The following is a 140,215-nucleotide window of genomic DNA, read 5'->3' as shown; positions in this document are numbered from 1 at the left end:
AACCCGTAATGTGTATGTCGGTTGATGTAACCTCCGGCCTTCAAGGCACACACGCCTGGGTCTGGCCTGATCCTGGCGGCTGACACCGAGGTGTAAAGTCAGGGGACGTGATGGGAAGGAGGGCGCCTCACAGTGGGGTTACCATGGACTGAACAAAGAGACACTGTGAGCTCCTGGGTTTCAGAGTTTGCTGTCAAACCAGCAATTACAAGCAGTTTTTTTTAAGGCCGTGTTGACTACATGCGTGGGCATCATGAGGTCTATTGATTTTGTGCCTTTGATCGGTGCCGCTGTGACGTTGCAGGAGTCGAAATCTGGAATTCTTTCAAGAGTTTCCGTCATTCATAATCCCAAAGCGTCTGGTGAATTAACTTCATATAAGGGGATAGGAGCATGCAGAGGAATGAGAGTGTAGGCAAGGCAGAGAGTGTGGAGGCGACAGAAAATGATTGAGAGAGGGAAAACAGATGGGGAGATTGGATTTTAGAGGAGGGCAGGCGGAGGCAGCGTGCTAAGGGAATCTTTTTTGTGTGTGTGTGTATGTCTGGAGAGAATGGGAGCCTCTTATACACCTCCCAGCGTGAACCTGGCCCGGGCTGCAGCCTCGTCTCGTCTACACAGCGGGATGCTTTCCTGAGCGGGCTGCCCATGGGAGGGGCACCTGCAGGAGCCTCTAACACTGGTCAAGAGGGAGAGCCTGACGGGCGGGGGTGAGGGGGCGAGGGGGTGCAGGCATGGAAAGATGCGTGCTGGTTCCAGGAAACGGACATGTGCTGGGACTTATGAGATCCCCAGGTAGAACACACAGGGATGTTCCCCGAAAGAAAAATATGTGGCCTTGTGTTTTTTCCCCGTGGACACTGCCTGTAATCGCAGGATGAAATCAGAAGCTTCTGTCGCACACGAGGACAAAAGTTATGATTGGAGCAAGTCGGCCGGCGCTGGCAACTACTAACACAAACAACACAAGGTTTATAGATCGGCCGGTCTGCCAACTGAGACAATATTTTCCATCCATTTGGTTGGGTTGACCAAACACCGTGTATTTGTAGTTTATCAAACGCGCAGTCATCCCAGCAGACCTGAGGGAAGACTTAATCATCTGATATATTGAGTTTGAGAAGACACCCAGAACCTGTCCACTGGGAAGACGCAGAAGATCGAACAACACACTCTCTGTGCTTTAATATCCACGCCACCGCTGCACAATGTCTTTTTTGGACAAGTTTCATCTTTACACAAGCTGCACCCTCCATCTTTTCTGTCACTGTGGTATGAACCCAGGGGTCCAGAACTCACCAGATCTCATATGAGGCCGGGTGATTTGAGCTGTAAATGGAACTCGCTCTTTGTCTGCAAGAAATTCCTTTCAAACGGACAAATGTGCTGAGAGGGCCTCGCTGTCTGTGAAATGTGGATGGCTATTGCATTAAGTTCACAACAGAGGGCGCCCCCTGTGGTGTGTGACCACACAGGGCTCCGGGTAATAACTGCACTGGGAACGTTATGCTCAGATGTATCCAGGCCAGGTAAATGGAAACACATGGCAGGCAGCACTGACTGTAGAAGGGCCCTATACAGCCTCAGAATTAATGGAATCACAGAAGAGAAAATGTCCCGAGCTCCTTTAACAAATACTTTCGGTACGTGTTTCTTTAACCCTGTCTGTATATCACCAGTGCAGTAAAGCCCTGTTGGGTGCCACAGCTTCTCCTGTTGCCCTCAGCTGTTCTTCTCCTCTGTGAATGTTCCTGCACGTGTTCACTTTATGCACAAATAAATAAACCCAAACTTTGCTTTCCTCAAGTATTTCAAGGCTCATTTTACGTTACATTTAACATGAAATCACTTTGATAAGTGAATACCTGGGGATAATGTACTCACACAAGTTACTGAACGTCAAGTCTCAACAGAGTAAAGCACAGTTAATGGAGCGTAATGGGATTCTGTGTCATAGTGACTAAGAGAACATCAGCGCGCACATATTCCACTTGGGGCCAACTCTAAACAACCAGTGATGAAATAAAAAACTTAGTGGATCAGTGCTGCCTCTTTTATGCAAACATTTCTCCTAGCTCTGGTAAATTGTCTTTTCTTTGAGGACAGTATTTTTCTTTTCAGCTTGTAAATGTAGCTTTTTTTTCTGCAATGAGAATGAATGCATAATTTGACTCTCATAATTTGATTTTGATTAGTTTTGCATTAATGACATAAGCTACATTTGATCATTTGTAAAAACATTAGAGCCTGGTCGAAGATTTCAGTTGATACGAGCCTCTCACAGTTATATCGTATCAGAGTGTGTTGAAATATGTCAACATGAAATTTTAAGAATAAATTATGCAGAAAAGACATTTATCATAAGCAGATGTATTTATTTTCTTAATTCAAGTTCTTTATATATGTTTGTATTTATTCTCTCTTTTTCTTTAGTTATTCACTGTTTGTTTTATGCGTAAACTGTAAAATATCAAGCCTCTGTTACATTTCTCTGCCAAAATAGTTGGAGAATTATGTCTGAGCAATCTTTCCCAATTTTTATATACATATTATATAATCTGCTGATAAACCGATATCGGAAGTTTTCTACACCTTAATATTGGTGAGCAGTTTATCGCAAACTCTCCATCAGTCGGGCTCTAAAACAAATCCCTTTTTTTCAGAGTGCATCACATGGAAAATCACAATCAGGACCTTAAACCCAGACGCCTCAAGTATACCCCCCCCACCGATTTTGTCCAGTCTCCCCATCCCTCTATGTCAAACACCAGTATTTGCTCATCTGCGTCAAAGAGCAGCAGGGTTTGTGATACAGTACAGTGAAGCCTTTGAGTCAGACAGGCAGACACAGACTGTTGCTACAGGGATACACACAGAAACAGACACACAAGAGCTGGGAAGATCCACTTGAGCTGCTAACACACACATACTCTCTTACACACACACACACACACACACACACACACACACACACACACACACACACAAACACACAAACTCTCACGTATACACACAGAAGTATGAATGCAATTTACAAGACGTTTCCATTTAGATATCTTGTTCTTTTGCGCAAGGCCAAACTATAGTTAAAGATCCATCAACACAGTGTATTACAGAAAACATAGTTTTTATTCAAGGCTGTATATTATGCATTATTATAAACATCAGTTACAGTCAATACAAGGGGAGGCCATGTAAAACACCATTCATAATAACCAAATTGGCAAACCCAACATGCAGGTTGTGATAATATAAACTTATATTGTTTTATATGAGTCAGGGGAAGCAAATCAAGAATGTTGACCTGCTCCAACATGTGTCAACAAACGGTGTCTGAGAAAAATGTCTCAACGAGGTCCGGACCAGTTACAACCAGTCGTTCTCTGATTGTTCTCTGGAAATGAGCTGAAGTGCGTCATGGTTTTACTGGAAATGCTTGTGCATGTGCAACATATGACATAATCTGTCCTTAGTATCTTTTAGCACCGATTTGCTTAAAGGACAAAATATATTTTTACAAAATAAAAAACCCTCTCTACTCTTAGATCTTTCAGTTTAGGGTTAAATTATTGTAGGCTCCACTTCTGTTAAAAGTGAGATTTCCATAGTCATAAAATATAATCTCAATAAGACATTTAAAACCAAATGATCAACATGTAAATTCACAGCAAGTTGAGACATTATTTGATATGAACACCGATGATTTTGATAAAATAGGTGACACACTGAGATTGTCGTCTTTTTCTGGTAAACCCATCTAACCTCCAAATAGGAAATATTGTCCACTCATAAAGCTTTTATGCACTGGCAAACAAAACAAAGATAGTTAACATTTAATCTCTTAATAAAATATTTATTTCTGTTCTCAAAGCATTTTACAAAGTGCTATCATTTGCTTGTTATCATTGTTTCCTTGGCTGATTCTAAATCAATCGTCTTTGCACTAATAAATTCATAAAGCCTTTGTGTACATCACCTTTTCATACATTTGCATACTGTTAGATACACGTACACACTCACATTATTATCTGTGCCGTCGACAGACTGACATCACACTACTGCAGTGGACTGCTCTTGCGGCAGAGCTGATTTGATGATGTCAGCGTCTGCCTGTTGCGTTTTCGCTTTCCTGTCAATAGTGTGTAGAAGAACGGATTCACACAAGAGTTTCCATAGGTCAGACCCGTCAGGATGCGATTCACTGTCACCTGCGTCCCCACCGGGACTGTCCGCAGCATGTCGGGCTGGTACAGCGGCAGCAGCTGCCAGATCCAGAAAGGGAGAAAACAGGCCCAGAAGGCCAGAACGATACCCAGGATGAGGAGCAGGACTTTGGGTTTGGGAGCACGGGGGGGACAAGAGGTGCTGCTCCCATTGGCCCAGGCCGGCTTGGTCTGAGACACCCAGTACAGCCGGCCCAGGGTGGCATAGAGGGCTCCGATGGCCAGCCCAGGACCGAGGATGCTTGTGCAGAACAGCACACTCAGATAGGCTTTGGAGCTCTGCTCGTCCCAGGCCGGCACACACAGCTGGCCCTCCTGGTTCTCCCCATCCTCCAGGTGCAGGGTGATAATCATGGGCAGGCTCAGAGCCACAGCCAGTCCCCAGGCCAGGCCCACACGCAGCAGGCCGGAGGAGTTGGAGGAGGAGGTGTGCAAGGGGTGAGCCACAGCCCGGTAGCGGTCCAGACTCATGGCGGTAAGAGTAAAGATGGAGGCGTGCATGGTGAGGAGGTCCAGGCTCAGGAGGAGGCGGCAGCCCGGCTCACCGAAGGCCCAGCCAGACGCCAGGCTGTCGTACACGATGAAGGGGGCGGTGAAAAGGTAGAGCAGGTCGGCAAGTGCGAGGCTCAGCACCTGGAGGTGAAGAGAGGAGGAGGAGGAAGAAGAAGACGAGATGGGGGAGGTGGAGGGGGAGGAGGCATTGGCGAGACAGAATGGTAAAGGTACTCTCATCAGGCAGCAGCATGGCCCTGCTGCGCGTCTCCTCTTGCTCCTCTTGCGCCTCAGAAGGAGGCCTAACGTGTACAGGTTTCCTGTGATGCCCAGCAAGGAGAGGAGGGAGAGGAGGGAGCAGAAGAGAGCGGTGGATGCCAGGCTGGGTGATGGAGAGAGGGAGGGAGACGGGGAAGGAGTTATCGAGACATTGGGGGTGATGGGGAAGGTGTATGGGGAGGGTGGAGGCAAAGAACCTGAGAAGTCCATAATGTGAAGCTTTAAAGTTATAAGGAACGTAGCGATGGAGTTTAAAGCTCAATCTGTTTCAGATTCAGTTTCAGCAGAGAGAGAAAGGAGAGGAAAGAAAGAAAGAGAAAGGAAAAAGGTGGAGAGGACAACAAAGGGACAATTTGTTAGTTTTATCACTATTTTCCACTTTGTCGTATTTTCTGGCGATTTTATTTATTTGACACAAGGATGAAGGAAACTGATGCTTTGAGATGACTGACCTGTGATTTATGTGCAGTATATTTGGTGACACCAGATAAAGTAAATACAGTCGTATAAACACGTAGAAATGAACAATGTCAGCGAAACCAGGGATGGTTTATGTTTGAGCAGAAAACTGTCCCGGCTGCCACAGCCTTCACACTTTTATAGTTTAACAAGGAGCCGAGCGAGGCTGTTCGGGTTCTAGTAAAATAATTGGATTTTCAGAGTAGGAGGGCTCGGTTGTGAAGGTTGTAAATCTGGACTCAAACCTCCCAAAGGCTGGTTCCTCCTTAGGTCAGCCACTGGGCAACAATTAGTCTAAGTGGGACACCAAGATGTCGTAAAAGTAAAACGGCCCAAAAGTCGGTTTGTCAAGTTTTACTTAATCTTTCTTTGGTTTGTTGTTTGGATGCGGATCTGTGACTCTCTCCTGGCTCTGTCATGCAGTTCAGTCACAAGAATAAACTGAAATTGATCCATTTAAACTTTGCTGCTCCAGAAGAAGAGACAACATGTTCTACCTTATCTTTCCTGACATTGTTCTGTGACAGGAGTCTTATAGTTTTCGTCCATGACGGATGGGTTTCTGCAGTAATGTTATCTGCAGGAACATCAAAGTGGACGCGGGGAGTCTGACAGGAACGGCCTGTATGACACATGGTGGCCCCGGCGGCTCCGGGGTTAAGAGCTCCTGTTGAACTGTGGAGGCGCAGCTGATCACCCGCGGTGCTGCGCGCCTCCGTACGTTACCGGCTCCCCTCTAAATAACAGACTTATATTCATGACAGGACCCTTTGAAGCTGGGAGTCGGTGCAGAGGAGGATTTTCCTTTATTTAGATTTATTCAGCTGAATTCTTATAATAATAAACGGTGGGATTGTCTTTGATGCAAATGGGTAAACGTGTTTAACTATGCACTTTTAAAATGGATAAATATTTTTAACAAAGGGCGACAATCCCAAAAAGTTAAATAACTCCTCAGTAAAATGAGTCATATTTGATAACACACATTTAAAGACCTCACTGTGAAATTAAATTGAAGGTCACTTTCAATATTAAGCCAATATATGGATCCACACACTTTATATGCCTTGAGAATATTGGTTTATAGTCTACATCACATTATAACTTGTATTGAGGTATGTCAAAATATTATAAGCCACTATTGCAAAACGTTACAATAATTTGAGGCCTATGTTTACGCTTATGAAAAATAACTATCTGCATAGGCCTAGAATCCACACAGTATTTATATAGAACTATAACCATTATTCCCCCATATATATTTTTTATTTCTTTAACTTACCCTAGAACAGCTTCATCCCAGATGCTGCTGTTGAGATAATGTTCCATGCATTTGTTCGGAGGAAAAGTTCCATTTCCATTTTCAAACGCTCATGCTTTGTTGTGAAACCCCTCTGACCTCTTCAGGCACAAAGTGTGTAGGATCGGTGGTCTTCAGCAGGAGGAGGTGATGAAGTCTGAAGGTGATAATCTTCCTCAGAACTTTCGCTGATCTGATCTCCGCTGTGTGTCCCGTCCCGTCCTCAGTGCAGCTCTGCCTCCTCGGCTCAGGGCTGGATGTGTCTGAGTCGACGGGAGAGGGGTGAGTGTGAGAGGGGGGGGGGAGTGGGTGGGATGGGATGCTGAGGGAGGGGGTCTCATCCCGCACCGGACTGATTAATAATTTTAAGTTGTGTTGGCCTGATCTGGGGTCCAGGGCCCCCCCACAGAGTGAGTTATTGTTTATTTTTGTCCATTTGTTGAAAGCACCACAGCACCAGAATATATAACAATATCCTTCAAAATTATAGATTCCACTCTCCGGCAATTAATAATGGTAAGAAATATATTGGAACTGTCTATTTTGGCCTTTGTGGTGAAATGAGTTTGAGAACTTCTGAGAATCGACGTGGATGACAAACAGGTTCCTTTCTACAAACATCCTCTTTAGCTTAATTGCTGTTTTCTCATTTCAGTTGCTTTTGAATTATGACAAAAAAAATGGCCACAGCTGTGCTGAATAGTGGAATACGAATTTAAAACAGGTTAAGTTAATATTTGTGTCGGTTTTTATATGTATTTATATTTTATAGCTACATTTAGGGGGATTTACAATAAGTTTTTATCATGTTGTTTGACGACTCTCGAATGGTTTCAATACCTTTTTAACCAAACATAAATCTCGCACGGCCGAGACTTTCCACGAAAGTCAAGAACCGACCATAAATGGTATCACAACGTCATATTCTGGCAAATAATCAGATGCTGTATAAGTCCGATATGTTCACTGCAGTAAGGTTTAAAAGTGACCAATTTATTGTGATGGAATTATGAAACCAGGGTGTTTAAAAATATAAAGAGAGGGAACAAGGTATATTCAGTAATAACCCTTGAGATGCACTGCAAAAGGCTGTAATGATGATTTATATTAAAACAAGAGGCTGTAGTGAAGAAGCAAAACTGTAAAATGCAAAACTAAAAGAAAAGGCTTTATGGTTTCCTTGTTTTTACAACTGACTTATACAATTTATTTCTATTTGTAATCCTGTTACAAAGCAGTTGGCAAAACGAAACCGAATTTATTGTACAGAAAGAATGTGAGCATTACACAAGTCTCAGGGACAACAGCACATCAGTGAGTGTGAGAGGTGAAGACCTGGGCGGCTCCATCAGTGGCACAATGATAAGTGAGATGAGGTTTCATAGAAATGTGTTTTTCTTTAATCTACAATCACTTAAATTGTTAAAACGTAGGGAGAAAGCCGGGGTCACTATATACTCGATTAGTGAGTCAAGAGTCTTCAGTCAGGAACCATGTCCTGTGGTATTTCACTTAGCTCTCTGTGAGTATGGATGTAATTCTCTACTGGATACCTGAAATATGTAAGCACACACGTGAAACTACTCGTTGATTCTTGCAGTGTAATTGAATTTGGACGTCAAGAGTTCGGACTCCATGAGCAGAGCAGAGAGACAAACCTCCCAGCTGATTTTCTGTCATATCATGACGCACTGACATAACTAATGGAGTTCAACCCTGACCCAACGTCAATACCACGTCAGCTCATGTTCAAACACAGTGTCCCACCCCCCCAACCCCCCCCCATTCATACAATGACTGTGTTTAAATTATAGAGGAAATTAATTATCCAGTGCACTCGCCTGAATCAACATTTTTCCATGTCAGAGAAAAGTTGAGCTGGTAGTTCTAATAAGTGGCCGGACTTTAAAGCTCCCACAACATCACTGAACAAACGGTTCTTTCAGGAGTTATCAGAAGCAACTTACAGTTGCCTGTTATCCACTGAGTTGTTTTTGGCCCGGACGTCCCAGAGCCCACAGCTGCGGTTTGCCAGCTTCAAGAGGCTGAACAACTTGGAAATAATTTAGTTGTGACCTGCCAGTAAAATGTGAAGGCTGGACGCCTCACTCTGGTGGTGGGGAGTCCGTGTTGGCTGCTTCATACATGTGCTGGCGTATGTAAGATAGACAGAGACAGGCAGTAAAGACGAAAGAGGGGCTGGGGGGGAATGGGGGGACATACCTATCCCCACGGGGTGTGAGGAATTTGAACAAATACCTGGCACAGGCATGCCAAAATAGGAGCGGGGGGAGACGACCACGGAAGCATGAGAAACCCGGGCTCATAGGAGGAGATGGACAGGTAGAACCAGGCGAATGGAAACAGAGAAGATGGATTTAATGAGATGATATCATGTGCTCGCTAGGTATCACATTCTTATAGAAGTGGGGGGGGGGAAAGGAGCAAGATGATTATCAACTGTAAAACCAGACATTTGGAAACGAATAATGCTCAACCTCAACACGCAACCGTGGAAAAAAAGGGAGAAAGAAAAACAAGCTGGGCGAAAGACAACTGCAAGGTCTGAGCTCTGTTCTTGTTTATTCGTCTTTGTCCGAACGCATCAATCTCCGTCTCTGTGCAGACACATTATATAATTGTTTAATTACATTTACCTGAGCTGTGTGGGCTGTGTTCCAGTGCTTTGACCTCCATGTGGTTCTCCTCATTAATTAGTCTGCGTCAATTTCAAAGTATATGCTAATGTGGAAGGTAACATTGAAAGATCACTTATGAGCTCCTTTGCTTTTCTGTGCTGTCATTATGACGAGCAGATCGAATAACAACTGGGTCAGTGATCGTGGCCGTAAATTTCACAACTACAGGATTTTATATGAAAAGTTGCCCATTCCTAATTTCTTAAGACTTAGGTGATTTATTTAAATTACTTGTTTGGTGTTTGGTGTAAATATAGAAGGGAACTCAGAGAGAGCGATACCTCCACCAAGACTTACACCTTCTTTCCCCATGTTAAAGAAAGCAACATCCTCCTGTCTTCTTATTTGATGGGTTCTTCCTCAGGTCTCATCCCACACCTCCACAAAATTTCATGGAAATCAGTTCAGTAGTTTTTGCATAATCCTGCTAACAAACAAATAAACAAACAGAGGAATATGTTAAATCCACTTGATCAGAATCAGAAGGTATTTATTGCCAAGTAGGTTTACACCTACCTGGAATTTGCTCTTATTTTTTTTTTTTTCAGAATGTAATTATGATCCGCCCCTTAATGTAAACACTCATCTATTCCAGCCCTCTAAATACTAAATGTCTGAAACTGAGAGGTTGCAATTCGCATCTGACCCATATCACATCCTTCACCCAGGTTTTGTGGTACTCCACTGAGTCTTTATGTCCTGCTGACAAACAGACAAACAAACTCTTGACGGAGGTACAAAATATTCAGTTTGCTTTCACAAAAAACTAAGAACAGAACATTATCAGCTGGAACAAGGAATTTTGTAATTTTTGCTTGAAAAATGTCTTGAATGATTAATAATTACATTTGTGCCTGATCATTTTTCTGTTGCTCTGCTAATCGACTATTCAATTAATCGAATAACCATTTCAGATCCACTGTCTATACATTCATTAACTGTCAGATTGTTTTATTTATTGGAGAGAAAAGAGAAAGAAGTTGGTCTCTTGCTCCATCACAGTGGAAAACAGCAGCAAAGCACGACTATATCAGTGATTGGATAATAGCTCCCCAATAAACGTATGTCATCATCATAACGTCCACTTCACATCCCACCACATGTTTTGTGTTATATTCTGGGGTTTCTGCTCCTCAACTGTGACGACATCATGGGGCCGAACGGTCCCTGAGATGTCTTTGTGCTACTGGGAGTTCACCAGAGGTTGAGCGTGTAAAAACAAAATGGAGCTTGAGCTCAACGCTGGCGCTCCCTTGAAAAAACAGCCATTATTATTCTGTGTATCTTCATCTGTTGATGCAGCGCGGCCAACAGAAGGGGCTGTAACGTGTCTAATCAGTGGGTAGTCACAGCATGACAAACAGCCGCCCCATAAACACTAACAGCTCCCTAACCTTTTCCTGGCCGTCCTTGCTGTCTTTGTTCATTACATTAATTAGCTTATCCAATCCCGAGCGAGCTGACTGACAAACTGCCCGAGCGCAGCCCGTCCTCTGGATCATAGTCTTGATTAAATGGGCGGACGTTTTTCGTGTGTGTGTGACGAATGGTTAGTGGAGCCGGCTGATTCACAACTTGTGATGAGTTATTGATTCCCTCCCCCACCCCCACCCCCCAGTTCTGCTGCCTGTCTGTGTTTACAGATGTGCATCAAACTTCTGCTATGCCCTCAATAGCCTATAAGAGTTTATACAGCGCTGTGAGTACTACCTGGCTATTAGTCTGGGTACACACCAGGATTTCATTATGCATTTATTTATGTGTTTATAAACTCATAATTTACATGCCACATCTGCTTTTTGAAGAAAACGTTAGAAAGACCTCTAAAAAGCTTAAGTCATCAAATTTTTGACAAAAATTCTACTTTGTTCGATTCCTTGTTGATATTAAATTAAAGAAACTGGCAAAAACTCACTTGTGGAAATGTGAAAAATTGTCATTCTTTGCAGTTTATTGAAATTCTGCAGTTCAAACATTTGGTCAGTAAATGAATCGATACCTGCAGCCTGAGAAAATGCCAACGTAAGTCTGATGTCCATGCACCCATGGCCTGCTGCAGCTGCAGATCTGTTTCCCTGTGCCTGATATCAAGTTTGTAGTGAGTGCACGCTCTCGATGCCTTGTCTGTGTGTCGAGGAACTTTCTTCTGCGTTGGCCCCCAAATTGCAGACTCCACACATTGAACCAATATGCGTTTACCCGTGAATTCACAGAGCATTAGATTTGGCCCCTCTGTGACCATGACACAATCTGGAAACCGTTATAAGACACTGCGCCCGCAGATTGACGCCCCGTCTGCAGAAATCAGATCAGCCTCTCACAGGCCCACATGCCAAGTTATCCCAGCCGCAGCATCTACACCAGGCCAGCAGGGAGGTGAACTCTTCACCAGCAAGATGTCTAGTGTTGCCCTTTCAATTACTTTACTTTAAAAGCTAAAACTAAGTGATGAGTCAGAGTGTAAAGGGACTAAAATCACACGTTTGCTTTATACAAATCTCTCTCATTGATGCTAATGAGAACTTAAACTTCATCTTTGATAAAACCAAACGTGTGAGCAGATATTCTGTTTCTCTTGTCATCTGTGTTCAGCATCTCTCAAGTCATAAAACACCTGAAGGTGTGAAGCTTGTTTCCTTTAGTGTCGGCACAGCTGCTCACTTTAAACCCTGGTTTGTCATTAGGTGACCAGGTGTATAGCCTCTGGTCACTGGCAGCTAACCACTACTTCACTTCACTTTCAAGTCCTAATTTGAAGCACAGATTTTTTACTACAGGGTCACTATGGGCTGCAAAAATTGTTCCAACCTGCCCACTGCTGGCTAAGAATCAGTATTGCATCCCTACATATACACAATTACACTGTGCTCCAATGAGGGTCTTTGACTTGAACCTGGAGAAACCATGACCCCCCCCCCTCCTTCTCACGCTACCTCCCTGCTGCAGATGTTCCTTCTAATTTATTGTAACTGAAGTAAATTTTCCTAAGTGACTGCTTGACATGAAATGATTCATCATAAATATCACTGCATGAAAAATATGAACAGTGGAAATGTTGGCTCGAGCTGCTATAGAAATGAACGCTGCTGCTGGTTTTCTGCATCATTACCGGTTGAACAAGTAAAAAGGAAACTTCTGTCCCAGATGCACAGAAATCTCCTGGTTTGTTCAAGTCCAAAACGGCTGCAGCAGTTTACCACAAGCAAGTCGGCCTTTATTTACATGAGGCCCAGCTGTAAACACAGGTTATTATATTTGTAAAGCACTTCAGAGTAGAAGTGATTGTAAAAACTAACTCAGGAAGTGAGATGGATAGAAAGAGATGGTAACATTAGCGAGAATCTATAGCTTTAAAGCGATATAATGTGTTTCTAGCTATTCCGAATTCCTGCATGTTGCGTTATGTGACTGGTTTTGAGAGTTAAGTCAAATGGCTGCACACTGTGTGTTTGTAAGAACATGCAGGTCCCTGTTAAAGCGTGTTGGTTTATCCTTTAAGAGAAGAAGAGCCGAACTCAGTCTGCTCAATTAAGTATTTATTTAGAAAGCAATGAACAGGTTACAGCAAAGCAATGGGCTTCCAGTACATTAGTTGTATCAGAGCGCGCTGAACATCCAGCGCCTGTCTATTTTATTGCAGTAGATCTTCGTTCCTCCTCCTCGGAAGTGCGCAGGCGTAATCCATCCTCCTGGCTTTTGGAATACGGAAGTGAACAGGAAGACACTCCCAATGACGCTATAGTTGCTCGGCAACCTGTTTACTTCATGAAAGGCCTTTACTCAGCAGATGCCATGACGGGCAAAAGAATATTATCAATTGGAGAAAAGATTATTATGTTTTCTGCTTCATCAAAACAATCCTGACTGTAAACATTTGGATCCTCGAAACCAAAGCAACATACAACATTAAGTCAACAATGTCACTCTGTCTGACCTCCAGGACTTTATCAGACAGCTCCTGGAACTCTATATGATGTAGAATGAATCCAAGGGAATTCTTTAATATCAAAAGTTAAGTATGAGAACAAGTAAAAGATTCATTCTTAATTTGTAGATTAAACCCTAGGAAGGAAAAGGTTATAATTAAATCATTTGTACCAATGCCTAATATCTAGCTAAAACTGTCTCTAGCTTTATTGTTAAGAGTTCAGTCAGACCAGACTATAGTTAAAAGTTTGAAATCCCAACATCCCCCGCTGTGGTTAAACCAGTGGATGTTGCAGTTTGTGGTTGGTGCATTAAACCCTAACGCACAGTGGACAAAAAACAACCCAGGAGAGCAGAAACAGTTTGTCTCACATCTTTAACAGAAGTGACCATAGAGAGATCGATTGTGTATCTTTTCTCCTCTTCACTTGATCTTCTTTAATAATATTCTCCTGGTTCTTGTTAAACCTCCATTTCTTCCGGATTATTCACAGAGACAGACATGATCCCTTCTGATCATCTCTCTCTCTCTCTCTCTCTCTCTCTCTCTCTCTCTCTCTCTCTCTCTCTCTCTCTCTCTGCCGCCCCGCCCCTACCTCACAGTTTTCCACTGGTCAATTACTATTAGTGTTTTTACACAAACACTTATGCACAGGTCGCCCAGCTGTACGTGTCATCTCTATGGCATTGATCAGGTTTATTGTCTTGTCAAAATATTTTGTGCACGATCAGACTGAGATCACAGTGTACATGTTGTCGTAGTGATTCACTCAATATATGGTTCTGAGTGTTTACATGCTTGTGTTGTTGGATGCAGCTGATTGTTGTGGCTGCTGCATTGTGTCCCGTCTTCACTGTTTGTCCTCTGTCCTCAATCTCATCCTTATTCCCATAGAATGAGCTCATGACATCATAGGTCATTTCTTGGGCGCCTTGACTGAGATTAAATCAGATTAAGTATGAGTAAACACACACTGACGCTTTCTCTCTTCTTCTCTCCCGCTCTCTCTCTCTCTCACACACACACACACACACACACACACACACACACACCACACACACACACACACACACACACACACACACACACACACACACACACACACACACACACACACACACACACACACACACACACACACACAAACACGGTTAATGGTCATTTTGTCTGTGTCCCACATTTACTTTCAAATTTAAATTGGCTTTACTGGCTTTACTATGATAAAGGATAGTGCACACAAACACGCACAAAATTCACTGGATAATTTGAATATAATACAATATAATCTAATTTTTCTGAATGATTTTACAACAAACATATATGACTTTAATTTCAATTGTATAGGTTAACAGGTGAAGATATCTCTTATTAACCCAGAATATGTATACAGACACATTTATGCAACGATTATTATTCAACTAGGTACCGCAATTATTATATATTTTAGTAGCTTTCCCTCTTTTTAAAAGTCAATCTCTGGGAGAAGTTGTTCATTAATGAGAAGGCAGGTTCTTATACGAGATCTGATTAGAAGTGTTATTGATATTGCATATGTTTTGTGTCTGTGACTTTCCATTTCTCTGCACTATACTTTTGGATTCGATAGTGATTTGATGTCGTCGAAAACCTGGGGCCCTTAAATTCAACTAATTCGTGTGACACTTTTGACCAAAGTATTTATAAAAGAATAAAGTGCGAAGTTTTTTATAAATAGATTAATCGAGTAATCACGTCGCTATTTGTCCTATAAACTGTGATTAAACTCGGATGAAGCTCTGTGAGAAATGACAAGGTCACTGGCGGTCCGGAGAGGCGCGTGCACGTCTCCCAGCAGAGGGCACATGTCACAGGCGACGTGAACGCGCTCATCCAGCGCCTCGGGCTCGCGCACAGTTGACAGCAGCGCCAGCATGGGACAGATCGCGCACGGTTTCTAATCAGTCTCTCAAAGTGAATTAATGAATCGTTCAATTCTGTTTTTAAGAAGGAAGTGAGAGTTAACGAGAGGAGCACGTCGACAGAGGGTGAGTGGAGGATGAATGATGGTTAAACAAATAACCTGGTTCAGATTGTTTAGATGGAGATGATGGAGATTGAATTTAACCTTAAGCTTTTTAGTTTGGCATGAAAAACAGGTCATACTTTTTTTTTAACCCCTGCAGCCAAAGATGTCGCAGTTTTACACATCTGGATTTTAGCCTTGGGGATAACAACACTTTTTCTAAACTTTGGTTTTTACATATTCTTTGTCAAGAGTGTGTGTATTTCATGGAACAGCCTGTGAGAGTGAGGATGTTTCAGAATCAAGTGAAATCAAAGTTGTTTTATTTCTCCATAGTAAGATCCATTGTGGACAATTTGAATTTGATTTTCTGCTTAGCTCTGTGCAGGACTGTGGGATGAAATAATGATTAAAAAAACACTGAGCAGTGAAGCGATGCCAGAGTGAGACCTGAACAGATATGATGGTGTGAGAGAGCTCAGGGAGTCCTGATGATTCAGACTTTAATCCTTTTTTGTTTTGGGGAGTTGTGAACTGATAGAAAACACAGCTGTATTTTGAAATGGGTTTTAAAATGACGTAATGCCTGTGGAAAGCTGACAGAAACCACTGTGAAGCACATGTCAATGCACATGTGTGACTTTGAAAGTATGATTTCACAGCGTTTCTCTGATAAATATTCATTAATGCAGCTTTGTCAGCACTGGTGGATCGAGCATGTTTAAATACAGTTGTAAGGCATATGGCTCAGGGTTTTCCAAGAAGAGGTAAAGAGGTTAGATTATAAGATGACAGCGGTTTATTCCCCAGCTGATTTTCTTCTAGCAGGTGCTCATCGCTCCATTTTGTAAAGAATGGATTTGTAGGCTGAGTCTACATATTTTAGGGAAACCATATTTCAAAAGAGCTAATTATGATGAAATATACTCCAGCAGTTCAGTTTTCATCCATAATGTTTGGTTACATGGCAATGTAAAACGAATACCACTCCAGATCCAACATAGTTTACTTTTAGTCCCAATTGTAAGTCAACCTCTAAAAATCCTAATTTCCCCTAAAACAACTCAATATTTTTGAAAGACACTTCCTGCTTGGTAAAGGCTCATGTCAATCATTTGTAGTCTTTGGATTTTAGAACATATGAAGTAACTGCACAGTTGAAATAACTTTTTTTCATATTGAAGCAACTTTATCGTAAGTTATTCTATTGTTAGATAGTATGCAACGTGTTTGTTTCCATTATACTGCTCTGATTTCAACATCGACACAAGTGTACAGTATAATATCAAACTTTTCTAAAGCATCATATTTTCACAAACCAACATTGATATGCACTTGTACAGTATTTGAGTCCTACACTTCACTTTACTTTACATCAACAGCATTGTCATAACCAGACATTCCAGACGAGGGGAACTCTGGCATGTTTTGAGTGCACGTATCAGATGCATATATCTGCAAATAGCATGTTGTGCATGGGAAGGTAGGGTGAAAGCATGTGATCTAATGAAGGCATGCTTTGGCACAGTGGTGTATCTAGATTTCTGGAATTGGTGAGCTTGCAGTGGCAGGGCATATACCATAAATGTAAATCCCCATCCCCCACACTGTAAGTTAACATTGTAGTTCAACCCAATACAACAGTGATAAACAGTGATGTTAGCGAGGTGTTAATTTAACTTCATTTTCATTTTAAGGCTACATTTTGTGACTGAATTAGCTTGTAAAAGTTAAAGTTGTGTCTTTATACGCCTTAATTTTATTTCCTAAGATGGGGGCCTTAATTTGCTCAGGAAGTCTTCTTGTGTATACTTGTCTTTTTAAATAGGTATAGAAAAATGTGTAAATCTATTATTGTTGATGGCAACTTCATCAGTCTTGATTGTGTGTCTTTTTAGTGTTCAGATTTTTCTTGATTAGAAAAGTGTTGTGTGGCGTTTTAACCGGCATATTGCAACCTGCACCTTGTGATCTCCCTTGATTAACATTTGGTTGTTATCACTCACTGACCTTGATCACCACGCTCAGCTGAGGGAGGGACGGCCACAGAAAAGCTTCAATTAGACGGAATAAGGACCAGTGCCAAGATGACTCCACACTTGTGCTTATTATCAGATGTTCTAGTGCGTGCAAGTCCATATAATGTCCTCAAGAGTGACGTGTGTGTGTGTGTGTGTCTGGTGTTCATTAGTGAGTTTCAAATGTGTGCTCAGTTCAGAGCTCACGATATTTAACTAATTAACCAGCTCCGACCTTACACAGTTTTTACTTTGCCTAATAATAATGGTCTTTGTCTCTAACGCATTTTAAAAGTATCCACATTTTTGAGATGTCACTAGTGGTCTTGGTCAAAAAAACTAATATAAGTGTGATGGATGACTTATTTTAATGCTGAGCGTGTGAAAAAGCCTTTTCTGTGTCCAGATGTAGGCGTGTGACGTCTGATTCATCCTCTGATGTGATGTCACTTGAGTCAGTATTAGTCAAAGCTTATGGCTAAACACTTGGGATGAATTAAAAATCAGTGTGCAGGGTTAAAAATAAGTGATGTTATGTGCTACACAGCCTGAGGTTGGTAGTGTGAGGCTACATCAGCCGCTACAAGCGAGCAGAAAAGAAAATATGTCTCAATCTGCTGCATCAATTTTGATTTTGATTTCTTTCGTATTCAGAAAATTTAAGTACTTAAAACATTTCGAAAGCATAGAAAATGGATATAAGTACAATGAGAACACTTAAGTTATTAAGTTATAGATCGTTAATTTGACAATGGTGTAGGAAGAGCAACACTAAATCAGAAGGGAAGTCTTCTGTGGAAGGTTCTTCCATAAGCTGAAACCAGTGGCTAGAGGATATGGTAAATACTAAATCTATTCAGTTTATAGTAATACAACATGCTACAGAGTTATTATAGTCAAACATATTCATGCATTCATCAAGCAGCACTTTCTGGAAAAGTCAGCCCTTTTGGATTAAACCCTTCGTATATATTTTTTAATGCTTTATTATAATAATAATAATAATAATAATAATAACAGTTGTATAGCACTTATCTAAACAAGGTTACAAAAGTGCTTCACAAAATTCGAGGCAACACTTTAAGACATATTTGGTTTTAATGTCAGCTAATATTCCGCTGGATTTCACCCTTTATGACGCAGCATCTATTACTGTCTGGTTCTCCGCTGCTGCAACTATCAGCTGCACTTATCGCAAAACATATGAGTGATGTCACCAGATCAACACTTCACCAGAGCTCTATTGATCAGATAGACTAAAGCAAAAGGTCACTGCAGTGTGGGGATGTGTCTGCACACTGGTTCTATATTTTCATTGTTATTGCTAATACAGTTGTTGTAGGAGCCGTTTTGTGCTGATTAAACATGAAGTGAATTGACTAACTGCACCTTAACTAAAAGAGGCTGAGGGAAATAGGCCTGAGACAGACAGACATATGTCACAGAGAGAGAGTGAGAGAAAGACCTGATCTGTGCCCTTGTTTCTAACCTCCACTGATCAATAGCGATTATCGATGGCCTCATATTTGCATTGTGGCTACGGAATGTAGTGGTTCACTGAGGTTTTGTACATTGTGTACACGGTAATAAATAAGCTCCATCATCAAACAGTCATCGACCTACATGAAACACTTTATAGAGTAAAAATAGATTGTGAATATAACTTTTCTCATCATCAGATTATGATGATGGGCAAATCCCAAAGTGTAGGGAAGGAAAGTGACGTCAGAATAAAGAACATAGTTTATTCAGAACCTTTTTCAATGACAGTGAAATCACATTTTACTGCAAACATAATCTTGGCTAAAAAACATATTAATATGAGCAGATAATCTGGATAGACTGAGAACAGGCAGTGACCCACAGAGAGAAAGTCTACATGGAAAGAGACTTAGGAGGAAAGAAAGATCTGTGGTGAAAGGGTATGAGTCTGGATGTGCAGGAGATTTGTGAACACAATAGTCAAAGCAGATATTTTGTTGGTTCAAGTTTTTGGGTTAATGTTGTACAGATAATAATTCTTAACTGAGAGTTGTTTAATTGAGTGATTTAATTGACCCCACCATTACCAGGCTGAACATCAGTATAAGAGCAAATACTTACTCAGCAGGAGATTTTAGTTTATGCTAATGATGTATTTAATTTATTTAAAAACTCCTAAGTCATATTATTCCATATCGTTTTTATAATAACATTTTAAAGGACGATAACAGTGAAGTTATGGCTCTTAATACACATACGTTATCTTCCTAAGCTATCACTGGTGCCCTAAAGTCTTTAAGTAATTACCTATATAACTGTCCCTTATTTTAAATATTTGTATAGAACAAATGTGTTACTTTTCTTCAGGCAGTTAGATAATAGACATGACAATAGATTGAACGATTCATTAACCAAAAATATATAAAATAATACAAATGTGTCTTCAGCCTATAGGATTAAAAACAGATGGAAGGAGCACATATTTAATGGCAACTGGCAAAAGTACTTTTCAGTTATTTTTCTTTTCAATTGATGAAGCAATTAATCAACTAATCACTGCATCATAGTCTATTATTGACCCTTGTTCTTCATTTTGTAGTTACAGTTAATACATATCCTGGAGTTGGAAAGTATAATAAATCACATTAAATAAACAATATCTTGTTCAGTTCACTATCATTTGCTGTTACAAATTTAAACTATTCGACTTCCAGGACTGCAAATGAAAAACCCACAGTAAAATCATATTTCTGGTGGACAATCAGTTTGACTGAAGGGCCCACATCACGCAGCCCTCATCATATATAGAAGGACTGTCCTGGAAGTGTGAAGCAACAACTTCACACCAACAATTTTCCCACACACCCCTTCGTCAATCTTCTTGGTGGAGTCATTTGAGATATTTTCCACCTCACGTTGACTCTCACATTGCACACACGCACGCACTCATGCAAGCACGCACGCACGCACGCACACACACACACGCAAGCACACACACACACACAATCTTCCCTCATCACCTTCTCTAGCTGTTGTCGCAGACTTGTCCAGCGACACTTCAGCCCAATCACTGAGATAGCAGACCTGAGAGCTCCTTCATCTGGTAGTGTTGGCAGGTAGTGCAGTAGAGGCACCAAGGTCAGGACTGCCTCCTCACACATTAACTGAACACTCAGTAACACAAGCCTGCATGGCAGAATTTGTCTTTAAAATTTGTATATGCCGCACAACAGCTTCTTGGGCAATACATGGCCTGTCCCATTCTTCTGAACACATCACCTCTGCAGTGTCTTGGAGAAATTCCTTATTTTTGCCACAAATGTTGGTAGGTTAAAATCACTGTGACTTCACAAAACATTCTTTGGCTATTTTATTTAATATCTTCAAATTCTTCTGTTGTGTGAGTCAGGACAGACATGGACAAAAACTACAACTTGACTGTTTGGCAAATCTGTTGCTGTAGTTCCCGTTAAACCTTAAACTGTGTGGTTCTGTAAGAGTTCAATTATGATCCATTTAGTCTGTTTGTTAATAAACTTTCTTTAGCTGGGTGATTCAATCTTAATGGGTGTATTTTGTTACCTTCACCAAGGAGGTTAAGGTTTTGTCTGCGTTTGTTCGTTATCAGGATTATGCAAAAAACACTCTAATGATTTCCATGAAACTTTGTGTAGGTGCTGGAACAGGATGCCAGGAAGAAATCATAAAATTTTTTTGTGTGTCTGGATCCAGGACTTTTTCCCTCTTTAACATTATGTGATAGGGAGTTTTCACATTGCTGTTGCTTTCTCAGAGAATAATGTATGGATATTGATGGAAAAAGTCACCATGTGTTGGGCTGTTTGTAGATAGCTGAAGCTGCTGTGGTTATTGGCCAGGTGTTCACTACATTTTATTTGTTCTGTAGCTCAAATTCTGATCAAGGTGTTAATTACAACACTATACTGTATTTATAGTCTACACAATCATAAGGCAGCATCTTTTAGATTAGTGACTTGCACTACTTATTTCCCCGTACCCTGTGTATACCAAGATGTATCCCACCTGTGTGTGTTTATAGATATTTTTGCCACCTTCTATAACAGTAGCCGCTCTTATGTAAATCCCTCGCGGATTAGCAAAACCATCGGTGAGATTACCGGAGTCACAAGCGCAGCTGTAATCCACAGCATATCACCATCTCCCAAGCAAGACTACTACCTCTTCACCCCCCAACTCAGAGTCCTCGCTTATTCAAGTCGTTCTTCTGAGCGACAATCCTGGTCTCAATGTTTGACTCTAATCCACTATTTATCCAAGACTACTCACCCTGTACTATTTTGTATCCTGACCCAAAATCAGTACTAAAAACTCATTGAGTTTAGGGTTTAATGAATTGGATAATGATGGACATGAATATTATCAGAAGTCCGATTGTTTTTATGCTGTTTTTTATTTAATTCTACGTGTGCTTCTTTTTGCAGGTTTCATGATTGCATTTTAAAACTGTCTTTGGGAAAATCTCCACCAATATTTGAGCAATATCCAGTAAGGACAAGAACCAAAGAGATACATCATTGGTAGGTTTCTGATCTGCATCTATTTAGATGTACATCATACACAGCATCCTTTAGATTTAAACTGAAGTATAAAGTTTGGTGCATTTGTGTAAAGAGAGAGAGAGGTAATTTTTCAGACATCATTAGTTAACAACTCGTGTAACTGCTGAAGCATGTGTTTCAGTTTTGTAACATCTGCTTTAACTTTCATTTGAATTCTTTGTTTTTGATTCTCATGTCCTTTTCTTTTCAAGACTGGCTGTGCATTAGACAAGAAGGCCCTGAAGCAAAGGAATACAAATCTCTACAAAGGGAGTGGGAGAATCAGCAAACTCCTCAGTTGCCCTCTCCTGTGATTCCTCCCCTTGCTTAGGCTTTTACCGAACATGTGTCAGGAAAGAAGATCAACACACAAGTGAAGATGAACCCATACGTCACCTCTGACTTTAGGAGGGATCTCTTTCCCCATTTCCATTTGTTGTAGACTTTATTTTACCCTGCTGTTACTGCTCGATGGACTTCCGCCATATTGGTACAGTTATAGCAGTCGGTCATGGGTGAACGTTTTTCAGTTCCGTACTTGCCACAGCTCAGGGTTAAAGTTAAAGGCTTGATTCTGTCCACTTAAGAGACTGGATGTGGATTCTTTGACATGATCCACTTGTAGACTTCTCTGGAAATGGTTGGAAAAGGTAAATCTTTTTTTTTCCAGATGTATTTGCACATTTCAACTTTATCAGACTCATTTGTATATTTTAAGGATTTCTGCATTCTGTTTGCAATTCATTTATAGTACCCTCTTAAATGTATTAGCACATTGCATCTGCATATCATCTCTATTCTTTGCAGAAACCCTCTCTGGTGGTCAGGTAGCCATTTGTCATCAACAGGGATGCTGAGAAGGCGACAACAAACCCAGTTATGGTCTCTGCCACTTTAGTTCACAACTCCTCTCCTTCCTTGGTTTACACCTGATCTATCAACCATGGCACCAGACCTCATGAACAATGTAGAAACCTTCTCAGGTGAACTGTGTACTTACCTTTTCCTTCCATACAAATCTACCACTCCGCTGTAAAAACATGAGTTATGTCAGAGTTAGAGCAAAGTAATCTCTCTGTCTTTTTTTTCTGGTCTTCTTCGTATGTTTTGTCAGGTGTAGACGAATTCTCAGCCGCTATGCTGAGCTCTAATGAGGTATGTCTGTCATGAGAGACTAACGGTTGCAGATGATTGTAGTTCATGTCAATATTATCAATGCAACTCTCAGTACCAAGTCTTCATCAAATTGATAATGGCCCTCCAACATATAAGCAGACCCTGTGAAAGAAAATGTGAAACTGTAAAAGCAGTGACATGACTGCACAGGAGATGTCAAACAAAACGTGTTAGTTGGGCCTTTCATGCTGGGAAAAGGTTGCATTTCTTTGACCTGTGAATTGGAACGTCTAGTCGGATAAAGCACACATTGTGTTCATCCCCAGTGTTGTCATTTCCTTATGCAAAACATATTGGTACAAAATTATACTTGATGGAGAATGTCTTTAAGAACTTCATTTTCTGAAACTGCTGTATTCTTTGTTTCCTCATGACCATACCAAGGGGTTGTGAAACTAGGAAGAACTTTGATCGTAAGAATTTGCATGTTTTTATTTATTTTGTTTTGTCTTTTATGCATGAACAATTTTATCATATCATCCTGTTAGAAGTTCATTTGGTATGTTTCGTATGTCCAATTTGCATCTTGTCCCAATATTGTGAAAGGTCCCCTACAATGACCTGTAAATCCTTGAAATGTCTCCATCCCCATTCTCTTACTCCATCATATTCTCAGTCGATAGCTTTAATGAATTCATGCCTGCCCGAGGTTTCCTTTTTAATGAACTGAACTGAACCACTGCATGCTCTTGATGTCTGTTGAGGTCAACCCGGCCCTACTACTCCCCGTCAAACCAATTCTTGTTCGAGAAATAGATTTCTTTGGCTACTGCATCTTTTATTTCAGCTGTGATTCTAACTGATTTGTTAAATGATGCACCTCTGGAAATACATCAAGTCAGCCCACTTTTTGCTGGGGTATCTATCACTAAAAGGATAGACTGCACTGAGAGACAGTTTGTGGAAAGGACACCCAAACAAGTGACTGATCAATGCCCTAGGAAGGAACTGTCCTCTGGGTTATCATTTGCCATAATGGACCTGCAATTATCTCTTCATTAAGGATTGAAAGACTGACTGCTTTGTCAGTTCCGACACTTGACTTCATTGAATATCAAGCTGCTTAACTGCCACAACTCCAGTAAGATCAAGGCTCATCGAGAAATAGAGAGTAAGTGGGAAGTTCTCGATTTATAGAGAGTAGACTTAATAGTACATGATGGGAGCGGCACGAGTAAAACGTCGCTTCAGTGCTGTGGTGGATGGGCCAGTGGAGGAGGAGGAGGTCATGAGGCTCGCACAGAGTGCTGCAGATACAGCTAGGGCAGGGGGGAGCCCCACAGGGTCAGGGACCCCATCCAGCCCCTCCCCGACCCATGCACTGAACGGAAAAGCTCTACCTCTTCAGAGCAACACCAACAATGCACGGAGGCCGAGTGCCATTGGAGAGTCAGTTGGGGGAGAGGCCGGAGGAGAAGGTGGGGTGACAGCCGCAGGAAAGTGCCCAGGTCTAAGCAGTGGAAGAGGCGGTGGTGGAGGAGGAAGAGGGGTAGGCCGTTCCTGCTCAGACAAGGATTCACTCTCTTCCCCCTCCACTATCAACCGCCGGCGTGCCAGGCGCTCAAGCCGCCGGCCCCGACAGCGCTTTGTGGGCAAGGACGGACGCTGCAACGTCACCTTCGTCAACATGAGCGAGAGGGGCCAGCGGTACCTCAGTGACCTCTTCACCACGTGTGTGGACATCCGCTGGCGCTGGATGCTTGTTATCTTCACCCTCTCCTTCCTTCTCTCCTGGCTACTCTTTGGATTTGCTTTCTGGCTCATTGCCGCCATGCATGGGGACTTCTCCATTCGGCTTACCCCCAGCTCAGGTTCCTCTCTGGGATCAGGAGAGGCCGGTCCTGGAGGAGAGTCTGATAGAGAGTCAGTTGTTGAGGAAACTTGCTTTCTCCAGGTGAACAGCTTCATGGCAGCCTTTTTATTATCCTTGGAGACGCAGACATCCATCGGTTACGGATTCAGAAGCGTGACCGAAGAATGTCCCCTGGCGGTGGTGGCGGTCGTTTTGCAGTGCATTGTGGGCTGCATTATTGACGCCTTCATCATCGGGGCAGTCATGGCAAAGATTGCCAAGCCCAAGAAGCGCAACGGAACACTGTTGTTCTCTGAAACAGCTGTGGTGGCACTAAGGGATGGGAAACTCTGCATGATGTGGAGGGTTGGAAACCTACGCAAGAGCCACCTGGTAGAGGCCCACGTCAGAGCACAACTACTGAAGGTAAGGGGAGGGAGCATGACCATGATGAAAAAAAAGACAGATGTCAAAGTATGGTGATAATAAAAGAGACAAGACTTTTCTTTGTCTGGAAAACGTCATGATGTGGTTAGCTTAAAACAACCAAGGAAAAGTAGAAGTTGCTACTGTGGGAGAGTGGTAGAGCAAAAAAGGTTGCAGTAGAGAGAGAGAGTGCTGAGACCATCTGGCCTGTATACTGTGGACCACAGTTAATGAGAGCTTGTTTTATTTCCCCTCAGGGGTCAGGAAGATTTACCATGGATTAACTTGCCTACGATTCTTTAACTGGGAACTATTGTTCTTTGTCATCTCATTTTCTCTTCTGTACTGTATCTATGTGGGTCAGGTGATTGTACTGTATGTTTACTTGGTTACCCTACTGTTTATTTATTTTTTTGGGAAAGATTTTGTTGTCATCATTTCTGCGTGTGTGTATGCTGCCATAGTTGTCTGCAGGGTTCAAAATCTGTAACACTGAGGCTACAGCACAATTGGATATCTCTTCATTGAATGACCATATCAAAGTTCAGACAGGGCAGATGGGATTAAGGATCAAAGAAATACAATTCTAAATGCTGGAAATAGATATTTCGACATAGTAAGGGTTGGGTGAGTGATAAGCCTATGCATTGTTGGTGTGACGAAATTCCACTGAATATTATAACCCAAGACTAATCTTTTAGGTCAGAGTAGGAACTTTAATTTCGAACATTATTTTTCCAGATGATGGAGGAAATTATGTTATGTGTATTTTAAATATTCATATACAAGATAGCTTTCAAGGTTCCTATACCATTGTATTGTACTTCATAGCCAGAAATACAGCTCAAATCATTTCTGTCGTCCATTACATTTGATCATGTCCTGCCTTTATATTTTGTTTGTCTCATATTGGGAATCGTTTCTAGTATCCATTTCATATTTTACCACATGGGAAAATCAATTTTTCAACATATAATGTGGAAAGTTTTATACATCCTCATAGTGACTTTGTTCTACTTTCTATACCCAACCTGTTCTCAGCCAAGGGTTACGCCAGAGGGAGAGTTTCTGCCACTGGACAATGTAGACATCAACGTGGGTTTTGACACAGGCATTGACCGCATCTTCTTGGTCTCGCCTGTCACGGTTGTCCATGAGATCAATGACGAGTCTCCCTTCTTCGAGATGGACCAAAAAACACTGGAGAGTGACTGTGATTTGGAGGTAGTGGTCATACTTGAGGGTATGGTGGAGGCAACAGCCATGACCACACAGTGCCGATCCTCCTATCTGGCTTCCGAAATCCACTGGGGACACCGCTTTGAACCAGTGCTCTTTGAGAGGAAAGACTGCTACCAGGTCAGAAAAGAATACGGATCCTTCCCTTAAATATGCTAGCATTTATCTAGCTATCTTTTAGCATTTTCATTGTGATCATGTGAGCATGGTAATGTTAGCATTAAGCTCAAAGTATCAGTTTTGGTAGCTGTCATGTGACATGTCGTCCATTCTTATACACATTCTCTGATCCAAGCTGCCTCACAGAGCCACTAGTTCAGATCTAGACTTCCAATCTTGTTAGACCACAAATTAAACATGTACTTAACATTTTTGTGTTCTTTTTTTTCAGGTGGATTATTCTTTCTTCCATCGGACATATGAAATCCCTAACACACCTTCATGTAGCGCTAAAGAGCTGGCAGAGGAAAAATACAGCCAAAGCTCACGCTCCTCATTCTGCTATGAAAATGAAGTGGCTCTGCAACTTGCCTCCCCTGAGGAGCCTGACCGAGACCCTGAGTGTCCCCCTCCACCCACCCGAAGGCCATCCCTGGCAGAACATCTCCACTACAACTGAACTTGATATACAGCTTAGATGGCCTCAAGGGAAAAGACAAAGGGAGTTGACCCAGGAGTTAAGAGTACATTAAGGCAGAAAGAGAGAGGCTTAGACAGGAAGGAATGAGCAAACCAAGAGAGAAAGGTGATCCAGTGATTAGACTGGAAAGAAAGTCTAGAATAGGAGCAGATTAAAAGATCCATTAGAAGTTTGCCAGATTTAGATGAGTATTATCATACAGATTAGATGTTTCAAAGAAACAGAAAGGAAATGGACGGATAGAGAGAGCGAGTGTCAGGTTTGGGGTCAGTCCGTCGGGGAGGTGAGTTACTACACTGACCTAGTTGTCTGATTGGCCCTGGCAATCTTTCATAATCATCAAAACCTGTCTGCTAAGTCTCACATCTGGCCCTTCCTACCACAGCACACTGATCTGGCTCTAATGCCGGACTGTCAAGGTACGCAACAGCACCACATGGTGGCTGTAACCCGCAGAAGCACCTCAAATGTTTTGGTGATCCTGGAGAAAATTCAGACCTATTTCAGATGGCTTCTGCGTGCAACACATGGTAGTGTACTAACTACTCAGGAATGTATTCCACGATGATGCTGACTTATCACTTTAGTGTTTTATCTCCTTAAGGTAAGTATGAATGGTGCACATTTTAGGATACTTGACCTCGGTGGGTGTTGAGAATTCAGGTGGTGGCTAATCTACTTGTAGAGCCAAAGCGAGCAACAGACACATGGAGAAACAGCTGAAAACTAGCAGCGGCTTTGAGCAGTTTCTTTCCCATGTAATGTGCTGTACGTTGTTTGTTTTTTGGCTGCCAGGTTCATTGATTGTAACATTTGCATCATTTAATCTTTATTTATTCTGCCATCTTTACTGGTTTGGCCGTGTTGGCCATGATGTTGGCTGTGTCCAGACCAGTAAATCACTTTCTTTCATGCACTACTAACTACAGTATATATTCATGTTCTCTGTTGCTCAAATCAACCACACTGTGTTGTTGCGCTCTGTTACTTTTGGTACTTGTAATTCTTGACTGCTCTCTGACGTTGTAATCTTTTAAGTTTCTTGGCACTTGGAGGACCTTTTGATGTTTCGGGCTGAATCCAAGGCAAAAGAAATTGACTGTCATTGACTAAGAACACACTGGAGGCCTGCATGCACCTCCAGCGTCACTAGAACAAGTTAAACCGAGTGCATGAGGTGTTATGGCGAAGGGTACGAAGGATGGCTGTAATTCTACATCTCAGAGTTAAACAGCTGTCCACCATCTATACAAACCAATGAGGACTGAAATGTAAACTATAGAAGACATTCAGAGTAAAGTGTTCTGTATTTCTATGCCCATAAAATCCTGTGACAACTTCTTAATTCTAATGGGTTAATGTTGGTTTCTCTCTCACAAAATGGGAGAACAGTGTTGTGGGTGGTGCCTTTATAACAAACCACAGATTTTGCATCTGGCCCTTCACCTGCAGTAATTAAGCTTCAACCACATTGGAGGCGTGAGGTTATTTTTATTGTTTTCATTATAATGTGTTTTTATGCAAGAGTGTTTTTTCACCTTAATATTTGCAGTATATTGTTCTCTGATGACAAAACGTCTCTGCAAATAATTACTCTGAATCTGCTAAGCGACTGAGTAGTATATTACCATGCACTGATAACGGATAGATGCTTTTATCTATATAAGCTATAGGAGGTAGACTGTTATAGTTGCCCTTTGTACGTATATAGCAAAGCACCTGGGATCTTCTTCCTGTAATAAGCTACAGTACATTAAGCTACCTGAGTATTTGACGTGTTGGTAAAAGAGGGAAGGAATGCGCAGAGATATTAGGTATTCACCAACATCTGAAGCACAACATGGGAATCCGTTCTTTGTACTTTGCCATTAAGTAATCTACGGGGACTAATATAACTGATACACATACAGGAGCACAGGTCGGCCTCAACGCACCAGTCGCAGTGTTCGGTTGGAGTTACTGAAGATGTATTATCTGTTACAATTAACGTCACTGCTGTTCAGTGTTTGAGTCGTTGCTTCCACTTCTCCTTCATGGTCACTATGTTCTATTATTAGGCTGCATGTTGGGTCAAGACGTTCACCCTGTCTCCAGTGAAATGTAACTCGAGCTTAAGGCACTGTCATTATCAACTTTTTAAATGCCTCCAAAAGAAATGAATAGTTGGGTTTATTTTTGTAATTTCACTGCTCATATTAATAAACATAAAGTTGTGAGTATTTATAATATACATGCAAAAAATATATGTCTATTCTACAGATATTTTACATATGAGATGAAAACAATAAAAGCTGTAGCCACCTTTCCTTGGCTATTTTTTTTATGGGACACCTCTCCACAAGCACAGAGCACTTCCAAGTGAAAACTAAAGTGTTGAAGAGCAAATAAAATGGTGACTGGATTGCAAATTTGGGTTGATTCTTTATTTGTTTTCTTTGTAATTCTCCTCAATGCAAAACAAACGGGTAAATCGTGTTGCTGGTGCAAGTTTCTGTAAAATTAAGTTAACACGTTTATATCTAGTGAAGGAACTTTCTACTGCAGAGATAATGTAGCTCAGCATGTTAGTGGTTAATGGTCATTTAAACTGTCCTGAGCAAAAGGCCTTAACACGTAATTCCTCTATGCAACTCCTGTTTTTATTGTCAGTCGCCTCGACTTTTCACATGTATAAAAGTGTAATATGTACCCTTAGATGTCTGTAATATGATTATGGCCAAAGTTAAAGGATTGACTGTAAATGTTTAGTTTTATGCGACAAAAAATGATAATTTTATAAGTTAAGATCCACTCCCTGACTATTTGTTGGGCATAAAGGAGTCAGGTCTCTATTACAGCTGCTACATGTATATGTAACATCTATTTTATGTGTCATGTATATGTGAATTATGTTATATGGCGTGTATTAGCATTTCATCATTGTAGCTGTGGCTCCTGGGACCTCCAGTGAGCCCTGGTACCAGGGGAGCTCGGCTTCAGTGGGATTTTGTGGGTGATCTGAATCACGCGCCTGGAGTCAGATCGGTTCACAGGAGCCTTCGGGTGAGTTCGGCCGGAGACCCGAGTCCGTCCGATCTCAGATCAGTGTCTGCGGACCCTCTCCGCCTCAGCGTGGTAAACAAAGAGCGCGCAAACTTCCTCACTCTAGCGCTAGACTGCCGCACAGCCACCTGCTGCAGCCTTCCTATTGGCTGATGGACGCGTCAGCGGCACTTGGCCCCGCCTCTCCTTCTCTACCATTGGCTTACTGCTGAGACCGTTGCGGTCCCGTTGATGCTATTGGCCGCCGCAGCCGTCTCGTGCCCATTTGTGGGCGGAAGCCTCTCGTCGCATTCACGGGGCGGGTCTACTGCGCAGTTGTCCATTTTGATTGGACGCTTTTCTCTCCAGGGCGGGACTAGGAGCCGTGTCTGCTCTCTGATTGGCCCGCTGGCAGGAAGCCCGGCTCCGGGGCTGAAGCCGCCGCGGTGCCCTCACTGCTCTCAGCCTGTTTTATCCTCGGTGTGTGCGGCTTCGCTGTGAGAGCGCTGCGATGATTAGAGCCGCATCTGCGGGATCACACACACACCTACCCGGCAGGAATACACCCGAGCAGCAGCCGCGTCCCGGTTCTCCCCGCACCGCAGCCTCACCCACCACTCCCAGCGGAACCTGAAGGTGAGACATTCTATTACCTTCACCCCCTATAATCCAAGTGGAGAAGAGTCGGTGTGATATCCTGGACGTGTCGTGTTTCAGTGGCGAACCTCGCTGGCTTCGGTCTGTATGCGCCGGGAAATGAGACCTCGGTTCGGACTGGAGGCTTCTCCCAGGCTCGGTGTGTGTGAACCGCCTTCGAGCAGCGGCTCACATCGGCCTGACCCGAGGTCCGAGCGAGGAGAAGGTCCAGTGGCCATAGTGGAATAGACATCGACGGTTATAATCATACTGTATAACGCTATAATGTGAGCTTCGTGTAATATTGCACTCTCATTATGATCATCATCATAGCATGTAGCTGGTGTTCCTGGTGGACACGTCTGGGTCTTGTGGCTGCCACACGGTTCACAGTCAGTCCCAGGCTGGAGCCCCCATGTGATTGTTCGTGTGTTGTGTTCAAGGTGTGGTTGGGTCTCGTCAGTTTTTTTGGCTGGAGCTTCTAGGATCGAAATGCAGGTGTCACGCCACAGCTGCACTGGTGTGCTGCCGCTGGGATGATCACAGCCAGTGGCTTCGTAATGTTACCTCTCCTCAGTGGGATGAAGCCCCAGTATCATCATCATCATCCTCATCATCCTCATCACCATCATACCGGTGCAATGGCACCTCACATCCGAGCTGAGGTGGAGCAAAAAAAAGGCGTTTCCATCTCCCCCCTACCCATTTCACACACGCACAATCACACGAAGACACCTCACACATTCATTAATTAATATTTAATTACACCCACTCATTCGTTTTCACACACACCCACACACACTCAGACGCACACAGGCCTGCAGCTCAGGACCCCCTGCAGTGGATGACCTCAGTTCAAACTCAGGATGTATTGTCTGAGGGCGCCTGCTCAGAGCTCAGGGTGTTGCTATGGAGGAGAGCGGTCAGATTTTTGGCAACTCCAGCTGCTGCAGGAGGAGTGAGTTTGCTGCTGGTCAGTCCAGGCTGTACTGCGACAACCTGTGCGTTCTCAGTGTGTGTGTGTTGTGCTTCAGGGGAATCATTGGCACTCAGCAGCCTAAATCACTGCATCTTTACATGGTTGATGATCCTATACATCCCCCAGATCATTGATACAGATGATATATAATCAGTACTGAGATAGAAGGAGACAAAGGAATTTAGATCTGATATGCTAGTAGGACACAGAGCTGGTCATGATACATGACGATGATAGGAAGAGGCTGGTAATAATCTATAGTTTTCTGACTGTCATCAAATTCCATTTGATAAGAAAAGCATTGATCATACAAGTATTGTCTATATGGTAGCCCCTGCCTGATAAAGCTTGATTCTCTTTGACAAAGATCTTCACTGTTTTACAAACATCTGTGAGCCACTCCGGTGCTCTGGTTGTGTCTTCATTACCATGAGCATAGTCCATTATTCTCATGTCCTATATCCACTTTACTGGTGAGGTAAATACTCACTAGAGCAGCAAATGAGTCTGCAGCAACAATATTCTCAAACAAATTGACTACCTCCTACCCCTCCCACTTACTCATGTTTGAGAAGCATTTTTATTGTAAAAGCTATAGCTTTTTGAGGAAACTATTGGTCAAAACTAATATTATTTATGTCTTCAAGAAAGGTGTGGCTCAACACCACAGAACAGTTAGGGAATAGTGGGATTTCTGTTTCAGTCTATCCATTGTATTTGTGAGAAAATGATATTAAAAATGTAAAATACTTTTAGGGATCACATATTTTCCATACTGAGTGACTGGGTGGTGGCGGCTTCTTTTGTCAACACGTTGGCTCCACACCCACAGTCATGTTGCAGTAACAGGTATGGTAACGGCAGGGCTTGGGACCAGGCCCTGTCATGAGCAGACAAAGAGGAAAAAAACGTAGACTGAGGTGCATAGCAGGAATCAGGACTGATGACATACCTGCTGAGGCATGGAGACGCCTAACGCCTAACAAGCTCGCTCCATACAAGGAAGCACAAAAGCCGTCTGATCAAATTTGTCATCGGCTGTAACTTAAGCTTCTTTTATCCTGTGCAAATGAATAAATTAACATTCCTAAAATGTGTGGATGCTATTTGTACCTAGGGTTCCAGTTATGAATGTTTAAAAGGATATGTTCAGTAAAAATGAAATGAATGAATGAAATTTAGGGGTTTAGATCTCATTGATTCAGTACAACCTTTCAAGAGCAAGTGTGTTAAACGCAGGAATCCATCCCATTTAACCCTGCATAGCATTCAGTGTGGCATTATCTACCATCCTGACCCCATGTACGTATCAGACGTTAGCGATCGGCACTGTTAAGACTCAGTATGGTTCATGTTAGACAGGGCAGCAGGTACTCCTTATGGGTGGAAAGTTTTCTAGAGTTCTCCTTCCCCCTTACTAAGTGAACTTTCTCACAGATTCGCTGCTGTGCACAATTTCTTACTTGTCAGAGCAGATCTCCAAACACCCTGTTATAGTATTACAGTCACCCTTCCTGGAGATTGCTTCATGTTTCAGAGTAGTGACCACTTCTATCTACAGCCACCTCCTCTCTCACATGATATCTGCCCCTGAGGCCAATCAGCATTTTTGCTCTGCTGGTTCCCAGCAGAGGGTCCTACTAGAGTTTTGTCTCTGCTGAGGTCTGTAGTAAAGAATGCTTCATTTTCTTTCAGTTAACCAAAGATTCAAGTCCAGTCTCATCCTTTCTCGTCACTGCTGTCCCACCCTTCTCCTCCTCCCTGGCCATCCCTCCCCCTCTCACTGTCATGTCAGTTTACTCAGTCGATTGATGTATCTCCCTGTTCCTCCAGCCCTCCATCTCTCCACCCCTGTCTCTGCCTCTCTTGCATCCCTGTCTTCTCCTTGATTTGATGTGTCTTTCAATTAGGCCATCCCTGGCCCGATCTCAGCTGGGCATGGCCTGCATGCTACTTGCGTGCTAGTACTACTGCTCTTCCTATGTATGAGTGGGTGCCCTCGATGAGTGTGTGTAAGGAGTTAACGCAGAGACACATCAGTGTCACTGTCTGACAGTTCTTTACATCATGACGCTCCAGTTTTCAGCCCTCAACAAGAGAGGAGAAGCGGCTCAACACGGACTAACTTTGTCGCTCTTTTTTTGTCTCACTTCTTTTCTCATCTAGTGCCAGTAGTACCATGTCCAAATCAACGGGGGGTGGCGTCAACGATGTCACCCGCTTTCTTACATCGGGGACGGCGCCGGGGTCTCCTACCTCCAACCCCTCATTCACTTCTTCCAGCCAGGCCGACTGGGCGGCCAAGAGGCTGGTGTGGGTGCCATCAGAGAAGCATGGGTTTGAAGTAAGCTGTCCACTCAGACGAAAAAATGCATGATAATTTGGATTAACAAGCACCAACATCTAGTTGATGTTGAAATTCAGGGTTAAATTAGCTTGTTTTCACATTTCTTTTTCTCACTATCTGAATATTAACCCTCAGGTAAATTATTAGCCCTGAGTATGTGCCTTCCTCTGCAGGTGTGTCAAACAGGTGGGGCAAACCTGCACAGAGAGTGTGTGTGTGTTTATCTGTTAATGCTATAATGTTTAGATTTTCTGTTTATCCCCATTGACGATGTCCAACACTGTTTTTGTAATGCTTTCCATCTCCATGTTCAATTCTTTAATATCATCTGCTCTCCAACACATTTAGTCTAATGACTATCACAAGGGTATTGTCATAATATTTAGTTTCCCTTTGTCTCAGGATTTGCATTATGCACTTTTCAAGTTGTCATTGGTCCACACTGTAGGATGTGACATATGAATTTGATGTCGTATCTCCCAGCCTCCCTCTCTCTGCTGGACTGGTTTCATAGCGAGCTCTATGAATAGAACAATACTCTCCTTCAGCCTCCTAATGTTAAAGAGGCCGTTGCAGCAACACTGACTTCATTTTACACTCATGATCTGAGAATGACACTGGTGAATTAAAACATACACACACACACGCACACACACACACACAGACCAAAAGCACACATTCATACACAATATTCACACAAAGACACACAGGCCCTCATCCAGTTTCATATTCTGAGTGTGTAGTGTCCAATCTGTGACTAATTTACACCCACAACCACACAGGCACACAAATACAGTATTTTGTGTGTTGTGCATGTCAAGTAGCAGAGACAATAAAGCGTGGCAAAGCAGAGTCCTGTGACCTGGTCAGACCCCTAATTTACTACTTCCTGTCCAACAAGCACAAGACCAACAGCATGACAAACAAGGTCTTTTCTGCTATTTTCTGTCACCATCCATCTCTGTCTGTTGTGGAAGACACTCATGCTTTAAAGCTCACTAGCAGAGATTCTGCAAAACATATAATCACCAACATAGTTTCAATGTTTGTGTCGTTAGAAACACAGGCAAGCTGGTTAACTGTAGAGTTAAAGCATTAGACCAGAGTTTTATTAATGTGTTATAGCCAAACATCTACAAATCTACACTTCAGCTCCAATTCTACTATTCTTTTTGGTGCAAAATGAAAAGTTCAGACTATTGAAATTTGCTTGTGACTTGTAATGCAACACAGTTTAGTGTGTATTCTTTTTAGTCCGAGTTAGTTTTGTAATGAGCAGGGACGGCGCTTAACGCTCTGTTGTTGTTCAAACAAAAATCTCAGATTTAAGACTCCTTGCAGGATTTAAAGCTACCAAACAACATATTTACATTTAACATGAATTATTTCAAGAGATTGATTTTTATACATTGATAAGTGTGATCCAATTTCAATTCTTACCAATAAATGGAGACACAATGTTCATTTCTCAGGCAAGTTTATTTTCTGAAATTCTGCCTTTATCTCCAATACTTTCTTTGCTAAATTTCTATTTCCGTTCCTCATCACAGTCGGCCAGTATTCGGGAGGAGCGCGGCGACGAGGTGGAGGTGGAGCTCACAGACAGCCAGCGGAAGTTGACTCTGTCCAGAGAGGAGGTGCAGCGGATGAACCCTCCTCGCTTCAGTAAAGTGGAGGACATGGCCGACCTCACCTGCCTGAACGAAGCCTCAGTGCTGCACAACATCAGAGACAGATACTACTCTGGTTTGATTTATGTGAGTGCACGAGACGGTGAACACATGAAAAGATGAGTGTATTCACAGCTGAGCCTAAGATATATCTCACACTAGTACATCTATACACTCTACATGCATGAAAACGGTGAAGCAGTCTGTGCCCACATACAGTGTGCGATGTTGTCTGCATGCATGTGTTAGCGGTCAGCTCCTCTGGCATTCCCTGTGTAACTGATACAGGGCGGTAAGACTGGTGCGGAGTCAGTTTCCAACTTGCTCTTGAGTGTGTGGTGGCGTCTCTGGTTTCTGTTGCACAAAAGGGCGACAAGGAGACAGAAGAAGAGATATAAGTTGGGTTAAATAAATAAATATATAGCTAATAAGGCTATTGTAGAAAAATTGAAATTATATAATGAAATAAATGCATTTACCTTTTAAATATGATGACGGCTGTTGCAGAGAGGAAAGGTTAAGAGATGGGCAGGTAGGCACAGAGATGGAATGTTGGAATAGCTCAGAGAGGCGTGTTACAGTATGAGATAAGATAAAGTGGCTTTATAATCGTGACTCTCACTATTATAGTTTAACAAATTACGAGACTAATAATGTCTGGGTGTGGCTGGCTTTGCATGAGTAACGTTTTTTCTCTATGCACGAACCAAACATGAGTGAAAATTGCACTTGTGACACTTCTAGTTTTTGTGCATGAAATGTGTATTTTATGAATGGGTGACTTTTTATTGTGATTGTTGGCATTTGTTTTGATGTTAAGTATGTTACATATGTGTGTAGTCAGTGTGTCGTTTTAAGGTTTGACTGTGTTTAACTACTCTTTTGCTTAACAGAATTAATCCTACTGACAATCTCCACATGATCCTTAACTTAGCCGTGAATATTTGCATAAGGTGTTCTGTTTACCTGTGCCACAATAACTGAAGAAGGGTGGCAACCTGCATAATGTATTGAATCCAGAATAAAAGAGACCCATGTTTAGGGCTTGAGATCACTATGTTCTCTAATCTCTGTCCTGTGTGTTTCATCAGACTTATTCAGGCTTGTTCTGCGTGGTGGTGAACCCTTACAAGAACCTGCCCGTCTACACAGAATCCATCGTGGAGATGTACCGTGGTAAAAAACGCCACGAGATGCCCCCGCACATCTATGCCATATCAGAGGCCGCCTATCGCAGCATGCTACAAGGTACTCACCACTATCTGTGACCTCTGACCCCTTGTAAACTTTGACACCATAGTGAACTCAAGCATACATCTGCTATCAGCTCAGCTGGTCATGGAATGTTGTGCTGAATCCCATTTGTGATCTTTGATCGCTCAGCCACGCCATGACTTTTAAGGTGTGGTAGGTTCCTCACCCACGGCTTTAGTCAGAAACTTAAAAAATAATAGGTATGACAATATATTTCGCAACAGAGACTTCCAGGTGTGGCACTCCTTTCACCTATGTCATTGAATATTTGTTGTGGTAATGAGAGTGACCACAAAATATACTAGTAACAACAATGCAGGACAGAAATTTTTTAGGCCCTACCTGTCCTATGACTTAACTCAATGAGACAGAAAATTCCCAGCAACCATTTAAATGAAGTCAAGGGTTTGTTGAGCAATGCCTCTGCCTCAGGGTGTCTCCCTGAGATGACACAACAGGACAGTTGAGCCTGTGCGTCTGTTAATTTGTCATCCAACCCCCCCCCCGCACGGTTTGGAGGTGTGTTACCACAGTGATGAACCTGTAGGACCAGTATGAATTCTTCCAGACTGAACACATGGGAATCTTAAAAGCAGACAATGTCCAACCACTGACTACCCAGCATCGTGTGTTCTGGCAGCCTGGAGAGACCAGTTCAGCTGGTGACTTGCTTCTCTCTGCAGGGCCATGTAGGAAAAGGAGTGAGACAGTCACAAATAAGGGCTAGTGTGAATTCATATAATAATGTATTAGACATCAAAATGTGAGGTGTGAGGCCTGACAGAGGTTTCCAGCACACTTCATGCCTGGTTGATGGGGGTGGAGACTTAGTGTAACATGAGCTAACCAATGGCATAGATAACCTCTCTCCCAGCACCTTTCAGTGGGTGAATCATATGTCAGCATGTACAAACTACTATCTGTCTGTCTGTCTGTCTGTCTGTCTGTCTGTCTGTCTGTCTGTCTGTCTGTCTGTCTGTCTGTCTGTCTGTCTGTCTGTCTGTCTGTCTGTCTGTCTGTCTGTCTGTCTGTCTGTCTGTCTGTCTGTCTGTCTGTCTGTCTGTCTGTCTGTCTGTCTGTCTGTCTGTCTGTCTGTCTGTCTGTCTGTCTGTCTGTCTGTCTGTCTGTCTGTCTGTCTGTCTGTCTGTCTGTCTGTCTGTCTGTCTGTCTGTCTGTCTGTCTGTCTGTCTGTCTGTCTGTCTGTCTGTCTGTCTGTCTGTCTGTCTGTCTGTCTGTCTGTCTGTCTGTCTGTCTGTCTGTCTGTCTGTCTGTCTGTCTGTCTGTCTGTCTGTCTGTCTGTCTGTCTGTCTGTCTGTCTGTCTGTCTGTCTGTCTGTCTGTCTGTCTGTCTGTCTGTCTGTCTGTCTGTCTGTCTGTCTGTCTGTCTGTCTGTCTGTCTGTCTGTCTGTCTGTCTGTCTGTCTGTCTGTCTGTCTGTCTCTCTCTCTGTCTCTCTCTCTGTCTGTCTGTCTGTCTGTCTGTCTGTCTGTCTGTCTGTCTGTCTGTCTGTCTGTCTGTCTGTCTGTCTGTCTGTCTGTCTGTCTGTCTGTCTGTCTGTCTGTCTGTCTGTCTGTCTGTCTGTCTCTCTCTCTGTCTCTCTCTCTGTCTGTCTGTCTGTCATACATAGTTCAATCTCCCTGTATTGTGGGAAGTGACACAATTTCATTTCACTCATATAGTCTGACTTCAATATGTTTTTTCTTTCTTTCACAGACAGGGAAGATCAGTCGATCCTCTGCACGTGAGTAACTCTAACCCTGCACTATAACACCAGTGTGTGTCTGTGGGTTTGTTCTTTGTAATTTGCCATGAGGGAAAATCTCTGTAGGGGTCACACTGTGTGTCTAGCTCTGTGTATTGTGTTTGTATGTGCATTCATGTGTTTTATGTTATGTTCATGCATGCATGCATGTATGTATGTAACTGTTATATATTTAGGTTTCAAGCAGATATGGACCAAAACATATTGTACATAAATTAATATTACACAGATCGGATCTATCTGTTCAGTGGTGTAAATTGGAAGAGACAAAGAGGGATGACTAATGGCCATTTTGACCAAGGACATTTTTATAACAATACATAACGTGTGTTTGTACGTGTGTGTGTGACTGTCCACCACAAAAGCAGGATATTTTCAAATAACTTCTGGGCGTTTTTCATGAGTGCTTTAAGATATGATGCAAATCAGCCTCCTAACACTCCACTGTGCTGACTCCTCTTCTACTCTTATACACATCTATGTAGCTGCTGAAACAACTGTAGTCTTTTAGTGTTTTTGGCCCTAGTAGCTTTAATGCATTAATTGGAATTATATATATAATTTGTTGCACATATTCATAGTTCATGTGGGATATGCACATTGTGGTACATTTGTTGTTTCACAGTAAAGTGTAAATGTAATTTAAGTAATTGTAAACATGCAGAGCGAGGCACCGATCTTCACTATGAGCCAACATGAGTCACATAAAATTCAATCTGAACTGAGCTTTAAGGCCTGTAAAATGAACAAAGGCTCCTCCTCTCTGCCTGAACCCATCATTTGTCTGTCTACCTGTTTGCTTGAGGTCCTGCCAATCCATCTCAGTGACATTGTGCTTTCCTGCCAGACTCTTCCTGGCATTGTCAAGAACACCCCTGTGGGTTCATCGTGCATCAGTGTCTCAGTGTATTTGGGACAAGTGGTCTTTTACTGCTGCTATTTTTGCTCCATTCTCGTTCATTCTTCTCCAAGAGCAACAATTCTGACACAGCCCTTATCCTCAGCCCTGGTTTCTATTTACATCTGTGGCTTTGAATGCACTGCATGGGCTCTGAGTTTATTGGTGTGATGTGAGTGTGTTTGTGTGGACACTTGTTCCTGTGTGTTCCCTCTCTTAGAAATGCTTCTGTACACCATTTATAATTTGGGTCATGTGTGTTTAGGAAGGACCACGTTGTTAAGAGAATGGTATTCATTGTGTACGCATGTGCTCCTCATGTTCCAGAGGCGAATCTGGAGCTGGGAAAACAGAGAACACGAAGAAAGTCATCCAGTATTTGGCTCACGTTGCCTCCTCCCATAAGGGTGGCGCTAGGAACAAGGAAGCCATGCAGGTACGTCATAGTAGAGACTGACACCTCACCGCAGCTGGAAAAATGAAGCATTAAGAAAAGAAGGGCCTTTGAGGGACATTCATAATTATAGGAGGGACATAACAGGAAGGATGGAGAAGGTGAAGAAAGGGGGGGCAGAGAAAAGAAAGGAAAAAGGAATATATAAGTCTGAAATATGAGTCTTTAGGAAGTTAAGCAGATGGCAAGCAGAGGAGATGGACAATCTAGTTAACACATTAGACAACATTAAATTAGTAAATCACTAGTTCATGTAGCAATGGAATCAATTTGAAAGAACAGTTAAAACGTTTTAGAATTATGATTATTTGCTTTCTGCCACGGGATCCGTCTCCTGTATTTGTCTCTGTTCTCCGTCTCTCTACTTACAGCACAGACAACCAAGGGGTATCAATCTTCTAATATGTGTCTCAGAAGAAAGAAAAGAAGATGCATGTTTCTTAACAACTGTTCCTTTAACCTAATCTGACCTACTTTAAAGTAGCTGCTCTCGGCAATCCACTGTTTCTTCCCTTACCGAATCAACCTTTACTGAACCAGCATCTCTTCTTTTTTTTCTTTTTATTTACTTACTCCTAATGACAGATTTTATAATGAGTAAGTTTATTGTGTTTTCCTGCTGGGAGTTCTGTCGTATCTCACCTTGGTGCGGGTTTTCTCAGTCAGATCTATTTTCTTTCCTCAGCTATATTCCTAACCAACCTTCCTTCCTTCCAGCACTGGTTTCCCCTCATTCTCTTCTTTCTGCATTGTCCTTTTCTCCTTCCTGCATATTCAGATGGATGGCTCTAGGTCTTTAACAAGAGGCTGTACTTTGGTGAACAGGGTGAGTTTCCTCTGTCCTTCCCTTCGAGTTTCTCTGCTCCTTTTTTTCTCCTGTAAGGACGGCCATATTGACTCTGACTAACCCAGCAGAGTAACCTCAAACCTACTGTCCCAACTGATGTTGCTCCACATACCAGTCGAGCCTCGTACTGTGCAGAGTATCTGGTTTTGTTTTTTGTATTCCTTTGTTTGTTGTTGTTATGGTTGTCTTATTTGTGTTTTTTTGTTTGTTTATCCCATTCATATGTTTAACCATCCATCCACTCTCCTCCCCCCTGAAACTTCATTTTCCCCCCACAATTCATCAGAGTTTACAATATGTGAGTATGAACGTATTTAGACAACTTGTGGTTTTTATCTATTTGGGATCAAGTATTGTAGAAATTAAACATTCTGCTAGAACAGATATGATTCCTCTTGTTCTGTCAAGAGAATCATATCTCAAGGTCATATTGCTTTTAATTGAGAAAAGCTTGGGTTTGGGGTCTCTAGTTTTGGCTTGTTTTATTCTCCTGGTTTCACCCCATGGACCTAGGTTTAGTTTTCCATTCCCAGTGACTTCCTCAGGTATTTGTCCAGCACGGACACATTTCTGCTGTAAAGGTGGCTCTGTGTGAATGCAGCTGAATGATAGCAGACTCGGGTTTGGGAGCAGGTGTGGCTGTGTTCCTGCAGCTTTCCTCATACATGTGTGTTGCAAGTTCAAAGGTGGACACACTTAACTGTGTGCTATTCTCAATGTGTGCCATGTACACATTGTCTGCTGTTTGTTTCATCTCTGTAAAAACTGCCAACCTCCTGCTCTGTGTGTGCGTTTGTATGTCTGCTTCTAGCGTTGGCTGGCGAACATTTCTTGCCAGTTTTTACAGTATAACTTGCTCCTGTAGCAACAGTAACTCCCTTGGTACCCATCAGTGGCTGCAGCTGTTGCTGCTGCTTTATAGCCGGCCGCTGCACTGGCAATGTGTCATCAGCAGTAATGCATCACATCTAGCTGGGATCAGTCGACATGTAGCTTGTGTATGACGTTAGCACCTAAACCTGCAGCTTCCTCCATCACTCTGCAACAGTGGTTCTCAACTGACTCATATTGGTTGGCTTCTGGACATCACCTTTTAATAACGAGTTAAAAATTGTATCACTTTAACGTGATTGATGCCCTTATTATTGATCTCTAAACTTAATGAGGGCCCATTAGTCTTACTGACGTTGAGAATCATTTGTTCTTGGGTCTGGCAGTTGAGTGTGTTGCAGATGCTATTTTGGGCCCTAAAATGCACCAGTTTGTGTAACTGCTTATCAACAATGAGTCATACATTTTATTTGACATAACATATCAATGGTTGGTCTAAAGACAGCAGGCTTAAATGGTGCATTTTAGTGGATAGTCCCTATGGAAGTGGTTTGTTGTGGTATCTGTGTCTATGTGTAGTGTGTCTGACGTCTCTCGTGTGTCTCAGGGCGAGCTGGAGAGACAACTGCTGCAGGCCAACCCCATACTGGAGGCCTTCGGCAATGCAAAGACTGTCAAGAATGACAACTCTTCTAGATTTGTAAGACCTGTTCAGATTTATTCATTTGTCCTTTGCTCCTGAAATGTCTAATATCAGCGTTATATTTTTTTTTATATTTATGATCAAATTAAACTGAAAATTAAATCACTTCTCTTTCTTTTTCAGGGTAAATTCATCCGCATTAACTTTGATGTGGCAGGCTACATCGTTGGTGCCAACATTGAAACCTGTATCCTTTTACATGTCTTTTTACAGATCAGTACGTCTCTAGAGCAGCATAGGCAAGGAGACTAATTTCTGAAATATGTAAATTAATTGTTTAGTTGAAGGTTTATATCCTTATCTCAAAAGTTAAAATTGTTAGAAATTGTTTAACTTTTTTTCTAATAGACTCGGTGCTATGCTACTCTTGTTCGTATATTTGGCCATGACTTATAAATCTAGACCTCCTTGAAAAGTCTCGGGCCACTCGTCAGGCCAAAGACGAACGGACATTCCACATCTTTTACCAGATGTTGTGTGGAGCTTCAGAACAAACAAGAGGTGAGAAAAAAGACCAAGTGTGCTGTGTTGCCTTGCAAACAGTGGTCAAGTAATTGACCACTGTCCAAGACAATATCATTGGAATTTTTACTTAAATCTCTGTTTTACCTTGTGTCCTTTCTTCCTTAGCGGACCTGCTCTTGGGAACTGCTGACGAATACCGTTATCTCAGTGGAGGTTCCATCCCAGTTGCAGGGCAGAGCGATTCAGACAACTTCACTCAGACCATGGACTCTATGGCGATTATGGGCTTCACCCCAGAAGAATCAATATGTAAGAGAGCAGAGGACAGAAGAGGGGAAGAAGAGGGAGAATAATTAGCTTCTTGCATATTTCAGCCTGGCTATCATTCACATTCTCTCTCTGTCTGACCCCTTTACAGCCATGCTGAAGGTGATCTCCTCTGTGCTCCAGTTTGGGAATATTAGCTTCATGAAGGAGAAGCACCATGACCAGGCCTCTATGCCTGATAACACAGCTGCTCAGAAACTGTGCCACCTGCTGGGCATCAATGTGCTAGAGTTCACTCGTGCCATACTCACGCCTAGGATCAAAGTTGGCCGAGAGTATGTGCAGAAGGCCCAGACGAAAGAACAGGTACGATTTTATAAGTATAGATTTTTGTACTCATGCAGATAAACAGATGTGTGTTTCTATGGAGTGTTTCTCACAGGAGTCCCAACTATGAAAGATGTATTTGTGCAAGAGAGAGATAATAATTTCTTTCTAGGTATTTCATGGGAAACTCTGGTGTTTCTTCTTTTAGGCTGACTTTGCTATAGAGGCCTTGTCGAAAGCCTCGTATGAGCGTCTGTTCAGATGGCTGGTGCACAGGATCAACAGAGCTCTGGACCGCAGGCAGAGACAGGGAGCCTCCTTCATAGGGATCCTGGATATTGCTGGATTTGAGATCTTCCAGGTATGTTTACGAATAGTGGAAATCCTCCATGGAATCCCCTCACAAGTACGAGACATGTGAGTGTGTCCTCATGACTTTATGAATTATTGAACCTTTGTTTGCTTTCCTTGAACCCTGCAGCTGAACTCCTTTGAGCAGTTGTGCATTAACTTCACCAACGAGAAGCTGCAGCAGCTCTTCAACCACACCATGTTCATCCTGGAGCAGGAGGAGTACCAGCGGGAGGGCATTGAGTGGAACTTCATTGACTTTGGCCTGGACTTACAGCCCTGCATTGACCTCATTGAGAGACCGGTACATGAAAACAAAAACTCTGGATTGTCACATTGATTGGCAAATCAACTTTTCATTCAAAATAAATGTTGTTGTTTTTCACCCCGTCTTTGTCAGGCCCACCCACCCGGTGTTCTGGCCCTGCTGGATGAAGAGTGTTGGTTCCCTCGGGCGACAGACCGCTCATTTGTGGAGAAGCTGTCTGCCGAGCAAGGCACCCACCCAAAGTTCTTCAAACCAAAGCAGCCACGTGTGGAAGCTGACTTCTCCATCATTCACTATGCTGGAAAGGTATCCCTCCTTTTTCTTTTTAAAGCTAATTTCATGTACGTCATCTTTACCATTCAAGTAAACCTCCCAGCAAAATGGCACAACTCACCTTTTGTCCCCCCCATCTGGTCTCCCCACCCTCAGGTGAACTATAAGGCAGATGATTGGTTAGTGAAGAACATGGATCCTCTGAACGACAACGTGGCATCCCTACTTCACCAGTCTTCCGATACTTTTATCTCAGAACTCTGGAAGGAGGGTGAGACTGTTTAACAATTTCACTTCTATGCACAGTAAACCTTTTAACCATGGACATCATATGAATATTATGCAAACGTGTAATGGATATGCAAAAAGGATATGTACTTCAAAGCATTTGAAAATGTTCTAACTTGACTGTCTTTTTCCTCTTTTTCTGTTATGCAACTATAATTTCTTTCTGCTCTCTTTTAATTTCGGTTCATCTCTTTGTTCTTCTTCTTGTTCTCTCCTGTGTTTTTGTTTCCTCTTTTCCTTTTTCCTCCTGTTCCTTTGTCTTCCTTCTCCACTAATCTGGTTCTCACTCTTATATGTCTCCCTGTCCTCTCCTTCTTCCTGCATCAGATATCCAAACTCTTCCTCGTGTGTACTTCTTTGATTCCTATGCCACACTACAGGCTAATGGCTCCGACAGTAGGTTTTCCTCCTCCTCCTCTGAGTGTCGCGCACACTCCTCACCCCCACCTCAGTTGTCTGCCCAGTTTTTGATTGTAGTGTGACTTTTTGTGGCTTTTAGTTTCCTTTGTGTTGTGGTGTCATATGCTGTGATATAGTTTAGATTCTTTAAGCCTATTGCCACTGTGCTGTCAGCTCAGTTGGTCTCTTTTTGGTCTTTTACCATATTTTGGCTTCTAGTGACAGTGCTGTGCATGTGTGCTGTAGCTTTTTACATGAATATAGAATACATTCACATTGGTTCTGTAGAATTGTGAGTGTGAAGGTAGCAGCATGCCCTTGATTAGTCATACAAAGAAATTCAGCATCACATTACGCAGACATGAAGATTCGCCAACCATGTGCAAGCAGAAATGTGATCCTGAATCAGCTCTAGAGATGCAGCAACATATTGACATACTAACCTTTTAAATATGTTAAAATAATAACTTCAGTAATGGTAGAGGATGATCATTAAGTTATTTGACAATTTTTTTACTGGTAGGAGAATGTCACTCAATGCAACTGTCAAATCAGGAAAAGAAATTAAAAAAAACATCTCAGACAAACCTGTAGTCATGCCTGTCTAGACATGTACTAAGTCAACAGGTTAAGCTGTAACTGCCGCACCTGTTATGAACTCTTGTTGCACAGAGAAACAGTTTTTGTATCTCAGTGGCTGAGTGACAGGTTAGAAAATGTCTTTATTGGTTTTGGATTCACAAAACCAAACCACTGCATCTCTAATGAGCTTCACATCCATTGTTACTCATCTGAGATCATACGGTATCTTCTGAGCAAATGTGAATGTTATGCCATCATCAAGCCATGGCGTTTCCTCTGACACCACCATGCCAAATCAAGTCTGGCAACCACTCACGTTCACTCCACCATATTGATATTGCTACTGAAATTGAAACTCGGCTCCCCATGTTTTCGTCCAGTGGACCGGATCATAGGTCTGGACCAGGTGTCGACAGGAGAGAGCAGCGGGCCGGTCTCATTCGGAGCTGCGGGACTGAAGACGAAGAAGGGAATGTTTAGGACTGTCGGTCAGCTTTACAAGGAGTCTCTCACCAAGTTGATGGCCACACTGAGGAACACCAACCCCAACTTCCTCCGCTGCATCATCCCCAACCACGAGAAAAAGGTGAGACCATGCGACTGGACGAGGAAGAGAAGTCAAAGGAGCCTGATGTAAACTGGAGGAAATGTCTGACCCCTTCCTTTCCCTCTTTTCTTCTCCCACAGTCTGGTAAGCTGTCTCCCCATTTGGTTTTGGACCAGCTGAGGTGTAATGGAGTTCTGGAGGGGATCCGAATCTGCAGACAAGGCTTCCCTAACCGCATCCCATTCCAGGAGTTCAGACAGAGGTGTGTGTGTGTGTGCAAAATTTCACACACATGATTATTAGGATAGGGACAACTTTACTGGGACATAATGATGTGCAAAAACCTTTGCTGGAACTGTTAAACACCATATTTTTTTGGTTTCTCTAAATTAACTTATACATTAATATAACAATATGCATATACCAGAATAAGAACAACAAAAGTTTCCACACTAAATGCAATTTATGCAGTTGGGTGAAAAATAATCTACATTTCATAGATTACTTGTCTCTCCCTCACTCTCACACACTATATGTTTCAAGCACTATCTCTGACACCTGTAAATTACCCATTTTACACATCCTCAATCTCGCACTCATAGAATCCACCCTTCTTTTCCAGATATGAGATCCTGACTCCTAATGCTATCCCTCGCACCTTCATGGATGGTAAACAGGCATCAGAACTCATGGTAAGGAATCACTTTTTCAGGAGCTATAAACATACAGTGTCTTGTTAGATTGACCAACCACTGTGCCCCGTGTCCGTGTTCAGATCAGGGCTCTGGAGCTCGATCACAACCTGTTTAGGGTGGGTCAGAGTAAAGTCTTCTTCAGAGCTGGAGTCCTGGGTCATCTGGAAGAGGAAAGAGACCTAAAGATCACTGACACCATCATACGCTTCCAGAGCGCTTCCAGAGGCTACCTCGCACGCAAGTAGGAGAATTACTTACTTTAAAGAGTTTTTTTACAGTACAAATTTTAATTTAAAAATATTTATTTTACACAAATCAACCTCAATTAATTTCAGTCCTCATTCTGGGGACATTACCCTATACTAAATAAGACTAAAGGGACAAGAGATTCTGAACCACTCACAGTGGTGTGGTTTGTCTTTAGAGGGCACTGGCTTGCTTCTGTTCAGTCTGTAGTTTTGGGTTTCGCTCTTCAAGGAGCATTAAAATTTAATCTTCAGGAATGCTAGCAGCACTGACAAGTCTTGGCTCAGAGGACCATGAAGTTTGTGCAGGTTTTAAAAACATTTCCCCAGAGATTGCCATGAACGATAAAGCTGCGTTTGTCATGCTCATACAGGACATTATCTACTTTCTGTATCCAGAGGAATGATCCGTCACCTCCACATATATTTACATTGATTTATTGTGTTCTTGTTTCTCCTCAGAGCCTTTTCTAAGAAGCAGCAGCAGCTAAGCGCTATGAGAGTGATGCAGAGGAACTGTGCTGCCTACCTCAAACTCAGGAACTGGCAGTGGTGGCGGCTGTTCACTAAGGTACTGTCAACATGACTATCATGGCATAGACATGAAATGAAGTATGCAGATATCTCTAAGTGGCACTGCTGAAAGACTTTCAATATTTTTGGAATGTGGATGTTTCTCACATTGCATTAAAATGCTTTTTCTGGACCTACCAGGTGAAGCCCCTGCTGCAGGTTACCCGGCAGGATGAGGAGATCCAGGTAAGGGAAACTGAGCTCCAGAAGGCAAAGGACAACCTCACCCGAGTGGAGCTGGACTACACTGAGCTGGACAAGAAACACCTTCAGGTAAACAAATTTCCATTTCATTCAGCCGACTGTCCATCCCTGTTCTGCCTGCATTGATGAGATTTTAATCACTCTTCCCTCCTCTTTCCTCACTCTGACACCCGCTAGCTGGTGGAGGAGAAGTCAGTGCTAGCTGATCAGCTGCAGGCAGAAGCAGAGCTGTTTGCAGAGGCAGAGGAGATGAGAGCCAGGCTTGCCAGTCGGAAACAGGAGCTGGAGGAGGTACTCGGTGAGCTTGAGAGTCGACTGGAGGAGGAGGAGGAGAGGGGCTCGCAGCTGACCAATGAGAAGAAGAAGATGCAGCAGAATATACAGGTTAAGATAGATATATGGTTTATTCTGCCAAACTAGTTTATTTTTAAAAACAGAAGAAAAGCTGTGAAGTGTAATTAAGACGATAAACAGTCTGTCCCTGAGCTGACGTGATTCTTACATCATTCCCATCTGTCTTCTCAGGACCTGGAGGAGCAGTTAGAGGAGGAGGAAAGTGCCCGACAGCGCCTCCTGCTGGAGAAAGTTACCTTGGAGACTAAAGTGAAAAGTCTGGAGACTGACCTGCTGGGTACTGTGGAGCAGAGAGACCGACTGAGCAAGGTGAACGTCAAATCACATTTGTGTTATACATATTTCTTGGTGTGTTTTTTATAACCCTATACCATATCACTGTTATTTTTCTCTGAGCAGGAGAAGAAACAGTTTGAGGAGCGTCTAAGTGAGGTCACTGACCAGGTCACTGAGGAAGAGGAGAAAACCAAGAGTCTGAACAAACTCAAGAACAAACAGGAGGCTGTGATCGCCGACTTAGAGGGTAACTGTCCTGATACTTTTGTCCAGGCAAACTACAGGTGTAAAGTTGCTGCAGCATCTATGTAGAGATCAGTCTGTATGATGTTGTACAGTATGTTAATGTAATGGGATTTGAATAGAGATTTATGTTCGATTTATATTTTATAGGTTTGAGATGATTTTCATCTGAAGATTTTTATTAAGCAGAATGCAAAGTTCTGGATTATTGTGTGTCAAAAATACCTTAACATTTAGCCAAACAAATGTGACTATGATCCTCATCATATTGGTGCAGCCCTAGCTAGTGGGATATTATATTCAAGACCTTATTTTATTATATAATTTGAAACCAATCAGTCTTAAATCCAAAGTAGATAACTCGTAGTTAAAATGTTGTGATCACTGTTTGCAGAGCGCCTTAAGCGCGAGGAGCAGGGTCGCTTGGAGCAGGAGAAATGGAAGAGGAGGATGGAGAATGAAACCGTGGAAACCCAGGAGCAGCTGTCGGACCTGGGCATGCTGTCCGCTGAGCTGAAGGGTAGTCTGTCGCAGAAGGAGAAGGAAATCACCACCTTACAGGGCCGGTGAGACAAAAGAGGATATATAATAAACAAAATAACACAAAAAGGAGAGTTTGAGATTTTCAATAGTCCAAACCATTAATCTCTCCCTGATTTTGTTAGGTTGGAGGAAGAGGGTGCTCGTCGTTCTGAAGCGCAGAGGGCACTGAGGGAAGCCACGTCCCAGGTGTCAGAGCTAAAGGAGGAAGTGGAGAATGAGCGAGGGATGAGGGAAAGGGCAGAGAAGCAGAGGCGAGACCTGGGGGAGGAGTTGGAGGCTTTGAGAACTGAGCTGGAGGACACTTTGGACACCACAGCTGCCCAGCAAGAGCTCAGGTAAACGATAAACTGTTACATCAATTAGTAAATAAGGAAAAATTATAAAATATGATAATTGAAAACTTTAAACCCTGTTTGTCCTCTGTCCTCTTTCATCTGTGCAGGTCTCGTCGAGAGGCAGAGTTAAATGACCTCCAGCGATGTATTGAAGACGAGACTCGTCGCCACGAGGGCCAGCTCTCAGAGCTCAGGGTCAAGCATAGCGCTGCCATAGACAACCTCCAGGAGCAGCTGGATAACAGCAAGAGGGTACGAGAACAACACAACTATACTGAAAAACACATGCATGTGAAAACGTGCACCCTCACTCATCGTGTGTCACCCCTGTGCTCTTTCAGTCGCGTCAGTCCCTGGAGAAGGCCAAGGTGGGGCTGGAGGAGGAGAGGCAGAATATTTCCGCCGAGCTGAAGAGTCTCCAAGCGAGCCGCACAGAGAGCGAGAGAGGTCGTAAGAGGGCGGACGGTCAGCTGCAGGAGCTCGGAGCCCGCCTGACCCAGGCTGACAGAGAGAGGGAGGAGAGGGAGGAGCGGCTGCACAAACTACAGGTGCAACAGAATTTGAAGGAGCTTGATATTAAACCATGATTTATTTGTTTGATTGTTTTTTTCTGTTCGGTGTAAGCAGATTCTTATGTTGCAGTTAGGAGATCCTCTTACATTTTATTTTCTGTTTATAAATGTACCTAACTATCCTTCTCTGTCTCTCTCAGTGTGAGATTGAGACTCTCGCCGGTGGTTTGTCTTCTTCTGACAGCAAATCCCTTCGGCTTGCGAAAGAGGTCAGCAGCCTGGAGAGTCAGCTGAATGATGCAAAGGTAAAAAACGGAAAACCACATTAGACAACATGGTTTGATGATCATGTGTGGTGTTGAGCTTTGGATTAATGCTTCAGCCACAGATACTTTCAGTAACTTTTCCTATAGTTGAGAAAATAACAATAACTTTATTTTTCTTTCCCTCTCAGGAAGTGCTGCAGGATGAATCACGTCAAAAGATGGCTCTCGCCTCCAGGGTGCGAGCACTGGAGGAGGAGAAGAACGGACTGATGGAGAGACTTGAGGAGGAGGAGAAAAGGCCAAAGAGTTGACCCGACAGATCCAGACTCAGCCCAGCAGGTAAGTCAGAGACTGACACAGACTTGAATTTAACTCCGGAACTGATGATTAATTTGATAAATATCAATATATGTTGGTGAAAAGGTGTGAAAGATCCAAAATTGCCTCAGAGATAATCACAATATAATATTAGTAATAATATAGTAGATGTTCTTCAAGTAGTTGTTGTAGTTTCAATAAACACTACAATATTTTGAAACCGTCTCTGTTCCCCTCCCGCAGCTGGCAGAGGTTCGTAAGCAGTCGGAGGAGGTGAACAATGCAGTCGAAGTCGGAGAGGAGACACGCAGAAAACTTCAGAGGGAGCTGGACGGCACTGTCCAGAGAGAGCGCCAGAAAGAAGAGGAGAAAGAGAGAGTGGAGAGGCAGAGGGAGCGTCTCAGGGAGGAGATAGAGGACATGACGCTGGCCTTGCAGAAGGAGAGGACGAACTGCACGGGCCTGGAGAAGAGGCAGAAAAAGTTTGACCAGGTTAGAGACTCATCAGCCTGCTTCTTTGCACAGGCTGCAAAATGTAAACTGAATTGTTTCCTTCTGACCTCTAACTTGACCTGATCCTCTTTCTCCACCAGTGTCTGGCTGAGGAGAAGGCGGTGAGTGCTCGGCTTGCAGAGGAGAAGGACAGAGCTGAAGCAGACAGCCGAGAGAAGGACACGAGATATCTGGCGCTGTCCCGGGCCCTGCAGGTAAATTATTCGAGAGCAGACAACCTAAGGAGGTTTATTATGTAAATGGTGTGTTGATTAATACTCTGTGATTCGGTTTGTAGGAGGCCCAGGACCAGAGGGAGGAGCTAGAGAGGTCCAACAAGCAGCTCCGTTCAGAAATGGAGCAGCTTGTCAATCAGCAGGATGATGTCGGCAAGAGCGTAAGGATCTGTTTCATGGGACTTGTTTGTTATTCCTCTGTTTCGATCCTGAGTTAGTCACGGTCTCTTCTGCTTTTGGATTAGGTTCATGAGCTTGAGCGGAGCCGGAGGACCTTAGAAACAGAAGCCACGAACCTGCGAGTTCAGACACAGGAGCTGGAGGAGGAGCTGACGGAGGCGGAGAACTCGAGGCTGAGGCTGGATGTCACCTTACAGGCGCTCAAAGCTCAGTTTGAGAGGGAGATCAGCACCAACGAGGAGAAGGGAGAGGAGAAGAGAAGGGCACTGAGCAAACAGGTAGAGAGGGGAACGAGAGAGGAATACATATGAAGCATTGCTGCTACTCCTTTCTGCCAATGGCTCAAAATGTTCTCGACCTCATTTCTATGCCAGGTGAGGGAGCTGGAGATCCAGCTGGAGGAGGAGAGGACTCAACGCTCTCAGGCTGTGTCCTCCAAGAAGCAGCTGGAAGCAGAGCTGCAGGAATCCGAGGCCCAAGTGGAGACATCCAGCCGTGGCAAAGAGGATGCTATGAAGCAGCTACGGAGGCTGCAGGTCAATTTCCCTTTACAAAAGCACCATTTTTGTTACGCTTTTCAATATACTGCCTTTTTCACATTTAATTTTATATGTCACAGGGTCAAATGAAAGAAGTTCTGCGTGAGCTGGATGAGACCAAGTTGACTCGGGAGGAGGTGATCACCCAGTTTAAAGACAGCGAGAAGAAAATCCAAACCCTTGAGGCAGATGTCCTGCAATTCTCAGAGGTGTGTTGAAGTGAAACATTTGAATTAACAGAAACTTTACATGAATGCATTTAATCTGATTATCAGTGTTTTAATTGATTCTGCTTCCATTTCACTGTATAGGAACTGGCTGTATCAGAGAGACAGAAGAGACAGGCTCAGCAGGAAAGAGACGAGGTTGCTGACGAGATGGTCAACAGCAGCTCTGGAAAGTTAGTATCTCTTTACTACTGATATATTGTGTTATTCAGTGCATTGTTGTCAGTGTTGCTATCACTAAAATTGCACATTTGTCCAGAACTGCGTTGTTTGACGAGAAGCGGAGGTTAGAGGCTCGGGTCAATCAGCTGGAGGAGGAGCTGGAGGAGGAGCAGACTAACGCTGAACTGTTGGCAGAGAGACAAAGGAAGATGACTCTGCAGGTACAGTAGATAGTACTTCACACACACACACACACACACACACACACACTTCTGCACTCACACACATTCACGCAACCACACATTGTTGCTGCTGCTCTCATCCCAGGTGGAGACTATGACGGTGCAGCTGCAGGGAGAGAGGACTTTGGCCCAGAAGGCGGAGTCTGGCCGGGAGCAGCTGGAGAGGCATAACAAGGAGCTGAAGTCCCGGCTTGGGGAGATGGAAGGAGCAGTGAGGGGCAAACACAAGCTCAGTGTCGCCGCCCTTGAGGCCAAGATCGAGGCAATGGAGGAGCAAGTGGAACAGGAGAGACAGTGAGACACATAAATTTCAACACAGACAGACAGGATAACAATCAAATGCTCTTAACTAGTAACCTGTGGAGGGTTTGCTCCAAGTCTTTCATACTTTCTTCTGCTTTGTGTTTTTTGTGCTGTCCCTTATTACTTTAAGATATATAGATATATATGAAACATTTCAATCACAATATTGCACACACAAAACACACCATGGCAATAAATTCTAAAATATTGTTATAATGCATTACATTCATTACATGTAAGGCAGCATCAGTGGTGGAGACACAAATGAGAGATATGGTGTGTACATTGATCTAAAATAAATAGTCTCATTTAAGAATCTAATTGTGTCTTAATGAACTGTTAAAACATAATTGGAGGTAAATTATTTAATCTGATGCAGCTAGACACTTACGTGGCTCTGTTTGTCTCTTAGGGAACGAGCCATTGCCAGCAAACTGGTGCGAAAGACAGAGAAGAAACTGAAGGAGGTGATGATGCAGGCAGATGAAGAGAGGAGACATGCAGACCAGTACAGAGAACAGGTAAGAAAACTGCCATTTACTTTAGCAGTCCAGGTGATTCACAGTAGCAAACACACACACAATAGTCAAACCAGTGACAGAGCATGAAGTAATCATTGAATGGGGACAACGTCAGCTGAGATCACTACTGTGATTCTGGCCCGGGACACAGAGAGGGTCTAAAAATGATTTATCTGGCTCAGTCCAACCTAATCCTAATCCTGCCCTTGCATCTGTGTATTTATCGGGAAGGTAGAACGTAACCGACTCCGAAAAATAAATCCCTCCACCACATTAGTGACACTGACTCTCCTCCCAAAACATCATCAGTGATTATCTGCCAGATTTAATCTGACTCCTGATCCCCATCAGTCCTCCTGTTCCCAGACTAATCTCTCTTTTTATGCACCCGTCCCCTTCTCTGCCTTCTTTTGTCCGCTTTTTCCTCCAATCTCACATCTCACCCTGACTCTCTGTTTTTTGCTACTTTCTCCTCCAACTCTTCCCTCCGCTCCCCCTCCTCCTCCTCCTCCTCCAGCTGGATAAGTCCATGGTCCGACTGAAGCAGCTGAAGAGGCAGCTCGAGGAGGTGGAGGAGGAGAACTCTCGCTCCAACGCCCAGAAGAGGAAGCTGCAGAGAGAAATGGAGGAGCTCACTGACAACTGTCAGACCATGATGCGAGAGATCACCTCGCTCCGCAGCCAGCTCAGGTAACCATGAGGGTTTGTGTTTATGTGTGTGAGAGTGTGTGTCTGTTTGTATTTTTTTGTCCTTGAATGTTCATTATTTATTGTCGTCTTGTTTTCTTTTTAACCCCCATTAACTTCATATGATTTGTTTTACTTTGCTCTTTTGTTGCATCCATTTGTGTCCATCTAACTCTGACTCACTGTCCATCTGTCTGCGTCACACCAACACTCAGCATCCCTGAATGGAGACCAGAAATGTAGGTCACCATGTGTGTTCTTTGTTTCTAACATGTGTCTTACGTTTTGTACATTTCATCTAGATATGTAACTTTTTTAAGAATTGTTTTTATTTTTGGGGGGAGAAATATGTTTTTTTTAGCTTGAGTGAATTATTTGGGGGAAATTGATCCCACTCGTGTCGGGACAGTAAATACGAAGCTACGGAAAAGAGAGTGAATCATCATATTTCAAAAAATGTTATAATCTTGTTAATTCTTTTCTGAAAAGTGTCAAATATACACCTTTATATATTTTAATATTCCATTTTTATACTGTATGATCTGTTTCGAGATGTGATCATTGTAGAGTCAAACAATTGCTTAGTAGATCATTTTTCAAGTGATTGTGAAAATTTGCTGCTTTTCTCCTCTTTTGAAAAATTTGAAAATTGCTGTAACTGTTGGTTAGACAAAACTGGAGGATGTAACTTTGGGTTCTGGAAACTTGTGATTGGCATTTCCCTCTATTTTCTGGAATTTGATAGAATAAACAATCGATTCATTGAAGAATAATAACTAACCCTAACCCTCTAAATCATGGATTCACAATGTTTGTTGTCTAGTTTTCAATAATTAGATAGCTGATGGAAAGTAAAATAAATCACTGCTCTCTGTGGTGTGTTTGTTTCACCTTGCACCAATCCCGCAGAAGACTTACTGTAACTCTCTCTTCATGTCCAGGCGTGTTCCGTTGAACCTGGCGATGCGTGGACGCAGAGCGTTGGTCGATGACCTCTCATACGAGAACTCTGACTCAGAAGAGCCTCCATCCTCTCCGACGCCCTCCTCTGGACTCCCGGGAACCCCAACTCCCTCCTCTGAACACAGTCTGGACCCTCCACCACCGTATAGTGTCAACAACACAGAGTGATGGACACGTAGACTCAGTCACACACATAAAACGTAAACACGTGCACAAACACACACACACACACACACACAAACATATAGTCTGAACTACTCGGGGGTGAAGAAGTGACACACACACACTACATAACAACACTAGTTTATAAAAAGAAATGGTAAGAAAGAAACAGAAAGACATATAAGATGTATAAAATGTATACGTCAGACGCTTTAACTATAAAACAACCTGATATGTTAAGTACAGAAAATGATGTAAAATTTAGAATTTACAAAGGGGCAACTGGAAATGATTTTTGTTTTATAACTAACTGTGACCTAAACAAAGCGACATAACAGAGACTTGAAATTTCTACCTTACATTGCATCTCTGTAATGCGCTTTTAAGAAACTAAACTCCATCTCCCAGGGTTCCAAAGGGGAAAGTGAATTGTTACCAGCTGATTTCACGATGCTGTACAATGCTCAGAGAGCAGAAAACATTATGGTGTTCATGTCTTTTACATTAGGAGGTATTTCAAACCTAAGCCATGTTTAACCCGTTGATAAGGATTGAATAAATATACAATCTGGTTTCACAAAGGGCTGCTGGAGGTTGAAAATACTTCTGAGAGGTGTTAAGACAATCTATATTAATGTTGCATAGAAAAGCCAATAAGAGGAAATCAAATGCGGACATGGAAAAGAGAGTTTTCACTTTCTTTATGAGCGTGTGTTTCGTGCAGATGGGATGGGATTTTTGACATTTTTTTATCTGGAAAACAGAAAGAAAAAAACAGTGAGGGACAGAAAACAGTATTTAATCAAATTTAGTTCAGTAACATATTGATCTCATTTCCATGTCACAGGTCAGTTTTAGCTCATTTGACCATAAAAAGCAGTCTATTGTACATGCAGTCACACTAAAGGTGGGATTAAATGATAAAACCTTTTTCTATAGATTAGAATGAGTATGTTAGACAATGCAGTAGTATTATTAGATTGCTTCTTTAACTAGAGTTTTAACATTGCTTCAGAAATCTGAAATTTGTATAATTTATATGAAATATGACCTTAAGTTATTGATCACTGGTTGTTTACTGTACGGCTCAGTTTTGTGTCAGAAGTTGCTTTGATAATTTCTGCTCCTGCTGGCACTGCATGTTGGGTCACGTGTGTTACATGTCAGGCAGGTTTGCGTCGTTTCATTGAGCGTTACAGGATCGGGTCTCTTTGCATGGATGACCACTGGTTGCTGGTGTAGAAATCAACAACAGCAACACAACTGCTGCTGTATTCCTTTGCTTCTAACCAAAGCAACTCAATACATCTTTCTTTTTCTTATTTTAGACTGATAAAACATCGCATTTTATTTTGACACACATCTTGTACATTGTAATTTTGATTTTTACGAATTAACTGTGTAAATTATTGATCAAACAAAGCTTTTCTGTTTAACCAAATGGTGGGCGTATGGATGAGAAAAAGGGACTTAGAGTTGTAGTAACCGTAGACTAGTGGTCAGGTAGAGTAGATGGGAGGAGTAGAGGCCGGTGAGGTGTTCAGGTCTCATCCAGTGACTCGGCTGGAGGAGTTCTTCAGTAGAATAACGTCACACTCTGCTCACAGCTCCTGTTTAGACAATTGTAGAAATAAGTGAGCACGAGACTCAAAGCATTTTCAGAAAGTAGTATTAGATAAAAAAGACAATGGAGGCACTGAGGAGTTCATGTTTATAAAGCAAACAGCAAGTAGAACAAATAGTAGATTTTTTTTACCCTAGATATCGAAAGTCAAAATGGCAAACATTCGTGTGCACTAAACACATGGAGTTTGATGATGACCCGGCTGTGAAAAACGGTTTTGAGGTTAATCCTCTGAATTTTTATATCATTTAAAAGATGAAGGTCATTTTAATTTAATTTAGTTTAGTTTGGGACTTTCGTCAGCACCTGTTGCCTGTCACAGCTTTAAGACTGAGGATGTTCATGTGGTGTCTGCTAACAGAAATGTTTTAAAGGAATAGTTCAACATTTTGGTAAATGGGCCTATTTGTTTCTTTGACTGCTAAATGTGAAGATTCATTTACACCTTTATGTGCTGCTCGATTTCTTACCCAGGCGTTGTAAGCACAGGTTAAACTGCTGCAGGTTAAAAAATAGTCGGACACCTGATTCCCCGTCCAACAGCTTCGGACGTTTTCCCCACGATGTTGACCTGTTCCTTTGATGAATTGAGACATGCTGCTTAAATTAGAAAGAATGTCCCTGGCGCTTTAACTCATAATTGGAACTAAATAAGGATTGTGTAGCTAAACTCTTACATATTATGTTCCTGGAATTTCTCGAATGTTGTTTTTCTAGATTTATGTTGATACTTTATGGCAAAGGGTTAATGATCCAGCTGGTGTTTACGGTTGATGACACACAGGACCAGTACAGTACAGTTCTCTGTTATCAGGGTTGTTCTGATTGCCCCTTTCTCTTCTTCCTTCTGTTTAATTAACAGGTTTTTTTATTGCACTGAGAAAACAAGACCACTAAGTGTGTGCACTACTCTGCAGGCCTGACGTCCCATGTGTATCATAGCTTTTGCCACCATAATGCACAGTTAGTGACGGTGGAGGAAAGATCCGACCAGTCGGGTCGAGAAAGAGTTTGACTACTGTGGACATATATTTAACACCCTACCAAAGGGTTAAATATTTTTATTTTCTGTATGTACATTTGTTTTATTTTACTAATATGCAAATGGTTTTGTTGGAAGCTGTGTTTTTTTTAAAGATTTTGTGTAAATGCTGCACTTTACACACTTACCAGTGAGGACAAACACAGTCGTGCTTTGTCAGGTTATAATTTATCCCAAGGAGGCTGACACAGCATTAAGCCAAATGAGCTGATATTTTGTCGCTCTGTACGATTCTCCTAAATGTTCTGATCTCAAAATGTCATATCATCGTCTAAGCGTCACGCCCTGATCGACCAAAATCTGAAGAGGCGTGGAGTGACCCGCTGGAACGAGAACAGATCGCTTCTGTTCACCTGTAGCAAGAGACGAGGCTGGTGCTTCTCTGAGGTGTTATTTTCCTCTCCGTGTTTGTTTATGGCTACTCTGGAACTTGAAACATTTTTGGAAACATGTTTTTTGTTTTAGCCTTTTTTTGTTTGTTAATGATGCTGTAATTATAAAACATTTGACTGGGGTTAACTTTAATATATGTTGTTGGTTTTGATCTTTGTGTGAGTGTGTGTTTTTCTTTGCACTGCTGTGTAGTCCACACACAAGCATACTACACAAAAACATCTCTCCCAAAAAAGTGGACATAACATTTTAATTGTGTCACTCTGCATGTATGAATTTTATTCCCTTTACAGATATTTATCACCTAAACAAGATCATGTCATACCTTGTACATTTACTACTGTCATCAGCCCACGCCCTGAAATCAAATATCCAAGAAAACCCTAAACATGAGCACACATCTAAGGTTTGGGGCAAAAATAAAGCAGATTAAATTCATGGTAAGTGTATTAATGTGTAACATGATCAAATGATTTAGTTAAATCTTAGGAAAACACATTTTAATCTAGTAATTTAAACAGATAGCGGCATCACTGTTTATGCGTCGAAAGAACAATTCTAAAAAGTCTCAAGAACCCCTGCCAATTAACAGTTTATCTCTAAATAGAAGAATTTTGTCGAGTGAAAATGAGAAATTTATGAGCTGAAATCCTGTTGACAGGCAAACAAACAACATTGAAACATAACTTCCTTGGTATAATGAATGTGATTATACTAAAAATCATTTCTTACACACATGACTTAATATTTATGTTTTCAATTTGTATTAGTCATTGTTAAATGGTTTAATTGCCTGAGATGGTTGAACATTTGGGTGTCTGAGCTTGGATTATTAGGAAATCAGATTTGAGTCATGTTTCAGATGAAAGTTTGACTATAACTAATATTCCCATGGTTTGATTGAAATTGATGCACCCATTTTTGCTCATTCACAGGAATGGTAATCACTCTGGAGCCTGGTTCATGACATTCTCCACACAGCTACAGAAACAGTAAACCTTAACAGTCGGGTGACTTTCTTTCCTTGAGGATATCAGGGAACAGCCAATCCTGTTCATGTGGTGGTGTGGGTACAGGATGATGCACAGGATTATGAAGTGGGGCAGAGAACGACTGAGCAACTCCCTCAAAACATTGGTTCTTGTCAAAGTTAAGATGTTTACAGGGACTCTGGTCCTCGGTTCGCTGGTGTGTCTGCAGGTCGGTAATGTTGTAGTAACAGCTGGTTGATGTGGGGAGCTGGTTTGGGGCCAAGTCTGAACCTTGAGCCGGTTTGAAATGATTGAATTGTGTCTCTGAAGCTTGATTGATGGTCAATCCCTGTTCTCCATGGCAACTGGATCCATATTCATATCCATACTCGTCTATGTCATGGTGTGGATCCTCCATGTCAGACGTGTCGTTCCACATGCTGCCGGTGAAACTACCTGTCTGGTCTGCGAATGTTGAATCATCTGCTCCGACCTCTGCACAGATACTTTGAAAATAGGCGCCTACATCCAGGCAGCCCACCAGGTCCTTGCCGCCAACACTGAACAGATCCATGATGTCTGCCCACGGACTCTCTGCGATGTCGGCGATGCTCCTCTGGGCCGGAGTGCTGGTGGAGACGTCCGTGAACATTTGGATCGAGAAGTCGCAGGAGTCCAGAGACAGAGGAGAGAGCTCTGGAGAGAAGGACGGAGACTTGTCCATGTTTTGGCCAAACTGGTCGTAACTTGAGTTCTGTAGAGATGTGTCTTCTGAGAGGTTGTCGATGGACTTCAGTTGACTGTCATAGACCTCTGACCTGTGGTAGTAATGTGTATCATTGGGGGAACTAAGAGATGTGAATTCAACCAGTTTACGATTTCCACTTCTCTTTTTCTTCCTCCCTTTGCCCTGGTTGTTTTTAACAGTGGTGCAGGTGTTGGGTTGTGATTTGCGCTGCGGTTTCCACAGATGTTGCGAGTCGGGAATCTTCATTTCAGGGACTTCAGTTTGATGTGATTCATCAGAGACATCCGTCACAGACTTTGAGACGTCATCTGCATCTGTGTGATCACTGCACTTCTCCGGGTCTTGTAAATGGCCGCTGTGGGAGGGGCTACCAGCTGCTGGCATCTCTGGCTGCAAAGACGTTTCAGATGCAAGTCGCTGGTTTGCCGCCTCCATGTCTGCAAACTTTCTGTAGAGAGAGAGAAAGACAAGATGTTGAAACGCCACAAGCTTTTAAAATGTCACGAGATAGTGGCTACCAAACTTTTTGAATCATGTCCCCTTGAAGGAATAATTTGACAAATTAGTAAATATACTTGTTTGTGTAATTCCTATAAAACCAAAGTGTGAAAAACAACACCTATTGTGTGCAGGACTATTTCTATGCTAAATACAATGACTTTCTGGGATTTCTGCTGGTTGCTTTGGAATGAAGCTAGTCTTTCCCTCCGTTTCCAGTCTTTATGCTAAGCTAGGCGAACCAGATGGCTATGGCTTCACATTCATCATACGTACACATGAGTGTTATCAGTTTGAATCCACCTTTTGTTAAAACTGAAAAATCTATGTATTTCCACAAAATAAGTTTAATCACTTAGCAAAGAGAATATCAACGTCTAATCGAAATGTAGCTGAAGAGTGATTTAAATTTCTTGGACTTTTTAATTTTAGGCCAATTTAATAACAAAGAAGCATCATAAGCTGTTGATAAACTACTCTCTGCATATTATAAATACTCTCTCCCATTCTATCTAATTATATGGCAAGCTTCTTTTGGGACTGACCCCCAGTTTGGAAGCCGCAGCCTCAGGACACTGGATCTAACTGTGACGTCCCTCCTCACCTCTGAATCATGTTGTGCAGAAAGCGGCGGTGGTTGACCTGCCGTTTGGACGGCCGGTTCTTCCGGGGTTTCTGAAGGGTCCTCATCATGTGACCTGCTGCTGAGGTTACAAAAGTGTAGAGGTCACGACCCCAAGGCCCCCCTTGCTCCACACCAGGCTCTAGAGTAACGGAAATGGATGGTCGCATGGCTGAGGAGACAGAAGGTGTGAGATTTAAAGACAACATGAAGAAATGAAGAAAGTAGGTAAAAATGGTGAGACGACACAAATTCAACTTAGCTGATATATCACTGAGGATTTTACATGGAAGGAAAATAATGACTTGTCTATTTCATAGCCTGTGACCTCCACAATATTTATCATGTATTTTAATAATCTAAGACAGTTTATTAATATGAGAAAATTAACCAAATTTAAAATGTTTTTCATTTAAAATTAGATTTTGCCATATAAACCACGTATGCTTACTTAGGTAACTGCAATTTTTAGGGAACTTCTCCTTTAATAATGAGTTTTAATTGTATGCTTCTTCACACCTCAGAGGGAAGCACCGTATGATTTTACTCTATTATATTTTTTTCACAGCTGCAGATATTAGTTAACCTTCAGAATAAGTTGATATATTCGAATGTTATACAAAGTTTATAGAATACAGTGCATTATACCAGGTCAGTGTAACTAACAGGACAGTTTAAAACTGGCTCCACTTCATGTAGCTATAACATAAAATACTGCCTTCTCATCAGTAGTAATGAATCCATAATGTACTGTATAGATACAAACATAACATTAACAGGAGCCACTGTCTGCATTGTAACGTGTTGTTACATTTTGAAGATAAAACTGAACACCTACACTTTTGACTGCAGGCTTTTAACTTGTAATAGAGTATTTTTTTACATTGTGGTATTGCTGCTTGTTTCAATGTTAATGGTCTGAGTATTTGTTCAACCACTGCCTATAATTAAAGACTGGATTGATAAATAAGAAACTTACTGTAACTGCACTTTGTTTTCTCAGCTTCATTAAAAAAAGGAAATAAGCAGAAGAACATTCTTACCTTTTCTCCACAGGCTGCTACGTTTCTTCCTGTGAGCCGACAGACTGAGGGCAGGGGAGGTTGCAGGCGGAGGAGGGAGGGAGAGGTGTGCTGGTTAAATTGTGGATGTACGTCTGTGTTTGAGTCTGTGCGCACAAATGAAGTCAAGTGACATGAGCGCTCAATGCAAATGTACAGAATCCCCTTTTTTTTGCTGAATGAATGGAATCCAAATTGACAAATACATAGTGGGAGAGGACGTGAGACGAGATGAGAGGAGCTGAAAAGGAGGAGGCAATTATCTGAGGAGTCAACTGCTCCCTGAGGTGTGGGCACACGTCACTCCATTGTGTGCCACACTAAAGGCAGCTTGTTAAATACTAGGAGACACAAACGCACCGGTTGAGGCAGTTAACAAGCAATTAATTGATCTGCTTAAACTCTGGTCCCAATTATCACATTCTCAGAGGGAAGAGCTAACGTGGTTGCTAGTGGCTTTAATTGACCTTTGCAATTCAATAGCACACCTTCCACGTGCAGAATTTAACATGTCTATGGCAGCAGGTGGGTGAACAGGCTGTCCTCATCACAAAGCTGACAGAGAACGGAGCAATAAAATTAAATCCAACACATTTTATATTCCTTTTTAAATCCGTTATTCCACATTTATATTATCACATTTTTCAATGGGTTGTTCAACTGTTGACTCATGTTTCTTTGTACATGGTTCTCTGTTGCTGGTTTACTTCTGCCATGCAGGGCTTTTAGGTCCTAAGTCAAGGATGTTCCATTTTAAACTTTAGTTTGTTTCTTGGTTTGTTTGTTAATTTGTCGATTTGCCGGCAGGATCACAAACCATTTTCCAACTCTACCAATTTCCAAATGTGGTGGAGAGATGGGGACTGGGTTTGGGGAGAACCCTTTGAATTTTGATCCGGATGTGGATTAAGATGCAGATCCAGAGATCTTGACTTTAACAATAAGGGCATAGTTAGTGGGAAGAAATGTGAGTGTTTGCAAATAGATGTGGATACAACCCTAATGCTGGCACGCCCGATCGATTGGTCCCATCCGCGAGCTTCTACGACCTTCGGAAGGGAAAACCCAATTTGTGAAGTGTTAGGGTTAGGGATGCAATAAGGGTTAGGGTTAGGGGCTAGGGTTAGGGTTATGGTTAGGGTTAGGGTTAGGGTTAGGGTTATGGATAATAGTGGGACCAATAGATCGGGAGTACCCACATTAGTGGGGGTAGAGCCTACTCGCAAGTCTCTACGATCTTCTTATCCATAACCCTATCCCTAACCCTAACCCCTAAACCTAGCCCATAACCCTAACCCTAGAGTAAACTGGACCTGTGCTACTGGAGTGACTGGGAGCGCAGCTGTGCACATGTGCAGTAGATCAGTACAGGAAACATCAAGTTGGTATTGCAGCTTATTGGAGGTCAATGAGTGGAGCCTCCCAGTATAGAATTGTGTTCAAAGACATCACAGATGTTATGCAACCTTCCATTAGGTCCTTGGAATGACATCACACCGGAATAACCCGAGTTGATATCATTCCAGCTGCACAGGAACAATGTTTATATTAGCCAGCTAGCCATTGTTAGCAAAACCAGTTCATAATAACACATTAAGCGACATTTCACGCATACTATCTCCTTAGGAACACGACCACAGACAGTAATTGGACATAACTATGTGTACGACACATTTAATTGTTAATGGTATTGTTATTGCCTGTTGTGTTGCTAAACTGTTTTAAGTTATGTATATATGTGTGTATGTTAGCATATCTAGACTAGATTATTAGCATTTCCCGGGAGCTGTTGGAGGTGGAAGGGTTCCTGATTTCCCTTATAAGACGCCTATGTCACAGCACAGCTCTTTTTGATAGCATTTCCTCTAATGTCTTAATATTTACATTAACATTATCACAATGAATATTGTATATTTATGTTTGATTCCTCAGCTTGATGCTGGATGAAAAGACAATTGAGTTCAACTACATCATCTCCAACTTAAATGCAGCAACTTGACTTTGTGCTCAATCAAGATTGTGTGCATCTTCCACCATGTTACTCAAACGAGGGAAGCACTGCTGCAGGAGTGGCTTCTATTTATAGGGACACCACGTGTTGCTCCGACCAGAGAGCTGCACAGTAAACCTTCTGCTGTGGCTTCAACTTCTACACTTCACTCGGCTGGAAGAATCTGTGGTAAGTTTGTTCTGCACAGACAGAAGGTCAAATTAATCAAGTGACGTTTATTTACATGACAACAGGTGTAACACGTCACATTGTGCCATGAAAACATTGTGTGTAATGAGCTCATTGACACAACTGCAGTCAATTATTTGTGATTTAAAGCTTATTCAGTACAATTGTAGTTTGTCTGGCTGCTTTTTCATAACCTCTTTTTTGTCAACCCGCAGAATATTACTCTCTTGGTCACTTCTTTATCACTCCTCCTGACATGTGGTCTTTTCTCAGGTTCCTCTGCATTGTGCTAATAAAGGTCTTATCACATGTGTCCTGCAACAGTGGCAGAACTTTGACCCGCGCAGAAAACCTCCCTTGGCCGTAGTTTCACCTACTAAGCTACCTCACATCGTCAAACACAACCAATCAGACAATAACTTGTGTTTCATTGGTCTTGGACATTTAAGGAGAGGGTGAGGAAAGTCATGCTGAAAGGTACGTTTGACTCTTATCTGGATAAAAGCATTAGCCAGTGATATTTTTTTCATTATCAATCAAATTGTCAATTTTCCTTAATTCCCTTAGACCTCAGTTTTATTTGTAAATTTGTTTAAAAACTTTTCACTCTCATAAAAGTGCCTTTGTGAAGAGGTGACATTCATTGGTCTTTTAATGAATTAATTCAGCCTTTATTCTTCTCTCATCAGATTTATCATCATGAACCGAACCTGGGCGCTGTTCAAAGCTCACCCCTACATCAGTAACGTCCTGGGATACACAACTCTGTTTGCCTCAGCTGACGTGATCCAGCAGAGCGTGCTGGGAGGGTCCACAGCAGAGGGTTCAACTGGCATCAACTGGTGTCAGACGGCCCGAGTGGCGACTGTCGGTTTCTGTTTCCATGCCAACTTCAACTACCACTGGCTCAGGTGGCTGGAGAGGATGCTCCCAGGGGGCGGAGTGAAGGCGGTGACAGGGAAAGTTGTGGTGGATCAGCTGGTCGCAGCTCCTCTCACCATCAGTGCCTTTTATATTGGTAAGTGTGTTACAATCACTATTAAATCTGTATTGTGTTTATTTTACAAACCAGATGAAGATCTGTTTGGGAAATGATGAAATGCTCATGTCTGTTTTGTTGCTATTTTTTCAAACTTGTAACATATTTGACTAAAACCCATCTTACACAAGCAAAGAAATTGGAATTGTAATGTTTTTTGACAGACCCAACACAGGCTCCAAATAACAGCCTCATACTTCTGACTCTTCAGGTTTAAGCTTACTTGAAAAAAAAGAGGATCCTCTTGAAGACTGGAGACATAAATTCTGGACATCTTACAAGGTACATTGATTCTTTTAAAGACTCTACTCCTACTTATGTTACTGAGCTGCTAAATCTGCTCAATCTGTAGTCTGATATCTTTCAAACAACACTTGCTAGTGGTTCAAATGTCAAGGTTTCGTTACCAGAGGGTGACCAGGCTTTAGCCATCAGGGCTTGAGGCTCTGGAACTCCTTGCCTGCAAGAGATTACACTGGCCAGCCCTTAACCTGTTTTTAAATCATGACTCTAAACCTATTTGTTTAGGAAAGTCTTTCAATGCCTAATTTTTCACTCGTTTAAGAGAAGAGATGTTGTTTGTTTTTAATATATGTCTGTTTAATATCTATCTATCTATCTATCTATCTATCTATCTATCTATCTATCTATCTATCTATCTATCTATCTATCTATCTATCTATCTATCTATCTATCTATCGACCTAGGCTGGAGTGATATATTGGTCAACAATGCAGGTCAGATATTCATGTATTATTCATCTTCATTTACTGTGTTGCTGCACACACAGATTCACAGATGTACCCGCATACAGTACTTATATAAAGCCACAGATGTAAAGTGACAGATCTTTGTTTTCCTTTCATCTCTTCCATCATTTCAGGCAGTGAACTTTTCTCTGGTTCCTCCTGTGGCGCGGACGGTGTTTCTTGGAGGCATCGCACTGACTTTCACGATCTTCCTGTGCCACCTCAGACAGAAGGACAGCCCCAAACTGGAATAAACCCAAGATCCTCCGCTGAGTGGTGATTTAGTAAAAAACAATGATAATAGATGGGACTTTTCTAAGGCCATAGTTCAGTTGAAGAGTCAGTAGGTGTCATTAGGAAGCTGCGGAGGATTCATATAAATCTCTGTGAATCAGCTGATCAGTCCACCCCTGTTGGTTTGTGATGGCTCTATTTGTTTCCACTTCCCTACACGAACACTGTATGTAAATGTACATAACATAACATCCTGATGATAAACTTATTTTGCCATTTCCTCTGAGGATGGGGAGAACAGTAGAGCTAAGGAACTTTTTTTAACCTGTCGACCTGTTTCAGTACTGGACTAAGATTGTTGTTGTCTTATATTGTTTAAATAAAGGTAAATAAGATATTGTTTACATTTTTAAATGATTATTTTTCCTAAGAACCTTTAATTGTGTAATTGTGTGAGTAATTGTATGTCTTATAGCCTACATCCTGAATTTAATATTCATATTTGGTTAATCTGTGTAAAATGTAGCAAAACAATCTGCACTAAATACTTTGTGTATAATTGAAAGCAAAAACCTCATAAATCTATGCCACAACGCACTACTAAAGTTAAGCAAAGGCTCTGTGAGGTACGGAGCAGATAACAAATTAAACAGCATGACACATAAGAATGGACAGAGGTGTTTGTTGTAATAACTTCCATTTTTTAAAGGTGGCTAATATCAATTATCATATCATAGTTTATAATGGAAGCTTAAAAATATGTATTTTATTAGGACATCATGATGGTGCACAAGCACATCTACTGGTTTTACTTGGGGGGGGGGGGGGAATCAACCAACTAACACTCTAGTACAGCAAAGCAACCAATCATACCATTATGTATAAATATTAAATTATACAAATAAATTATGAAAAATTAAATAGATCCAGCTGTTTGGACTACTGGCTCAGATTCCTTATGACGAAACGGAAAAAGAGACCTTCTATTGACAGATAGATAGATAGATAGATAGATAGATAGACAGACAGACAGACAGACAGACAGACAGACAGACAGACAGACAGACAGACAGACAGACAGACAGACAGACAGACAGACAGATAGACAGATAGACAGATAGATAGATAGATAGATAGATAGATAGATAGATAGATAGATAGATAGATAGATAGATAGATAGATAGATAGATAGATAGATAGATAGATAGATAGATAGATAGATAGATAGACAGATAGACAGATGGAGGGGTGGATAGATTATGTGTTTTCATGACTGAGCTGAACAGTATAAATGTATGAAACAAATCAAAACGAATCACCACATTACCCTTTGTCTCTCTCGCTGTTCTGCCACTGGGGGCAGTATCCCAAAATCCTCACATGTTTTATCTTACTTCAACCCACAGGAAGCGCGTGTTCACCAGCCAATCAGATTGCCGAGATTTCACAACATCTTTTATCGCGAGACCTGAGCTCTTCCTTTTCCCTTTTCGCTCTGAGTCCAAGATGGTAGGTGTCGCTAGTCTATGCTTTTAAACACGATACACTGAGGATCCACGATCATCCTCTGTGTTAAAACATCTCATCTGCTCAACAGTTACCGTCACTGATTCGTAGCAATGTTTGTGAAGCAGCCGTGTGGTTATTTTCATGAAGTTTGAACGTGTTACTGATGTTAGCTCAGCCTGCCCGGCGCCGACATTAGCCTCTGTAGCCGCTTCACTCGCTACAGGTCTGATAGAAATGAGCTGTGGAAGGGTTTTCAGAGAGCGGGATATTAATAAAAACCACCGACTGTTTTACCTTAAGAGTTGTAGTGTTTTTAGTTAATGTGAGCTTCAGTCTTGTACAGTAACAGTGGGTCTGTTGCGGCTCAGTTCGTGCTAGCTGTTAGCATTATAGTGTCAACGTGTGGAGCTTCCTGTGCTACATGCTGAACTGCCTGGTGTCGTTAGCCGTGTTAAACATGTCCACATGCACATGTGCTTATGAAATATGTCATATCATGAAGTCGCCAGGTTAAGACTGAATGTTTACAAAGTCCAGCAACGTAGCTTAGTTGTAAGATTTCCTCAAGTCGCTAATAGTGTGGATATTTGTTTGCCCTGTAAGAGCTGCCTTCTTATGAATTGTTGCTAATTGTGTTTATTTGCTTCTGCTCACTTATAAAGGGAGTCGACATCAGGCATAACAAGGACCGTAAGGTACACAGGAAGGAGCCAAAGAGCCAGGATATCTATCTGAGGCTCCTGGTTAAGGTAAATACACACACCATGCTGTAGTAATACCTGGTGTCATCTAAGCACTATCAGTCTGATTTTATGTGAGATGTCTAACCGTGCCTCTGGTTTTCTGAACAGTTGTACAGGTTCCTGGCCCGTCGCTCCAATGCTTCCTTCAACAAGGTGGTCCTGAGGAGGCTCTTCATGAGCCGGACCAACAGGCCTCCCATCTCTATCTCCCGCCTGGTCAGTCTCCCTTCTCTCGCCCTCTCAACGTCACACAGGGTTTTTCCTCCATAGAGATTTTCGAAACTCCGTCAAATTTCGTGCCGCCTCCCGACACAATTCTAGCACAGCGGAAACAGTTTATAGTGATCCCGTTTGTATTGGGACAAATTCATCACAATAAGAGGTGGATAATTGTAAAAGAATTGCTTAGCTTGTGTATGTTAGTCCCTGAACTTGAAAGACAGGTAACAGCCCCTCTGGTGCTCACAGTGGTACTATAGCAGTCAGTTCTCGCCAGCAAGGTCACTGTCATGATTAAGTGACATGCAAGATTGATATAAGAGTTTCATTCAGTCTCCGTCACCTGATTAGTTCCCTTTCAGTCTAATGGCATCCCTGGCGTTATTTGACTGGCATTAATTACCTAATGAGATCTCTGGAAGGAAGTCAAGTTCATGGAGACTTTGTGAGGGGCTCTAGATTCCGATTGGTACTTGCTGTGGCAAATTCTTTTGAGTTCTGCTATTATCTGATTTGTATTAGTACGTCCTTATTTGATTTAATTTGTGAATAGAATTCGGCTCCTTGGCCTCTCCATACAAATTAATTGGAATGTTTTTCATTTGAAGATTATGATGAATTATGTCCATCCACTAATATATTGCATATTTGTCACCAATCTGCATTGAATGATTGTCTGATTGGCGGATCATATGGTCTTTAATTGATGGTGAATACGAAGCTGAATTTGTGTCTTTGCTTCTACCTCAGATTCGTAAGATGAAGATGCCTGGCCGTGAGAACAGAACCGCTGTTGTTGTGGGAACAGTCACTGATGATGTCAGGATTCAGGATATCCCCAAGCTCAAGGTACCTCATCCTTTCAGTGTTCCCTTTTTCTCCTCCCTCTCTGATGAACAATATTGTCCATCTGACCATGTGGATTCTTCTCCAATGTGGTAATATTGTTGGAAATCTCTTTAATCGTCTTCATGTCCTGTTTGTTGTCCACAGATCTGTGCTCTGAGGGTTACAGACGGTGCCCGCCGCAGAATCCTGAAGGCAGGTGGTACAGTGATGACCTTTGACCAGCTGGCTTTGGCTTCACCCAAAGGACAGGGCACAGTGCTGCTGTCAGGTAACTGGATTCTAAAGACATTACAGTAATGTTAGGAGTCATTGTTCTGTCAGTGTCAAGGCATCAAGTACTGAAAAACAAATGCAGTTCCGTAGCATTGTCCGGTGAGCATAATGGCTAAGATTCCAATTGTTAACCCTCGTGACAGGAGAATTTTCCCTCTGCACATTTTGCAGTGTCAATAAATCGTCTTTGGATGAATATCTAAAAGCAAGAAGAGTGGTGACAAAAGAAACTGCTTTTAATTTACATTACTATTGTAATATCACATTGTAATGTTTGGTTATGGTTTTCTGTCTTGAGACTAGAGCTGCACATACATGTGGTTCTTCCTTGAGGCCAAATAAGTTATTAATTATGCGTAAGTTATTGCACAATCTGAGAAAACTATAACAGATGCACTTAATATCACTTTTCAATCCAAGTACTGCATTTTTCACTCAATTGATTTGAACTATTAAGGGCCATATTTAAACTTTCAGGTGGTCTAAAGAACAAGATTTTCTGCCCATATTTTTTGTGATGCAGTGAACAAGTTATTGAATGTCACTCTGTAACACATATTTTTTTTATAGGACCCCGCAAAGGAAGAGAGGTGTACAGGCACTTTGGAAAAGCCCCTGGAACCCCCCACAGCCACACCAAGTATGTGCACAGTTGTGTTCGCATTGTTAAACACAGAGCAACATTTTTAAGGATGACTCAACCATTTCCTATATTGCTCCAGGGCTTTGATCAGTCAGTCTGGCTGCACCATAAGCTAGAGGAAAAAGCTTTGGAAATTACTAAAACATTGTCGGTGTCTCACATAGGGCTGGGTTGTCTGATAATTTTGTATAGTGATGGACCTGTCCACAATTGTCCATGCATCTTAGAGATTGTGATATTTACAGTTGATATTTCCCTAATGTAGATAAATGCACCATTGACAAGCCAATAGAAGGATAGTTTATCTATGATCTTACGTGTGTGGCACATTCAAAAAAACAATTCGATGCAAGCTTGCAACAAAGCTGATGGGCTGGTGCCACATAAGGATATGGTTCCATGCACTTTAGAAGAATGGTATCATCTACCAATGTCATCAATTTAATTTAGTTAAATTGTGCAAATAAGTCCTGAGTCTGTATATTAACAGTTAATTTAAAAATTAGAAAGAAAGATCACAATTCAGATTGAGTCTCTTGTTACTACACTTTAAGCACACACTTCCTCCAGCTCTGACACAATCAGAGATAGTCTTGTTTGCTCTCATGCTAAATCTCTTAAATTAAGTGTGTGTAACCACAAACTCTCTTTAATGATAATGATTGGTTTGATATACCAGATAATGCTAAAGGCCACATAAATGGTAAAAAAGAATTAGAAATATCAGTTGGCAATTGTGTAATTTTAATTGACTCAACACTTTTTCTCCTAAGTATCAATTCCTTTAGGTGTCAATTGTTGCATTTACTCACCTTGATCATTAAGTGATTGATCTTGTTTTCATGTATAAGCCAGTTTCAGTGATAAGGAGGTAGATGTCTTTAAATTCAAAGGATGTCTTTTATTCTGGTAAATTGAGGGTACTTAAAGTGATTTTCACATATGGTGATAATTCGTTTTTTATACTACACTGAATGATTTAATTAAAACTACAAATTGATTGACATATACTATGCAGAGAGGTGATGTTCTGCATAATCAAGACAAAACGTTTGCAACAAGTACAGATTCTGGTTTATGTGCTAAGCTTTATCACTAGCTGTGGTAAACCTAGGCTGCCTTTAATCAGTTTGCGCTCATCTCTTTTTAATCAAATTTAACATACGCATATTACTGTTGGTGAATGTTTAATCTAGTGGCTCCTTTTGAAGAGTGCCTTTTAATCATAATGTTAGAAGTGGTTTATTTGCAGAGGTTGTAGGAAATTATAATCTGAATGCAAATCTATCAATTAACAGCCACATATTCTATATATGACAGCAAGAATAGTGTGGCGAGTAAAGCAGCAATTTGTTTTTAACTGACCCTTTAATTAAGTGATGAATTTGTGGTCATTTTGTAATGTGACATTGGTAGACACTAAAGTCCCTCTTTATACACATACTTGTTTTGTGGTGCCATCATCTTACACTTGACTGTTTTCTCTTCTCTAGGCCCTACATCCGCTCCAAGGGCAGGAAGTTCGAGAGAGCCCGTGGTCGCAGAGCCAGCCGTGCTTACAAGAACTAATGTCTTTTATTTTTTCATGCAATCTGATAAAAATAAAAAGATTTGGCTGTACACAATGAGTTTGTCTCCTGGGTTTTATTTGGCAGCTTGCACACTGATTGCATCACAGGATGACATGGATGAAGCATAATGAGCCATGACTGAAACATCTCTGCTTTGTTTGTTTTCTTTCCCCATGCGTAAGAGGAAAGAAATGTAGATGTGACTTGACAAATATTTTGATCATCATTGATATGAATCTCCTGGAAAAACATGACTCGGCCAGGAAGTGGTGGTCTGTCAATGATTGGAGAATGTCGGTGGGTGTTGCTGTGTTTTCCTTATCGCCATTGGATTTCCTCTCCGCCGCTCAAAGCTGCTGCTCCTGCGTCTCCAGGCACTTCCTGCACCGAGCCACAGTTTTTTATAGCGAGCGACTATCTCGTCGTGAGGGGACAACATGAGGTAATTGTGGGCTGATAGTTTCTTTGTTGTATCCTGATCGCCTCAAGGCTCCTGCGGTCGCACTCAGGCGTAAACACAAACCTGGAAGTTTTGTGTGTCCTCGTTTCGTCGCTGCACAGAATCTGATATCTCCCTTTAGCTAGCGTTGCCATGTAACGTCATCTGCGCTAACTTTGGATTCTCATTACACCCAGCGAGCGATGAGACGTGAAGATGTCCAGCTGGAGCTTCTCATTGAACCCACGGTGAGACCCGATGTTTTTCATACCAAATATTTCTCCTGTCACATAATCCTGCCTGAACTTGTTAACTACATGTTGACTAGCAAAACTGCTAGCCCCCGGCTAACAGCCACAGCGTTGTCAACCGGCACTTCACAGCATTATCAACATTAGCCAGCGTTTGTCATCACTCTGACTCAGCGTAGACTAGTTTTCATTTATTTCAAACTCTTTTCTTTTCATTGTTTATAACCTCAACGCTTTAGCGGCTAGCACGTTAGCTAGCCACTGCTGTTGAAGTACAGTCAGTACAGTTGTAGTTAGCTGTCAACCTGCTAGCTAACGTCGGGGTTAAAGTTCAGCCTCCAGAGCTTTTACTTTGGGTCGTCGGTGTTATTACGGGACGAGCTCTTTATCCCACTGTGTGTTGTGTCATTGTGTCATTCAGCTCAAAGTGTAAGCTGACAGAAACATTTGCTCAAAATACCACGAATCCGTCAACAACAAGCTCATTGTGTGGGAGACGAAATTAGCCTCTTGGTATTATTAATGCTGAGTCCCCGCCCTGCGTTTCAAGGACGTAAAGTGCAACAATGGGCATCTGAGCTCCTTTTTCTGGGTTTTATCAGGACAGGACATCAGCCAAGTATTGATAGTGTCTGCAACACAGTTTGTTCCCTGACTGTGTGACCGCTTTATTAATTTAGGGTCCACCAAGTCCCACTGGTGATATTCCACTAACTGTACTTTGACGTACTAAAGTCTAATGTACTGGATCCTGCTGACATAACATACCTGTTAACTCTCATCCATATAGATTAACAATTATATAATCGTGATAAAAGTCACGGTATTAGGATGCATCACAGATACAGGGAGGTGTTTTTGTTTCATAGCTCGCTTTCTTTGTTTCGTTACTTTTAATCATGAACCTAATTAATCTATTAGGAAAACATTTGTTCAGTTAAACTGTTACAAGCTAATGCACATTGTTAAACCTCACAAATCCAGTAGCACTCAGCAAGTCAGCATTTTCTGCGAAATCTCAATCTCAGACTCAGATTGTGCAAGAGACGCTGTCTGCAAATCCTGTTTGTCAAACGTCGGAATGCTTGACACGAATGCAAACCAGTTGTGGTCATTCTCTACTTTTCGTCCGAAATAATGTCGTGTCTCAGCAAGTTGTTGGAGGATGTGTGACTCTGAGTCATTGTGTGGTGCAGCAGAGGCGCACCTAAGGTCAAGGGGCATGATGGAGCCTGTGTTGCTTCACCCTGGTGTGGTATCTTATCATGGAAGTCCTGCTCTCTGCTTATTCTTTTCATTCATTTACTTGGCACTGTGGAATCAAAGTAAATGGGAGAGGCCCACATTTTTCTATTGATACCCTTCCGTGTGTTTCTTTCTTATGTCTCAATCTCTTATCTACAGTAACTGCTCAAAAAATTACAGTGTAGTTTGATGGTGTTCTTTCCCTTTTAAAATGATGTCTTTCCCTCCTTTGACCTCATACAGGAACAGAGATCTTAGGGAGGGAACGTGATGCTTGACTCATGACGTAAACCAAGCACCCACCTGGAACCGTCTCCCTGTTTGTCTTTTGTTTTTTGTTTCTGTTTTGGATTTTTCGTTGTCTAGTGTCCATTTGTCTGACCTTGTGTTCATCCTCCTCTTGTGCAGAGACGCTAAAAACAAGTGACGCAGCAGCATTTGCTTGAATGAAACTTTAATGTATCACACTACTGTCTAGAGGATTGGCCCAGTCACTCCTCCTTTCTGCCTCCTACATATATCACTGAGATTAAAGATAGCAATAGAGGTATCGAAGGTCTTGAAAAAGCCTAATTTACCATATCTCTATGGCATCAATTACATTTGGACAGCACTTACCATGCACCACACTTTACCGTTTTTAATTTGTTTAATTTAATTGTTGTAGCCTCATTGTTTAAACAAGTTGTGTTTATTTGTCTTATTCATACCTAATCAGTTTCTCAATGCAACTAAGAGTTTTCTATAATTATTTAAAGATTTATTTTTAATGTTGTGTAACTGCTCGGCCGCCCTAAATTGTTATCACAATTGGCAGCTTTAAGTTGTGTTGTAAATTTGTTTTTTTACAATCTTTGTGAATCTTGACGTGGAAAATTCATTTTGAAGTCTTGTTGTCTTTGAATGTGTTGCCTATTCACTTTTCAAACGGCAGTTCCTATCTTCACTGGATAAATACGCTGAACAGAAGAACCTTTGAACTGGAAGGAATCATTTTTTTTATCAAATGAAGACGGGTGTGAACAGGAAGTCTTTTTGTGACTGTGTCTTGAAACCAAGTACTGACTGATTTTTTTTTGGAGATTTCAGGGATAAAGGTCTCAGACAAATACCTTTTCCCTGCAAATCTAGAGGAGACATTTTCCACTCTTCACATCTCTGACCATAGAAAAAAACCTCCCTTTAATTTGTTAGATGTAATTTTCCTGATAAACATTGCCCACTTCAGCGGAGAGGATGCGATCCCCAGAGCCCTCTTCACCTTCTCCAGCAGAAGCCCTCCTCCATGGACAGTTTGCAAGCTGGGGATCAGGCAACAACAGTAACAATAACAGCTGCCCCAACAGCCCTGGTGGTCCAGGCGGACTCTCCCCCGCTGCCTCCCCTACTTCGGCCTCAAACTATGCCTTGACCCTCACCCACACCCACATACATATCCAGCGCTTGTCACCACGACCGGGGAAGGAAGCCCGTCTCCTGCTGCCCTGTTCGGAGCTAGTGGGTTGCAGCTGCCCCCGTGCCCCTGCACCCCCTCTACTGGTGCTATACTGGTACCCACCAGGGAAACGACGGAAAGGAGTGTCGCGGCGCAGGCAGGTCAGGGCCTACCTGGCAGAAAGCCGACCTGAGGCTGAGAGGTGGTCGGCTGCCGTGCAATGTCTCCTCAGAGGTGTGACCGTCACTGCTGACACAGGTGAGTTTTTCTCAATAGATTCAGGTTTTTCCAGTTTGGATGTTGTGTCGTGGCTTGGCTTAGTTCTTTGTGTTATGACTTTCACTTGTTATAGGACCAAACTGGTCATTGAAGTTGCCAATTAACTACCCATATTGTGTATTCTACCACACTGTTGGCTGGTAGTTTCTGGATATGATGCATTTGCTGATATTTCAGCCAAACTACCAGTCTCAGTTTGTCTTTTATGTCATGAACGTCATCTTGCAGAGACCACTTTTTACCAATCTGATTAGATCATCTGTTAACACTAGGTTTGCCACTTTTTAATTAATAGATTCATCTTGTGGTCTACTTTAGAAAATTGGGTAAAATGCCCACCACAATTTCGTAAAGCCAGGCTAATATCATTAAATGACTAGTTATAATCACTGTTTTATATATTTATTTATTAACATAAAAGCTCAATATATTTTTTTATTATAATTTAACAATCACAATAGCTCATTAACTTTCTTTTAAAATTTTCTGCTGAATTGCAACAATTCTAAACCCCTTGAATTTGCTTTGTTCATTAAAACTGTATACTTGTAGTTAATGGCTGTGTTAAAGCAGCAGTGGTGATCATTTAAATATGATAACATTGTAATTGAATATTTACTGTGGCTCACTTCTGACTTTCTGCTCTGACTCAAATCTTGAATTCCTGTTGTTTACTACCAGTAACCACACAATGTTACCTCTCACTGCCTTGATTTATGCCTCCTTTGTAAATGCTTGCTAAGTATAACGTAATGTCACAGTGACCAAAGACCTTTCTGTAAAGTTCACTGAGGGCTCGAGTGGTTGAGCATTTTAGAGTTGATCTCTGAAAAGAAAGCAGGACTACCATTAATACACAATAAGAGGTTGTGAATGTATTATGTATCATATTTAGACAGGATTTATTTTGTGCTTTTTACCTAACAACGTCTTTTCCTTTGGTTCATTCATCCATAATCCTTCTCATCTTTCTTTCTTCACCCTTATCTGTCCTGCACACACGGTCTGTATCATTCACTATCAAGCGTAGAGACAGAGAGGGTGGGTCCTCTGCCGCTTTCCCCCCCTTCCCACGCACTGTATCCCCCAGCCTGTAAAGTCAAACAGATAGAAAGGTCCCACTCAGTGTTTACTTCCACTTGGTTTATATGTGCATCATCTTGTTAACCAGCATCCCCCATCCTTTCCTCTCTCCTTCCTCTTGTTAAATCTTTCACTCTTAATTCCCTTTCACTCGGTGTTTCCTGAGACTTTTACCAAAAGTATCAGTCATTATCGATTTCCTTCAGTCCCTTGTTTGTCTCCAGTCTGCTCCTGCCTCATCATATTTCAATCCCTCCTATTTTCTTCAGACGGTTTGACCTCATGTTTCTCTTCCACTCAATGTGCTCACATAGCCACATCATAGCCTCTTTCATTCTCTAACCTAGTTACACTATTTCTCCTCATATCTGTGAATGTTTATGCTAATGGACGTTTTAGTTGTGGTTTGTGTTTTCCGTTGATTTGCTTTCGTGCCGTTTGTTGCATAATCCAGGATTATCTGAGCGTGATGTCATCTCCTTCCCTGCACTATTGACAACCATCTCTAAAACACCTATGTGGAATGGCTTTCCTTATTCCAAGCTCCACACATGGGCTGATAAGACAGTAGAGGAGTACAGTGTCTCCCACAGCAGTTGGTTAGATAATAAATGATTTACCTCTGCACAGTGCACACAGTTGCTTTAGTTTTTTATTCCGTGTTTTATTTATTGCCTATGTTTTCTATATTCTGAAAGCTTACTTTTTCCTTGCCCATGTATATGAATTGAAATGATTAATAGAAGTTCTCTTGACTAACAACAAGTAAATCCTTTGAGTGGAAATAGAAAAGGCTCAAATAGTTGAATGCACTCAAAGGTTTGGGCCACACTGTGCAATGGCAGCTTAGCTTACGTCCCAGTTGGCGCGGCTTTTAAAATGCAGTGAACCTCTAGTTCCTTTCTTTGTTTTAACTTGCTCTGGCTCTCCCTTCTTTTTTCATGTAGAATTTTCAAGAAGTCTGCTACCTCGTCCCAAGCGACTACTGTTATTGGTCAATCCCTTCAGTGGGAGAGGCCAGGCGATGCAATGGTGTCAGACCCACATCCTGCCAATGATCAGAGAAGCCAACATCAGCTACAACCTTATACAGACAGGTAACACACCACAGCCAAAGAAGCATCCTGAGGCAGATAAAACATTAAGATAAAACATACAAGTGTAACAGGTGTTCAGCTTCATTGGATTTTCTTCTCGTAATGTGTCTCAGAGCGTCAGAACCACGCGAGGGAGCTCATCCGGGAGATATCGCTCCCAGAGTGGGATGGCATCATCATTGTTTCCGGAGACGGCCTGCTGCATGAGGTTTGTATTGCTTCTGTCTGTGCACTAAGGAAGGTGGGATTCAATGAATATATTATACAGAAATTATCTAGTACTGTGCGTTTTATACCACATTCTCTTATGGGTCAAACTGGGTCCATCAGTATGATACTCTGTGTTGTGTTCCTGTAGGTCATTAATGGGCTGATGGAGAGGCCAGACTGGGAACAAGCAATAAAGATACCTGTTGGCATTCTGCCCTGTGGCTCTGGGAACGCACTGGCTGGCTCCATCAACCATAATGCAGGGTAAGCATGTGTTTTTTGATTATAAACATGAGAAATGTGTGTTTTTTCATTTAAACTACTTCTTACAGCCCAACTGAAAAGTGTCGACCCAGACAAAGCATGAAGTGCTAATTAAGGATAGTGTTCATATCTATTTCATCCTGAAAACTCTGATATGATGTGTACTTTTTGTGTTAATAAGCTATTGCACACCACAAGACACAGTGCATTGTTAGACCTTGCACAAGTCTATCTTGTTTTATAGATTAGACCGAGGTTCAAAGGTCATGGGTACATGGATTCTTCGATTTCAATTGCACAAAATCAGATTAACCTTGTTCCATACTCACACGTTGTTATGTGCTTTGCTTGTCATCACAAACTGCTGTACAGTTATCTTGTTATCTTGACTAACAAGTGGTTCTGTCTCATTTATATCTCTCAGGTATGACATGTGCCTTCGGGAGTCTCTCCTTTTGAACTGCTGCTTTTTGCTCTGTCGAGGCGGTGTCCGACCCATGGACCTGGTCGCTGTGACAACAAGCCCCGCTCCCTCCAACAACAGTCGTACTGCAGCACCCAGGAGACTGTTTTCTTTCCTCTCTGTTGCCTGGGGCTTTGTGTCTGATGTGGACATAGAGAGTGAGAGGTGGGCGTCTGATTGCTTTTACCTCAACAACATCCAATGTTGGCTTTGGCCATCTAAGCATAACTATAATTATTCTCTTTATTATATTATAATTAGGAAATATTACCTAGTTTTTACAACAAAAGCTTTACATGAAATGTTTCCTCATTACAGGTATCGTGGACTGGGTTCAGCCCGCTTCACCCTCGGCACCCTGGTGCGCATAGCTTCTCTTCGATCCTACAAGGGTCGACTTTCGTACCTGCCGCCCTCTGTTGTCACCACATCACCAGATGCTACACCTCCTCCACCAAGAAGACCGCTCTCCCGTAGTATCACAGAAGGCCTTGACGGCTTCTGCCGACCGCCCATTCATCGCACCTCCTCTGACATGGGCATCAGCGAACAGAGAAGCCTGCGTAAGGGTGAGGGAGAGAGGGAAAAAGAGGAGAGGCAGAGAGAGAGGGAGAGGAGAAGAGGGAGGGCCAGGGGAGGAGGATCCGGTGTGGTGAGGGCCAGCAGCTTGGCAGAGGACAGAGAGAGGGAGGGGCAGATGGAGATGGAAGCAGATGAGGAGCGGTCAGGGACGAGTTCAGAATCAAATGAAAGGGATGAATGCAATATGCGAAGGGAAGAAAGGTTGGCTGGGATAAAGGATGAAAGGGAAGAGGAGGGAATTGTAGAGCAACACTCCAGCGAGATGGAGGAGGAGGATAGGAGGAAGGACAGGGAATGCAGTGGTGGTTCTGTAGAGGGGGAGGGAGTGTTGCATGCGAGAGAGCTAGGAGAGAGCTATGGGGTAGACATGGGGCGAGAGGCAGATGAAGAGTCAGAGGGTTGTTTCTCCTGTCAAGACAGTCCTCAGGAGCCCAGAAAGGCTCGAAGAAAGAATTCAGCCCCATCAAGCCAGATAGCCAACGCTCTCTTTAACCAGCCTCTCAGTCAGGGGGAAGATGCAGATTCTGGCACATCCTATGGGGTAGAGGACATTGATCTGAATGGAACCTACTACCAGAAAGAACCTTACCCACTAGACGTGGCTCGTGAGCGATCTCTAACCATCTCCTCTCCCTTTCGTCACTCTCCATTCTCTAACAAGCCTAAGACCTTTGACCAAAACCAGAACGCCTCCAGGCCGAGGCCTCTTTCCCTCCTCCAACACTCCCACTCAAACTCCCTCCCCCCTAAAATGCCCTCCCTCTCACTGTCTCTGTCTCCCACTCCGCCCTCTTCCCCATCTTGTGCCTCTCCACACTCCTCATCCTACCTTGTCCCACGTCCTAACACGCCAAACTCCACCTCACCTTCACCCTCTCTACGCACACCGTCCTCATCCTTTAACTTTGACATTGCTGAGCCAGCAGGAACCCATAGGAGCCGTCCTTTTGTCTCACTGCCTTTAAACCTTCCTAGGGATGACTTGTTACCCCCCCTCGACCAACCCCTTCCCTCTAGAGACTGGGTCACCCTTGAAGGGGACTTTGTCCTGGTCCTGGCCCTTTATCAGAGCCACCTTGGGGCTGATCTCCATGCTGCACCACAGGCCAGGTTTGACGATGGACTGATCCACCTGACCTTTGTGCGGGCGGGGATCTCAAGAGCCACTCTACTGAGATTGTTCTTTGCCATGGAAAGAGGAAACCACCACTCTGTCAACTCGCCGTATGTGAGCCATGTTAGCTGCAGGGCCTTCAGACTGCAGCCTCTGTCAACACGAGGAACCCTCACGGTGGATGGAGAGCTGGTGCCCTACGGGCCGCTTCAAGCACAGGTCAGAAAGACGAAAAATGGTGCTCGGTCCTGAAGTGGTGTGATGTGTGTTTAGTAACTTTAGGTGACTAGATGTGATATGACAGTTATTTATGTGATTTACATCGTCCATATGTAAATCCATTGCTCATGTAACCGTTATATGCTTTGCATGGCGGAGCCAGATGAAGATCATATTGACATATTTGCATTATATATCGGCTGTTTGTTTGGCTGCTTTACTACTGCTTTAACTTGACCAGTTGATTATAAACATCCCTGCTGTCTACAGTACTATAAATTAAGTTGTGTTAGTTACTGTGAAACTTCTCATCTGTAATAATGTTTTTTTCTGGTCTCTCAATATTTTACAGGTTCACTCTTCTATGGCCCGTCTCATTGTCGGCGACTCTGGAGTACAGATTACCAGATTCTAATCAGGAGATGGTTGAGCTGATGACAGATACGCTGAGGAATTACGTAATCTCTGTCGCCGTCCATACTCAGAGAAGGGGGTGTATGTGTGAGCGATTTAAAATAGCCTAGATTGCAGAAACTGCTTTTCCTGGGATTTAATGAAAGGGATAACCCACCGAGCCACACATCATTGGAGCATGGACTGCAGGGATTAATAGCAAATTTGAAAATGGATGAAAATGCGCCTCATTGCACAGCTGTTGGATTATGCTCAGCGTACGCTGAGAAGCATGAAAACTGCACAGTCCTGGATAATAAGAGGGAAGAACAATCGAATGTTAATGGGATTTGTGTGCAGATAGTGCATGTGTTCGATGTATACATAGTCGTATGCATGCTGAAAAGCACTACCTGATGATTTGCCTTACTTAGAGATGGAGAGGAATCAGATTGAATTAAGAGAAAGTTCTCAAACATGAAAATATATACACATACATAAAATACATGCTTGCTCTGACCCTAATAAAAATTCTTCCCAACTCTCCATCTTCAACCCCCAATGTCCAAATAATTGATTATAAAAACGTGACCTAAAAGGAATGCCTTATCTGACACTGGACAGTACAGTTGTACCTCTGCCCTTTTTTACTTTTACAAGAATCCTAAACGTTCTTGATCTCCATCCACCCATCAGAGTGTCCGTCCTCTACATGAAAGCAATGTTCATATTCTCAGACAAACTGGTAGACCCATCTACCTTACATTATGTTTGAGCATGATGCTCAGTTGTAAGCATCAATGAAGAATATGTGGATAAAAGTTCACTTTAATGACCATTTTGTTCATGCGGCTGAGATGATGTGAAGCAACGAGATCAAGATGGTTCATTACATGAGAAGGAGCATTGGAACCGTTGATCGGTAACGATTGCTGACATTCTTACATAAGCTTGTTTTTCTTAGCCAGTGGATGCACAATGATGATGTCAGTGATACCAGACTTTGCAGCATATTGAACATAAAAATGTCTTAACAAAGCTTCTTTGTCGTTGGTTTTAGACTGTTCATTTTTAAGAAATCTCTCAGAATTACAACCATTAGCTCTTCTCACTGTTTTATGTCTACAATGTATCACTATTTTCTGAGTTGTCGTCTTTGGAAGTGTAAGTACATGCCTCTGTGAAGTAGCATGTAGTGCAGTTATTTTGCACAATAACTGGAGTTGGAGCAGCACAGAGAGTCACAACACTAGAATGCACAGTAAGACTTAGTCATGCAGAGTCAGATACAATGTTCTGTTCTATAAAAATGGATGCACTAGTAGCCTGGTATAGAAACAATAAGAACTAGATAGTTACATATCTAGCCTGAAATTGATCAAATGTCTCAGTTGGAACATGTGTAGCTTTTCAGAGTAGAACTGACTTTGACAACAAAATCGTTTAGAATCTAAAATCCTGCTTCAGAGACAAAAAAGGAAACAATAAAGTCCTGTGTCGTTGGATCAGACTTTTGCTTTAGAAACAAAATCAAATGGAGGAAAAATAATTTGCACAGAGAGGAATTAGCCTGGAGCGGAGCCAATCTGTTGATGTAAGTAAAAGATTGAGTTTTAAATTCATAAGATCTTGAGAGCACCAGTGCTTCCAAATTATAAAGTGAATCAACAGATCCTGGAGCCCGGTGAAGGATTGTTGTTATTTAAACCTGCTGATGCGCTAGGTCTGGACAAATGATAAATCATTAGCAAGTGCAGTGTGTCAATCAGTAAGATTATGTGTTGAATGCTTGGGTCATCGTCAACATACTGTATGTCATGGTCATGCCTGAAAAAATGAATGCCTTCGTATATTAAGCCTGTAAATTCTGGCTGTTGATCATGAACTGTTCAATCCTGACTGCAGAAAATGTGGAGTAAAACTCTTTGCTCACCAGGCTGTTAGTTCTTCTTTCTTTTTTCCCTTTGAATGCACATTGGAGCTAGTCTATACTTCAAGTACACTGTTCTTACTGCTACACAATACGATTACAGTACTGAGTCTAGGCTTGTAACTATACCTTGTAAAGGGAGCTATACACACATTGAATGGAGTTTTGCCAATCGTTTACTCTTGATGTTTGAGGCTAGTTATCACAGTTTACCTCCCTAAACACTGGTCTGTGGCCATACCTCAGACCATGGTGTCATAGACCAATTTGATATTACTCTTCAGTCGATGATGCAACTAAGATGTCTGTAGTGGGCTGCCTGTAATGCAATTGTAATTATTACTAAAATAATGAACACACAGACATACAATGTACAGTTGATAGCTATACATGGTATGGAATAAATGTAACAAGTTTATCTGGACCAAATCTCCTGTGATTTTGTCTTTCGTCATGTGTTTTCGTTTACAGAACAGAAGGGACCAGGTGATATCAAGATAAGGGAGTTACAACATTCTTCTTGGTATCTAATGGCATTGTTTAAAGTACAACCCACAGATGAAGACTGTGTCTCAATCACGCTATAATAAAGGAAGGAAATAAATAACTGAAATAAAATATAATTGTTGCACTCTTTTCTTCGTCCAGGCCATTCTTCTGCATTACTCTTGTAAATTACTTGTAGATATATGTTTAGTGTTAAACTGAAAACATTTGGCGGTCTTAGGAAGTTTAAGGAAATATGGCAGTGAACTCATAACAAATAAATAAACCCCAAAGACCCTTTAATACAGTTTGTTCTCTGTTTTTACAACCTTTAAGTATCCTTTGGAAAGGCTCAGGCTTTGTTGTGAGATCAAGTCAAAACAGACCAACTGCATTGATGGAATGTTTTGCATTCTACAGGTTTACCTGTATATCCATTATTTTTTAGGCATTGGGTTAGTGCATTTCATGTCTTGTCTCTTACTGTCCTGACTTAAAATAGATACTATCATATGTAGATAATAGTCTCTTAGTTTGAAATAGATACTAGAAATCCCCCTAGTCAGTGCCTGCAAAGAAGGATGTGCAGCTACTTTCAAACAATTAACCATACCTCCATGTAAAGTGAACATCATAGTACCAGGTGAAAATTACACATAAGAGAAGTAACAAATGACTCTTCAGGCCAAACACTAACATGATCTACATTATATCTTCATTTTCATCACTTAATATAATTGATTGTATTTTGAAAAACCACTGACCGGAAGTATCACACTCGACTGACAGACACCATTTCCGGTGTCGCCACCTTCTTTGTCTCCGGTGCAGCGTCTCGATACGAAGGCTCTGGCCGTTTTTTTCCACTTAGTTTTTGAGGATATATTTACACATATATCCCTAATTTTTCAATATTGAATGACAGTCGACTCTGAACTATTTATGCCGAAAAGTAAAGCGCCCAAAATGGATGACCTGGACTACAGTAAGTGAGCTAACCGACTAGCTGTTTGCACAGGTTACCGCTAGCTAGCCGCGGCTAGTCGTGTCTTCGCTAGTAGCTCAGTTAAACGTGACACGTTGATCACAGTGTGTGTGTATATATTGATTCAGGGGAAAGGGAGTGCGTATGTAAAGTAGTTAAAGTGTTGAAACACACCACTAACATGTGCTAGCTCAGCCTGGAGAAAACCAACTATTGATTGTTTGGCTTTGAGCTCGAAGCTAACGTCGGTAGACATTCAACACCCAGATCTGCCTCCCAGGTTAACGAGCAGGACCTTGTTGAGACGGTGTATATTTCCCCGGCTCGTCCTGTGGTCGGTGGCGTTGCTCCGGCAGGATGAGTCAAGCCGTGCAGGTGATCCAGACTGTGGGCGTGGTTGGTGGTGTTGTGGAGCAGCTGTTTGTTCAACAGAGTAAACACACAGGAGGTCTGGTGGCTTTAGGAGCCCAGATCACAAGCTGTGGCTCTGGCTCCGGCTGCTGTGGACAACATCACGACATCTCTGCTCAACATGCATCGAGACAGAAAACGTGGCTTTACATAGAGACAGTTGAATGACACCTGCGTGAAGATGCTGCAGTCGACGGTCTGTGTGCTGCAACACATTGCACCTGAGCTTTCACTTTGGAGGCTGCAGTCTGTGGTGCTGTTGAATGTTGCTGCTTTACACTGACAAATGTTTCTATTATTTCCTCCACACTATATATATCAGCTCCATGTGTAATGCAATACGGTTAAAAGGGAACCCCAAACTACAACCTCCAGGATGACTATACATTTTTAATACTGTACACCTCTCCAAAAGAATAACAATAACACGAAATATCTGTAGACTTTTGTATTAGACTGCATGTTTTCATGTACCTAATAAACTGACAGCTGACAATATTATGGGCTTTTCCCTATTGGAGCTTTCATAACATTACATTACATGTCATTTAGCGACTTATGTTTTTAGTACACTCAACATTTATGAGGGGCTTTCAGAAGATACTCAGTTTGTGACATGCATGGTAATCCAATGCAAAACCAGTGCAATAAATTCTGCCTTCATTGAAGTCATAATGTTTACTTTTAGATTAAATTGTTTGATAGAGATTAAATTGTTTGATAGAGATTAACTTGTTTGACAGAGATGTTAATTTAACTGTATGGTTATTACGGGTATGTGGGTTAAGTGCTGCTGCTAAGTTGAATGATATGATATTGAGAAATTATCCACCCAATTTATTAGCATCTAAACTAGATGTACCTGATAAACTAGTTTGAATAAACATGATTGTTTTTCTTTAGAAGATGTTTGCCCAAAATTGTTTTTGAGAAAAGTAATTGGATATGTTAATCAAACACATGGGGTCAAATAAGTTCAGGAAACGGTGTAACTCAGCTGTCAGGCTTCCTTCTAAACCACGTCAAAACAAACATGACTCGCAGAAGCTGGGAATGCTGTGGAAATACCTTGTAAATGTGATGTATCACCAAGGCCCATGATAAAAGACTATTGTAAGGTATTTATCTTTACACAAGAGAAACTAAACACAAACATCCCTACCCATTGTCTTTTGTGTTTTATTCACCTTCAGAAACTTCAATTACCACAGCAACTATCTCACTTCCTCAACTCCTTTCCATTGTAAGATGGAAGGAATGGGTCATAGCCAATTTGAGCAACAATGCAGTTCTCAAAATAGTTGTATTTGTAAGGCTTTTATGTTTCTAATATAGACATTCTGCCTCAGGTTATTTGGGCACAGTTACCACTTGTTATATGTGCAGCAGCAGCAGTGGAGTCATTCTTCTTCTCTTCCCTTCCAGTCCCAGTAGACCTGAGCCCAGAGGAGCGCTCTGAGCTCGAGGACATCCGCAGGAGAAAGGGCGTCCTGCTCCAAGAGATCCAGAGGCTCAGGGAGGAATTAAGAGAAGCTATTATGGAGGTGGAGGGACTGGAGACCAGCACAGAGGGCAGGTAAGAAGAACATTCATAGCAACACTGCTGCTGTACCCCCAAAAAGATTTTGTGCTGTACTTCAATATCTGCACTTGCTATTTTGGGCTCAAAAGTACATTCATACTCATAAGTATGGTATCATTCAGTACACTATACACACCTGAATTGTTACGTAGAGGGCGGGGCCATCAAAGTAGAGAGAGGAGAGGATGGAGAAAGAAAAATGATGGTGTCAAAGGAGCATCAATTACCTTGTCCCAGGACAGGGGGCACACACAAGAAAGCAAAACATTCATTTTTAAGTAACATGATCAAAACAGTCGTCAGATATGTTGTTGAGTGGGAATCGTGGTTGTTTGTTATGAATATGCTTTCCAGTGAGTGAGTATAATGTCTCACTACGCCATTGAATATACTGTGTACACATTAACTACATATGAGTGTACTAAATAATTAGATTTGAGACACTGCATCAGTGTTTGCAAATGTGCGTGATGTAATGAAGGATATTAGAAACTAGTTTTATACATAAAATGTTCTTCCCGTGTGGTCTTAAGTAATTTGTGTTTGACCAATGACCACTGAGTTATTTGATCAAAGACTAAACCACGTCTCCGCTTTGCAGTAAAACTCTACAGAAAAGCAGGCATGTGGCAATGGGAAGGAAGAAATTCAACATGGACCCAAAAAAGGTAAAAGTCCTTAGTATATTTACAGGTATAATTTGTCTGTGTTGCCTGTGTGGGGACTGACTGTCTCTGCTCTCTGCAGGGCATTGTGTTTCTGGTGGAGAACGAGATGCTCAGACACACTTCAGAGGACGTCTCTCAGTTCTTGTACAAAGGAGAGGGACTCAACAAGACGGCTATAGGAGATTACCTGGGAGAAAGGTGCTATGCCTACTAATACACTTGGCCTTTTTTCTCATTCTGTGTCAGCCTTTGTAACCGTGCTCTATGTTGATTCACTGCAGGGACGACTTCAACCTCAAAGTTCTTCAGGCTTTTGTGGACCTCCATGAGTTCACTGATCTCAACCTCGTCCAGGCTCTCAGGTAAACTCCGTTCACTCTAGCATTTTTCTTTTGTTTTGAACCAAGGACAAAACCTCTTTACTAGTATCCTGACATTCTCAGATAAACAACCCTCAACAATGGAAAGTCCCACTCTCATTGCCAGTTCAACTAAAGGAAGGAAAATTTATACAACAGAGCCATTGTGACTGTTGAAATCCACCTTGAGCAGAGTTTGTTCTGTAGAATTGACCTAAACCTCGACCTGTTTTCTGCAGACAGTTCCTGTGGAGTTTCCGTTTGCCCGGTGAAGCTCAAAAGATTGACAGAATGATGGAGGCTTTTGCTCAGAGATATTGCCACTGCAACCCCGGTGTCTTCCAGAGCACAGGTAAAAACAAACACTCACAATCATACTGCTTTATGTAAGGTAGGCTTTATGGTAAATAAAGGTTCTTATCTGTAGTGGATGGATCACAGGAAGGGGCCACTCAATCAGTTTTTACATTTGAGTTTACATTTAATTGTCAGTTCTTTGATTCCTTTCAACACAACAATAAATGAGTTGAGAGGAAGTGATTTCACTCACTCAGACAATTACCCTCTTGCCAAACATTATCTTAATGGAACTCCACTGAGTCTGACCGTAAACATCACTTTTCAGTAAAAGTTTTTTTGTGTTTTTATTCATTATTTCCTTAAAGATTCCCTGTGGAGTTGTCCCATTGTTTCTATTTAGTGTTACCCACCATAATACAATGTGTGTATCCCTAACGTTTATATATTTATATAAATGAGATTTTAAACGTTAATATACCAGCAAATATATATTTCTGTGTACAGAAGAATTTCGGTATTGGTACAGCTGTTAAACAGTTCAACTAGCTTCTAGCCACCATTCATGCCAGCTGAGAGCTTAATTATTTACAGACCATTGCATCTCAGATGGAGGCCATGACACAGATACTGCCTATGCTGACACTTAGCAGCATATCCATGTGTGTTATCCCTCCTGTTGATGACTGTCGCCCATAAATACGATAGAAGCCAATAACTTCACAGGGAATCTTTTAAATAGTTGGAGATGACTTCACTCAGCATTCCCTTATATGAAACAGAAGTATCACAGTAGATTTATCATGTGAAAAACACATTTTAACCTGTGTAGTCTAGACTGTGGTTTCAGATAGAATTATCGTAGTACTATATAGCTATATTTTAGATTATAATGAAACCAAGCTGTTTTGTTAACTGATGATATTTTTAAGATTATTCGCTTTAGTCAGTGCACAGAACAAAACTCATAACTGCTGCATTCTCCTGCATGTCTCCCCTGATTGCAGACACATGTTATGTGCTGTCATTTGCCATCATCATGCTGAACACGAGCCTCCATAACCCCAACGTGAGGGACAAACCCGGATTGGACCGCTTCATCTCCATGAACCGAGGCATCAACGAGGGAGGAGACCTGCCGGAGGATCTACTCAGAGTATGATGATCTCTTTGTTGTCTTCCTTTGCTGATGGTCAAGTGACAATTGACATTAAAATGACAATTAAAATGAAGAACATATCTAAATTCAGTTTATCATCATATCTGTCACTGTAGAATCTCTACGAAAGCATAAAAAATGAGCCCTTCAAGATCCCAGAGGACGACGGCAACGACCTGACTCACACGTTCTTCAACCCGGACAGAGAGGGCTGGCTCCTTAAACTCGGTGAGATGATGCCAGGGGATCTTTCAGCCTTGTTGAGGAGTACTGCTGCAACCTGCCAGCCTTAATACAGTTGAACTTCTACTGACAAACTCTGTTTATCGTTGTTAAAGATGCATATTGAAAGGATCTAGTGAGAAAACATGATCTGTGGGCCACTGTACTCAGTTCTCTTCTGAGCTCTTTATGCTACGAGGAACCTTCTGTCCTGTCTCTGAGGTTTGCTGGATCTTTGCCTCCACCCGAATTGTCAGCTCACAATGATTAAAACATTACTGGAGCACAAAGGAGAGCGAGAGACTCACTCTCTTGCGCCACAGCAGGCTCAAAATCTGATTGTTTTCTTCTGCATGGCGGGGCCTGTGATCTGTGTGTCACTAATATCATTTCTCTTACTCTCCGTTCTCCCCCCTCTCTCTTTCTCTTTTGGTCTTCTGTCTCCCTCTGAATCCTCTGGTCCCTTTTGTGTCTGCTTCCTCCCTGCGATTTCCACCCTCTACTGCTGCTGCTTGTTTTCTCAGGAGGTATGTACGGTCGGAGTTGTCGTAGTTAAAACAGTTGTAGAAAAAATAGCCACATAGTTATGTAGGAATGTAAACTGTAGACTAATATCTCTTCCACTTTAACCGCTTAAGAAAATATTTTCCCTCTCCTCTCACCCATCATTATGATCATGTTGTTGTTTTTCAGGTGGACGGGTGAAAACCTGGAAACGGCGGTGGTTCATTCTCACAGACAACTGTCTTTATTACTTTGAATACACCACAGTAAGTCTTGGTTTCCTCTCTTGTGTGACACATCTAGATGCATCAGGTTCAGTAAACAAGATGCTGAAAAGCTCTGTATGATTATTGGGTGTTTTTGTATTGGAAGTTCTATGAAATTATTATAGAGCGTTATTTGATTATTTAGCGATTTATGTTTAAAAATTGTGATTGTTTGCGTTAGCGGAAATTTAGCTATAACAGAGAATAAGCTCTTGGAGAGGAATTGGGTTCAAAGCAAAAGGAAGCCATGTGTCTGCAAAGAAGAGCAGTCCCTGAACATGAAGGTTAGATCCGTAACTTTGTAACTCTACAAAGGAGAAACCGGTTTGGTGGCTCATGCTCAGTAAAACCAGAATAGACACATGCCAGACTTGTGAAAGCACTAATCCACAAAACAAATATTCCATGTAGACACTATTGTAGCTTGAACCTCACCTAGATACAAAGTTAATAAGTGAAAGAATACATACAAATGTATTGAGAGTACATTCATTTAATAAGACAGTGGATTGGTTATTTAACCTGGTTTATCATAGTGCTTCTGAATTAAGTGTGTGTGTGTGTGTGTTTTATTTGCTTAAAGTCCTCTTGGGCCTGAATTAAAAAAAGATTTGTTTGTGTTTCATTAACAGGATAAGGAGCCGCGAGGTATAATTCCCTTGGAAAACCTAAGTATCCGTGAGGTGGAAGATCCAAGGAAACCAGTACGTTTACTTTCCTGTTTAACTTTATACCCAAGTCTCAGTATCATAATTGTTAAAAGTCTCCTTCTCCTTCTCCCAAAAGAACTGCTTTGAGTTGTACATCCCCAACAACCGCGGTCAGCTGATTAAGGCTTGTAAGACAGAGGCTGATGGGAGAGTGGTGGAGGGGAACCACAATGTTTATCGCATCTCCGCCCCCACACCTGAGGAGAAGGATGAATGGATCCATAGCATCAAGTACGTAAATAGAAAATTGATTTCCTTTTCCTACCCACTGCCTGGATGGTACAAGCACCTAAATGCTAATTTTAATGATCCCCCTCCCTCACGATTGTTTCTTTGTCCTCTGTCTAGATCTGCCGTCAGTGTGGATCCCTTCTATGAAATGCTCGCAGCCAGGAAGAAACGTATATCACTGAAGAAGAAGGAGGAACAACCGTAAATGATGCCCTTTTTTCACTCCGTCTTCCTCTGTCCTTCACATCTCTCCTTCCAACATGGGACGCATTTTTTTCTCTGATCTTTGCTACCTGCGGTCGCAGGTTTTGTTTTCCCACCTTCCCTCACGCATCCAGAGTGAAGAGCTAATCCACTAATGCTGCTTGTTATCTTAGTTCTTGATGCTACTGCTGTTATATTCAACTCAACACACTACAGCCACAACACGCCTGTCCTGTACTTTCATCACGTCTCTCATTCAGCATTTCATTCAACTGTGAAACAAGTCATAAGCCATATTCACACTAATGCAGACCATTTCAAAAAAAGCTTTCCTGTTTTGGCCTTTAATTTATTCACAACAAATTTTCAAATGTTGGGCTTCAAAAGTAGGATTCAAAAAGGCAAAGACTTCCATAATTTCTGGTTATCTTGATCCATTTTAAGAATCTTGTTAAGGTGCTATTTCCTCTACACACTTAATTAACAAAGTCGCTCTGCAGAAATACTTATGGTTATTTGTGCATGCCTAATGGAAGCCATCTTATATTTGTGTATTTTATTGGCTTTTCAGCATCTATAAGATTCTCAATCTAAAAAGTCTATTGTGGATCAAAAGCGTTCAGAGATGTATCCCCATTAGTGTGAATATTGTTTTATTCAGGGTAGCAAGCAGCTTCAGTTGTCATGAATTATTCTTTCAGGTGGATGAATGCTGCCTAAATGAGAAATTGCCTTTCTTGACCGTGCTTGACACAGACAAAATGTGAATTCACTACTCAAACACACTACATCCGGTTTCATTCGGTCAGGAAGGAGTAAAACAAAAGCAGCAAATGATTTTAGAATTTTGAGATGTGTCCATTACTCAACGGCTCCATCGTAATATCGGCTCTTATACACTGTAACCAATATGTGAGGAAAATGTCCCTGATCATATCACCAAGCTGCTGATGATCTTAAGATATGATCGCTCCTTGAGACAAAAAAATCACTTAAGTATTAAAGGACCAGTGTGTAGGATTGAGAGAAATATGTTGGTATAAATTAATATAATATTCACAAGTATGTTTTCATTTGTGAATAATCCCCTGACACTAGGATTTATATAGGGTGGATCCTTTACAGCTACAGAGACACGTTATTTTCCACACATTTTCTCCATGTTGCATCATCATGTTTCTATAGTAGTGGAAACAGACAAACTGAACAACAGCTCTGGGTGTGACTTTTCTTGTTTTGGGCCACTTAAGATTCTCTTGCATGCTTTTAGAGGGAAGGGTGATAGGTGGGGTATAATTCTGGTTGCAATTTTCTATCTCACCACTAGATGCCGGTAAATCCTACACGCTGGTCTTTCAAGTAGTTAGTCTTCTTGCTAACAGCTGCTTTCAGCTCACAGAGAAAACTTGTATATTTTCTTCAGCATGTCTGAAAACCAGTGAAATAGAAACCCAGTCCAGGGCTTCGTTATCGAATCCTTTATAACACTATAGTGAACAGTTATCATCATGTCCTCTCATATTTAACCTTGCAGCATGCCATAAACCATTTCCTGCTTGTTCAGCACTACTAGACAACCCCTGAACTCTCTCTCTCTCTTTAGTAATAACATCCCTTAGAGCCAGATCTGTCCGCTTTCGCGAGTTTCATGAATCACAAAGGCAGCTCATTACAATGTATACTTTTTGTAAATAGATGTTAGCATATTTGTTTACGATACACATAGAAATGATTTAATTTATTCTTTATCTTTTGTTAAATTCTGATTTTTGTACGAGCTACTGTAGACCTGCATGTTGATAAACGGAGGCATCGGTTGTAGTCACCGATGTGTCGCTGATCATGCTAGTGCACTGATTTGAAAAGTGTTAGTGTTCCCTGTTGACTTAGACAAACTGCTTTTAATGTGGAAGCGGATTTATGCCTAAAGTAAATTGTTACTATTATTAGTTTCTTTAGGAAAGATAATTGGGAGACGTGGTCTGATTTAATTCCAGATCTTGATGTTAATCAGACTCAGTAAAGCACAAACAGATATTACTCTCACTGTCTGTTAAACTAATGTTTTTAAACCATTGGCTGCCTGCTGTCCTGCAATTTTAAATCATATTACAGTGATAAAAACAAACAGACGAAAAAACAAGGAACACTAATAATCTTTGATTCATTACGTGATAGTAAAATCATTCAGATGTAATGAATCACTAACAAGTTTAGCTTAATGTCCAGTGATAGATTTGCTTGACTTCCAGTTCATAAACTGTTATTTCTGGTAGTTTGTTGAAGTTGGCATTTTTAGATGGTAGGAACAATTATCTACTGCACTTTATCAATTTTAGCATTTTGAAGAAAATGCCATGACTTTGACTGACAATACAACTCCGGTACTGTGTAGCGCCCTCTCCTGGTGGTCCAACAGAGACACAAATACATGCACACTGCAATATGCTGATGGATGAATCATGAACTGTGTTGAAATGTACAACTCCATCTGCCGGGCAGTTCCAGCTGTAGCCGCAACAGTTTCTGTATCAGCTCATCTGATAGAGATTGTGTCGCATGAAGCTGAACGAGCTCTTTTCTGTGTGATCGAAATATTGCCACCTTTTTTTTAAAGACGCAGCCAGTGATTGGTCATTGGAGCACAGATCAATGATTGCCTTTTTACTCTCCCACTTCATCAAACTGACCTGAAGGCCTACTTGTACAGCCATGTTAGTGCACAGAGCACATGGGCTGTCTGTAGGCCTCCACCTTCTGGGTATTCTTGAAGTGCAAAGTTGCCAAAAACACTTACTGTCTGGACACATAATGTTTCTATATAACAACAGAACGAACACAGAAATTAATCCAACCAAAACTGGTCCTCTGTCTCTGATTCCTTTGACCGCCAGAGTCACCTCTTTACGAAGAAACACCTTTATTTTGTATTTATTTATTTTTATTTACTGTGAGGTGAAGATGGATAGATCATCTGTAAATGTAGCAAAAGGAAAACCACGATTCATTGGTGCCAGAAAACTACTGTGTAACAATAAACGGTGAACAGAGATGATGACTGGTGGCTTTATTTGTGTCCGCTATTTAATCTGTGTGATGAAGTGTTTGTTTTATTTGCATATCAAGTTGCATTAGTTCAGTATAATTTGGGCCTTTGCAGTTGTATGAGGTTCATGAAGCGATGGAAAGATAAGTAACTTCAGAAGATGTCTCTGAGACTTAATCGTCAACAACCTTTTTGCTGGATGTCGTCTTCACTGTGGCGAGACTGTGATAATCAATACATAGCCCAACAGAGAACCGGTCACCACAAGATGAACTCTACCAAGAATGAAAAACGAAGACCTATCTTTCACGTTTTTATTTACATTTACAAAAAAAGACAAAACCGTAACAACATCAATGTTCTAACGTGGCTGGAATTAGGCAATTTTTTATATAGAACAGTTACAAATCATTCCAGAAATTAAGAAAAGCCACAGAGCAATGACCTTATTACACAAAACACATCAGTCAGATTTCAAGTTCGAATCAAATATTAATCTAATCAAGATAAAATGAGAAATGTCAATGCTCTGTTTAGCATTGTAGAATGTATAAAAGTTTTAAAAGATTTTGTAAACTTAAATTTTTTTAATGAAGCCCTTTTGCAGTATAAAATTGTGACAAGAAACCTTGTATTAATAATGTAGATATAGTCCCTGTATTAAATGTAAGAACCAGCAGATTCTGTAAAACACAAAATGTGACTGACTTCTCATTATTCCTCTCAAAACCAACAGTCTATCTATAGATTATAAAAACAGCAATTCTACAGTTTCTTTGGTAAATTAGCTGTATGTCGTCAGTGGAAACCTTTTTAGAAAAAAGAGAATCCAGAGTAGAAAAAGGATTTCTATCAATATCCTACTAACAAGATAACAGTTGGTCACTTCACCACCACAGAACTCACAAAAGGTCTGTGAACAGGCCCACAGACCCCACAGTCTTATTAACAACATGACAATATGTCACATACAGCACTCATCTGTTTCAAATACAACCCTAGTTTATGAACACATTCGATTATGGTCAGTCACTAAGATCCAGAAGCACCACAGCCCCTACACACCATCTGTCAACACAGATCAGTCTGTTTTTTGTATTTTAACTTTTTTTATTTTTATATTAATCACCAATGAAGTTAAAATCAAGGCAATGATTGAAAGAGTGAAGGAGTTGAGGGATCATCCCGTCCAATGGGACTGTTGTTTCATTCACACACCATCTTCACTCTCTGTTGTTTCTATATCAGTTATTCTCATTTATGTCTCAGCCTCCCCCCAGTTTGTTTCTTCACTGGCCGTTCAGTGACAGGGGTCAAAGGGGTATCTGGCTACGCCTCCGTGAAGCTCCACGTCAGCGTCGGACCAGGCGATGACGTCTCCTCTCAGGTAGCTGCCGCAGGACGCCAGGCTGTAGATGTCACTGGCGCTCAGGACGTTGGACCACAGGTGGAGGTCGGCCATCTCACCCACGTATGACTGAGTGGCGTCGAAACGACCTCCCAGTGTGTCCTGTGGGACAGAGGCACGGGAAGAGTCAGACTTTTTTTTTTTTTAAACCTTTATGTGACAGTTTGATCATTTACATCAATATTATAAAAAAAACAAGATGGCGGCGCGTGCACAACGCAAGGCTCAGTGTCTCCCCAGATTTAGCTACAGATCTTATTTATTTACATTTTCACTTTAATATGCACAATACTCATATACTCCCCCCCTCCACCCTGGCTTGGACTGCCACACACCCTCCTCCAACCACTGAACATTTGAACATTTGTACATTTGCACTAACTGTTACTTTTTTTACTACTGTATTATCCCTCTTATAGTGTATTCATATTTATATATATTTATATTTTTATCCTGCTCATAGTGTATTCATCGTCCTTATATCTCACAATTCCTGTTAATACTGAAATATTCCATATATATTTCTTACTGTACAGATCTTATTTATTTACATTTTCACTTTAATATGCACAATACTCTGCACTTTTACTGCCTTTTTTGCACTTCTGGTTAGATGCTAAACTGCATTTCGTTGTATAAGTACTTGTACTGTGCAATGACAATAAAGTTGAATCTAATCTATATTCCCACAGTCAAGTATAATTTTGCACGGGTTTCTGTGCATCTTCAAAATATATAACTTCCTCTGTCTGTATGCTGTCTATGGTCTTTACCTGTTCCTGTCCGAGGATGAAGACCCCTCCAGGTCTGATGGGGCGCCAGGGAGAGAGATTGATCCCGGACCCTCTCTGCACTCCGTCCTGGTAGGCCTCCCACTGTCCGTCCCGGGTTGACCAGGTCACACACACATGGTGCCACTTCCCGTCACTCACAGACAGGGGCAACGTCACCGCCTGCGTGTGAGACAGAGAGGTGAGACTCATTCAATCTGTCCTAGTGTAACATCTCTTTTGAATGTGTTCACTGTAGCTCAGAGTTCTAGTTCATCGTTCCCTCCCCCTCACCTTGTCGTCGATCAGCAGCTCTAAGGGGTTGTCCCCCCACTCAATCAGCACCAGTTCGTTGGCCTGTCCCGGGGCAGAGTAAGAGAAGGGCGTCCCCAGGCTGGCTCCAGCGCCGGCCTTCATCCAGAGACACAGAGTCAGAGCGAAGATCTCCTGCAGCAGAGTCTTCTTCACCCGCCCGTACATGTAGTTGGTTCTCATGGGGAAGCTGATCTGGAAGGCATCAGGACTCAGGGATTGTGTGTTGCTGGAACCTGGTTGAAAGGAAACATAACATCATTCCTGGAAAGAGCAGCCTCAACTCAAGGTTTAGTATCTGCTCTAAGTCTGGAGCTTTCCATCGTATCACATGATCTTTCTCAGCCAATTTAGTTTTCACAATTGTCGTGAAATTGCACCTCAGATTGTTGCTTTTGTTTTTCCTTGTGAAAATCCTTCTCGTCTTTGAGTACTTTGACATTTAGTATCTGGCCTGGACCTTTTCAGTTATGACATTTGTTTGTCAGTTACAAACTATTTTCAATAACATTTAATAAGATAACGATTGAAATAAACAGATGAAAATGAGCTGGAGTGATGAACCTAACAAAAGAAAACTTTATACTGATAAAATGAATACACAACTTCATTAACAGGACCTTGATGTGACTCATTTCTTGTTATTGTTTGTGTGTTTTTTTGTGTTTTTACGTTGTGTACCTGTGAAGTGCAGCTGGTTGAGCACCGACTCCAGTTTATTGTGGAAACCAGTTCGAGGGCCTGGAGCTCTGTATCCAGGGTGTGGAAGGTAACCGTGACTGTCTGCTTCATTATTGTCATGGTCATCATCATCATCATCTTCATCATCGTCATCATGGTGGCGGTCGTCATCATGGTCGTCATGGTGACCATCTGCGTCGTGGTGGTCATCATTGTGACTGTCGTCGTGGTGATCGGCGTGGCTCCCGCTGTCGTCGTGGTCATCGTGGTGTCTGTCGTTGTGGTCGTCGCTGTGGTCACCTGGGTGTCCGTCCTCGTGATGGTCGCCGTCCTCGTGGCGCTCGGGGCTGTTGAGGGCGGCGGTGCGATGCTGCAGCTGCTCCTCCAGAGTGCTGATCTTCCTCTGCAGCAGCTCCTTCAGGGAGCTAGAGTAGGCGATGGACGTGTTCCTCTTCTGCAGAGGGAGATCAGAGGAGAACAGAGGTGAAGTCTTGAGTATTTCCTGTCACCTAAGCTCCTGTGATTCCTACTTGCAACAGACAGTTTAACAGCCAGTAAACTGAGACGACCTCTGAGCTGCTTTGGCAGAGAGTCACACTGGCATCAGGGAATCGAACGTGCTGGTTTGTCACCTGAGAAAACACTTGTGTGTATTTTGCACATCTTTGTCTGTGATCTAGAGTCACTAATCATCTTGTTTCTGTCAAAGCAGCAGTCAGGTTTACTTTGTCATCCCTCTAACATTCAGTGTATCTTCCTGTATCTGCCTCTGTTTCTCCTTCTCAGGTAATCCAGGCTTTGTTCAGCTCCTTCCCCTGATTACTAGTCTGTCAAGGGAGATCACCATAATTACTGCTGATCTTAGACCCGTGCCACACCACCGACACACGCACACGCTACAGCCCGTGACATCTGCCTGTGATCACCATCCAAAGATGGGGGGAGACAAAGCAGAACACCTAGATTCACCAGGAGAGTCCACACTCCCGGTAACTTTAGAGAAATCCGGGCTGGAAAACCTTCAGATTTCATCCACAACTTAAATCAATCATCTTCATCTGTGACGTCCACCTCTGAGCCTGTGGCTGCTCTGAGCCCCCCCCCCCCACTGAGGGACTTCAAAGTGTCTCTCTTTCCATCGTAGTGAGTGGCCTTATGAGCTTAAGCAATTCATTGTTCCTATGTCTCAAGGATTAGCAGACACACTACTTTGGGATTTGTTTAATCGACAAACAATCCGCTGACGACAGCATTAGTGTGTCCAAACGAGAAAAAGCTTTCTTGCATCACAAGCCCCTTTCTCCACCCTTATATATTTTCACTACAAGCTGTGTTTTTTGATATACACATACCTTTCTTTTCTGTAGTTCTGTAGATATTATTCGCGGATACAAAGTTGAAAAAGTTTTGCTTCTCACCTGTAAGTTGTCCAGCCTCTCCTTCAGCGCCTGCAGCATCCTCTCCATCTGCTCTGGTGACGATGAGATGTCCCCCGGTGCCACATGTTTATCCTTCCCCTGGTTGTTGCTGCTGTGACCTCCATCAGATCCTTGCCCCCCTACAGAGGGATGGTGGGGCGAGTCTGGTATGAGGTTGCCGTTCCCATGGTGACCCGGCTGGTTGCTATGGTGCCCGTGGTCAGTGGGATGGCTGGCCGCCCCTGCGTGGTGGGAGTTGGAGCCTGTGGTGTGGTGGGAGTCATGAGGCGCCCCGCCGCGGCCGAAGCCCTCACACAGGGTGAGCTTGGCCGTCAGCTCCCTTATGGTCTCCCTCTGGTCCAGGATGGTCTCCTTCTGCCGCACAAGGCTCTCCCTCAGGTGGAGGATGGTGGCTTTGGCCTCCTCGCTTGCCCCCCACCATCCAGCAGGAGGTGCATTTTGATAACCTGGTCCGCTGGGCCCTGTCGGACTTGAGCTTGGAGGCGAAGTGGGGAAGCAGGCCGGGTCTGCATCCACGGGAAGAGGGGTGCAGACGAAGCGGGGTTGGGCTCTGAAGTCATAGTCGGAGCCTGCAGTGGCAGACGCTCGACAAAGGAGGAGTGAAAGTAGAGAAAACACAGTGGGAACAAGGAAGAGGTGAAGAGACTGAGAGTTCCTCATCATCTCCGTCCACAGTGAAGCCACAAACACTATGGAGCTCGGCTTGATTTCAAACCGTGCGATGCCAGTTGCAGTAAAGACTGTTTTGACTTCTGTGTTGTTGTGAAGGAGACATCAGGGAGCAAGATAAGAAAGTTCTCCAAGTTTCCACTCATCTGTGAAGAATGGATCCATCTGTTTTATCTTCTCTTTTTCTGTTAGAGAATTTATTTTAACTCTGAGTTTCCTGTTTTTCTCTCCGTCACTGAAGAAACGAATAAACCTGGAAGACAAAACATCAGATCTTACATAAAGGTAATTCACAAGGGGGAGATTTAGGAGTTTGCACCTGAACCTTAAATAAGCCCAAAAGGCTGGTTTTAATTATTTTCAAATATCTCTCTTTGCTTTTTACTGTAGTTGTAGTGTCAGTTTCCTTAAACACATCATACTGCGTGTAGGTTAAGTTCTGGACCAGGGCGACAAATATAAAGGTCTCCAGTTCTCCGCAGGACGTAGCGGTGTTTGAACGCCTCAGCGTGATATCCCTGCTCACTCCATCTGACCTGCAACCTTACACAGTGTGGACCTGTGCCAAAACCCAACAAGCAGAAGCTGCCCAGACTGGGATTAGTCTGAATCAGAGGCCGGACATCCTGACCAGACCAGAGTCAAGGCTTCTGCAGGTCTGGTGGCTTCAGTACAGTTACATAGAGGGACCCACCAAATTGTTTATTTTTGAACGATGAATTCTTAATTTGATTCGGACGATGGTAAAAGTCTGATACAGTGACTGTTCAGCACTGACGTATTTCAAGACATTAATGTATAATTGAGCTTTATGATCCAGGGATCGCACAGGGTGACTGACCTCTCTGTAACTGTGACCTGTCCTTCATTATACATGGTCGGCATTTTCAAATGGCACGCACGTGATCCGGCCTCTAAACCTCAGTGACCACCTGCTGCTTACAGCGAGTGGCCTCTACGTTGTGTATGTATGTTGTGTGTGTGTGTGTGTGTGTGTGTGTGTGTGTGCGTGTGTGTGTGTTGATAGTTCATACATACTCAGGACTTACTGAACTTTATCAATAATAAAACAGAGTGAAAAGGCACATTTAAAAATGTACACTCAATTTGCCTTCGCAGAAATAAATCAATATAAAAACTGATCTGATTATTTAACATTATAAAGAGCATCAGAAACCTATTTTATTTATTTGAGAAGCATCTCTGTCACAGTGAGTAAAGGTGAAACGGCCTCTGTGCCAAACCCGTCTTGTCTCTGTGGCTCTTGTTGTGCTGTGTGAGGCTTAGGGAGGAGAGACAGATGGTCGATGCACAGAACCGTGTCACACCCAATCTCCACTGTTTAGCCCTGAGTTTATTACCACCTACAGGTCCCTCAATTAATCTAATTGCAAACAGTCGTTGTGCTTCCTTAGCCAGAGATAAGAGAGCGTCCTCAGCCCTGCCCATTGCTGTGTATGTGTGTTTGTGTGTTAAGTAATCCACGGTGAACACCAGGGTCGTGCCCCCCCTCCCTGCACCATATGGTGGAGGTGGATATTTAAGTAGTGCCATTGGTCCAAATTAAAATCTGCCTGCAGCAGTCAGACCTGTGATTAAAGCACTTTCCATTTGTAAACAAAGAGATTCTTACTGGACAGAGAAAAGAAGATGTTGAAACTACAATCATCCAAGTGCATTATGGGATTAATGTCAGCATCATTAGCTCTGCAGGAAGTTCAACAACCAGAAAAGTCTTTAATCCAAAAGCAACTGCTGGTGATTTATTTTCTTCTTTGTATTCTTGTATCAAATGACCTTGACATACCTAACATTAAAATGGATGATGCCACAGACTTGTTGATGAACTGTTCATAGATTTATTTTAAGACTGCTTTATCATGTGGTGTTTGACGTTTTCCCGAGTAATACATGAATAAAATTGCAGTTTTGGTCATATATTAAAGAACAATAAATATATTACACAAAATTGTATGTATTTATGTATGTATTATCAGAAAAATATATAAAAATGCTCTTTGTTAGTTATCTGTGTGTAACATCAGAATCCAGATTGAACAGAAACAATGACACTGGTACCTCGTGGTTACTTAAGAGCAGGGAACTGAAATATGTCTATATAGTTTATTTTTCATTCACAGGTCTTAATGAGATATAACAAATCATAATATTTATTTTACATGTCAATGTACTGAAATTATTTCAACCTTTTGTCTTTGGTTGTTGTTTATAAGATTGCTTCATCCTTAAAAAAACATTACATTTTAACTACAGGGCTCGTCATCAACCAGCACAGAATAAAAACCCATATTAAATAAAACATGGAGAAAAATAAAAAACAGAAAAGTAGGTGCAACGCAATTCACTCAGATGTGATCAAGATCCCTCAACTGCAAAGTTTCATGCAGCCGAGAATACATGTAAGTAAATGAAGAAATGCTTTCATCACTAATAACACACTTAACATGGTTCTAGTCTTTCCTCTGTAAACTGACACCTGTTGAGCTGATCTGAACACAAAGTCCAAGTTGTTTTATTGTGCAGCTACTTATAATGTTTTTAACACATCTATTAATACATTTTATTCCCTCAACTGAAATAACTTTGCATTTTATTTGGGTCTAAATTTTACAGCACAGGAACACTGGCTCCTAACTGTCCTCCCTGACACATCTCATCGCAGTTACTGAAGTAATTTAAAGAAAAGTTAAATATAATATAAGACAATATTCATCACACTGTTTCTGTTACATGTATATGAAAAGCATCCTCACCTTAGAGTCTGAGTGCAGGTTGTGTGTTAGTCCACCTCACACACTGATCAGATTGAGAGATTTACTCAACTCCTCCTCTCCCTCCCTCTTTTACTCTTCCTCTCCTCCCCTCCTCTCCTCCTCTCCTTCCTCTTTGTTGTGTTTCTTTTCAGGGAAGACCACACCTCTTTTCCTGTCTTCACATTAACCTCTTTGCATCTTACTCACCACTCGTCCATCTTTACTTGTTCCTGGAAATTTTGTTCTGATCTTAATTGAATTAAACAACAATTCTTCTGACAAACCAAGCAAACACTTACATTTCCCCCCCTCCCCCCTCATCTTTATTCCATCACTGGACACAAGCATTGGCCTCGGCTCCTCCGTTAAGACGTCACACGGCTCACCTAGATCTCAGCACGGGAGTAATTGTCCTGGTTAATTCCTCGTCTGACTGACAGCCAGTGAGGCGGTGGCGGGACAGCAGATGGCTGCTTTTAGGTCAAGATAAATCACACAGCACACAATAAATGGAGGCTACTCCATGATTACAGGACAGACGCCTATTCTTACATTCGCATTAGACACAGTGGCATATGTCGGCCACTGTCCCCCCTCAGGCCTCTGGGGGTCTGATTCAAAGCCTGACTTCTAGGCTGATGGTAGCAATGATACAAACACTTAACAGAAAATGTATCCTAATGTTTAAGCTGAAATTAAAATGTGTTATCTACCCACTGAACAGTCTGAGCAGTTGGATGGAAATAAAGTTAAAGCAGACTGATTACAGGAGGTGTGTTGATTTGGAGGATTACTGAGTTGATCATCAGAGGTGAGGTGTTAAAGTTCCTGCACTGACTCTAGGACTGCAGCTTCCTTCTTATGTCTCATTACAGCCAAGTTAACAGAGCTGAGTTTTTTCCAAAAATGTGATTGAAGTTTCGAGCACTAGTTTTGGTTAAAAACGCTGCAAAACCAAACATTTCAGTGTATCAAAGTGTATAGCAGCTTTCACACAGGTTAGTGCAGCAAAAAGTGCTTCACAACTGAGTGATGAGCCAAGAATAAGATGAAACAAATACAAATACTGACAATGAAATACCATAAACTAGATTTGAAAAGCTACAATAACAATACAAGTACAATAAATAGAAGATACAAAATCCAATGTAATGAAATAAAAGCAGTAATAGTATGAATAGACAGACACAATTGAATTAAACATAATTAAACATCTTGCCTTCTTCGCTTCTTGAAGATCATCAAGGTGGTCGACCTTCAGATAAACCATGACACATCACAGGTCTGCTCTGTCAGCAAGTTCACTGGTGACATGACTGAAGAACGGTGGGTCGGCTTGAGAGATGTGTATTCTATCATCTTTGTTGATTCACGGTTCAAGGTTCTCCTGTCCATCAGTCTCTTGCCACTTGTGAGAGACGACGAGCTGCATTGAATCTGCTCTGTGAAGACTTTAAAGTAACATCTGAGTCGAGGGAGCCGTGCTGAATGTCTGATTTATTGGCTTTATTGAAAACTGACAGATCATCATTAAGGATCATTACCTGTGTTATTTATTGTGTGTATGTTTGTGTTTGCCTGCACGTGCTGGTCTCCAACACACACATTTACTGTTGCAGCAGAGTGACACTGCACCTGTTGCAGCCACAGACTGTTTATACAGGGTTGCACCACACAGGATGATCTGTCTCCTGCAGGGGAAGAGTCGCAGGAAGTCGTGTCACGCTGTCGCCATCCTGTGGGAAAAACCTGCTACTGCAGCACAAGACAGCATCACCTGCACCTCCAGGAGGTGATGTGAGGTCAGTAGGAAATATTAGTATTTAATGACACGTTTAGTCCGAGTTCAGCTCTGAGGACAGAGCATCAAACTAGCTTCAACATTGACTCCTGTTTACATGATGGGAAATAAAACGAATCCTTCTGTGAGAGTATTCCGTCCAATTTAAACGTTAATTCAAAAGTTTCAGCCCTTAAAATTAAATATATTGTTCATATATTTTTACTGTAATAGTATAAATTGTCTGGCAGTTCGTGGAATAATTACACTAGTTGAACACACGTTTTTGGGGTGACTTTATTTGGGGTTTTAGAAATATTTCAACATCTTTAGCAGGAGAAAAATTACATCATCTGACCTGTCATAGTAGAAAAGGAGCAAATGACAATATATTTGTGATAAAATGAGAATCGGTCACCAATTACTTCAATTGTATTAGATTTGGCTGAAACGCTTTTTACCCTTGAAACTCCAAAAGTGTCTACATCTAAATGTCTATGTCCACCTTTAAAGTCTGTTGCAGTTGATGAAGAGGGCTGTGTGGATGGAGGGCCTCCTCCTCCTCCTCCTCCTCCTCCTCTGTGAGAATGGGGAGCAGGAATGTGTGATGGCTCCGGTGGATGTAGGCCAGTGATAGGTCTGCTCTGTCTTTGGGCTGGAAAAGTTCAAGTCATTATTCTCCTCTTGCTGCTGCTGCTGCTGCTGCTATTCAGACCAGCTCCCGTCAGCTCATTGTTATTCTGCCCGAGTGAGAGAGTGAGAGTGAGGGAGAGGGAGAGAGAGAGAGAGGGAGGCAGAGAGAGGTGCACTCGGACTGGGAGGCTGTGGTTTGGATCGTCAGTGAGGGATCTGTCGGTATTTTCCCTTTTTTTTTCTTCCTGGCCGGTTTTTCTGAAGGCATGTTGATAATCGGCTCAGTAATGAGGAGAGGTACTGAGCGGCTCCCACATATCTGACCTGCATAGAGAGAGAGAGGGGGAGAGAGAGAGGGAGAGAGAGAGAGAGAGAGAGAGAGAGAGAGAGAGAGAGAGAGAGAGAGAGAGAGAGAGAGAGAGAGAGAGAGAGAGGGAGAGGGCCATGTGAAAGAGGGGTGGAGGGCAGCTGAGATTTAGTGCCTGCTGGATGAAACAACCCCCCACTAACCCACCGAGAGGGAAAGTAGTCTAATAGGAAGAAAAGAGAGGGAGGGGGTGTTCTCCTTCCTGTCTTCATTAAACTCTCAAAGACCCGCAGGAAGTCTTTATGGTTCCCGACAATGAGATCAGAAAAGGTATGTAACTTTCTGCACTTTTCATTTATTTATACATTAGTAGTTGAGTTATTTGTTTCTGCGTGAGGGAAGCGGAGATCAACAGGTAGCTGCTAGTCTAGTCCAGCCTTCTGACTTCCACTGGGTTTCATTCACATCCCGTCGTTGTTAGGGGGGTTTGCACTCGTTGAAGTGGGTTTAAAAGACCGCACTGGTCTAGTCTTGGGTGTCGGTGTTGAGATGAGAGGAACACGAGGTTCATTTAACACCAGAGGTCTCAAGGAGCTGCAGCATCACGCAGGGGTCGATCCTGAGCGAAATGAGAGGAGAAGCCAACATGTAGCAGCATTTCAAGTATAATAGTCTATTTCTACAGCGCCTTTCAAAACCAGAGTTACAAGGTGCAAATGTGCAAAGCTAGCAAATCAGTGAAGATCTAGATCATTCACAGATATGCAATGAATATATTTAGTAATATTATAGTAAGCTCTTTTTCCCATGATTTTATTTGAACACTAATTTTAATTTAACTATTGCACTGCTGAGCTTACCGGTTTCTTCTTGTCCAACACCTTTCATTGGTTTAACTGCTTATGACAAATAAAACTTGAAACTTGAAACTTGAAACAAAAGAGATAAAAGATAAAAATATAAAATAATAAAAGAACAACATTGAAACACTAATAGCGCAGAAATAGTGCAGAAAACTCACTAGAAAGCACAAAGCATCTGTTACTCTTATTGATAATGATGGTTTTTATTGTCTGAAATGATTGAACATCTTGTCTTGTCAAATCAACTGTCCAACATCCAAAAGATTCCAGTTTACCATCACTGCTGCAAACCCACAAAAATAGTCTTGTTACTATGTTTAAAAAAAAGAAGTGTATTCATCTACGTGCATTTTTGCTTGAAAGTTCCCATCAAAGCCAAATCAATCTGTTTTTCTGCTGATCAACTAATGGATTTACAGATTAATCGTGCCGGCTCCGTACGTGCATGCATCCTTTAAACACCAAAGAAGATTTGTATAATTTGAGTGTGTCTCCTCCCTGCTGTGTTTACATCCACTCAAACCACATGAATGCACCTTCTGTATCAGCTCCCCAACCACCTGCAGCCTGGTCCTGCTGCATCCTGAAACAAACAGCACTTTATCTCCTGCAAGTCAACCAAGCTCAGCTCAGATATAAACACATAAATGTGTGTTACCAGCTTCAAAATGTCCCTTCATCATCATTTTAAAGCATGTGCACGGTTATTAAAGCCTTAGACATAAGTTTTAATCAACAGTTTGCACAGTGGCCACACTTCTCTGTCTTATGCTGCAGACTCACACAGGCACAATGACAGACTACACCAGGGTGGCCTTAATGAGCAAGAGTCTGGAACTGTTTTCTCTGTGTCATATACCATTAGTTGATCTAGGTCAACGTTTCCACTGTAATCTCGCTGTGACAACAAAAGAGGGCTGAACAGGGAAAACCGAGTTGCTCAGCTGAGTCTTTTGCCATCAAACCCAGACTGGAAATCTTTTGACCCCGGAGCGGTACCCCTCCCATCTTGATCGTCCCCTCCGCCGAGGAAACATCCTTGTCATGTGTTTGTTCAGTGCTCTGACACCTGGGACTTGGACCCGGGGACCCCATTGTTCTTATCTGAAACGGTTCAAGTGGCCTGGCACAGGAATCTAGGAGAAATATTTGGGTTGTCACAATGTTGTGAAGCGATAATGTAGAAACCGGCAGCTGAGGTGATGGGATTCATGAGAAAATAAAACCACTGCCCTCACACAGAACTGAAGATGGTCAGCATTCATGGCTTGTTGTGATGGTTCATTGGCTTTAAAGCCGCTGATTCAAATCTCACACTCTCAATCCTTCCCAGAAAGAAAACATTTCAATGGACAATAAAGTTCTATTCTTTTCTTTTCTCTTCTGTTTCATTTTAGGAGATTTGTGTTGACTCTAAAGCGTAGGACCTTGAACAACAACGACGACAACAGGAGGAAGAGACAATACCAACGCACAAAGTGTCAGGACGAGCGTGAGAGAAGAAAAATGTCTCGAACTGAAGAGGTGAACAAGATGACGGAAAACGTCTACAAGGTAAATCCCTGCAGTTAAATGTTAAGAAATGTAGAAACACTTTTTTAGACTTGCGTGTCCTGATTTGTCCATCATTAAACCTGTGTGTGTGTTTGCCAACAGGGGATTCTGGACCAGTTCAACCCCAGTCTGAAGAACTTTGTGACGATGGGGAAACACTATGAAAAGGCCCTGACAGGTTAGATGAACCCAGATCAATCCATATCCTGCAGGACTTTAATTTGCAGTCATAGCTGCATTTCAGAATCACACTGAGGAAGGTTTAAATCACTGATGATTCTTCTTTTTGTTTCCCCCTTCAAATTCGCTCTCTTCCTCAGGAGTAACGTTGGCTGCCAAGGGGTACTTTGACGCCCTGGTGAAACTTGGTGAACTCGCGAGCGACAGCCAAGGCTCCAAAGAGCTGGGTGAGTTGGGGGGGGAGCTGAGGAGAAACTGAAATAAATGAATCGGCTATAGACCTGATAAACTTCCCTGTGTGACAGCCGGGGAGAAGCTGCATGTGTCGCTGAGCAAGGAGACGAAGACGAGAGGGCAACGAGGAAATATATAGAGAGAGGGAGAGAGAGAACAGAGGGGAAGAGGAGAGAGTGGGGTCATTGTTGGGAGATTAACAACACCACATGATCTCATTGTAATGCTGAAAACAGCGGGGGAGGCAGGCAAGAGTGTCGGAGGGCGAGATGCCAGCCACCACATACTACAGTGCTGTGTGACCGAGGGAGGCCACTCTCCAAACCAGAAACTGTGTCAAAGCAGTTTTATGACATTTTCCCTGTTTGTGTGTTTGCTGCTCGTGTGTCGATGTCGATCAACGGATGATTGTGAGCGTGCAGCGTTTGGCTCCGACTTTCCAAACACACACACACACACGATATTAGATGCACTTTAACACATTGAGTTGCTTTTCATTCCAAACCATGTGATTCTGACGCCTTCACTGCTGCTCCTCACAGGGGACACGCTGTTTCAGATGGCCGAGGTGCACAGACAGATTCAGGTGCAGCTGGAGGACGTGGTAAGACTGTCTGCATCCGTGTGTTTCTAAACAGTGACCTACTTGTTGTCAGGTTAAACATTGAAATCGTGATTTAAACGCCAATGCATTGTACGTGACGTTTAGAATGTATCATATAATGCTTGTTTAAAAGGTCATCCTTGGCGGCCATGTTGTCCTCTGGTCTGACACAACGTCCCAGGACTCTCATCACCTTCCAAACAAACGTTTCTGCACCAACACATTTCATTAACCATGCTGCTCTGTGTCTCTTTTCATCGACAGTTGAAACTGTTTCACTCTGAGCTGCTTTCCCAGTTGGAGCATAAACTGGAGCTGGACATCAAGTATCTCACAGTAGGTTGAGATGAAATATCACACACTCTTATTACACATTTTTCTGAAACACACTTTGAAATGATTGTGAGAAAAGCAGGATTTTGGCCAAATTTAAAATGTTTGATTTAATATTACTGGATGGAAAACTAGTTTTTTTTATCGTGTCAAGCTCATTTTCAGCAATGTAACTTAACTAACTGCACAAGACTAATTTTTTAATAAAAAAATGAATAAAAGTGAACTGAAAATGTTTTTTTTTTAAATCTACACCTAAATCTTAGCATTAAGCTGTTGTTTCATTCATTCTGTGCATGAGTAAATCCCAGTGAATCTTCTGACTGATTGTACGTTTCCATCAGGCCACTTTGAAGAAGTACCAGAGTGAGCGCAGGTCGAAATCCGAGTCCATCGAGCGCTGCCAGTCTCAGCTCAAGAAGCTCCGCAGGAAGAGTCAGGCCAGCCGTCACCCCAACAAATACGGAGACAGAGAGATGCAGGTGAGTGAAGCCCCGAGAGCTTAACTCATACACAATACATAAGTAGTAAGTAACACAGTGACCTCTTTCATTTGACAAATCCTTCAAACACAGGGGACCTAAACATCTCTGTCAGCATTACAGCAGATTTAAAGTTGTGTGAGAAGTAGGTCGCTGTGAATAAGATTAAAGAACAATCTGTTTCAGCTGATTATTCCGAAAACAAGCAACTTAGAGCGAAACGTTTTACTGGAGGACACATGAATGATACAAGAGGGCGAGAGGATTTGGCCGATTAGATTGGAAAAGGAGAAATCAAAGCTGTGTGTAAGAAAAGGTCACCGGGATAGTATTAGATGATTTGGATTTTGTTATCATTGTGCAACAGGCAGGATATGATGTAATTCCTCTGGCCTTACAATGTGTATTAAAGGTCACTGTGTGTACTGTATTGTAAGTATGTGAGGGTGTGTGTGTGATTGTGTTGGTTCGGACTCTTCCTTCAGTTTGTGGAGTTAATGAGTCGTCGCCAAGGCGAACTGGACACGATGGTCGCCGCGGGTTACAAGTCAGCGCTCACCGAGGAGCGGAGGCGATATTGTTTCCTGGTGGACCGACAGTGTTCTGTCACCAAGCTGCTCATCAACTACCACTCCAAGGTGATATGTTCATATTCACTTCATGTCTTGAGTGGTTTGTCTCACAGTTTAAAGTAGAATGGCTCACATACCTCTACGGAAGCCCATCAGTCGTCCCATGAAACCACATTTAAATCTGCTAGATCAGGATTTTTATTTCATACACTCATAAATTGTGACTGACTACGCCTCTTAATCTGCACTCAAATTTGATGGGCTCTTACCAGGCCCCACCCCTACATGGTGGAAATCAGTTTTGTTGTTTTGTGTTATCCCACTTTTAACAATTTACCACACAAACTTAAACTTCTTTGTGGAGGTAAAAGGTATAAGTCTGGTGATATTATATATTTAACATAACATATTCCTTGAAAAGACCAAACCCAAGAGTAAATGTATCTTTAATTGTATATTGATTTGAGCTTCTAATTTTTATTCCTTTGTTTCATAGATCTCCAAAAACTTCTCAAACACACACATGAGCTGTAACTGTAGTGTACTTTCAGTCAATCCCACACAGTTCATTAATTAATCTGCAATCCTCTCTAGAAAATAACTGGGCCCAGCTGCTGGACGAACACATTTCTTTTTGGTCTTACAGTGGTATTGAATTAAACTAGAGAAGTGAGACGTTAAACAACCTCACTCTTTAACTGGGTTTTTCTCTTTTATGCCAATGAAATCAACCCAGGTGAGAGAGCTTCTCTCTCAGAAACTGTCGTCCTGGCAGCAGTCGTGTTTGCAGCCGACCAAACTCCCGGAACGAGCTCTGAACCTGCTGCGTCACACCGCGCCCCAAAGCCCAGGGGCTGCTGGAATAGCCGAGGTCCTCCGCCACGCCAAGCTGGGCTCTGCTCCGCCAGAACAGGTGAGTTCGGGTCATGTTAATACTGTGGACTTTCCACAGAAGAACCTTCTGGTGGGTTAGGATTTTGTCATCATTTTGGTGGTTCTTGGGCAAAAATCGCTGTTTTACAAGTCAAAAATAAATCTAAGGATTTAGCAATGAAGACAAAATTTGGACTAAGGAAGTTTTGGGTGTCTAATCTGTAAAACCTTACGTGATGTATAACACGATAGTCTGCAAATCCAGGTGATGACAGAGGACATTGATGTAAAAATAGAAGAAACATAGAAACGTTATTAGGACATTGATTAACGATTGTTTTAACCTTAATGTTTTATAGTTAACCTTTACCCCTTCTTTGTCTTTCAGAGGCTTTCTGTTCAGGAGGTCCCTCCTCTGTTGAACGGAGACTCAAGTCGCTCCCAGCAGCAGCAGCGCTCGCTCCCCTCCTCCTCCCAGAGTGACACGTGTCCTCCTCAGGGCTCTCCCCAGACCTTTCGCTCTGCACCATCCTCAGAAGGAGCTGCTGGGGGTTCATCTCGTGGAGCTTCACCTCAGCGCACCAGTGCATCGGTCAGCCCCCTCCCGGACAGCAGCACCGGCAGCAGCGCCAGCCCGGCCACATCTACTCCCACCACGTCCGGTGGCTCGGCCCAGCAGGGCTCCCTCCTCCTCTCCACCAACACGTTCAACCTCTCCCCGAGCCTCATCCCCTCCACGGTGATGTCCCTCAGCCAGATCTCACCAGCCGGCAGCTCATTGCATGGCATGACCCTCCCCATCCCGCACAGCGCCCCACACAGCCCTCCGCTGCCTCACAGTGCTCCTCTCTCCAGGGCCATGACTCCTGTGCAGCTGCTGCACCAACAGGTGGGACCAGCAGGGAGCAACACCTCATCACCGTCACATAATCCCTGGCTGCTGAAGGCTGGAGACATGTGTGCCACAGCAACACTTCCACTGCCGAGAAGACCTGTCAGTGAAATGAGGCTGGGCGGCTTTCAGGGTAACATGTGACACAGTATGCCCATCTAGTTTGTGTGTGTGTGTGTGTGAGTGTGTGTGTGTGTGTGTGTGTGTGTGTGTGTGTGTGTGTGTGTGTGTGTGTGTGTGTGTGTCTGTATCACCAACCCTCTCATTTTCTTCTGTCTCTATCCAGGCTCCAGTCTCCCCAGGATGCTGCCGTTATCTGGACCTACACGTGTGGAAGCCATGTTTGCCCACGGTCCTGGAGCCTCAGAGGCTGGTGGAGGAGGGGGCGGGGCTTGCTTACTGCACTTCCTGCCTGGTGACGACATCACCCTGCTCATCTCTGAGCCCAGAGACGGATGGCACTACGGTCAAAATGAACGGACTGGACGGTACGTTTTTACAAATCACACAGCAATGTCGATTAACAGCTGAAAACCACAACACATCTGCTGTATAACCTGAAGGGGCCTTTTATCCTTCAACATCATAGTAATCCACAAAATCTGAATGTCTCTAGCTGGAATCTGTAAACCAAATTCAGACCTGGTATTAACATCCTCCCTGAGTGATCCGATCACAAGAGGTCAGCAGGTTCAGGTGTGAACTCACCCAAATGCGTCCTGAGATCCGATCATGTCTGAGGCCCGATAGGAGTTGGTCTGAGGCCACCTTCTATTCATGAAGTGAACGCAAATGCATCCTGGGCCACCTATGAAGGACCGCCCACTCAGCTGATGTCCTCTGACCTGCTACAGCTCATTATGAATCAAATTAACTAATTAGATGTCAACTAAGACCTGTGTGAACTCAGACTGGGTAAAACAACATTATTTAGTCTTCGCAAATACAAATGACGTACATGTTCATCGTCATATAGAGCAGGAAGTGAGATCCGATCACAGATCTCACATATGAACTGTCCACTTGCGATTAGACGTGTCAGGACAGATGTTGTGTGTGTCTTGGTGCTTGAAGCTTTACCTTTATAATGCTGCAGTGTAACATACGACAAAACTCTCCTTCACAGGAAAGGCTGGTTCCCTTTCTCCTACACTCAGCCACACCACAGCAAGCTCGATCACCTGGAGAGGTGAGTGAACGAAGAGCAAACCTCAAACATCCAAGGTTTCCTTTTAGTCTTTTACAACTTAATACATCAGCAATGGGTTGAAAAGTTAGGAATTCTTTTCTTTTTCATGTTGAAACTAATAGGACAATCTCCATTGTCCATCCATATTCCAAATAAATCAAACGCTTTCATGTCGGACGCGCAGAAAGTCACAGGAGCTCGTGCTCTGCAGGGCGATACTGTTTTGCCCTCCAGTCTTTCCGCGTCTCTTTCCAACACCAACAGCTTTGTTGATGAATTCACACAGAACCAACATGTCTCAGCTCATCATGTTTCCTTTCCCTCATGTATTCTTTCCTCTCTGTCTGTGACCTTCCCTGTAGCTCCCTGTTCTTATCTAAAGCTAACAGCACCAGCACCGGTCAGCTCGACAAGCTGGTGTCCGCGGGTCTCCCAGCCCTCACCCCCGAGTCAGAGGAGGAGCGCGCCCTTCCTCCCCAGAGGGTCAGCACCTTCCGCCCGCGCCCGTACAGCATGGCCGACAGCAGCAAGGTCAGAAGCATGAAATCTTTGACAGGGGGTCAGAGGTCAGAGTGCATGTGCCTGATCCTCACTGTTGATTATAATTACCGAATGGAAAAGCGACAAAATGTTGAAATGATATTTGGGTTTGATAATATTAGCTGGGCTGTCTGTTTGATTTTCTTTACGATGGGTTCAGGTTCAGGCTTGGTTGGTTTTATTAGTTTAGTTTAAAGGTTCAGTGTGTAGAATTTAGTGACATCTAGTGGTGAAGTTGTATGCTGCAGCTAAATACCCCTCAACCCCCTCCCATGCCAAACATGATAAAGACCCTGTTGGAGCTTCAGTTGTAATAAAACTCCAAAGGTGTTTAGTTTGTCCAGTTTGGGCTCCTATACAAAACCTGTTGGCGTCCATAGAGAGGACCCTCTAGACCTCATCACTAGGGTTATTTTATATTCAATTTTTGCCAATAAATTCACCTAAATCTTACACACTGAACCTTTAACAGTTAATTTTGGGCTGCACTCTACATGGTGAGTAATAAGAGGAATCTGATCATAATAATTGTTTCCTCTGTATTTCAGATCACCTCAGAATTGGCCTCTTCAGCAGCCCACCCAAGGTAATGCTTTTTATTTGTAAACGACCTTGTAGGAGAATGAAGGGAAAATCCTGCACCATGACCTGGAGGCAGTGCGTTTCAAAACATTGTCATTTAACAGGAAAGTTTTTTTTTTACAATTCTTTTGTGTTGCATCTGAGAACTTCACCACCCAGTGTTTTGGAGTAAATCTCTGGAGATCTTGACATCTGTATCGTATCCAGATTAAGTGTCTCCCCACATACTGTATATAGATTATATGGAGATGCCCCACAGTGATATAAGATACATTAACATGACAAAGTGTGGATAGTCCTTCATACAGATTTTTGGCTTTTTTTTAAAGTTTACCCAGGAGATGTGACAGGAAATTAGGCGAGAGAGGGGATGACACACACAAAGGTTCCCAGCTAGTTTCAAATCAAGGACCAAACAACGACATAATCATTGTGTCTTTAGAGTAACAGGCCATCAGTGTGTTCGTCATGTCTCTTTTAGTCTTTTAGTGTTTCTGTCTTTTTCATAATAAACTTCATTGTGTTCTCATGATTTCTGTCTTTCAGGGCCAATCCCTTCGCCCACATACGACTTAGAAAAACAGTCACCAACGATCGCTCAGCTCCCATCATCGAGTGAGTGTTGGATTCCCACAGCAGCGATCCAGTTTTGTGAGGCTGACGACAGAGAACCAGCTCAGTCCTGCAAGCAGCTCATTGGTTCATGTTGACTCTTAGTATTTTACTTTACTGGATGTTCTTTCATTGCAATTTAATCAAATACAGAAATGATAAGAGGTTCATGTGTAAAGGCTGAGCTGTTATTAAAATGTTGGCTGTCCACTCAGTGTTAAAGTATTTAATAGGAGACAATATAAATGAGACCACTGTGATATCTAAAAGTTTTGTTAAAATTAAAATTAAATACAAAATGTGGGCATTAAAACTAAATCTAGAATAGTTTTTATCAGACAGAAGTTGGCTGTATTTAGCTTGTAGCTGAATCTCGCTTGTTCAGAATAACTAACACGATAAGCTTCGTTTCAGCCTGTGAAGCCTCTTCTGTCTTTTACTGTTATACAAGGAAATTGTATTTAACGTTTAATGTTGTTTTTGTGCCATATATTCAAAAGTTTTCTTCGTTCAACTGATCTAGGGACTGGCTCCTAATAGCAGGTTAACTTTCACCTGGACTGTAATGAAGTGTTACGGGACGAGGACAGGCTCCTACTCAATTACAATATTATATATTTTTAGATGCCAGATTGTTAAATCCTCTTCAACTTTTCTTTTTTAAACTATTATTCTTTGGCTGAGAGAGACTATTAAAATGAAAAAAGGCACAGTTAGTTATTTTTCGTGTCATATTTACTTTAAAATGACTGAACAAGGGGAATGCTGTTTGAGTGTACAACTCCCTGTGTTAATGACATAACACAACACATTGTGCTGCTGTAAAGTTACATATTAGTATTTTATGAATGTAGATTTTTGGATTAATTTACCTCTTTGCCTGAACTCAAAATACAAAATAAGAAATACTCTACCTTAAATGTGATGATTTATATTACTAAGCTAATCATTTCCCAGTGTAAACACTGAATTAATTACTGACAAATTTACTTATTTAACACAATACAACATACAAAATAATTAAAGAGAAAAGCTTCACAGACTCAAACTGTGACTGCTGATAGTTGAACAATTGGATGGTGTTATTATTGAAAGAAGATTTTTTCTTTAAGAAAGTAGTTGCGGATGGTTCAAAGTTAAGTATGAGAAATTTGCCTGCCTAGTCTTGGGATGTAATGTCTTCTCGGTTCCTTTTCAGTCCCAAATCTAAAGCTATTCAAAATCTTAACAAGTGGATCTTAGTCATATGTTTACCGACTATCAGACTGAGCAGAATCTTTAAGAGAGATGTGAAAGCCAAGACGAGATGATAGGACTTTTATTTGAGGAAATGAAACAATGAAAGTGATGAAGAAGGAAAAGGGGAAGTTGACCAATGTCAGAGCAAGTGTTCATGGTAAACTAGAGATATCCAAAACATCCTGTAGCTCTGCAGTCGCCTCTTGCAAAGAGGGGAACTTTTGTGTCAATGAAAACGGAAACGCTTGTTTATGTACTGTTAACTGCTTTGAGTTGATATTTTAGCACCTTTACGATTCAGAAGATTCACCCGAGAGGTGTTTGTAGAAAATCATTTCTAACATCAGATGTATTCGCTTTGACTAGAATGGCATCGTAACAAAGATGACAGATAGAGCTAATGCTTATTCCTGCTTGTAAATAGAGCTTAAAACATGTGATTGTATGACTTTTATTTGATTTCTTTTTGTCACAATATTTCACTTTGGTGGAACATTTTGAGTTTGTAGAAGCTGCAGAAGTTTTAGAAATTCCATTATTGAAAACTGTGTGTGGAATAAAATGAAAACATGCCCTTACGTTACCTTACCCTAAAGTAAGAAATATTAGTCTGTAGAGAATATTTTAAAAAGTGAGAAATTGGTTTGTTTAATTTATCTGGACAAGTAACATAATATACAGTTTATGCATGATATAATTATATTGGAAGTTTGAAAAGTGATATGAAAACTTCACAGGGCAAGTTTATCGAAATATAAATGTCAATGCAAATTTTTCATCAACAGTTACTGTATGTGGAAACAGCTAAATAATGTGTACATGTCTTATCAGCAGATCATTGTTGCGCAAAATACACATGATGCTGTTTCTTTGCAGGAAAACTGTCTTCTACCAAAGTGAAGTATTGTTTTGACATAGCACAAGACCGTGGGTCTGTAAAAACAAAATGCAACGTAAACAGGTAGTTTTCTGAATCGTATCTACGTGAAATCATGATGACTACAGAAGATATTTTATTTTAATGGTGGATATTACTGAGACATTCTTTACCTGGTATACTGAATATTGACAGGTTGTGAAATAAAAGCTCTATGAAAGAAAACATTTGTCATTACTGTGGAACTCTACTACCTAAAACAAGCTCACTACTTGAAGTAAATTTACAGTATTATTGCAACAACGCATATACCTTATATCCTTATGTATTTTAACAGCACATAGATGAACATGGCCTACTAACTGGCAGAGGTATTATAACACTGAACTAGGGCGCTAACAGGACCGAACACAGGAATTTTGAAGCCTGTTGCGATTAGTGGAGAGAGCGTTGCATAGGTTCTTCGCACTGCGGCAAGGACAAACGCTTCACTTCCTGCGTCCGTCGAGCGATGTCGATACCTGCATAATTTTTTTTTTCAAATTAAATTAACTCAATATTCTAAATTATTTAACTTAATTTTTCAAATTAATACAACTAAATTTTTTAAATTAAATTAAATTAACTTGAATATTTGAGATAAATTAACTCAATATTCTAAATAAATCCAACTCAAATTACTAAATCAATTTAACTCGTATATTAGAGTTAATTTAACTCAATTTTTCAAATTATTTTAACCTGAATATTTGCGTTAAATTAACTAAATTTTTCATATTAATTCAACTAAATTTTTCAAATTAATTCAACTAAATTTTCCACATTAATTTAACTCGAATATTTGAGTTAAATTAACTAAATTTTTCAAGTTAATTCAACTCAAGTTTTCAAATTAATTGAACTTGAATATTTGAGTTAAATTAACTCAATATACTAAATTATTTTAACTCAATATTTGAGTTAATTTAACTCGGATAGTGGAGTTAATTTAACTAGGATATTTTAATTAATTTAACTCGATCTTTAACTTCAATTTAACTAAATTTTCTTAATTAATTTAACTCAGATATTTTATTATTTTAATTATTATTTTCAGGCAAATTAATTACAACTTCAATATAGGGCCTCCCACCGTTCGGTGCTCGGGCCCTAATGATCGGGGTTTACTGTGGTTACCTTTCTTACTTATGCAAGCAGAGCCCCACTGGTATGAAACAAGGAATTAATTTTCCAACAGTGTTAATCGGATTCCAGCTTTGTCATGCTAAGCCCCTGCTGAAGGATCAGGGTTATGTCGAAGCTTAGTTTCAAAACTCTCATGATCTGCTCTGTAAAATCAATTGGAAATCTTAATCCTGACTCATGTTTTCTGAGAAAAATTACATCAGTTTCCCACAGACTGTTTGATTCAGTCTGAATGCAACTGAACCAAATAATATGAAACAAACATAGAATTAATTAAATAGTCTTTATTGTGGAACATTGATACGTGGGGAAACTGTTAGGACAGACATGAACCAGAGGAAATCCAGGGGGCGTTGATTGTGAGAATGTGAAGTTAGAGGTTTTTAAGCCATTCCAGGTTATTTCCTTTGGGTTCACACGGATGAGCGGGGACATCAGGCATGTTTCCATCGTCTCGCACAGGAACTGCATCAGGAAAAAAAGGGGAAAAAATCTTACATATTTATCTGAACCCCCGAACAGGTATTAATTTGAATAAAATGCAGTGCATTGCAGTGTTTACCTGGATAGTTGTACGGCGTTGCTGAATTGATCATCCCTGAATACTTTGTGAAGGGGCTGATGTATGGCAGAGCAATACCTGAGAAAATACAATAAGTTTTTAACTTAACGCTCAAGACATTGACTGCACAATATTTTATTTTGACAGTTCTAATACACTTGCATATGTCCTTAGTAACCTCCGCTGTGCTCTGGTCTATGTTCAGCACTAGAATACAAGGAGGCAGCATGTGGTTATTGTGGGTCTCATCCATGGAGCAGCTATAAATGCAGAAGACTTTTCGAGACATTAAAGCTGTATCTAATCATATCCACTGTAATGTGTGTGACAATCTTTTGTTGCTTATAGTATGCACATTAGTTATAACAAAATAAACAAGTACTTATGATACCAGGCAATATTTCCATTAAAATTCAGATGAAAATCGGAAACCACAATGTTTGAAAATCAAAATTTCGTCAAATGGAGAAAAAATAAATAGATACTTTGAAATGTAAATTGATGGAAAAACTGTAATCAATGAAATATCTAACAAGAAGATATATATATATATCGATAACTATCCCAATGGTTGTCACATTAATACTTATTTTAAGTTTCCTTTAAGTACTCTTGTTCCTGAGTAGAGGATGTGATTTTAACACCTTTTTATGGACAAACAATTGATAAACAAAACATTTTGCACATCTGAGGTGGATCAGTTCTGTGTTACACCTCCTCACTTACTCAATTCACCCGCATCATATCGATACACATATTTGACTTCTGTTATATTGCTGTTGATGAAAATTACGATTATTAATTATATCATTAACTACCCAGCCCTACTATAAACAAGTGGGATGTTAATAATTCACCTTTTGAGGTACTGGTAAATCTGTCTATTTAGAAATACAGGCTGCTTTGTTGACGTATGAAGCATTTCCACAGTAAGTCCCATTATGAGTATTTCAAGTTACTGACCGACCACTGCAATCGCACAGGAGGCCACAATAACAGGCTCTTTGTTCCAGGCATTCTTCAGGAAAGCTGCGATTCCTTAAGAGAGACACAAAACAAACACGGAACAGGTTCAACACCTCCTCTGATATCAGGCTGTGTTTAGCTAAAGTTAGCCCCCGCTAGCGACACATCCAAGGTCACAGTTTTCCTTTTGTTTCGATGGGATATCATTGTGTTAAAGTGGCTCTGAGACCTTCACGGTGTCATATCGATCATTTACAGTGTGTATTTGTGTTCTATCGAGGGTCAATTGCCTCTAATTCCCCGGTTTGGAAACACTAAAGATAGTAAAAGATATACACATACCCGCCATGTTTGTCTCGAGTGGATGAACGGAGCGTGGGCTCATGGGAAATGTAGTAGCTGCAAAGTGACGTAATTTTCCTGCGCCCGTCGCACATAAACACCAGGCCACGGAGGAGAACGAGAAGCTGCCCTCGCTTTGCCTCACGTTTACTTTTCAGTTTGATCTCATGACTGTAGAGATTTCAGAGTCTCCCTCTGTCTGTGGATTGAACTGATCGACTGCTGCAGTTTTCATTGGGGATTTAAAACCGCGGGACATAGTCTGAGCCGTCAGAAGATTGAGAAAATGTAAGTATCGATACATTGATCGCTTGTGTGATCAGCTGATAAAACCAGGGATGTCTCTAGCGACTGTTTTCAGTATTATTCGAATGTGATTAATCTAAAGTCATTTATTCATTGAATTATCCACCAGAAGCTGCACAGTCGAAATCTGTCTGTGCATGTTTCCAGCATCATTTTTTATATATAACTAAAGTAGATATATACGTTCTTCCCATTTACGTTTAGTTTGTTTGTGATCAATATAAAACGACATGAACATTTGTATATTCCCCCCCCCCTGTCATTGCTACGCCACAGTTATTAGTACGGTGGCCAATAGAGCTCAACGCACTGCAAATAGACTAAACAAGTGGAAATCAAGAAAACAACTTCATATTTTTGACGACACGTGCGCTGCTAATAAGTCACAACACTAGAAAATACAGAATCACGCTGCAAATTGCGTTTAAACGACAACGGAAATGTTTCCACGTCTCTCTCAGCCACCGTATTGCCCCTTTCCCACCACTGAACCCTCCAGTGAACCTGCACCTGCTAAAGCCGCTTCAAACCAAATTCCTGTTTAGAAATGTATTATGAAAACAAAGTCATGATCCGCTCTTGCTTCTTGTCCAGATGATGGAGGATTTCTCTGGCTTGGCTCTGCCTCCTCTGTTTGGAGGACACATCCTTGAGGCAGAGCTGGAGCCAGGCGGTGTGGAGCTGGGACCTGACGAGGTAATGTTACTGATTGTGGTAAAGGGCACAGTGAAGTGATGATGTGTGAGTAAGTGGTCCAACCACACCGTGCTACCTGTGCTGCTAAGTCACACAGAACTATGCACATTGTCTTTTTACCCACTGTATCAAGTCACTAGTATAACCAGTATTAACATCACACTATGCTTGGAAAAGTAAAAATATAATTGAATGTGCATGTGAAGTCAAAATCTGGATTCTATTAGAAATGTGTCCAAAATATTTGAATTCAGAGAGTCTTGTTTGGAAGTGTGGTCACTTGTTTGTAGCTTAATCAGTGAGGCACAGGTCTGCTGGGGTTGATGAATAATTTTAACATGGATGACACTGCATCAGATCTAGTTAGCTACTCAACAATATTATCATGTCATATTAAGAGCTGTCATACATTTTCTGAGCACTAACATTATTCCTGTGACATAAAGCAACACAACACTGTATCATGACAGATTTAACAACTGAACTGAACTCCTTAAATCACAATACAGACAACAACGCTGATACAGAGTTATGACCACGACACACAAACAACTTGAGTGGATTGTATTTCTCGTCAGGTGGAGCTCGGCGCGGGAGACAGCGAAATGATTGAGAGCCCAGAGCCAGAGGATGAGGAGACAAGGGCTCTTGATAAGAGGAAATATCTGTCTCTGAGCAGGAGATGTAAAGAAATTGAACAGGTATGTGTGTGGCTTGGGGTTATTTTGCACACGCTCTCTGACTGTGTGTGTTGCCAAATTTGTAAATGGGTATTAATGGGTTAAGTAGCATTTGGTGCCAGACTTCTCATCATTTCTAGACATGGACTTACACATTTTTAATGTTTTCATCACCACGCAATTATATTGAATGAAGATTGTGTTCCTCATTTTTATTTTTAATGTCTATATTATCATGATTTACTTTTATTTTCAGGTGAATCAAAAGTTACTGGGCCGCCTTCACCAAGTACAAAGAATCACACGTCGGTTGAAGAAAGAACGAAGGTTTAAAACTTGATAACAATAACTACATTTCTGTGAGGATTGACTCTTGATGGCTCATCTTGGTGCTCTGTTAATCCCTACAGGTTTCTTATGAAGACTTTAGATGTTCACGGTGATGATTACAGAAATGCACAGCTCACGATATTGCTTGAGGTGAGAAATAAACCAAACAGTTCTAGCTCTGGATGCAAAATTTGCACAGTGACAATAGATTTACAATGTCAGTTTGAAAAAATTGAAGTCACCGATTAGATTTTAGTCATTTCATTATTTCCAACTGCTCGCCTGGCACCAGCCTGTGTTTTTTTTTAACTGAACCTTGTGATGGAGCAGGATTTTAAGCAACCACGAAGATCTAAGCCTTACAAAATAATAACCTCTGTATTAAGAACTGGCAAACAAATTCCTGTTGACAAAAATATTTAAGATTTTGTCTTAGATTACCATAAGATTAAATAATAAACCAGGACCGAATTTTAAAGTGGTAAAAACTCACTAACAATTTATACATTAATTTTAAATTAATTAAAATGCATTAATTATAGTTCAAAAGCAGTTACCCACTTTGCCTACATATACTGTAGTTGCATCTGTTGCTTGTTCTTTCAGGATGAGTCTGGTGCACATTTAGATCCTGCTGCTGGAGTGGATGAAGACCGTCTCAATGGTCTGTCTGGTTCCACGGCGTCCACAGCGTTACATCACGCTGCTGGACCAAAGAAGAGGAGGCACCGAATTCCAAGGCAAGAGAAAGACAAAGACCCACAGGTAGGTGATTAACTCTTTGGTCCATTTAAGTATAATCAAACAATGACCTCCATGTTGTTGTGTGTTGGTGTGATTTGGATGAACATGTAGTTGGGGACACATGAGCAAGTAGTTTAATACACAGATCCGTCTCATTAATGTAAACACTCAGACATCTGACAGTGTAGAATAATTGATTTTGTGTTGACCGAGTTTCTGCTTCTTCACCCAGACTGAACCGGACATGTCAGCGTTGGCAGACTCACAATTTGGAGACATGCCCAGTCCAACCTCCCTGTCTCACTGATCATCCGATGGCTGCACTGCCCTGGATTAGATGATGTCCAAGGAGCGACAAGCGTCCTTACTTGTTCACTAGATAATGTCAGCTCTCACTGTGCAGCCAAGTTTTCCAGTGTTTGTAGTTTTACTTGAATATTGTGAACAGACTTAAGTTCATCTAAGATAAAACGAAATGTCAGTTACATGGTGCATACATTACATATATTTGTACATATTATTTTCTGCTTTCATGTTTTGTACCGAGATTTGATGACATAATTATGACGAATGGCAAGCCTTGTTTGGTAAAAATCTTGCACACAGACAATTAAAGCAGGGCAGAAAAATGAATGGCTTCATAATTTCATCTCAGTGAGATTCATCATCATCATTGTCAAAGGAAACTAAAACTCGATTTTGTTTTTTTGAGCAGTTCTATGACATTTGTGTTTTCATTATTATATGTTTTAAAGTTTGTGGTTTATTTGGTTCAACTTTTGAAGGTTTTAGAAGTGTGTGTATTTTATCGTTTTTACAGATGTACACCAAGACAACATAAAGATTTCCCTAATTGTATTCATCTTCACGTCCGCATAAGCAGGTTAAACTTCAACCACTGACTGGGCTTTTGTGTTTTTACGCATGAGTTCAATTACAAACCAACTATTTTTCCGTTGCAGGCAGAAATAAAAAAAAATTTAGAAATTTTTCTAATGAAGTGTCTTTGATATATCATCAAAGGAGTTTCCCCAATCTTCTTCTGTAGGGGATGGACATCATTCAGATGTCTTGCAGAGTGACCTGATGAGTTAAAAGAGATAAATTACTACATAAATAACCTTTATTTTCTTATCTATTCATTCATTCATTTATATATTTATTGTTGATCGAAATCCATCGCAGCGTCCAGCCAATCCACGGCCCCCGGTTACAGTGTGTGATGCCAGCGGATGCGTCCCGCTGACAGACGGAACCTCCGGCCAATCAGATCCTGCATGCTGGATTTAGGGCGGGCTCTAACCGCGGAGGTGGGATTTTAGCTACCGTCCATCTTCAGCTACATTACAGTGAGCCAGCTTGTCGAAAAGAAAACACAATTTGGAAGTAAAGAAGATTTTCTGGAAATAGTTTTTTGGTCGTATATGAAAAAAGACAAAGGTCCAAGTCCATACCCTAGGTAAATGTCGTAAACAAGTATGAAATATAGATGCTCGGGTTGACCCAGTTTCCCTTTTGCCTAAATTTGGCTAGCTTAGCCGCTAGCTAGCATTTTTATACATTAGCCAGCCAGACTGTTAGCCACATTAGCCAGCAGGTTAACGAAATTTGAACGGTTTCTGATGTGCTGTGTGTTTTCCCAATGCAAAGCCATCATATAAAGGCTGTGCTGCACCCCAATGTGATGATGCATGAGTGTGAAATCCAACCAAACGAGCTAGATAGAAACCGAGCGAGGTGGACGAGCTAAGCAACTGGGCTAGTATGAATGTTAGCCCAGTAACGTTTGCTGGCTAGGTGGCTAATCTTAGCTGACAACCGTGCCATTCACGTCGTCATTAGCATCATCAGCTGAGTCCACATGCATCAGATAAACAGTCAAGCAGTGTTCGAATCCGGACCTTGTCCATGTAGCTGACGTTAACCGGGAAGCTAGCTGCAGTTAACGTCAGATCCACTCTCTGGACGCTGCTGTGCTGGACTGAAGGATCTGCTGGAGAGATCTTTGTGTTGTTTAAACTATTTGTTTTTAAACGCACGTGTTGTTTCATTCGCACAGCAGGCTTGGTGACAGACGGAATGTGGACATTGTCGTAGTCAGAGCCATGGCTGACAAGAGGAAACTTCAAGGTAAGAAGCCTGCTGGAGGAACTGTCACCAGTACTGTGGCACACGATCCATCCCACTGGCATCTTGCACACACACTCAGATTGACTTCATCTACCTAAGTGTGCATCTGCTGTGTGTTGTGAGGGACTTCTGGTGTCAGATCTATTCACAGCACTGTTCTGACACATCTTTTACCTCCACAGGTGAGATCGACAGATGTTTGAAAAAAGTAGCCGAAGGTGTAGAACAGTTTGAAGATATCTGGCAAAAGGTAACAGGTCCAACCGCCGTGCATGTATTTGCTTTTCTGTTTCAGAGATCAATGTCAAGATAACTTATTATATCTGGTTTATTTAACATTTTAGCTCCATAATGCAGCCAATGCAAACCAGAAGGAAAAATATGAAGCTGACCTCAAGAAAGAGATTAAAAAACTACAGGTAAGACAAGATAGAATAACACACATTTGCACTCTTGGTCAACAGTGAAATAGGAAATGGGCTTTAATATTTTCTCTGGCTTGTACTCTTCACAGCGATTGAGGGATCAGATAAAAACATGGGTGGCCTCAAACGAAATCAAAGACAAAAGGCAGCTAGTTGAGAACCGCAAACTTATAGAGACGGTATGGCTCTTTATTCTGCTTTTTTTTCGTGAGTGTGCAAGTTTTGTCACATGAAAACATGTAGCAAAACAAGCCCTGTATGATTTTTTACTTGTCTTAGCAAATGGAGCGGTTCAAGGTGGTGGAACGTGAAACAAAAACAAAAGCTTACTCTAAAGAAGGCTTGGGGCTCGCTCAGAAAGTGGATCCAGCTCAGAGGGAAAAGGAGGAAACGGGAACGTGGCTAACAGTAATACACAACTTTCTTCACCTGTTTTACATATGGTTGCCTGAAATTTGATCACAATAAAGGTGAACACAATATGTGAAGTCATAGGTAAAATAAAATCTGATGCGCCTATAAACTATTTATTATGAATACGACAGTTATATTAAGAATGTGTTTGATTATTTTGATTAAAACCATTAACATTCTTTTTTCTGACCTCTTCCTCATCTGCAGAATACGATAGACACTCTAAACATGCAGGTGGATCAGTTTGAAAGTGAGGTTGAATCTCTGTCAGTTCAGACGAAAAAGAAGAAGGGGGATAAAGACGTAAGTAAAACCCAAGAAATCATTTGTTTGTATTATAGCGTAGTAAAAGTTATGAACAATTTTACATGTCTCCTTCCTGTTATCTAGAAGGCAGAACGTGTTGATGAGCTCAAGCGGCAGATTGAGAGACATAGATTCCACATTCGGATGTTGGAGACCATTTTACGAATGCTGGACAATGACTCTGTGCCGGTGGATTCAATCCAGAAGATCAAGGATGATGTTGACTACTACATCGATTCGTCCCAGGACCCAGACTTTGAGGAGAATGAGTTCATCTATGATGACTTAGACCTGGACGACATACGTGAGTAGAGCACTGCTGAGTGGAGGGATGATGATGATGTTATTCATTTACAGAGCAGAATTTAGGTGGGGATGAGTTGAGGGGGTGGTAGCTGGAATGACAATATTTGATGTTTGACTCTGTTTCATCTTTTACTTGGAACTGCAGCATTAGTTGCAACTTCTCCGTCAGGTCAGGGCAACGAAGATGAGATGTATCTCCATTCCAACAGCACTCCCACTTCCACCACCTCTTCTTCACCCATCCCTCCATCCCCAGCCACATGCACTGCTGTAAGTACTTGTCTTTTTTAAATCATTAATAACTTTGGTTGAGAATGTAACCAGGATCCTGGGTAGACAAAGTACACTGTTTCAGTGTTTACTTATTTTTTCTGTGAAGTTTGCATTAATTTAACATTTCTACAAGCCCCATTGTGTTATAATCAACTGGCTGGTTTCAAAAGTGCAATGTCATATCAAGGTGTCTCCTCCTGTAGGAGAACTCAGAGGACGATAAGAAAAGGGGACGATCGACAGACAGTGAAGTTAGTCAGGTGAGAGGTTCTCATCTGTTGTGTGTCAGTAGATTAACTGTTTAGTGCAGCACTCTCCATCCATGGTCCTGATGGGTTTCGGACTCTCTGTCACTGAAATGGAACACATTTCCTCTGTGGGACCATGGTTGGAGACTTGTGATGTAGATTGTACCATCTCTTGAATATATGGACCTCAGAAGTTTACAGTAAAATTTGCTCTTCATGCACTTTGTTTGTTTTGTCTAAAAATGCCTCTTTTGTTGCTCTGTCATTTTCAGTCGCCTGTGAAAAACGGCACCCCATCATTGCTGTCTTCCTTCTCCTCCTCCTCCACCTCTGGGTCTTCGTCTTCCTCCTCCCTGGTGTCCATGGCGAGTGTTGTCGGAGGCATTACTCCGGTGCCCACGAGCAACAGTCTAATAGGAAGCTTCAGCAGTGCGGTGCAGCAACATCAGCATCAACCTGCACCACAGCAACAACAGCCTCAGCCACCAAACCAACCGCCGCAACTACAGCAGCAGCAGCAGCAGCCACCTCAGACAAAACCTTCTGTCCCCTCAAACAACCCCCCCAGCCCGCCCAGCAACCCTCTACTCCCAGCCTCCACCTCTCCCTCTCTCCTTGCGTCTAGCACACCCAGTTCATCAGCCCCCAGCTCTCAGCCTCAGATCACACCAGGGCCCAGCCCGGCATCCAGCTTGGGACTCGGGCTTGGATTTGGATTGAGCAAAGTTGGCCTAACAGGGACCAACGGTGCAAACCAAATACCTGGTTTAGGCCTGGTTGGCCACCCCACTCCTCTCAACACAATGGCAGGGCTCCTTTCGGGCTCCACACCTGCCCCTTACGCTCAGGCAGCAGCATCGGGAGGTCTGGGTTTGAGCAGCACCACTCAGTCCAGCATTTCAGTGGAGAGCAGCACTTCCATCCCCACCTCCGGCTCCAGTGGAGTCACCACCAACGGGCCGGGGACAGGGCTTGGATTACTAGTCACCAGCCCGGTCCACAGCTCTCTGAGTGGGAGTATTCTGGGTCTGGTTCCTGGACAAAGTGTGGCCCCAGGTCCCTCGCAGGTGCCGCAGAGTCCTGTCAGCACTACCTCTAGTGTAGTCGGCATGATGGGAGGCAATGTGGGAAATGTCGGTGTGGTCGGAGGAGTAGGGGTGAATGCTGCCCCTGCAAGACCACCGAGTGGACTCAAGCAAAATGGAAGCACAAGTATGTGAACTTGTTATTTTGGCTGTGTGGGACTATGTACTCATCTGTTTCAGTAAATTATGAGGGATGCTTTTCTAACCGTCCCTCACCTGCCATCAGGTTACAGTGCTGTAGTAGCAGAGAGCGCCACAGAATCAGCTCTGAGTACACCGAGCCAATCACAAAGCAGCCAACCCTCGTCTCTCAGTTCCTCAACCAGTCAGCCGTAAGTTATCTGTTGTCTACTTCATCTCAGTCCTGAAACTTGATGTACTACTTATTGTTCTTTAATGACAGCATCTAACGTTGTCTTATTCTTGTTCCCCCTGTACCTGGTGCAGGATGGACAATGGTCCCAGTTTAATCAGCTCCATCACGCTGCCTCCCAGCTCTCCGTCCCCCTCGTTCTCAGACAGCACACCGGGAGGTGGGAGTCTTCTTAATGGGCCCCACTCCTACACACAGGCCACTGAGGGCCTCAAGGTGAGCTGAGCCAGCAGAATTGGGACATGTTGCCTGACACTAGGCTTTTGTCAGAGACACTTAATTGTCTAATTGAGCCAGAATTTGTCGTGAGAATCAGTCAGATTACAGTGAGGTGTGGCAGCAACTTCTTAAGCTTCCTACACGCAGAGATTTGTTAGACTGGTTGAAAACTGGTTGACATGAAATAGATTTGAAGATGTCAAATCTATGATCATATGATATATCTATGATATATCTTATCAGTATTGAGGCAGTATGAAAATGAAACGTTGGCATCCCTGTTGGCTGCTTCCTCACTTACTCAAAGCCGATGCTCTCACAGTAAACCAGGGAGCTGGATTGTTTTTGAATTAACAAAAAACTAATTTGGTATTCATAGTTTACTAAGTACTTCTGTCCTGTAGATTAAAGGAGAACGTCGATATCCCAGGCTGCCCACAAACCTGGCCGAGAGCAACATTTATACAAAACAAAGTGTGTCCAGTGGCACATTTAAATAGAGTTAAAAATAGCTGTTTACTGCAACTCCAAGTAAAAGAAATACAAACACGAGGGCATTCTGCAAGTATATGTTACTGTGACATAACATTTGTTGACTCTGGTGATTGAACACATTGCTCAGTGTATACAGTGCAGGTCATTGTTAAGAACAATTAATGGCTCTGGTTGTATGAAGATGTCACTATTGTTTTTTTCTGTTTGAGATCCATGTAGCAGTTGAAACAGTAGTTTATCTTACTTTGTTTTCCTGCAGAGGTAGTTTCTTTCAACTTAGTGTTACTTCATCTCATGGTGTCTCTGTCTTGTTTCCCCCTCAGACTCCTGAACCTCTCAGTTCTCTGAAGGCGATGGCTGAGAGAGCAGCCCTGGGTTCAGGCCTGGATGGAGAGATTCCTAACATGCACCTGACAGACAGAGGTGGGAACGGTCAGCATCATTTCTACACTGATTTACCCGAAAGATACTGTAGTAAACAGAAAGTAGTTCCTTCCACACTATGAATGTACTCTCACATGTACACTTACCTGTTACTGAGAAGGAGTATTTACTCCAGAGAAACTTTTTACAGCTATAGCAGTACATGATGCTGAAAGTGTTACAAGCATAGTGAATTGTGTCAAATTAGTAGAATGAGGTGGTTCTGCAGTCTCTGTTTGTGTAACTGACATAGTTTTTCTTCTTTGTGTAGACATCTTCTCCAGTTCGTCTGCGGCGCCTGGCACGCCTGCTGCCCCTCAGCCGTCCGTGTCCGAGGTCAGCATCCCCCCGTCACTCGGAGTCTGTCCACTCGGCCCCACCCCTCTCCCCAAGGACCAGCTGTACCAGCAGGCCATGCAGGAATCTGCCTGGACACACATGCCACACCCCTCAGACTCTGAGAGGATCAGGTAAAGACATGTCTGCCTGATGCACCTTACACGTTTTTATGACTAAAACACATACACAGAAATCTGACACGGTAATATGCCTTTAACCTCTTCACTATAATCATCTTGTGATTGTAATACATTAAATGATCTAAACATCTTTAACCACATATTTGAATTATATATCTTTTATTATAATTTTTCTTATCACCTTCAAATCCCCAAGAAGACCAAAACCAACTATTGAATTCATGTGACCCAATATTTTTAGTGTAGCCAAAGTCTGTTGTGGCTTATTCCACATCAGTGAGCTTCAGTGTTGACTTCAGTTTTAATTATGAACACTAGCTTTGTAGTAAATTTATAGTCACTACCACACCCTGCATCCTGTTGCTGTAAATACTTAGTAGCACACAAACAGTTCGGGTTAGTATATACACACACACACAAATCAGACATGTAATATTATTTAAACACGATTTTAGAGGAGAATCATATACTTACTGAAAACCAGTTGGTGATCTTAACCTCCAACCCGAGAGCTGCCCACAAGATTTTATGGTCACTCAAATATGCCTTTACATAATGTTTGTGCCTAATATTGAATAATCCTGTAATTCAGTGCCCTTGATAAATGGATCCCTCCAAATCCATATTCTGTAAACAGAACATGGTGTGGTGTCTCTCTGTATTGGGGAAACGTTTTGAGATCAGAGCCTTCTCCCAAATTGGCTTAGTCAAACTGGTTGCCATGGAAATACTGAAGAAATTAAAATTTCATGAGACCCAAAATATCAAAAGGCATCACTCCACTATCTGAGTTGGTGTTCTGCTCTGAAAAAGGAAACAATTACAGCACGACAAATGAATATGGACTACATCCCCTTGCATTATATGCTGTAGGAATAAGAACATGTCAAGCTTTATCGTCACGAAATCGCTGGAACGCTTCTAGGGAATTTTCTACCACTGGGTTGGGAGATTTAGAATTTGGTGCCCAAACGTCAAGGTCACTGTGACCTCTCAAAACACACTTTGGCCATAACTCAAAAAACATTCACTAATTATATTATTTGGATAAAATGAAGGGATGACATTTTTAATCCATTAACTTTACTGTGACATAACGTTCTGGGGAAATAATTTGGTCACTAATCAACACAACCAACATAGGGAATGCATGACTAGAGTTCCCGATACGACTGAAGGAAGCCTTGATTTATTGAGTTGTTGTAGTTTTGTTACTAATTGTTCTTTTGTCATAAAGGCAATACCTGATGAGGAACCCGTGTCCGACCCTGCCCTTCCATCATCAGATACCACCGCATCACTCGGACTCCATAGAGTTCTACCAGAGGCTCTCCACAGAAACCCTCTTTTTCATCTTCTACTACCTGGAGGTAACCACACACCCACTCCAGAATTACTCCCAGTGAAGCTTTACTGTTCCTTCTGCCTTTTCTATATGAGTCTTTTGTTCTTAATGGTTTCTCTGACGTCCTCTCAGGGCACCAAGGCTCAGTATCTGTCAGCCAAGGCTCTGAAGAAGCAGTCGTGGAGGTTTCACACCAAGTACATGATGTGGTTCCAGAGGCACGAGGAGCCCAAGACGATCACAGATGAGTTTGAACAGGTGAAGAGTCACCCCACTTCCTTTCCACAGAACCTGAATCTTACCTGTTCTGGATTATTTGAATGACTGTTCCCTCTGCTGTCTCCTCCAGGGCACTTACATTTACTTTGACTACGAAAAATGGGGCCAGAGGAAGAAGGAGGGGTTCACCTTCGAGTATAGGTACCTCGAAGACAGGGACCTGCAGTGACAGACTGAAGGACATGAAAGGACAGAGAGAGACAAAAACGTGCTGCTGTTGACATTCCGAGACTGAACTCCAAACTGTGGATAGAGATTGTGATGTGTAGTAGAAACCCTCTCCTGAAACGGAGACTGGTGTCTGTATAGGCTGCATCTCAACGTGAAGCTCTTGCTCCTCCTGTAGCGTTTTGCTTCCGGACAAAAATGCCCCATGGGCCTGATCCGATGCGTCGCGCTGCACGAGCTGGGAGGGTTCTCATTAGAGGTCTGCGTTTGTGCCTGTCTGTGTGCACACTCAGTTTGTGGCATTAGGAAAGCCTACCCCATGCATGTTTCTCATGTTTTCTTTTCTTTTTCCGTTTCAACAAGATTCTCTGTACCACCTACCCAACATGAGCCTGGAAGCCTTTGACACAAAACAAACTTTGGATTTGATTAAGTATACTGCCCATCTTGTATTTACTGTAACTTGGTGGTTTAGAATGGGAACACACAGTGGATATTTAGACATGGTGTGTAGGAACGGCTTCTTTTAAGACCCTATGATGCCTGTTGAACATGGTCACTATTAGAGATAGTGAGCAGTTATCAATAGTTTTATTGATATTGTCTTGGTCGATTAAAACGCTGATTGAGAGTGACCACAGGGCCTCTCCCTGTGACAGGGAAAGAGTCCTTATTGGACATGGATTAAATTGCTATGCAATTGAACTGGTCTCTGACTCCCTCTTTACAAATGAAATGTTTTTAAGTTAACCTGTCATAGAAAATGCATTATTATGGAACATTCATGTTTGTGAAAAAATAAATTCTTAGAATAAATCTTAATTTAAGGGTTTGAAAATGAATTTACTTGATGTTTGGATCTTGCACGTTGGACTTCTAATCAGTCTCAGTGAAAAAAGGCCACGCGGAGCATATTGAATGTACTCTTAAATATTTTTAAGATAATAAGTTTGCTTTGTCAGCTTCCCTACTTTAGTTAAGGTATTATTCTATTTCTATTGATGTTACTTCATCCTCAAATCCACTGTGTTCAATTTACCACCTGATATTTTCAGTGAAACTCCCACATACAGTGAATGTGCACTGACAAACTTGTTTACGTGTAGAAAAACAGAAATCCTACAATTCTGCTGGTGGATGTAACTCGTGGGTCGAGCAGGAAATGTCTCATCTGCTGTGGTTGTTCATGTGCTACCCTGAAGAACAATGAGATATTATCTGGCCCTGGATCTGTGTGTGGGACAGATCCTAACTTTTTGGAGCAGTTTGAATGGAGTGTGCTTAACTGAATTGCTTTTCTCCATTGAAGCAACCATGAAAACTTGAGATCTGTACTGCAGTCAAAATGTTATGTTTTGATTTGTTTTCAGGATTTTTGGGGGGGTGGGGTTAAAAAAGACAATACAATAATGATCTGAGAGATTTGCCTTTTATAGATTCTATTTTTGGGGGTTTTAAGGTTTTCAGAAAGGGAAGGTCAGTGAAGAACTTGCTAAAAATGTGAATTTCAAGACGTATTTACAATTTCTCATTACAGTTCTGCATGGGAGATGTCATAAAATGAGGTCATAACAGGATTGTACTATTTCAATAAATCCTTTTAAGAAAGTACAAGTCAGTGTGTGGTGTAAAGTCCTGTCATTCCTACAGGGAACATGGATTCATCTATTTAATAAGCTTTAGAAAACATGTAAATTGATGGTCACAAGTTTTAAGGATTTATTTTTTAGAGCCCAACAAAATGTATTCTAGTAAAGCGACCAACTGCAAGTTAATGGGTTCAAATTTGGCATTTGCAGTTATTTGAGTAAATAGATTTTACAAGGATCGGTTTAAGGGGACAACAAATTAATAAAACTTGATCCGACACGTTTCCTCCACACAAAAACAACAACTTGGCGCTTTGTCAAATTAACGCATTTTATTAAAATGGAAAATCAAAACTTAACTTCTAAAATACAGGACAAAGCACAATGTCAGACAAATTTGTAAATAAACTGAACTAACACTTTGTGGTGTTGAGTGCAACTGTCCACATGCCGGGTGTGTGTGTGTGAGAGTTTTCACATCTTTGATTCCTTCTTGACTTTCAGGAACTCTGCCATATTGGAGAAATATTTCTGGTTGGCTTCAGCCACCTTCTTCTCTGCAGCCTGTGGGTTCACAATCTCCAGCCCCTGAGGACAACGACGGCAACAAAACAGTGTTGACTAAACATAAACCAGCATCTTCTCAGGAGACATATTAAAGAGAATGATTTAGGTTTTACCTGTAGCGGAGTGAATGCTACACTGGAGCTGGTTCCTGACGAGCGATCTCTGACTGTTGACTTTCCTCCATAGGTCATGCTCTGCTTCTGCAATGTCCTCTGTTGTTAAAACAAAAATTGCACAGGCATTAGAAATCAAACAAATATATCACATGCCTTTGTTGGGAGTTTAAATCCATAGTAAATGTGTTTACCTGGAGGGATTTGGAGATTCTGGCCTTGGTGGCATCGTTGACCTGGGCCTGCCTGACGCGCCCGCTGCCGCTCTTCCCCAGCTGACCCAGACTGAAGCCCAGATCCTCTTGATATGCATCATCTTCAATCTACAAAAACCATTAAACAGGGTTCCAAGAAAAAAAGTGTCATTGCAAGCAAAAACGCATTACATGCTGTGTTTTTTCACATTGACTTTTACTGTAGGTCTGGTGTTGAAGATTTATTCAGTCCTATGTCTTTAAAGTCAAGTACGCAGCTCTGGAACACTGGTGTGATAGTGTACAATAGAAATGAGCCACTTCATGGCAAAATAGCTGCTCATGATATTTCTCAAGTTTACAGTTTTCTCTCAAAATCCTGAACAGAATGTATTATTGTATTGGAGGGAAATCAGAGCTCTCACTACCGTTTCCTCTTTCCTGGTAAAACTACAGTTTATTCTGTAAACTGGAGCATGAGTCATGACAAGGACCAGAGGCAGTGAAAGCATTAAACCGCACCTTGCTTTAGTCGTCTTTGGCACAAAATTTGAAAGTAAAATCCGGATTCTTGGCTGAAACTGTCTCAGTTCTTTTGTCTCAGTATAAATTCATATTTAAATGTTCTGAGAAGGGCTCAGTGCATGTTAATGTATATTTGTCATGTAATTATTTTTAACTTCTTTCATAAACATTTTGATTTTGTCATCATGAAAATCCCAGAGAATAAGATGTTGTAGGCCTAATATGCAGCAGACAATAAAAATACTGTTGTAATATATTGCTCAAATTATACAGAAATAAAACTTCAGGGAGCAGAGAAAATAGCCACTGACCTCTGCGAAGGTCATCCTGTTGGCGTGTTTCCTGATCTCAGTCAGCCCGAGACGCTCCTTCATCTTGCGATACCTGCAGAAGACGAGATGAGAAGAGCAGCGGGGGTGTTATTATATATTTTTATTCACTTGAAGGTGACGTGGTATTCTAAACTAAGCTATGCAAGTTATGCAAGACTCTCGTCTTCCAGCATCATGTGCTTTGTTCTGCTCTCAGTTGTTACACAAGGTTTCCTTTTATTTTGTTCTGGAAATAAGTCAGTTTGATCTCTGTAACCGGAATTTGTTCTACAAGCATCTCCCTGCTGTCCCCATGGTCTGTGTGACAAGGCAAGTCAGTGTTTTATGTCGCTGACAGGTTGCGTACCTCCTTCCTCCTCTCTTCTTCCTCTGTCCATCCAGTGGAGCCGGCAGCGGTTTGACCTGCTTCACTGGTGGTGGTTCCTGCCATTTATCAAACTTCCTCTCTATCTCTTCTTTTAGATCATAGCCAACCTGAGGAAGAAAAAATACAAGCTTTAGAAAAAAAGAATACCTTAAGAAAACTATTTAAAGAGTCAAAGATTTACAATTTCTTTAAGGAAATGTTCAGTGTTTTTTCTTCTTTTGTGTGGATTTAGGAAATTTCTGGTCCCCCATTTGCATAAATGAAAGTAAATCCATATAATATATCAGTTAGTCTGTGTGTCTAATGGATTTATTTTGAAGCCCTTTCATTCGTATGCGTTTACCCACTTTCAGGCATGACCTGCGGGTAAAGTCCAGAGAATTAGGAGAGATATTACCCTCAGTTTGCCTTTCACACATGCGTGTTTCTACGTGTATGACACCTAATTTTTCACTGGGAGATATTTGCACTTGAACATTTGAGGTCACTCATACATTTCCTCTTGAGAAAGTGCGGAGAATCGATATAGTTCAGTGCATGTCTGAAAGCAGCTTATGTGTCTTTTCTGAGAAGTCACCTTGCCGTCTGGGCTCCCGTGGAAACTGTCCACTCGGGAAGCCAGCGTGCACTTTGCAGACACCAGACGAGCTGCCTTCCTCCTGAGGTCCTGAAGATAAAAATGGCAGAAGTTGTTAGATAACAAATGACGCTGCAATGCAGGGGGGGTAAATATGTTCTTTACATTTATCTTTTTTGACTCACTGGTGGTAGGCACTGTACAACATCACAGTGGTAGATAAAGCCAGTGTGGGGAAGCAGTGACGTGCTGCTGAAGCCAGACAGGGTTCTCTTCTGAGCTCCCAACAGCATCAGATTACAGGACGGCATCTTTGAGAGATTAGTAAGGCCACCACCAATACCTGAATAGAGAGAAGAGGCCAGAGAAAGAAAAAGGGCGTGGAAATTAGATCAAAGTTATGACAAAAGTAAGAGAGTAATGACAAAAATAACTAATCACAAAGACCATCAACAGTTGTGACCTTGCTGTGTAATCCTGCAGCGAGTGCATATTTCTGCATCCCTTACCCATGATCTTCGCAGCTGTTGACGCCCCGACAATGATGGAGAGGTTTGGGGCAATGAAGGACATTCTGGACTCGACATAATCATATATCCTGTGTTTGGACTGGTTCAGCTCCAGGGCCATATCACATGCCTCCTCCAGCTGCCTCAGCTCATCGTCAGTTAGCTGTGTCCTACAACCATGAAAATATAAAACTAAAACGTTCAGGACACATTTTATATGAATAAACACAGTTACACAATCTCTAATGATGTGCATGTGAATAGCAGCAGAGCAGCCAAGTGTGAGGATGTAGAACAAATGAATCTACACACTCACCCCTGTGTGGTTGAGGCTGTGACACTGACGACCATAATAGTGGCATTGGTCAGGATTTGCTGCAAAGTTTCATTGGTTTTGCATTTCTCCAGATTGTTCCCCAGTTCCTAAAAAAAGCCAAAAGAACATTCATGAAGATTCAATAACAACCATTTGAGCCTGTTCTGAGAACTAAAAGGAAAGGAAAATCTAGACAAAGGTTCTATTGGATGGTGCCGCAGCTGTGGGCCTTTTATTCCCATACATGCATCAATAACCACAAAAAAAAATCTGTGCAACTACAAGACACAAATAGTCAACTGTGACGCAAAAATATTATTGAACTATTGGCATCGTAATCTCTCTCTGAAATCGTTTTTTGACAGAAAGGTAGGAAACTCATCTCACCTTGACTGTGCGAATGAAATCGAAAGAATCAGGAACCAGAGACTCGAGCTCCGGAAACCTCTTGGAATATTTGTCCCTTGTAAACTTGTGAATGATATCTGAAAACAAGGCAGAAAGACAAAAGATGAATTTGTTTGTACAAAACTTAATTAAATTATCTCTTTAAAAAAGGTATTATCAAGCTGGAGCAGGCGACTCACTGAGCTCATTGTCGATCTCTACTGTGAGGTTATTGGCTGCTACAATCAGTTTGTATTCCGGGTCGGATTCAAGTGGACCTGCGACTGGAAGGGAACACAAAACCCAACAGTTATGACAGTGAGGAATTTGCAAAAGCATCTCACCCAACTTGACATTTACAGTGTAAAATGCTTTTCACTTACCATCGGAATTGTTGCGCTGCTTTCCAATATATATGTCAATTTTGTCCACGATCTCTGAAAACTGAGCAAACAAGGTTATTAAAGCGATGACCAAACCTGGCATATTATAGCGTATAAATAGTGTAAAGCCCATGACATGAAATAACTCACCTGTTTGCTATTGCGGAGCTTGGCAATGGACGCAACACTCTCTGCTTTACTGTAGTCCACCTCCATCTCCTCTGGGATGTCTTCCAGTCCTCCCTCTGGCTTTTCCTGGGTCGCCTCTCCATCACTATCCCTCTCTTCTTCCTCATCTTGGTAAAGTCCATCGTCACCCTCATCTCCAGCCTCCTCCAGGTCAGCCAGGAGCTCGTCGGCCAGAGACATCTGTAGTCAGCAGCAGAAAGTTTGAGACAAGGGGGTAACAAAAACAAGACATTTCCTGTTGCCACCAGGGGGCGCTGTGATTTAAGTTCATAATATCTGTGTAGATTTCATAAGGCCAGGACTTTTGTCGTACATGTCTTGTTTAGAGTCGATGTATGTCTGAGACACAGAACATTGTGTTTTAATGGTGTGTAATCAAACTTTTACGCCACATAACGATCACACCGTGTGATGAAAACGAAATTCAAGGTAGTTTATATTTCCATCTTGTTTTGTTGACACTAATGGTCCATATAAAGTTGATCTGATGGAAGCCCTGGGACAAGTACGTCAAAGAAATTTTTTAGAAAACGGCCAAAATGGCCCCTAAATCCAAAAATGAATATTTAAATGTTTTGAAAAGGAATGAGTGTGTCTCGGTTTATTCGACATGTAACTTGAGTGTAGCATGAAAACCACTTGTCTGAACATAAGGTACTTTACAGGACTAACTTGCAAAAGGCAACAATAAAAATACTGATGATGGACCATTACAATATTAACTTAATGAAAGACGAACATATACATTTAATTTTCCAGACATTTGTAGCACTGGTTTTCTAACTCGAGCTTTGGCACAACTTAACCCAAAATTAATCTGAGGGTTTGGTTGGATTGATAAATAAAATAATAAACCTTCACGCATCTTCTCCAGTTTAATCCAATATGATTTGAACGAAATCACCAAAAACAAGCTAATTTTAAAAAGTCGGTTTTAAAACACCTTGGCCATTTGAGGTCATTAGTGTTATATTACCACATTAATATTAAACTACCAAGACAACTCGGCCACCAAAAGGAGAGCTAGCTGGCTAGTTAGCTATTTACAGCTTGTTAGATAATGGCTGGAGATATAACCTCAGGATATCATGTCTCCTTCGCCCTCACAAACGGCGTCAACACATGGAACATGAGACAATTAGACAAACTAAAACAGGAGCTTTCATTGCCAGACACAGAATCGCTACCGTGGTTGGAATGGCTCGTGTTAGCTAGCTAGCGTTAGCACACGTTTGTTGAACGTCGATTAAACGTTTCATAAAACGACGTAAACTTACCTTGAGGGATTTTCAACCAAACCAACAGAACTACTGAGGATTTGCAGAAGCTTGAAAATGTTCAGAATTAAAGAAACACGACTCGTTAAGTCGAGTTTCCTCGGTCTGTGACGCAGTGTTGTTGTATCCTGAGGCGGATGTGGCGTTTGTCGCAGACTATATACGTATTTCCTTCGAAGGGGTTTCTGGGAAATGTAGTCAACACGCTGAGAGAAAAAAACAAAAACGGAGGATCCAATAACAAAACAAAAAGATTTATTGTCATGAAACAGTTCGATCAGAGGTTCACATTTTTGTGGTTTTTATTTCCCCTTGTTTATACATTACCCCTTGAAAACCAATCTTGAAACAATACAGGTTTTAAACCAACATTTAAACAGACTAAACAAATGGACTAATGGACCTCGACTGCATGATGGGCTCTTATTAGTAGAAAATGGCATAAATTAACAGATACACAAACAGATGGCTTCCATTTTTCATGCTAAGCTACATTAACTGTCTTTAAACGAGGTAAAAGAATGACGAGACAGCTAAAAATCCATAGACATAGGAAAAGAATCAAACATTACAGGACGTAGTTCCATACAGATGAGCATATATTAACAAGTTAAATTATACAAAATACTTCTTTTAGCAATTAATACGTTTGGGAAAATATTTTCGATTTATATGTCATGAAGATCTTACAGAGGATATAACCTAGATGCATTCTGTCCCAAACAAATTACAGTTCGGTTAATATATGTTAATTGCACCAAAGCAAATAAATAAATTGAAGAATAAATAAGTAAATAAATAATCGAATAAATAAAATATTGCATGGAAACTGGCTTTACATAAAAAGGAAAAAAAAGGATAAAAATAAAATAAATAAGTACTGAATAATAAATAATAGAAGATAAACCTTTTTAGAACTAAACATTTTAA

The 140,215-nt window shown here is 41.8% G+C and overlaps 13 protein-coding genes across 15 annotated transcripts; 9 read left to right on the top strand and 4 right to left on the bottom strand.

Moving 5' to 3' along the window:
• Positions 1-4,055: 4,055 nt before the first annotated feature.
• uts2r3 (urotensin-2 receptor 3) lies at positions 4,056-5,204 on the bottom strand. Its single transcript, XM_061081947.1, has one exon. The coding sequence runs from the start codon at positions 5,202-5,204 to the stop codon at positions 4,056-4,058; it is 1,149 nt and encodes a 382-aa protein (XP_060937930.1).
• Positions 5,205-24,294: 19,090 nt separating this feature from the next.
• Positions 24,295-27,214, top strand: kcnj14 (potassium inwardly rectifying channel subfamily J member 14). The gene is made up of 3 exons (XM_061081277.1): positions 24,295-25,356; positions 26,398-26,715; positions 26,987-27,214. The coding sequence occupies exons 1-3, from the start codon at positions 24,295-24,297 to the stop codon at positions 27,212-27,214; spliced, it is 1,608 nt and encodes a 535-aa protein (XP_060937260.1).
• A 6,836-nt stretch (positions 27,215-34,050) lies between these two features.
• Positions 34,051-58,871, top strand: myh14 (myosin, heavy chain 14, non-muscle). The gene is given in 44 exon segments (XM_061081194.1): positions 34,051-34,215; positions 35,769-35,975; positions 36,980-37,136; positions 38,854-38,881; positions 40,128-40,236; positions 41,388-41,399; positions 42,540-42,632; positions 42,759-42,822; positions 43,038-43,136; positions 43,266-43,409; positions 43,519-43,733; positions 43,903-44,055; positions 44,176-44,349; positions 44,446-44,619; positions 44,743-44,857; positions 46,236-46,441; positions 46,543-46,664; positions 47,025-47,094; positions 47,178-47,338; positions 47,805-47,913; positions 48,057-48,188; positions 48,297-48,503; positions 48,645-48,782; positions 48,873-48,996; positions 49,387-49,558; positions 49,658-49,870; positions 49,978-50,122; positions 50,212-50,418; positions 50,583-50,687; positions 50,837-50,936; positions 50,939-50,978; positions 51,200-51,458; positions 51,560-51,673; positions 51,757-51,855; positions 51,940-52,152; positions 52,249-52,410; positions 52,494-52,622; positions 52,725-52,813; positions 52,900-53,023; positions 53,130-53,338; positions 53,760-53,868; positions 54,386-54,558; positions 54,771-54,794; positions 55,497-58,871. Coding segments are annotated over 44 exon segments (6,054 nt in total). The 3' UTR covers positions 55,687-58,871.
• A 5,889-nt stretch (positions 58,872-64,760) lies between these two features.
• On the top strand, positions 64,761-67,215 carry si:ch211-120k19.1 (uncharacterized protein LOC563199 homolog). Its single transcript, XM_061081967.1, has 6 exons — positions 64,761-64,818; positions 65,092-65,295; positions 65,508-65,836; positions 66,069-66,139; positions 66,565-66,594; positions 66,741-67,215. Exons 3-6 carry the CDS (start codon positions 65,518-65,520, stop codon positions 66,858-66,860), a joined length of 540 nt encoding a protein of 179 aa, XP_060937950.1. The 5' UTR covers positions 64,761-64,818; positions 65,092-65,295; positions 65,508-65,517; the 3' UTR covers positions 66,861-67,215.
• Positions 67,216-67,619: 404 nt separating this feature from the next.
• Positions 67,620-72,705, top strand: rpl18 (ribosomal protein L18). The gene is made up of 8 exons (XM_061081804.1): positions 67,620-67,645; positions 68,248-68,350; positions 69,013-69,099; positions 69,202-69,309; positions 70,063-70,161; positions 70,306-70,429; positions 71,005-71,074; positions 72,571-72,705. Exons 1-8 carry the CDS (start codon positions 67,620-67,622, stop codon positions 72,644-72,646), a joined length of 693 nt encoding a protein of 230 aa, XP_060937787.1. The 3' UTR covers positions 72,647-72,705.
• A 369-nt stretch (positions 72,706-73,074) lies between these two features.
• Positions 73,075-83,657, top strand: sphk2 (sphingosine kinase 2). The gene is made up of 9 exons (XM_061080447.1): positions 73,075-73,090; positions 73,285-73,335; positions 74,827-76,276; positions 78,328-78,477; positions 78,591-78,685; positions 78,836-78,951; positions 79,376-79,579; positions 79,733-81,329; positions 81,682-83,657. Exons 3-9 carry the CDS (start codon positions 75,820-75,822, stop codon positions 81,742-81,744), a joined length of 2,682 nt encoding a protein of 893 aa, XP_060936430.1. The 5' UTR covers positions 73,075-73,090; positions 73,285-73,335; positions 74,827-75,819; the 3' UTR covers positions 81,745-83,657.
• Positions 83,658-84,949: 1,292 nt separating this feature from the next.
• cyth2 (cytohesin 2) lies at positions 84,950-94,788 on the top strand. Its single transcript, XM_061080448.1, has 12 exons — positions 84,950-85,123; positions 86,960-87,110; positions 87,718-87,784; positions 87,864-87,982; positions 88,066-88,146; positions 88,383-88,495; positions 89,448-89,596; positions 89,716-89,827; positions 90,515-90,591; positions 91,224-91,295; positions 91,378-91,532; positions 91,650-94,788. Exons 1-12 carry the CDS (start codon positions 85,057-85,059, stop codon positions 91,735-91,737), a joined length of 1,251 nt encoding a protein of 416 aa, XP_060936431.1. The 5' UTR covers positions 84,950-85,056; the 3' UTR covers positions 91,738-94,788.
• Positions 94,789-96,082: 1,294 nt separating this feature from the next.
• On the bottom strand, positions 96,083-100,055 carry si:dkey-283b15.2 (neuronal pentraxin-1). Its single transcript, XM_061081901.1, has 5 exons — positions 99,372-100,055; positions 97,954-98,407; positions 97,255-97,508; positions 96,964-97,143; positions 96,083-96,292 (listed from the first exon to the last, which is right to left on the bottom strand). The coding sequence occupies exons 1-5, from the start codon at positions 100,053-100,055 to the stop codon at positions 96,083-96,085; spliced, it is 1,782 nt and encodes a 593-aa protein (XP_060937884.1).
• Positions 100,056-106,948: 6,893 nt separating this feature from the next.
• Positions 106,949-115,072, top strand: zgc:158689 (uncharacterized protein LOC791177 homolog). The gene is given in 15 exon segments (XM_061081803.1): positions 106,949-107,031; positions 107,816-107,972; positions 108,075-108,150; positions 108,293-108,379; positions 108,929-108,990; positions 109,255-109,326; positions 109,668-109,805; positions 110,291-110,443; positions 111,114-111,290; positions 111,639-112,275; positions 112,429-112,630; positions 113,269-113,331; positions 113,694-113,862; positions 114,420-114,457; positions 115,000-115,072. Coding segments are annotated over 15 exon segments (2,187 nt in total).
• A 3,563-nt stretch (positions 115,073-118,635) lies between these two features.
• ndufa3 (NADH:ubiquinone oxidoreductase subunit A3) lies at positions 118,636-120,282 on the bottom strand. The gene is made up of 4 exons (XM_061081039.1): positions 120,237-120,282; positions 119,892-119,966; positions 118,929-119,006; positions 118,636-118,831 (listed from the first exon to the last, which is right to left on the bottom strand). The coding sequence occupies exons 1-4, from the start codon at positions 120,277-120,279 to the stop codon at positions 118,740-118,742; spliced, it is 288 nt and encodes a 95-aa protein (XP_060937022.1). The 5' UTR covers positions 120,280-120,282; the 3' UTR covers positions 118,636-118,739.
• A 61-nt stretch (positions 120,283-120,343) lies between these two features.
• On the top strand, positions 120,344-123,983 carry tfpt (TCF3 (E2A) fusion partner). Its single transcript, XM_061081038.1, has 7 exons — positions 120,344-120,524; positions 121,137-121,238; positions 121,817-121,939; positions 122,175-122,245; positions 122,329-122,398; positions 122,855-123,013; positions 123,225-123,983. The coding sequence occupies exons 2-7, from the start codon at positions 121,137-121,139 to the stop codon at positions 123,297-123,299; spliced, it is 600 nt and encodes a 199-aa protein (XP_060937021.1). The 5' UTR covers positions 120,344-120,524; the 3' UTR covers positions 123,300-123,983.
• A 341-nt stretch (positions 123,984-124,324) lies between these two features.
• Positions 124,325-132,665, top strand: cnot3a (CCR4-NOT transcription complex, subunit 3a). Of its 3 annotated transcripts, none has more exons than XM_061080585.1 (18): positions 124,325-124,451; positions 125,055-125,122; positions 125,305-125,372; positions 125,467-125,541; positions 125,637-125,726; positions 125,827-125,955; positions 126,169-126,264; positions 126,352-126,571; positions 126,719-126,843; positions 127,050-127,106; positions 127,367-128,306; positions 128,406-128,511; positions 128,627-128,768; positions 129,590-129,698; positions 129,961-130,159; positions 131,406-131,538; positions 131,646-131,771; positions 131,863-132,665. In XM_061080585.1, the coding sequence occupies exons 1-18, from the start codon at positions 124,417-124,419 to the stop codon at positions 131,959-131,961; spliced, it is 2,817 nt and encodes a 938-aa protein (XP_060936568.1). In that variant the 5' UTR covers positions 124,325-124,416; the 3' UTR covers positions 131,962-132,665. The 3 variants fall into 3 exon arrangements, with proteins under 3 accessions (XP_060936568.1, XP_060936569.1, XP_060936567.1); XM_061080586.1 differs by having other exon boundaries at positions 125,052-125,122; positions 129,590-129,689; XM_061080584.1 differs by having other exon boundaries at positions 125,052-125,122.
• A 1,196-nt stretch (positions 132,666-133,861) lies between these two features.
• prpf31 (PRP31 pre-mRNA processing factor 31 homolog (yeast)) lies at positions 133,862-139,428 on the bottom strand. Its single transcript, XM_061080582.1, has 14 exons — positions 139,286-139,428; positions 137,970-138,188; positions 137,820-137,880; positions 137,637-137,720; positions 137,437-137,534; positions 137,050-137,156; positions 136,734-136,903; positions 136,410-136,567; positions 136,225-136,314; positions 135,627-135,754; positions 135,260-135,332; positions 134,424-134,552; positions 134,230-134,328; positions 133,862-134,137 (listed from the first exon to the last, which is right to left on the bottom strand). Exons 2-14 carry the CDS (start codon positions 138,186-138,188, stop codon positions 134,024-134,026), a joined length of 1,530 nt encoding a protein of 509 aa, XP_060936565.1. The 5' UTR covers positions 139,286-139,428; the 3' UTR covers positions 133,862-134,023.
• Between the last annotated feature and the right edge of the window lie 787 nt (positions 139,429-140,215).

This window comes from Limanda limanda, chromosome 11, assembly GCF_963576545.1.
Source record: "Limanda limanda chromosome 11, fLimLim1.1, whole genome shotgun sequence".
NCBI classification, from domain to species: Eukaryota; Metazoa; Chordata; class Actinopteri; order Pleuronectiformes; family Pleuronectidae; genus Limanda; species Limanda limanda.
This window is presented reverse-complemented; position numbering and strand designations above follow the sequence as displayed.

What these genes read in the sequence shown, in the direction of transcription:
- uts2r3 (XM_061081947.1), bottom strand. Translation starts at nt 5,204, where the DNA reads ATGGACTTCTCAGGTTCTTTGCCTCCACCCTCCCCATACACCTTCCCC.
- kcnj14 (XM_061081277.1), top strand. Translation starts at nt 24,295, where the DNA reads ATGATGGGAGCGGCACGAGTAAAACGTCGCTTCAGTGCTGTGGTGGAT. An exon ending in TCAGAGCACAACTACTGAAG is followed by an intron (nt 25,357 to 26,397) that starts GTAAGGGGAGGG and finishes ACCTGTTCTCAG; the next exon opens with CCAAGGGTTACGCCAGAGGG. An exon ending in AGAGGAAAGACTGCTACCAG is followed by an intron (nt 26,716 to 26,986) that starts GTCAGAAAAGAA and finishes CTTTTTTTTCAG; the next exon opens with GTGGATTATTCTTTCTTCCA.
- si:ch211-120k19.1 (XM_061081967.1), top strand. Translation starts at nt 65,518, where the DNA reads ATGAACCGAACCTGGGCGCTGTTCAAAGCTCACCCCTACATCAGTAAC. An exon ending in CATCAGTGCCTTTTATATTG is followed by an intron (nt 65,837 to 66,068) that starts GTAAGTGTGTTA and finishes CTGACTCTTCAG; the next exon opens with GTTTAAGCTTACTTGAAAAA. An exon ending in AATTCTGGACATCTTACAAG is followed by an intron (nt 66,140 to 66,564) that starts GTACATTGATTC and finishes CTATCGACCTAG; the next exon opens with GCTGGAGTGATATATTGGTC.
- rpl18 (XM_061081804.1), top strand. Translation starts at nt 67,620, where the DNA reads ATGATGGTGCACAAGCACATCTACTG. An exon ending in GGGCACAGTGCTGCTGTCAG is followed by an intron (nt 70,430 to 71,004) that starts GTAACTGGATTC and finishes TTTTTTTTATAG; the next exon opens with GACCCCGCAAAGGAAGAGAG. An exon ending in ACCCCCCACAGCCACACCAA is followed by an intron (nt 71,075 to 72,570) that starts GTATGTGCACAG and finishes TCTCTTCTCTAG; the next exon opens with GCCCTACATCCGCTCCAAGG.
- sphk2 (XM_061080447.1), top strand. Translation starts at nt 75,820, where the DNA reads ATGCGATCCCCAGAGCCCTCTTCACCTTCTCCAGCAGAAGCCCTCCTC. An exon ending in TCCATCAACCATAATGCAGG is followed by an intron (nt 78,952 to 79,375) that starts GTAAGCATGTGT and finishes TATATCTCTCAG; the next exon opens with GTATGACATGTGCCTTCGGG. An exon ending in ACGGGCCGCTTCAAGCACAG is followed by an intron (nt 81,330 to 81,681) that starts GTCAGAAAGACG and finishes AATATTTTACAG; the next exon opens with GTTCACTCTTCTATGGCCCG.
- cyth2 (XM_061080448.1), top strand. Translation starts at nt 85,057, where the DNA reads ATGACAGTCGACTCTGAACTATTTATGCCGAAAAGTAAAGCGCCCAAA. An exon ending in AATGGATGACCTGGACTACA is followed by an intron (nt 85,124 to 86,959) that starts GTAAGTGAGCTA and finishes CTTCCCTTCCAG; the next exon opens with TCCCAGTAGACCTGAGCCCA. An exon ending in GGAGATTACCTGGGAGAAAG is followed by an intron (nt 87,983 to 88,065) that starts GTGCTATGCCTA and finishes GATTCACTGCAG; the next exon opens with GGACGACTTCAACCTCAAAG.
- si:dkey-283b15.2 (XM_061081901.1), bottom strand. Translation starts at nt 100,055, where the DNA reads ATGATGAGGAACTCTCAGTCTCTTCACCTCTTCCTTGTTCCCACTGTG. An exon ending in AGAGGCTGGACAACTTACAG is followed by an intron (nt 98,408 to 99,371) that starts GTGAGAAGCAAA and finishes CTCCCTCTGCAG; the next exon opens with AAGAGGAACACGTCCATCGC. An exon ending in AGCTGCTGATCGACGACAAG is followed by an intron (nt 97,144 to 97,254) that starts GTGAGGGGGAGG and finishes TCTCACACGCAG; the next exon opens with GCGGTGACGTTGCCCCTGTC.
- ndufa3 (XM_061081039.1), bottom strand. Translation starts at nt 120,279, where the DNA reads ATGAGCCCACGCTCCGTTCATCCACTCGAGACAAACATGGCGG. An exon ending in ACTCGAGACAAACATGGCGG is followed by an intron (nt 119,967 to 120,236) that starts GTATGTGTATAT and finishes GTCTCTCTTAAG; the next exon opens with GAATCGCAGCTTTCCTGAAG. An exon ending in AACGCCGTACAACTATCCAG is followed by an intron (nt 118,832 to 118,928) that starts GTAAACACTGCA and finishes TTCCTGATGCAG; the next exon opens with TTCCTGTGCGAGACGATGGA.
- tfpt (XM_061081038.1), top strand. Translation starts at nt 121,137, where the DNA reads ATGATGGAGGATTTCTCTGGCTTGGCTCTGCCTCCTCTGTTTGGAGGA. An exon ending in TGGAGCTGGGACCTGACGAG is followed by an intron (nt 121,239 to 121,816) that starts GTAATGTTACTG and finishes ATTTCTCGTCAG; the next exon opens with GTGGAGCTCGGCGCGGGAGA. An exon ending in GATGTAAAGAAATTGAACAG is followed by an intron (nt 121,940 to 122,174) that starts GTATGTGTGTGG and finishes TTTTATTTTCAG; the next exon opens with GTGAATCAAAAGTTACTGGG.
- cnot3a (XM_061080584.1), top strand. Translation starts at nt 124,417, where the DNA reads ATGAAAAAAGACAAAGGTCCAAGTCCATACCCTAG. An exon ending in CTTAGACCTGGACGACATAC is followed by an intron (nt 126,572 to 126,718) that starts GTGAGTAGAGCA and finishes TTGGAACTGCAG; the next exon opens with CATTAGTTGCAACTTCTCCG. An exon ending in TCATCTTCTACTACCTGGAG is followed by an intron (nt 131,539 to 131,645) that starts GTAACCACACAC and finishes ACGTCCTCTCAG; the next exon opens with GGCACCAAGGCTCAGTATCT.
- prpf31 (XM_061080582.1), bottom strand. Translation starts at nt 138,188, where the DNA reads ATGTCTCTGGCCGACGAGCTCCTGGCTGACCTGGAGGAGGCTGGAGAT. An exon ending in AACAGCTGCGAAGATCATGG is followed by an intron (nt 136,568 to 136,733) that starts GTAAGGGATGCA and finishes CTCTCTATTCAG; the next exon opens with GTATTGGTGGTGGCCTTACT. An exon ending in ACAGGATGACCTTCGCAGAG is followed by an intron (nt 134,553 to 135,259) that starts GTCAGTGGCTAT and finishes TGGTTTTTGTAG; the next exon opens with ATTGAAGATGATGCATATCA.